Below are 144,179 nucleotides of genomic sequence, written 5' to 3' on the forward strand. Positions count from 1 at the left end.
GGGATCCTGTAAGAAAACTAAAACAATGATTAAAACTCATGAGGACTAGTTGGAACACTTGTAGCCAGTCTCCGAGTAAGGGGTAAAGCTTATCTGAAGTTCTGACTAGAGGTGTAAGAAGATGGACCTTGGAACTGGCCACCTTGGAACTGTCCTGAACAGTTTGTAGTCCAGAGCTGATCTATGAGTGATGTTTCTTGGCTCAAAGGCATCATTATGAACCAGGTAGAATCATTGATGTGGGGCCCCATCTACCTTCTGCAGACTTCAGAGATCATTGTTAGGAAAATTTATTGTTCATTGTGGAAAACTAAAACATTGTTAATATCAAAATAGAAAGTTTGTGGATAGCACTATATCTAAAGAAAAGTTCAAAAGAGTCAAAAGAGTCAAGAATAAGTATGGGGAGAAATAGAATTTTGACAATAGTCCCTAGATTTTTTTTTTTTTTTTCTGTCCTATACCAGGTGGCTCTTCTGATATGAGGCAGAAACTTAAATTTTTTTTTTTTGAGCTGAGGATCGAACCCAGGGCCTTGTGCTTGCTAGGCAAGTGCTCTACCACTGAGCTAAATCCCCAACCCAGAAACTTAAATTTTTAACAACATGCTTAGATTTAGAGAAAGGAGAGAGCCACACTCAAACTCCAATGCCAGCTTTGATTATAATTGAGTCAGGACTAAGACAGCCAGGGCTGCACAGAGAAACCCTGTCTCAAAAAACAAAACAAACAAAACAAAAACAAAATTCTTAATTTAACCACCAAACAATGAGCTATGTTGTACGATTTACACAATAGTAACATGATCAGATTTGACTTTTAAAATGTCTGGTTTTTTTTGTTTTGCCTTCATGTATGTCTGAGTACCTCCTGCATACCCAGTGCCTGCAGAAGCCAGAAACAGCCATTGGACCCCCTAGAACTGGAGTTACAGACAGTTGTGGGTGCTGGGAATGGGACCTGGGTCCTCTGGAAGAGAAACAAGTGCTCTTAACTGCTGAGCCATCTCTCCAGACACTTAAAAAAAAAAAAAAAAAAAAAAAAGAGGTGTAGCCCCGGCTAGTTTTGAACTCATGATCCTCCTGCCTCCACCTCTTCAGCACATCCTACACACCACCACAACTGGCCAGCTTTAGAAACTTGGTCCTATGTCTGTAGAAGAGAATTAAAATCAGGACACTGGCATGAAGTTATGAAGCTCCTGCTGTAATCTAGGACTGGAATGATTGCTCTGAGGGGCTGCTGTTGGACTAAAAAGAAAAAGAAGGATTGAGTCTGAGGGCTATAAAGGAGGCAGATCCTGTAGGCAGATTGCAACCAATGGGATATAGTAAAGAGTGGTCCTAAGACCCTGGATTGGAATTAGTGCTCACACAGGCTGAAACTCTTTGGCCTCCAAGGGCTGCAGACACATGGTGCATGTACATACCTGCAGGTGAGACACTCATATGCATAAAGTAAAAGTAAATCTTTAAAAATTAAAAAAGAATTGCTTACACAGTATTTAAATAATCCTGGTGATTTATTTTCCTTTGCTATATTGCTCACTCATAGTCCCTGACACTAGCAGATGACAAAACACTTTGATCCTTTATAATTTATTATATTTGTGATATTGCCTGTTTTTTGGTTTTTTTTTTTTGGTCTTTCAAGACAGGGTTTCTCTGTAGCTTTGGAGTCTGTCCTGGAACTCACTTTGTAAACCAGGCTGGCCTTGAACTCACAGAGATCCACCTGCCTCTGCCTCCTGACTGCTGGGATTACAGGCGTGTGCCACCACCGCCCGGCAATATTGACTGTTTTAACATGAATCTGGAGTTGCCTGCTATTCAAGCACAAACACAATAGAGCTAAACATAGTCATAGTCTGGACACTCCCATGCAAGAGTGGCCACACCCCTACTTTTGGCTTCCTGGCTTCTGTCTTTCCTCCAGAAACAGTATCAGGACTTCATTCCACACCTCCTTCCCACAGTCCACAGGCTCCCAAGGAAGAGAACTGTTCTCACTTGAATGTGGAGTGTCTGTCACCTACAGGCTCATACATTTGGACACTTGGTCCCCCGCTGATGGTATTGTTTTGGGTAGACATGTAACTCTGGGGTGTGGGGCCTAGCTGATGGAAGTGCATCACCGGGGACTGGCCTTTAGAGATTCTATCTGCCTCTGGTTCCAGCCTAAGCTGATCCCTGGTGCTCCCATGTGAACAGGCAGCCCCCCTCCCCCCAGTGTTCTTCCTCTCCTGCCACCGTGCCTCTTCTGCCCTGGTGGACTGGAATTGTAAACCAAAATAAAATCCCCGTCCTCAGGTTGCTGACACGAGGTGTTTTGCCACAACAAGGAAAGTATTGAGGCAATACCTCGAGCTAAAGGATTTGGGTCTCCAACTAAAGAACACCCATCAGTGTCAATTGATTCTGACCCGGCGTATTTCCTAAATCGGTCTAATTGGAAACAGAGGTGTCTAATCTGTGGCCACAAGAGAGCCGTGAATGGGGCCCAACACAAAACTGTACACGCAGTTGAAATGTGAGGTTTTGCTTGTTCTCCAGCAGGAGCTGTAGGTGACAAGGTGGTGTTGCGGTGACACAAAGCAAAGGTCTGGCAACTTGAAGGCTGGGACTTGCAGGCCAGCAGGAGAAAGCAGAGGCCTTTGCCTGGTGAGTGAGGGCATTGCAGGTGCCTCCGGCAGACGTCTCGGACACGAGGGAAAAGTTCATCCGATGTTCGACCAACCTCGAGGCTGAGGCAGAACTGATGGCAGAATATAACCCTCTCTTTTGAAATCTAGAGCCAGCTGAGATGAAAATGATCTGGTCTGGGGAACCAGGCTGTTCCCATGGCCATTTTGGGTAGGTTTTGTTCCCCTAGAAATGAAGGCTTTCCCTTCTTGAAGAGTTCCCTGGAAGACCACCTTACCCTGGGAAGTCCAGAGGCAGTGAGAATGAGGTGCCAAGAGGTTTGAAGGGGTGGGCCACTGATACAGGCACAGCCCCTTTTAACTTGGAAGCAGGGTGGGCAACACCTATGGGGAAGACCAAATCCAAAAGCTCCAGCTTCCTCCACAGAAAGCCTCCAGATGAGTGTGACTTTGCTCCAACAAGGCTCTCAGAGAGATGCTGGGAGCTTGGAAAGCACCCACGGGGGTGGGGGTGGGGGTGGGGGGGGTGGGGTGGGGGGGGGACGCCTCCTCCAGACTTGCTCCAACGGAAGCTTGAGGACGTTCCTTCCTTCCACTACCTGCTCATTATTGCACAGAGAACACCACTGAATCCACTGAATCCATCTTTCCTCGGGACGGGCATCCCGCTCTGGTTCTGCGCCTCAAAGGCCTTAAAGTTATGTATTTCAAACCACTAGTCACTATCTTCCAGGGCTTTGGAAACCAGTCCTGCAGATCCCTAACCTTCTTTGTGCGCTCTCACAAAAAACTGGAGAATGGACAACATACGTGAAGAACGTACATTTGTTCCTCTTAGTTCTGGAGGTCGGGAAGTCCATGATCAGGGCACTGGCATTTGGCAAGGGCTCTGGCTCACTGCCACATGATGGAAAGCAGAAGGGCAAGGGGCCAGGGTGGAGAGGGGTCAGGGTGGAGAGGGGCCAGGGTGGAGAGGGGGCAGGCTCCCTCTTTATCCCTGAATGATTATCACCCACTGATGCAGGTCTTTGAAAATGATGGGACCTTTCTGAGCCCACATGTACTAGACCCCCGGGACTAAGGTACCAGCTCGTCACCAGTGACCGGAAGTCAGCCTGAGATAGTGGTTGCCAAGTTATTGTCTCATGTTAATCATGAAGACGAGGGCCAGGGAGGAGCAGACAAAGCCGCGGAGCAGATTTTAGCAGGGAAATGTAAAGAAAAACGAGAAATTGAAGGAAAATGAGAGAAACTCCCGAGAGTCAGAGGGTGCCTAAGAAGAGAAAGTCCTTCTGGGCTAAGGGATTTTTATAGGACTCAGGGAAGAAGCCAGAGGAAGATAAGGCAATTTCTATTGAGACTGGTTACTTTCCCCGGCACATCAAGTCCAAGCTGGTGCAGGGGAAGGTGGGGGTGGGGCACACATTCTGCATCTCCCTCTGGCCTAGCCAGGGAGACACAGTCACGTGCTGCTCATGTGTGCCTGCATAATTAGGGGGCGGTCATGTGTTGAAGCCCCCTACAGTTCATCTTTGAGTTCTGCCTTGTTAGCCGCTGACCTTGGCTGCCTGGCTGCTGCTGGCCCTGACCTGCTTTGTTAGTTGCTGCTCTGGAGCTTGGCTGGTGTCTTGCTGGTCGTTAATTAAATTATATTCTCTCTGCTCCCACTTTTAAGTGATCGGCTTGTAATTTTCATTAAGCAAAAGTCCTTTACTGCCTAATTTAGGCCTCGTCATAAAAACCCCTGTTATTGGAGGTGACTGCTGCAATCCGGCATGTTAGCCACTAGGTGGCAGCAATACTCCCACATCATTCAGTTGTTACATCCCCAAATCTCTCTTGGACTGGGGAGAGGATTAACTAGAGAGTGCCTACTGAGCAAGCATGAGGGTGGTGTGTGTGTGTGTGTGTGTGTGTGTGTGTGTGTGTGTGTGTGTGTGTGTGTGTGTGTGTGTGTGTGTGTGTGTGTGTGTGTGTGTGTGTGTGTGTAAAAGAGGAGAGAGGGAGAGAGAGAAGAGAGAGAGGAGAGAGGGAGAGAGAGAGAGTTTCTCTGTGTAGCTCTGGCTGTCCTGGAACTCACTCTAGATCAGGCTAACCTCAAATTCAGAGATCGTCTGCCTCTTCCTCCTGAGATTAAGGCCCATGCCACCACTGCCCAGTCCAACAGGAAGATCTGAGTTCAAATCCACCATCTGCATAAAAAGCCAAGTGTGGCTCCCTATAACCTCAGGAGAATGGTTAGGCCTTTCCTGTTACCAGCCTGGCTCCAGGTTCAATGAGAGACCCTGTCTCAAGGGAATAAGGTGGAGTGATAGAGCAGGGAACCTGCTGTCCTTACACTTGCAACTCCTCACACACATACACTCTCTCCCTCCCCTCTACTAAGTGAAATGAAGAGGTCTTTATTACCTACCACCTTTCGATATTCATTATTACATATTCAAAGTGAAGGATTTTCACTTGAAGACCTCCCCGGGAGGGGATTCTTGCTCTGGGAAGGTGAAAACTAGTGACGACTGACGAGAAAGAAGCTTGAAATTGGCAGCTGACAACTGCTTGACCTAGGCTAAAGGGATCTTCCAGGGAGCACCACCCCCTGCACATTTTGGGGATGCAAGGGTTCTTAGTTGTCACAACTGAGATCTTGCTTCCACCTAGCGGTCAAAAGGCAGAATTGCAGTCCCTTACAGAAAAGAGTGCCCCAGTTTAATGCTCAACTATGTTGGTGAACTCTGTGCTATCTTCTGCAGTTTTAGAGAAAAAGAGTGCATGGAAGACTCGACACTGGTAGTGAAGGGACAATTAAATTTCATCATGAATTTTGGTGGGGACAAACATTCAAATAGCAATAGGCATCCATACACATTGGGTAGCAAAGGGATACGAAGTATCAACACCTCCTAGGAAGGAAGAGTGAGTGCTGTTCTCATGAATATTCTCTTCAGAGGTGTTGCATATCGAATGCCGCTCTTGCTATGAGTTCTAGGTGAATGGCTGCACTAGTCTGGCTGAGATTCTTCCCGGAGGACTGGGGTTCAGGGGTACAGGTGTGGCAGGATGAAGAGAGGGGATGGAGGAAGGGAACGAAGGGGAAAGAATTGAGCTCCAAATTGGAACGACTTTTGTGTTTTTAAAAAACACAACAAAACAAAACCCCAACCCTCCAAAACCCGTATTCTAGCTGCTTCTAGCTTTAGAAAGACAGGATGCATGGGGACTTTGAAGCTGGCTTTGCATGGAATATTTTGTGTGTCTGCAAGCAACGGAAGTCTATTGCCTAGACTATATAGGACATCATCCTTCCAGGTTATCTGCTTTCAACGAAGCTATTTTGTAATTTTGTAAAGTACAGAAAGGCAACAGCAATGCAAGTTATTTATTTTGTATCTATAAACATGCAGAATCTGCGGGTGTTCAGTGGGCTTCCTGTTCCAGTGTGGAGCAAGCTTGCTTGGACTCCAACTGCATGTTCATTTCAACATGGCATTACAGGCTACTTGATAACCCAGTTTAGAAGTTGGTGACCATCTTCTTAGCCAACACCCCCAAAACCAAACTATATACTAAGATATACACAAGACCTGCAGGACCAGAAGAGATCATAGCAGAGTACAGGGTCCAAGGGGACACTGGTAAAGAACTTTAAATCTTCACTTCCACACATGCCAGAATCCCATGAGCACAGGCTACAGAGACCGAGGAGTCCCAACCTCTCCTCCCCAACAGCACCACATGGGACCTGCTAGGAACTTCACCTTTTAACTCAGCACATCTATGCCTCCAATTTACCCCATACATTATTCTTTTTATTTCTTATTTTCTACTACGTATTTCCATACTTGCATATGTCTCATATGGTTTTGATTTTGTTTGTATATTTCTCAGTTAGGTTTTAGGACTGTTGTTCATTATACGTAGTTTATTATAAGGCATTCTCTTTAAAATTATTTATTTATTATTTTGCTTTGTTTTGTTTTTCGAGACAGGGTTTCTCTGTGTAGTTTTGCACCTTTCCTAGAACTCACTCTGTAGACCAGGCTGGCCTGGAACTCACAAAGATCCACCTGCCTCTGCCTCCCGAGTGCTGGGATTAAAGGTGTGCGCCACCACCGCCTGGCCAATTATTTCATTTTAAGTGTATGTGTGCATTAGTGTTTCACCCATGCACCAAGTATGTGCCTTGTACCTGTGGAGTCCAGAAGAGGGTATCAAATCCCCTGTAACTGTAGTTGCAGATGGTGATGAGCTACCATGTGGGTGCTGGGAATTAAAGCCAGCTCCTCTGGAAGAGCAGCCGGTGTTCTGAACTACAACCAACTCTCCAGCCTTACGAATTTCTGTTTAGCATAGTTACCTTCAGTATTCTCTACTATGCTATAGCAGTATTACTCCATGTTCTCTTGGGCCACACCTCATAAACACCCCCTCTCATTCCTGTCTCTTCTTCTTTTACTCATCCTTATCCTCCCCTCTTTTAACTTCATAATTTTAATCTCTTAGAGATTTAATAATCTGTAAAACCTGTGGACCCTGATGGTGTCTCAACTTAAAACCACCTTGGATTTTTTCTTTTCAAAACCAATCAAATATTGTTGTAGAATATTATTTTGAGGTGTGCTACTTTCGCTTACGTTGCATTTAGCTCTGTGAAGCTGTGTTACTGTGTCTGTCCAGAACACCGGATGGTCTAGTAAAGAGCTGAATGGCCAATAGCAAGACAGGAGAAAGGACAGGTGGAGCTGGCAGGCAGAGAGAATATAGAGAAGGAGAAATCTGGGAAAAGAGCTAGGGATGAGGGAGGAAGGAGGAGGACTCCAGGGGCCAGCCACCCAGCTACAAAACCAGCCACGGAGTAAGAGTAAGATTTACAGAAGTAAGAGAATGGGAAAAGCCCAGAGGCAAAAGGTAGATGGGTTAATTTAAGGAAAGCTGGCTAGAAACTAAGCCAAGCAAGGCCGGGCATTCATAAGTGATAATAAACCTCTGTGTGTGAATTTATTTGGGAGCTGGGTGGTAGGCCCCCCAAAAGAACCAAACAACCACCAACAAAGTATTAATCCTTCTATATGCCCCCTGTTAGTCCTACCCCCACTCTATCCTTAATAACTGAAATCAAAGTGTACTCATACAAGCCTTGCTTGTTTATCCTCTGGCAGTTAACAAAGTCAAAGGGGCCACTGTGGTGAATGGACTAGTATGACATTTGCACAGTGGTAATATTGTAGAGATCCACAGACTGTGATGCTGTATTGTGAGTCACACACACCACACACAAAACAACAAACAACCCCAAAGACAATGAAACACCTCTAAAGATTATTAACCTGACAGTAATGGTGTCTAGTGGGAGTGAGTTAATCCTAGACAGAGAACAGGAATTTGGTCTGTGTTGTGCTCGGATGATCCATGAAGTTGGTAAATTCAGGCAGGCATTGGTTCCAGAGGTGCTGTTCACATTTAGCTGGCTGGAATGGACTCTGGAGAAGGGGAAGAGAGGCCCCCAGAGGAGGAAGAGGTGGGGCCACAGGGTTGCGTGCTCCTTTGGGGAAGTGGACAGTGGTGCAGTGTTGTGGTAGCTTGTAGTTCTCTCAGGTTTATATCCTTAATATTTACCCTTGAGTTTTATTTATAATAAACAATAAAAGAAATTGTAAAAGAACTCAAAATAATTATTATAAATATGCTCAAAGACACAAATAGTTGAATAAAGTAGGTGATGAATGATATGAAAGAGGCAATCAACAAAGAGGCAGAAATCCAGAAGAAAATACAATTGGCAACGAAAAAAAAGCATATATATATATATATATATATATATAAAGTCAAATAAAAACCTCCATGGAAAGTCAACAATGGGTCACAGGAAGGACAGAATGTCTGAGCTTGAAGACAAGGTGGAGGAAATGGAAGAATCTGACAAGGGCAAAATAAAATAACAAGAAAGTACTGGTGAGAATTTCAAGATATATGTGACATTCTGAAGAGAGAATCTATGGATAATAGGCATAGAAAAGGGTGAAAAATTTAGCTCTAAAGGTATAGGGATGATTTCCAAAGGAGTCAATAGGAAATGTTCCAGAGTCGGAAAGAGATGCCAATCCAGAGGAGGCATGTAGGACACCAAACAGACAAGACCAGGGAAGAAACTTCCTGTGTCATACGCTAATCAAAAGCCTAAATATACAGAACAAAGAGAACATAGCTGCAAGAGAGAAAGTGTATCACACACACACAGGCAGACGCTCAAAATAACAGCAGATTTTTCAATGGGAACTTTAAAGACAAGGAGGTCCTGAAAGATCCCAACTGCCAACTCAGACGACTGTACCCAGCAAAGCTATGTGTGCTAACTGCATGAAAAGAAAAAATTTCCATGATGAATCTAGACTAAAGGAGTTTAAAAACATTAAACCAGAAAATACTTGAAGGAGTCTTTCAAACTGAAGAGAGTAGTTGGCATTTTCTTTGGGCTGCCAACCAGCTCCCAAATAAAGACTCAGAGACTTATTAATTATAAATGCTTGACCTTAGCTTAGACTTGTCCCACTAATTCTTTTAACTTAATTTAATCTGTTTCTATTCATCTATGCTGTGGATATCGCTCTGTGTAAATAAAGTTCTGATTGGCCAGTGGCCAGGCAGGAAGTATAGGCGGGACAAGAGAGTAGAGAATTCTGGGAAGTAGAAGACTGGGGGGAGACACCGCCAGCCGCCGCCATGAAAAGCAACATGTAAAGACACAAGCCATGTGGCAAAGTATAGACTAACAGAAATGGGTTAATTTAAGATAGAAAAAGTAGATAACAAGAAGCCTGCCACAGCCATACAGTTTGTAAACAATGTAAGTTTCTGTGTGCTTTCTTGGTTGGGTCTGAGCGACTGTGGGACTGGCGGGTAAGAGAGATTTGTCCTGACTGTGGGCCAGGCAGGAAAACTCTAACTACACATCTACATTTTGCTTCGGGGCTTTTTACCTTTCTTTCATTCTGTATGTCCTACTTGCCTGCTTCCTCCGTGTCTGTCTGTCTGGCCCCTGGTGTCTTCCTGTCATCACCTCGTCTTTCTCTCTGGTTCCTAAATTCTTCCTCCTACTTATTCTCCCTGCCTGGGGAAGTTCCACCTATACCTCCTCCCTTGCTATTGGCCACTCAGCTTTTTATCAGACCAAACTAGGCAGGTAAGGTAAAACAGCAACACATTTTTCCATAATTAAACAAATGCAGCACATCTTTGCATAGTTAAAACAAATGCAACACATCTTTGCATAGTTAAAACAAATGCAACACATCTTTGCATAGTTAAAACAAATGCAACACATCTTTGCATAGTTAAAACAAATGCAACACATCTTTGCATAGTTAAACAAATGCAGCACATCTTTGCATAGTTAAACAAATGCAGCACATCTTTGCATAGTTAAACAAATGCAGCACATCTTTGCATAGTTAAACAAATGCAACACATCTTTGCATAGTTAAACAAATGCAGCACATCTTTGCATAGTTAAACAAATATTCTGCAACAGATGAGGAAATCAAATCTATCCATGAGGACACAGGAAAGGATCAACAATACTAGAATAATAGTTAAGCCTGAAAGGGAGAGGGAAAAACCAAAACCAAAACCAAACCCAAACCACAAAATCAACACAATAGCAGGAATCAATGCACACCTTTAATCAATAACCAAATATTAGTGGTCTCAGTACCCCAATCAAAAAGCACAGACTGGTAGATTGAAAACAAAAGCTGGAATTGCCCAGCATGGTGGCTCACACCTTTAATCCTATGGGAGGCAGAGGCAGGCAGATCTCTGTGAGTTTGAGGCCAGCCTGGTCTACTTAGTGAGTTCCAGAGCAGCAGGCCTATGCAATAGAGTGACCCAGTCCAAAAACAAAAAAAAAACAAAAAAAAAAAAACCATCTGCTTGTTGCCTCTAAGGAATGTACTTTACCACAAAAGACAGACACCCCCTTAGGGTAAAAGGATGGAGAAGGTGTGCCAAGCAAATGAACCTAGGACACAGCAGATGTCACCGTTCCCATGGTGACAACAGACTTAAAAAAAAAGTGAGAAAACACAAGGAAAGTTGCTTCATGCTTACCAAGGGAATGGTCCATCAAGAGGACACCACAATGTTAAACATAAGTGCCCTAAACACAAGGGCATTAAATTTCATAAAAACAAGTGCCATTGGATGGAAAGACACAGATATTCATTTCAGGACAATAGTAGTGATTTCAATACCTCACTCTCATCCATTGTGAGGCCATTATGCTAAAAACTGAGAAATATCTGAATTAGTGGCATAGGTCAAACAGACTTAACGGACGTCCATAGACTATTCCATCCAAACACTGCAGAATATACTTTTTTTCTCATCAGCTCATGAAACTTTTCTAACCTAGTTTATACACTAGGCCACGAAGTACATCTTAAAAATACAGGAAAATTGAGACAATCCCTTGTGTCCTACAGGATCACAGTAGAACATACTGACACCAGCAGCAAAAGAAACTCTTTTTCTGGGGTTTGGGGGTGTGCGTGTGTGGGGTAGGACTTCTTTGGCTGATGCTTCCACATCACTATTCATCATTGAAGGAAGTCAGGCCAGGAGCTCAACAGCAAGATTCTGGAGGCAGGAGCTGATAAAGAGTCCATGGAGGGGAGCCATTTACTGGGTTCCTCTTTTGGGTCACTCAGCCTGTTTTCTTCTAGAACCCGGGACCAGCAGCCCAGGGATAGCACCATCCACAATGGGCTGGGCCCTGTCATAGCAATTGCTAATTAAGAAAATGCCCCACTGGCTTGCCTACAGATGACCTTATAGAGGCATTTTCTTCTCTTTAAAATTAAACTTCTTTATTTTACATCCCGACTGCAGTTTTCCTTCCCTCCTCTCTGCCCCCCACCTTCCCTCATGCCCCCATCCACTCCTCCTCTGTTTCTGTTCAGAAAGGGACAGGCCTCCCATGGGTATCAATAAAGCATGGTATATCAAGTTGCAGTCGGATTAAGCACCTTCCCTTGTATTGAGGCTGCGTAAAGTAACCCCGTATGAGGATTGGGTTCCCAAAAGCCAGCCAAAGCTTTAGGGACAGCCCCTGCTCCCACTGTTAGGAGTCCCACAAACAGACCAAGCTACACAGAGAAACTCTTGAACAAATGGAAACCCATTTAAATTAAACAACACACCAATGAACAATGAACAGACATTTCAAGAGATCAAGTAGGAAATAAAAAACATTCCTAGAATCAGATGAAAATGAAAACACAGCATATCACAACCAATGAGATACAGCAAAGTTGTCCTAAGAGGACATTAAGAAGCCAGAGAAATCTCAAATGACTTAATGATACGCCTTAAAGCAGTAGATAAAGAGCGCTAAGCCAAATCCCAAGTCAGCAGACAAAGAGAAATTATTAAGATCAGGCAGATGTCGTGGTGGCGGTGAGGGGGTGGGATGTTGGTTGGTGGCAGTGGTGCACACCTCTCATTCCAGCACTCGGGAGGCAGAGGTAAGTGGATCTCTCTGAGTTTGAGGGCAGCCTGGTCTACCAAGAGAGTTCCAGGACAGCCAGGGCAGTACACAGAGAAACCCTGTCTCAAAACCAAAAACAACAACAGTGACAAACCAGGCAGAAAATGAAATAGAAACAACAACAACAAAACCCAAAATGATATAAAGGATCAATAAAACAGAGCTGTTTCTTTGAAAATTTGAAACAAAATGGATAAACCCTTAGCCAAACTAACTGCTGGTTTGAAAGAAAATGGCCCCCAAAGGGAGTGGCTCTATTGGGAGGTGTGGCCTTGTTGGAGTGGGTGTGGCCTTGTTGGAGTAGGTGTGGCTTTGTTGGAGCAGGTGTGTCACTGTGGAGGTGGGCTTTAAGGGCTCATGCTCAAGCCACGCCCAGTGAGACAGACCACTTCCTGTTACCTGTGAGTCAAGATGTAAGAACACTCAGCTCCTTCTCTAGCATCATGTCTGCCTGTGTGCTGCTTGCTTCCCACTGTGATGATAATGAACTAAACCTCTGAACTGTAAGTGAGCCACCACAATTAAATGTTTTCCTTTATAGAGTTGCCATGGTCATGGTGTCTCTTCACAGCAGGAGAAACCCTAAGACACCAGCCAATAGAAATAAAGAAAGATTGAGTTTAATAAAAGTAGACATGAAAAAGAATCTCTTACCACAGATATCAATGAAATTCAGAAAATCATCAGGTTTTTACCTAAAAAGCATATATTCTGCTAAATTGGAAAATGTAAAAGAAATGGATGAATTTCTAGACGCAGATGACCTAAGAAAATTAAACTTAGATGGGACAATTTATACAAAACTATAACAAACAATGAGATTGAAGAAGTAATAAAAAATTTCCCAACTGAAAAAAGATCTCCAGAATCTCCAAAGAACTCACACCAATGCTTCTCAAACTGTTCTACAAATTATAAAAGGCAGGAACAACATTTAACTTTTTATGAAGCTAGTGTTAGCCCGATACCAAAACCAGACAAAGGCGCAACAAACATTTATCAAACCAGGCCAATCTCCCTGATGAACATAGACACAAAAGTCCTCACAAAATACTTGCCAACTGACTTGAAGAATACATCCAACAGATCACTCAGCATGATCAGGTCGATTTATTCCAGAAATGCAGGGATTATTTGCTACAAGTAAAGCAATGAATGTTGTAACGTACATAAATAGTCATGAGGACAGAATTATGTGGTCATCTCAATCGAAGCAGAAAGAGCTTTTAACAAGATCCAACATCCCTTCATGTTAAAAGTCCCAAGGAACTTACAACAGAAACATATCTCTTAGAACATATCTCAACATGAAGTGGGCTATACATGACAAGCTGTAGCTAACATTATATTAGGTGGGAGAAAACTCAAAGATATCTGTTAAAATCAGGGAGACGAGAAGAATGTCCACTCTCACCACCCTTATGCACTATAGTACTGCACATCTTAGTGGAGCAGTAGGAGAAGAGAAGCAAATGGAAGGGATACAAGCAAGAAAGGAAGCAGCCAAAGGGTCCTCACTTCCAGATGATTCTGTGTGTGAGAGACCCTACTGGCTCCACCTGAAAACTCTTAGAACTGATAAACACATTTAGCAAAGTGGTAAGATACAAACTTTAGTACAAAACCCAGTCATCTTTTTATATGTCAATGACACACTAGGGAAGAAACCAGGGAAGCATTCATATTAGTCTCAAAAATACCTTGAAATAAACCTAACCAAGGATGTGAAAGATCTCTGTGACAAAAATTAAGGCATGTACTAGAATGTAGAAAACCTCCCATATTTATGCATGAATATTGTGGAAATGGCTGTCTAACACAAAGCAATCCCTGCTGTGGGATGCCTTTCTGCATGCTGTGAATATATATTGTTCCCATTGGCTAATAAATAAGCTGCTTTGGCCTATGGCAAGGCAGCTTAGAGGCAGGTGGGAAATCCAAGGAGAGAGACAGGAAAGAGAAAGGCAGAGCCATACAGTGGATAATTAATATTAAGCCTCTGAAGATTATTTATAAGCAGCTGAGGTACCGCAGGGTTGGATGGGACTGGAGGAATGTGTGCTGAGTGAGGCCTGAGAAAACTTACATCTACAAATCCCTATCAAAACGACAGAGACTTTGTTCTTTATAGAACTAGAAAAAAGAATCTTAGAATCCATGGAAGCACAAAAGACACCAGAGAGCTAAAGCAGTCTTGAGTAGAAGGGATACTGATAGAATTATCACTCTACCTAATTTCAAGTTATTCTACCAAGCATAAAACGAGCAAGGAACTGGCAGAAAACAGACACAGAGATCAGTGGGAAGGGCTAGGAGACCCATCACAACCACAGCTGCTGAGTTTTGAAGTGCACATTGGTGAAAGAGAAGTATTCCAGCGTATGAATGTGGGAAAATTGCATGAGTGTGTAGGTCAGAGGACAACTTTCCAGAGTCAGTTCTCTGCTCTGCTACATGAGACCTGGGGCCACACTCAGGTGTCTGGGTTGGTTGTGGCAATTCCTTTTATTTGCAGAGCCATCTCGAGCTCCAGAGATACATTTTAGTCAGGATCGCTGCAGTCTCTGTCGGGATTCTCAAGGCTGTTCTGTAGCCATGCCCAATATTCCTTGGAGATCACCTTCCAACAACCGCCCCCCTCCATCCGTCCCTCTCTCCTTTCCTCCCTCTCTTTCTTCCTTTCTTTTTTGGATACAATGTTTCTCTGTGTAGCTCTGGCTATCCTGGAATTCGCTGTGTAGACCAGGCTGGCCTCAAACCCCTGCCTCTGTCTCCTGAGTGCTGGGATCAAAGGTGTGTGCCACCACCACTCAGCCTTCGATTTGTTTTGGTTTTTGTTTTCCACCTTCCACATTTTCATGCTTTGAACAGAACAAGTGGAAAAGAAGGGGAGATGATGTGGGAAATCACGGAGGGATAGTTTTTCCGTTTTTCACAGAAGCCAAGGCAGGTCCACGGTGGTGGCTGTGTGCCTCCCCCGGCACGTCTTCATCTCAGCCGGGCATGCCACAACATATTAAACTGGGTTCTCATGGGAGCCCTCAGGAAAGCAGTGCCTAGAGCCTCTGCAGACCCAAGCACCCCACCTCCCTCTCACCAAAAGCAAGGACTGAGTATGGTGTGCTCAACTTCCTGGGGCCCTTTATTCTTATTCTGAAGACTCTTTCCCCAAGAGTTCCTCGGGATCTTTACTACCCCAGGTCCACTAGATTCCACAAAAGAAGGGAGAACTCCTGGTCTGGTGGAGGGGGGGGCTTTAGTGGACTTTAAGATTATAAAGTAGGCTAAGGCTGGTGATATGCCACAGTGGTAGAGTGCTTGCCCAGTGTAGACAGGGCCCTGGAGTTGATTCCTAGCAATGGAAGAAAAAAAGAGAAAAACAAGGAAAACATCATGTAACAACAACAATAACAACATCAACCACAAAACTACCTCACATTGTTGGCTGGGAATGGTGGCACACACCTATAGTCACAACACTTAGGAAGTGGAGGCAGGAGAACTACAAGCTTGAGACAGACCTAAGCTATACAGTGAAAACCTATGTTGTGGAATATTTGTTTACTCCGTGTGGTAGTTTGAATGTAATTGGCCTCCATAATCTCATAGGGAATGGCACTATTAAGAGGTGTGGTTTTGTTGGAATGGACATGGCCTTGTTGGAGGAAGTGTGTCGCTGTGGAGGTGGGCTTTGAGGTCTTGTGTAGTTGGAAGGTTTCCCTAGTGCTACCTGGCCCTCGCTTCCTCAGCTGCTTATTGCATGGCCTATGGCAAGTTTCTTGCTAGGTAGCTCTTACAACTTAACACATTTCTATATTTACATCGTACAGAAAGACATCCCCCAGCAGTCTCTTTTGCTCAAGTTTCCTTCAGTGTGACTGTCAGTTAACTTCCTGTTGCCTGCAAGATGTAGCACTATCAGCTCCCACACCACGTCTGCCTGCATGCTGCCATGATGATAATGGATTGGACCTCTGAAACTATAATTGAGCCACACCAATTAATGTTTTCTTTATAAGAGTTGCTGTGGTCACAGTGTCTCTTCACAGCAATAAAATCCCTAACTAAGACACATTGTGAAGATGTGTCTTTGTCAAGGTACCTTCTGATTGGTTTAACATAGAGCTGAGTGACTACTAGATAGGCAGGAAGAGGTTAGGTGGGACTTCCAGGGACAGAGAGAACTCTGGGAAGAAGAAAGGCGGAGACGCAAGGACACATAGAACAAGCAAGATGTGCAGGAGGAGAGGAAACAGCCATGAGTCATGTGGCAGAACATAGATTAATATAAATGGGTTAATGTAAGTTAAACGAGCTAGTTAGAAACAAGCCTAAGCTAAGGCCGAGCTTTCATAATTAATAATAAGTGTCCATGTTGTTATTTGTGAGCTAGAGGCCCAAAGGAAAATCTAACTACAAACTTATTTCTCAAAAAAGGATCTTAGTTTGTTAGAACCTGGAAGTGGTTCAGAATCCTGAAACTATGACTTTCAGTAAGCCATTTGGGAGGCGCTGTCTTCTGTTATCTCTCTGGTGTTGCCGCATGAAGCCCCAGTGATCTCTTCTTGCCACACTTAATTGTGTAGACGACTGAGCTGGCATGGGAGACGGTAGAGCAGAGTCATGGCAGATGCAGTAAGGAGTGCCAGTGATTCCCTAGCTCAGTGAGAGCTAAGGGTCCTGATGCTGGAGGCCTGCACAGAGCTGAGCACAAGAGGGCATCACCTGATGTGACCGCCACTTGCAGCTGTCAGATGGCAAAGGACAGAAAGTTACCAAAGGCCAGACTCCCAGGGTTTCTTTTTCCACCCACGATTTCTAAATGGGTACAGAGAGAGGACTGTAGCTGGGCGACTGGTGACTGTGATCGTTGATTTTCCTTGTCAGCTTGATGTGTCTGATGACCCAGTATATCCATGAGGATGTTTCTAGAGTTTAAATGAAGACTCACCCTGAATGTGAGTGGCACCGTCCATGTTCCAGATAAGTTTAACTGAAGACCCTCTCTGAATGTATTGGTATCCTAGGATGAATACAAAGGGGAAAAAGAGGATACCAGCTGAGCTCTGGTATTTCCCTTTCTCTGCTTTGCAGTCTGTACTTTGGCCCCAACAGCTGCTGCCATGGCTTCCCCGCCATGATGGACCTTATGCTCTCTGCTTGTGAGCTAAGAGAAATCCTTTCTTCCTTAGGCTGTTTCTGTCACAATAGCAAGTAATGCAACCACTATAGAAAATCAGTCATATGATGTTGTTATTGCTTTGACTACTTGACTATGTGATTGATTCCCGGACTTCTGGACCTAGTTTGCAGAGTTTGGAACTAGTTTTGGAGCTAGTGGAAGAGTTTGGAGCTATGAACAAGAGAAGGCCTAGAATGCAGAAAGCAGAGCTTAATGGGTCATTCTGGTAGGAAACTGGAAGACCAGAACCCTGAGAGGAATTTGGATCGTCAAGGCCTGGCTCAGGAGATGTTCATGGGAATCTTAAGAATTCTATTGGGAATTGGTTAGAGGCCATTCACATTGCAGAGATGGCTGGGGTCAGAGGATCATCAAACTGGGACGTATAGCACCCAGCAGAAACAGGCTGGGAAAGTGTTGAAGCCGTCAGCTGAGATTCCAATTCATAGTTTTCCCTCCATGGATGACCTTCTGGGTTCTGGTTCCCATTGCAGGCATTTTTATATCAAGAGGTAAGCAAAAGTAAACTCTGTTGGACATGGTTCACTTTCTAGCTGTTCCCGAGGGCACAAGGATTTTTATATCCTTAGCAGTATGCTCTTCTCCATTCTCCCTGTCACAGAATTGACCAAGGTCAGGGAGCCTTGGAGAACACTTGAGATAAACGTGCTTCTCAGATCTATGGTGACAGCAAGGAGATAAAAGAGAGCCTCCTTGTTCTCTAAGTCCATTTTAACAAGCTTAGAGCACATGGTAACTTACCAGTATAATGTACTGTAAAGGCTGCTGAATGAAGCTATGACGGTAAGACTAAGTTGCTGGAGACACCCCAGTATGTTGCAAAGACTTGGATGCTCACCCAAGAAAGCTGCAGGCATGGAGTGGAGCTGGTCCAAGAGAGAAGCTATGTGTGCTTTAGGTGGCAGAACTACCCAAGGATGTTGGAGTCAGGAGGATGCCAATGAGAGCTCCAGAGGCTGACCATGGAGCCACAGGATTTGGTGTTTGCCTTGCTGGGTTTTCATCTTGGTTTGGTTTAATTTTTCCTTGCTGTGTCCTCACTCCTCCCCTTTGGGATGGGAATGCTTACTTTGTGCCATTGTATATTGGAGGTCTGTAACTCATTTTTTTCCACTACCAGGGATTGAACCTAGGACCCCATGCATGCTGGTCAAGTTCTCTATCACCTGCAGTGGTTGCAACTTAAAAAAAAATTGTCTAACAGGGGCTCACAGAGAGTGCCTCAGTATCAGAAGAAACTTTGGGCTTTAGAAAAAACGATAGCACTGTTAAGATTTGGGGGATTAGAACAAAACGGACTAAGAGAAGGGTACAGGTGATCGGAAGGATGCTCCAAGGGGCAGTCTACAAAAGTGGGAGTCGAATTCAGTGTTGTTGAGATACAAATAACAGTGAGGAGTCTTTTTTAAAGATTTATTTTTATGTATGTGAATGCATAAATATATATTTGTGTACCATATGGAAGGCCAGGTGAGGATGTCAGATCCCCTGAACCTGGAGCTATATGTATTGAAGCTGCCTGATGTGGGTGCTGGGAAATGAACCCAGCCCTCTACAAGAGCAGTAAGCACTTATCTCTCTAGGTTGTCTTTCAGTTTTTGAACCAGAGTCTCACTATGTAGCCCCAGCTGACCTGGAACTCTGTTATCTAGGCCTGCCTGACCTGGAACTCCTAGAGATACACATACCTCTGCTTCCCAAGTGCTGGGATTGAAGATGGGCACCACCATTCCCTACCAACAGCGAAGTCTTGAATTGCATGTATGAGTTATATATATATATATAATGTGCTCAAAACCTCAGCTAACAGCACAGGAAGGGACAGGAATGCTGTACGACTGAAGGTGGAGTGCAGAGTCGAGGCACAGGATGGCTGCTATTTCATCTTGCTTCAGATACATGTTGAGGATCCTTTGTATGTTAGCAGCAGCCTGGTAGCCTCTCCAAAGGATGCATGATAATCACGGAGTAAAGAAATGATCGCAAAATGTCCTTCTGAGCGAGTGATGTCATCTTAGCTACTGAGAACATAAGGCATGTGGGTTGAAAGTTCAAGGGCTGCCTGGGCTACATAATGAGGCCAAGGCTGGACTGGTCAACTTAGTGAAACACTGTTGTCAATGGCAGTGGGGCATGTGCCAGAGACACATCTCCATAGTGTTCAGCAGTCAGAGTTCTTTTCAGAGACTTCTACTCTGCTGAAGCCAGGATTCAAACCATAGTTCAGTTTATTACAAAGAGATTTTTTTGTCATATATTTAAACATACATTTAACATGAAGAGAGAGACTCTCTGTATTGCATAGTTTTATGTTAACTTGACACAAGCTAGTCATTTGAGTGGAGGGAACAATTGAGAAAATGCCTCTGTAAGACTGGCATGTAGCAAGGCTGTAGGGTATTTTCTTAGTGACTGAATGAGAGGGCATTGTAGGTGGGGCAACACCTAGCCTGGTGGTCCTGGGTGCTGTAAGAAAGCAGGTTGAGAAAGCCACAAAGAGTCATCCAGTAAACATCACCCCTCCCACCATGGCCTCTGCATCAGCTCCTGCCTCCAGGTTCCTGCCATGGCTTCCCTCAGTGGACTGTGATTCAGGATATGTAATCCAAATAATGTTTTCACTTCAAGTTGCTTTTGGTCATGGTGCAGCTAACTAAGATAACTAAGATCCCAAAGGTGGATGTGAGCTTCTCAGAAGAAGAGTCACATTTAAGGGTCTGAATAGTACTTGTACACCTGATTTTGTTGGCTCCTGGAGTTAAATTTCTAATGGTGACTGAAGAACTTCCCTCCTTTTTTGGTAAAAGAGGCTATCAAGTGGCCCCTGGGCGCATTGGGTGGGATTACAGTCTGATAAGATAAAACTCCGGCTATAAAAGTTGCAAAAAGGTGTTGCAACTTGTCTTTTATTTTTCCTAGGGGTTCCTGGAAAATTCTAGCTCTTGGGGGTGTGGTGGCACATGCCTTTAATTCCAGCACAGGGTAGGTAAAGGCAGGCTGATCTCTGAATTCAAGGCCAGCCTGGTTTACATAGTTCCAGGACAGCCAGGGCTACACAGAGAGACCTTGTCTCAAAAAACCCTAAGGAAACACCAACAAAAAGAACTTCCAGCTCTCTTTGATGGCATATTCATGTAATCCAAGCTCAGGAGAATGCTACATAGTGAGCCTGGGCTACATAGTGAGTTCAGGCTAGTGAGCCTGCTGCATGAGACCAAGAACTTGCAAGTGTTCAGTAAGGCTTAGCCAGCACTTGTTTCCTGTTTGTAAAAGGTGGTGATAAGAATTCCTCATCCCGAGCGGTGGTGGCACACGCCTGTAATCCCAGCACTTGGGAGGCAGAGCCTGGTGGATCTCTATGAGTTCAAGGCCAGCCTGGTCTACAAAGCGAGTTCCAGGAAAGGCACAAAGCTACACAGAGAAACCCTGTCTCAAAAAAACCAAAAAAAAAAAAAAAAAAAAAAAAAAAAAATTCCTCTTCCCTTACATAGCAGCAAACTAAAGGCAGAGAAGGAGGCCCAAAGCGTTTAGTTTTAAAATTGCTGGTCACCAAGAATTGCAGGTTCTCTATACGGCATACTGGGTTCTGCGCAGGCACCCAGGCTCCATCGAGACACCATGCCATCCAATACCAACAGGAGGACAATGTCCAAGGCAGGAGCTGTTGACTGAACTTGTGATATTGGGTTTGTGGTGGTCTAGCATAGACTTCAGAAGGCTTGGGAGTCTCAGATATACATCACTAAGGAGTGAGTCTAGAGCAGGCACCTTAAAGGTGGCTCAGCCAGTAAGTACTGACATAGGTGTTCAATCCCCACTACCCAGGTTGTCAGATAATGGACTCCTGCAAGTTGTCCTCTGACCTACACAAGCATGCACTCATGCACACAAACACAGTTTTAATAAAATGCAATTAAAAGATTTAAAAAAAAAAAGGAGGTCGTTATAACCACTCGACTGAGGACTCGCCCACAACACAGCATTTGCTGGGGGGAAAACAAGGTCAGGTTTTAAACAGATCTCTCTCTCTCTTTTTGCACTGTTTTTCTGAGTGCATGTAAAGACAGAAAAGTTCTTGGAGTTCACCAAAGGTGTAAACACTTGACCCCAGCTTCCTAGACAGTGGCTTTCCCGACCTTCCGGACAGAAAAAGGCTAGAGTCAAGGCGGGCGAGTTGCACACTAAGTCGCGGGCATTGTGGGGCTTGTAGTCCAGATTGCGGCAGGGCTAGAGGCCGCCGACGCCTCAGGACTACATTTCCCAGCAATGTACGCGCTCAGGAAAAAGGGGGGGACCAGGTTGCGCCAGCCAGCCGATTTCCGGAGGAGCTGGGGGCGGGGCGGCCGCAGAGGCTGGAGCGAGGTGGCGGGATGCAGCGCCCCGGGCCCTTCAGCACCCTCTACGGGCGGGTCCTGGCCCCACTGCCCGGGCGGGCCGGGGGCGCGGCCTCGGGCGGGGGCGGGAACAGCTGGGGCCTCTCGGGTTCCCACGTGCAACTGCCAGGGCGTGCACAGTCGGAGACCCGCGGCGACAAGGGAGGCTCGAGCGCGGGCGGCCCAGCCCCCTCCACGATGTCCAAGGCCGAGGAGGCTAAGAAACTGGCGAGCCACACGGCGGTGGAGAACCACGTGAAGGTGGGCAGCTTGTGGCGGCGTGATGGCTTCGTGCTGCGCGGCCAGGGTGCGCCTGACGCCTGAAAGGGCGAGGGCTGCGAGAGAGGGGAGAGGGTGAGCCTTGTGCCCGAGTTCACGCTGCTCGTCCGAACCCCCGAAAGACCTTTTAGACGTCGAATCGGTGGGTGTCAGCTCTCCCCCAAATAGAGCCTTTTCCCCAAAGACTCCCTGTCCGGCCGGAACTGAGTGCACAGTGGAGCCTGGCATTACCCTGATGAGAGTTTGACAGGCTGTTACTGCCTGCCTCCTAATCAGCCCATTGAAAATGGTGAGCCCTGAGGCTGCTTCGAGTTCTTCACTTCCCACTTACCGGGAAGCCCCTGGAGAACTGGTTTGCAAGGAGTTTTGACAGTTCACTCCAAACAAGCTTTCAGCTCCTCCTGTTTGGGAGCTTGAGTGCAGTCTTTACCAAGAAGAAGTCTTGCTGTTTACAGGGCCGGGTGGACACGACATCGGGAGGTGCTGCTTCTTAGGTGGGGTCCAGGTGTGGTTGTGTCCCCACTTGCTTGTTAAACGGCAGGTGTGGTGCTATGAGTGGACGCTTAGCATAGGTGGGTTTGCCGTCCCGTAGCAGGTTATCTTAGTTGTATCATTTCTGCTGCCTTGTGGTGGAGTTTCCTGGTCCTGTTTTCTACTTCTTAGGTAGGGTTATCAGAACACATTTCTCCATAATAGGAAGTTCTTTCTTTCTTTCTTTTTTCCTTCCTTCCTTCCTTCCTTCCTTCCTTCCTTCCTTTCTTCCTTTCTTCTCGTTTGTTAGTGCTGCATAAAGTTCCTTAGAAAAGACGATGTTCTTAGAGCTTTTTCTGTCTTCTTGCCAAGAGCGAGGGCGGTATGAGAGGGTGGGACCGGGTCTGATAACCTCTGGCTCCTCCTGTTCTATAGAAGGACAACCATACCACTCTTGTTTCAGGCAAGCCTCCTATGCTCTTCTGATCTGGTGTAGCTTTTTGCTCCTCTAGTTAGCATAGGATTTTATACTCAAAATAAGAGGGTGTAGGGTTTGAGTATGAATGTAAAATATGTAATTTGGCTCTGTGTTTGAAATTCAGTGCCACAGCGGTACCTGGGACAGTAAAGTGAAATTTCAAAATACCCCCATGAAGTGACTTAATAGGTTGGTAAATGAAATCTATACCTTAGGAGAGCCCATTATCTAAGTTATTTTGTTAATGTTTAGTGGTACATATCTCCTCGACCTTTGCTTTATGGTTATATATTTGATTAAAATAAAATCTGCAAGCCTTCATCTCATGGTAGAGCCCCCAAACACTGGATTCTAGCTGTTTTCAAAGAAGTAAGCAGGAAATCCTTGGGAGATCTCTATTGGGTTTTGGGACTTTCTGTTAGAATAGGGTTGTTTGTCCTGTAGGGTTTGATTCGAAGGACTTCACTACTTCCAGTTTTTCCTTGGCTTGTGCTACCAGCACCTTCAGGCTGGTTTTGAAATCCTCCCCTCCTTCTGGCCAGGAACTTGATATGTGGGCCACGCCGGCCTTGAGTGCTGGGATTCGAGGTGTGTACTATCACACAGCTAGATCCTCCTGATTCCCTCCCAGGTGCTGGCATTGTAGGTATGTGGCACCGCACTCTGCTTCCTCTGCTTGACTCCCAGACACTTTAGGTGACCTATGTTCTAGTCCTCTGCGCGTTTCTCTTGCCTAACTCCCTAGGAGCTCTGGGAGGAGTGTTATCGTTATCTACACATTCAGCGAGACCTGCTTAGGCAGTGTTCAGTGGGTTGTGTGGAGTGTGGGCGCTGATATGGTGGTTGTGGATTACGGTGGCCCTTTTCCTAGGCTCTCCCTTAGTTTTGGTTTCCAGTCCCCCCAATCTCCAGAACTGTTTCTACTTCAGCGTAAATGGAGAACTCCGCTGTTGAGTCTCTGTCAGCAGGTCCAGACTGCCCTGATTCTAAAAGTGTAGTTACCTCAGATGGGTCGCTGCTCATGTGTGTGCTGTCCTCGTGGTCTGTTGCTTCTCTGTGAGGCTCAGGCTTTATTTTGAGGTTGGCTTAGCCTGAGGAAACTAGTGGGTAGATGGTAGTATTAATATTATTATTAGTAGTAATATTAGTTTTTTGTTTGTTTTTGAGACGGTCTTACTAGGTAGGTAGCCCTGGTTGCCCTGGAATTCACTATGTAAACCAGGCTGGCCTCAAACTCACAGAGATGTGCCTGCCTCTGCCTCTCAAGTGCTGAGGTTAAAGGTGTGTGCCACCACACCCAGCGATTTCTGTGTTTTTAGTCTGGTAGAAACCTGTTTTGCTAACACACTGTTCCAGACTCATCAAATACACCAGAGCCAGTCTCCTGGATTCTTGAGATCACCCCACTGGACATGATGACATGCTGTTTAGCATTGCCCATGAGAAGGGCTGTCAGCTGTTGGGCCAGTTTGCAGGCAGCCTTTGGCCACTTCTAGTTGGTTTTGGCTAGGACACTGACTCCTGGGTCTGTCATTTTATTTCAAGGTGGCAGGCTCTGCAGTTTATCTTCTAGAATAGAGCCTGTCTGATGTACGAGGTCCGTCTGTGTGCTGCTGCTTGACTGCTGGGAACGACATGAGCTAAGCTAATGAGGAATCTGATAATCACATTCTCAGCATCAGGCCAAACGTGAAGGTCAGGTTAAGTTTATCTAGGCTCTAAGAAATAGAGATGGTCACCATCGTTTGAATACTTTACATCTCGAGATATTTGGCTGTTGTAAATGTTTTGTGTCTTAGGTTCCTTGAGTCTCTTGTGTTTTCGGTTTTGTGAGAGCAGCTGATCACGTCATTAGGTGCATTGCTCTTGTGAAGGCATCCTGGCAGGTGGAATCTGCAAGATTGGCTCTGGTGGGCTAAGCCTTTTGGTGTATTTGAGTTTGGAACTATATGTTAATCTGGGCTTCTACTCGATTAGAAACAGAAATTGCTGGGCGTTGGTGGCGCACGCCTTTAATCCCAGCACTTGAGAGGCAGAGGCAGGCGGATCTCTGTGAGTTCGAGAGCAGCCCAAGCTACCCAGTGAGACTGCCTCAATAAACTAGCACACACCCCACAAAAGTCTAGTCCCCCTCACCTCTAGTGTTCACCCCTCCTCCTCAGCTGCCTGTCGCAGGCTGTTTCCACCCAGGAAGAGGAATCCTGCAGTGTGTCCTATAGCTAGATCCTCCACTCTTCTCCCTATGCTGGTGCAAGGAAGGATGACGGCCTGCTGCCTGTTAGTGTTGAGGAGCCTCCCTCCAGAGGAATCCAACCTCAGGAAGATCCTGACTGCACAGCCCCAGGGGTCATGATAAAGTAGTGAAGGCCAGCTGTTGAGAGGTTTCCCCACAATGGCACTGTCACAAGCATGTGCATGTGAGACAACTCAGCTACAGGGTGAGTGGGCGAGGACACAAACCAGTTCCTGACAGAGACCGGATTGGCCAAGGATGACTGTTGCAACTTCCTGGGTTTAAGCGCCTGTGTCTTCCTAAAGCTTCAGTGAGGATTTCCTTGCAACAGTAGAATTTCCCTGCCCCTTATTAAAAACCCCACAGCTTGTACAGTGTTACCACTGGAAGTGCTTTTACCTTTGACTTGTAATCTGACAACACCCCCCCTCTCCCTGTGCACCCCAAAAGAAAAAACCCACAGAAGGTGATGGATAGTCTTATGTAGGTAGGTGAGGCCCAGCTAGAAACATTTTTAAATGTGTTAAGTGTGTGATTGCCATTAGGATTTGATTTGTCTTTTTCTAAATTCTTTGTATTTGTTGGTCATTTTGTGTCTTTCAGTTTTAGATATAGTCTAATTTTGAGAAGGCCCAAATGAGGCGTGGGACTCTGAGGTTGTGGGGATCTGGGGATTGGGGCTGTGGGGCTCTGGGCTGTGGGGTGGGCCTACCCCTGCACATTACTGTGGCTTTTGTACTGTGGCGATGAAATGGACGTTTTAGCTGCAGCCCTTAGTTCCTCCTACGAGGAAGTTTCACAGTGGCCTTTCCCTTGCCAAGTAAGTTGCTAATAGTTGTCCGACTCTGAGAAACTTGAGGTGTGGTGTTCTTTCAGCAGTTGAACTGCTTGAATTGTTTAAAGTGTGTGTGGTTGATGGGGTTAAAAGATGATTTTCTTTGTTAGGTAACATGATAAGGATGTTAACTATTCTTACGTCAGTATTTTATTCAACTCATTAAATTAGTGGGACATGAATAAAATGAACTGAATTTTTAAAGACCAGAATTTATTGTATAATAAATGTAGGATAATAACCAGTTGCATCTTATGGAACACAGTGAGTTGAATTTTATGGATAAGGTTTCTGACAGTTTTCTACAGATTGAAGTCAGCATCTATGGAGCTGTCAAGTTGCACACACTTTTGTAGGGTCAAATAGTACAGGCAGGTGCCAGAATTTTATTGAAGGAATCTAGTAGTAACCTTTGACTCACTTCGGAGTCTTCAGCTTTTTCTTGTAATGTTGCATGGATCTGTGGAGTGGGTTAGTGGGTTTCTAGGTCACAGTGGTCATTGTGAAACTGGGCTTTATGTTAAGATATACAAGTCCTCTTGGTAATGCTTTTTTTTTTTTTTTTAAAGTGAAACAGGGTTTCTCTGTATAACAGCCCTGGCTGTCCTGAAACTTGCTTTGTAGACCAGGCTGCCCCCAAACTCACAGAGATCCGCCTGCCTTTGCCTCTTGAGTGCTGGGATTAAAGGTGTGCTCCACCACTGCCTGGCAGTATTGCTTCTTGGTGGAAGGCAAATGTAGGCCTTCTAGGCCAGTGGGTCTTAACCTTCCTAATGCTACAACCCTTTAATACAGTTCCTCATGTTGTGGTGACCCCAACCATAAAATTATTTTCATTGCTACTTTCATAACTAATTTTGTTACTGTTTTGGATTGTAATGTGAATATCTGATATGCAGGCTATCTGATATGTGACCCCTGTGAAAGGGTCTTTTTACCCCCTTTAGCCCCCAAAAGGGTCTCGATCCATGGGTTGAGAACCACTGTTGTAGGCCGTGTTCAGTGTTAACTGCTGCTCTGGTTGGTGGTTTTGCTATAGCCTGAAGGAAGGTGTTCCCAGGAAGTTGCTTAGGAACCAAGCTCCTTATTTGTTTTGATAGTGTCCCTGTTTATTTTTTCTTTGTGGGCCTACCAATCTGATCATAGGTATCTTCTCTTTCTTAGGATGGCAGGCTTAGTATTGTGGCACATGTTTCCTGTCTTTGATATTTGGGAGGCAGAGCAGGTACTAAAGAGACTACTTCTTGCCAGGGGCCCACAAGGTGACTAAACGCAGGATAAAAGCCTGTCATCTTCTGCCTCCATCTGTATCTGTACCCTTTACTTGGAGTTAAACACTTGCTTAATTATGCACACAGGCATGTTAATCATTCAAGGAGTGTTGGTCTAAAAACCAGTGCTATGCCTCATCCTGCTTCAGGGTTGAAGGTAAAGGAGCAACTTGGTGCCATCAGCTCTTAAACTGTGTGCTCTTCCAGACCCTCAAAAGCACCGGGAAGTCTCCAGTCATTTTTCTAGACCTGTGTTTCAGGAGTGATAGAAGCTCGGCAGGCACTGATGAAGTCACCCCCAAGCAGGAGCCACCATTTCATGGTTGTTTCCTTCAGCAGTGAGGATGTCTTTGAAGCACCTTGTGGAATCTTAACCGAGACAGTGATCAAACAGAGCAGAGTTTGAGCAGCATTGCTTAATAATGTGTCCCTCTTGTCCTCTCCCTCCCCTGCTTTAAATCAAAGCTCAAGTCAGTGCCCTGAAGATGGCTGAAATGTTTGGTTTCTCTCCTCAGTGGAGTTACATTGAGTAAAATCCTGTCCTGCTTTTTCACCATTACATCTGCATCTTTGGGGCGAGGCTGGACCCAACCTGTTAGTCCTCACATGTCAAGCCTCCTGCCCAGGTTCTGGCTGTAGAAATGCTCTGCCTATGAAGACTTCCTAAGCTTTCATTCTCTTCCTGTGCAAAGGAGGGCCCTTTGGTGTTGGCTGGACAGAAGGAAGATTGACTTCTGAAGTCGCTTCCTACGCTCTCTTCTTTGACTGACTTTGGCAGAGCTCTGGATGGTAGGCATGATGTGTCTGCCTCCTAAGTCTTTAGCTTGTGTGAAAAGCCAGCCAGAAAGCCCAGCTTTCCACACCTACCCAGGCTGTTTTCCTCCCCTCCCTCCCTTCTTTTCTTTCTCATTTCCTCCCTTAGATTGGCCGAGGTCTTTAATCACTGTTATTTGCAGGCCATTTCTGTGAGGCCAGCTTCAGTTAGTGGAGAGTTGCTGTATGGTGTGAATAATTGAGCCAGTTAATTCATATGGGGTGTGTGTAGTGAGGATGGTGAAATGGGGATGGTATTAGTGTCAGAAAGGAAAGAGAGGGCCCTGCCACTGGATAGCAGGATAAAGTACAGCTTCGAGGTTCAGTGGTTACACATCTGTAAAGTAGGCATGGTGCCTGTCTTGCACCTGTGCTAGTGAACCGGTGTTCACGATTTCATTGCTCCCCAAGTCTAGGCCAGGGGAGTAAAACTACTGTTTGTAGTTTTGAATTTTGTTTGTCCTTCCCTTTTTTTGGCAGAATAACCAAGTGCTGGGAATTGGAAGTGGTTCTACAATTGTCCATGCTGTGCAGCGAATAGGTATGTTCTCAGACTGTTACTGGATGTTTCTTGTGTGTTTGTCGGGGTAGGAGGTGGGGGAAGGGAAGGAATGGGCAAAAGTTTGGCACTTGTCATAGCCGCCAGCCCCACTCCCACCTCTGCTCCCAGCCTTCCAGAGCTGGGAGGAGCAGGCTGTTCACTTGAGTTAGTTGAGTGTTTCTGTTGTTCTCAGGAAAGAGGGATTCCTGGCCCTCTGCAGCTGACTTTGGAGGAGCCCTGCCTATGTTTACTGTGTTTAGCTAAAGAGGAGGAATTGACTTAGGTGAGACCATGCAGAATTTGATGGTGCACACCCATCAGGGTTCCTGTATGTGTTCTCAGGTTTCCTCTGAAGCCTGTGTATTCTTCAGGCAAATTGAGGTCACAGTGTCCTGTCTATGACCTTAGCAAGGATGAGGCTCCTCTAGTTGGTGGCTGGTTTTGTAGGGGTTGACTCTACTCTGATTGGGTTCTGTTGGTGCGTAGGAAAGGTTCAGGCATTATCAGCTCCTATGGCTGCTCAACAGGTTCTGCTGCCCTGCTCTTTGTTGGTAAAAACAAAGCCTGGGAGAGGCTTGTCCAAATGCCCATCTTTGACAGGTGCTAAGTGTCAGGGCCCAGGAGGCAAAGCCTGGTTCCTGTTGTGATGGGGAGTGGCTGTGTTATGGAGGGATGGCTGAGATTTAGTGACAGCACATAACTACCATGACCCTGTGTGTGGGGAACTTCATGGCACAGGAATTGGTGTGGATTCACAGAAGTGACATCTAAACCTCCCAAGAGACAGAGTTGATTAGAAAGACCCGACATTTTAAGAAAACAGCTTTTTTTTTTTTTTTTTTTTTTTTTTTTTTGGTTTTTCGGGACAGGGTTTCTCTGTAGCTTTGGAGCCTGTCCTGGACTAGCTCTGTAGACCAGGCTGGCCTCGAACTCACAGAGATCCACCTGCCTCTGCCTCCCGAGTGCTGGGATTAAAGGCGTGCACCACCACTGCCCAGCAGAAAACAGCTTTTTAAGACTCATTAAAATTAAGATTTCCTGAAAGTTTAAGATAAATTTAAAATTAATAGGTACCTCTCTCAACCTTAATCATCCTCTGAGGCCTATAGAACCTTATATCTTATTAAATGCAGAGTGAAGTTCTGATGTTTTCCTGGAAAAGGCAATGTAGGATTCTAGCTTAGATTGAAAAGCAAGCTACCAACCACACCTTTAATCCCAGCATTGGGGAAGTAGGGGCAGAAGGAGGCAAACGGATCTGAGTTCAAGGCCAGCCTGGTCTACAGAGTTCCAAGACAGCTAGGGTCACACAGAAACCCTGTCTTGAACCCCCCTCCCCATACAGTCCCACCCCCTCAAAAAAAAAGGAAAGGCAAAGGAAAGAGAGACCACCAAGGTCCATGTTCCAGCCGCTGGTTACTGTGTGACTACAAGGTGGTTTACCTCTCAGTGACTCAGCTTCCTCGTGTGTGTAGAGTAGGGGTGATAGTTATAACTTATCTCTTGGGCTGTCAGGACTTAAAGGCTGGTGTATACGCAGTCATTAGCAAATGCAGACACATGGCAGCAGGATCACTGAAATGGCTTTTTCTGAGGTCACTGCTTCCCTCTCAGGCCCTCTGGTGTCCCTGCCTTCTGAGGTGTCAAGTGAGGTCACTAGCTTTTTCATCAAAGATGGGAACACAGAGGCAGCTGCCAGTGGGAGAGAGGCCTTTCCCCTTTGGTTGGCTTTGAGAAACACACATGTGACAAGAAAAATCAAGTCCTAGCCTGGCAGTGGTGGCGCCCGCCTTTAATCCCAGCACTCAGGAGGCAGAGGCAGGTGGATCTCTGGGTTCGAGGCCAGCCTGGTCTACAGAGCGAGTTCTAGGACAGCCAGGACTATTTCACAGAGAAACCATGTCTTGAAAAACCAAACGCCCCTCCCCCTGCCAAAAAAAATGGAGAAAAAAAAAAAAAAAAGAAAAAGAAAAATCAAGCGTGGGTAATGAAACACTGACCAGTGTGATTCTTGTCTCCACAGCTGAAAGAGTGAAGCAGGAGAATCTGGACCTCGTCTGCATCCCCACGTCCTTCCAGGTATGTTATATCTCTGTCTCCGTCTGTGTCTTCACCACTGCTGCCAGGTCTTCTGGGTCCCTGAGAGGGTGGACTCGAGGCTTTGTATTGGCATCAGGGTTGTTTTCCTTGAGAGAGCCAGGCACAGGGGAGGGGCTGACCACAAGCATTGCTCTCGGGTGGTGTAATTTATCTTGAGACAGGGTCTCGGTATAACCTTGATTGCCCTGGAACTCACTGTAGAGCAGGTTGGCCTAGAACTCATAGAGATCTTCCTGACTCTGCCTCTTGAGTATTGGAATTAAAGGCATATGCCACATGTCCAGCTGGTGGTTTAATTTTATATGTGTTCATTTTCTTCAAGAATATTTCCTCATGAGGTAGGCACTGTGGAGTATGCAGAGACAACTATGTGGTCTTCAGCCTTGAGGACTATTACTCTGTTAGTGGATGAAGCCAAAGGAATTTGTGAAATTACAGTAACGCAAGTATAGTGTGCTCTTTGATTATGCAATAGCCAGAGTTGGATGGGGAAACAGTGGAGCTGGGGAAAACTGGAGATTGAAAACCAAGATGATAGGGCTATCTGTTTTCATCTGACTTTACAGAATTTTGTGAAGAATTTGCCATTGTCCACCAATGACTGTTTCAATTGGGGCCCCCCAGAGAATGGCTTTACAAGTGGATTTATAAGAAAAGAAGTTGAGCTGGGTGGTGGTGGTACACGCCTTTAATCCCAGCACTCGGGAGGCAGAGGCAGGTGGATCTCTGTGAGTTCGAGGCCAGCCTGGGCTACCAAGTGAGTTCCAGGAAAGGCGCAAAGCTACACAGAGAAACCCTGTCTCGAAAAACAAAAAACCAAACCAAAACAACTCCCCCGCCCCCCCAAAAAAAAGAAAACAAAAGAAGATGAGTATTCCCACAATGGCCATGGCCATGTGCAGATGGGAGATCTGGGAACATTGGTAGCTGCTCAGTTGAAGACACTGGAAACCCTTAGTTTTCTCTGTTCTTCCCTCACCCCCTCTCCCTTCCCCTTCTCCATTTGATCCTCCTGTTCTGGTCCCCCTCCCCCAATCCATCCATACCTATTTCCCCTTCCTAGGGTGATTCAGTTTAAGTCTCTTACTCTATACCTAAACTCTGTGGCTATATGGATTATACTCTGCTTATCAAAGACTTAATAACTAACATCCACAGATAAGCGAATATAAACTGTATTTGTCTTTTTGGGTCTGGATTACCTTGTTCAGCATGATTTTTTTTTTTTTCTAGCTCCATTCATTTACCTGTGAATTTCATTAAAAAAAGTAATATTCCATTGTGTAAATGTACTACATTTTCTTTATCTCTTCATCTGTTGATCCCTTCATCCACTTTCTGGATGAATAGAGCAGTAATGAACATTGTTGAACAAGTGTCTCTATGGTGGGATGAAGCATCCTTTGGGTATGTTCCCATGAATGATATAGCCGGATCTTGGGGTAGATCCATTCTAGTCTTTCTGATGAATAGCCACACCGATTTCCATAGTGGTTTGTAGTCAGACTTTCTTTGGGCTGCCAGCTCCTGAATAATAAAGACTTTTTATTATGAAATCTTGGTCCTAGCTTAGGCTTGTTCCCAACCAACTCTTAAAACTTATGAACACATTTATATTAATCTACGTTCTGCCATGAGGCTGTCACCTCTCCTCAATACAGTACATCCAACTTCCTCCATATCTAGCTGGAAAATCTCCCAGGCTTCAGATTCTTCCCAGAGTTCCTATCTCTGCCTGGAAGTCCTGCCCATTCTCTCCTGCCTAGCTGTTGGCCATTTAGTTCTTTATTAAACCAATCAGAAGGTGCCTTAGGCAGGTGAGTTAAAACAGAGACATCTTCGCACAGTGTGATCAACTATCTATATCTCACAACAGTGCCTGTCGGGTTTACACTTGACAGTCTATTTGCCATTTGTATATGGGGAGGGATTGAAGGAGACCCCCACACAGCAGGGAGCTCCCTCTTGACCAGATTGGGCTCAAACCACACTCCAAACACCTGTTTTCACAGAGAGATCCTTTATTAAGTGGGAAAAGTTAAAGTGACTGCTTTCTGACTCAGGCAGGAGAAATATCAGCAAATGACCTTGCAGGTGTAATTTTTTTAATAAGAGAAAAAAGAGGGAGGTCTGTGTTAGAATGGCTAGCAATCTTTTGATTGCTGGACTTTAATGCTTTGATAGTTGAACCTTAGTCCTCAGCCTCAGGAGGAGGAGGTGGCCAAATAAGGGGCTAGCTTAAGGAATGTAATCTAACGTTTTTAGCAAGGCAGAGGGAATGGGAGAGAAGGGCAAGCCTGCCAGAGCTACATGTTCAAGTGGGCTAGTGTACCTTCGGGGCTACTAATTTATATATTTTGATTTTGTGCCCTACTATTTTGCTGAAAGTGTTTATCAGCTGTAGGAGTTTCCTGGTAGAAGTTTTCAGGTCACTTATATAAACTACCACCCTCTGCAATTGAAGATACTTTGACTTTTTGCACCCCTTGATCTCCTTCAGTTGTCCTGTTGCTCTAGCTAGGATGTCAAGTACTGTATTAAGTAGGTATGGAGAGAATGGGCAGCCTTGTCTTGTTCCTGATTTTAGTGGAAACTGCCTTTATTGTGTTGAGGTATGTCCCTTGTATACCTAGTCTCTCCAGGACTTTTATCATGAAGAGGGGTTGGATTTTGTCAAAGGCTTTTTCTACATCTAATGATGATCATGTTTGTTTGTCATTCATTCTGTTTATGTGGTAGATTACATTTATTGATTTGTGGGATGAAGCCTAATTGATCAAGGTGGATGATCTTTATGATATGTTCTTGGATTTGGTTTGCAAATATTTTATTGAGAATTTTTGCATCTGTGTTCACAAGGGGAATTGGTTTGAATTATCTTTTTTTTATTGGGTCTTTATGTGGTTTGGGCATCATGATAACTGTGGCCTTGTAGAATGAATTGGGCAATGTTCCCTCTGTTTCTCTTTTGTGGAAGACTGGTAGAATTCTGTTCTAAAATAATCTAGCCTTGGGCTTTTTTTGCTTGGGAGACTTTTAATCACTGCTTCTATTTCACTAGGGGATATAGGTCTGTTTAAATTGCTCTTGGATTCTGTTGGTGAGGCTTACCTGTGAGGTTCCTCTTCAAGTTTCTAAACTTTTATTTCCAGTCTCCTTTCAGTTTGGGTTTTCTTTATTGATTCAGTTTTACTTTCATGTCTTGAACTTTTATTCCACAGTTTGTGTTTTCACAGAGATTATTAAAGGATTTATTCACATCCTCTTTAAGGTCCCTGATCATATTTATTTTTAGAAGCATTTGAAGTCCTTGTCTTGTTCTTCATCCATATTGCGTTTCTCAGGGCCTGCTGTAGTAGGGTTGCAGGGCTCTGGGGGAGATGTACTGTCGTGGCTGCTATTGATGGTGTTTTCACTCTGGTGCTGAGGCATCTGGGTTTGGGATGATTGTACTTCTAGGTGTTGATATCTAGTCTTGTCTTTGTTGGGTAAGTTTTCTGTTCTTTGGTTCTTGTTTCCCTCCAGATCTTAGAAGTGTGTGGTGGCTGTGGGTTGCTGGGTAGGGAGAGCTTGTTTTTAGATGTTGGGAGCTGACGTGCAGGAATGGGGATAGGGCAGTGTAGAGGGCACACAGATAAGCACTGGAGAAGCCAGGAAAGGTTAAACGTGCCACTTACCTCTTCAGAGGAAGAAGATGCTTACCTATTCTTCCGGAAGCTGGGGAAGAATGGAGCTCATGACTTGGTGATCCTTTGCTGTCTGCAGAGCCGGCTTTACTTGTATCCCCCAGAATTTATGTTTTACTTATCCAGGATGCTTCCACCTCAATCTTAAGCATTGCTTCTAGGCCATAAAACCCATCCTTATGAGTGATGTCACTTGTATTTTATGACAGCCTAAATGACTTTTGTGTTATCTTAGGGTTAGGCCAGTCCTGACACCATTCTCCCTAGACCCCAAATCCTAGGCACTATCTCTGAGTCAATAGTATCCATCTTTATGAAAGAAGCCAGATGGACTTTGTAAAGAATTTCAGTGTAAACATGTCTGACATTCTTTTATCCTCAACGGGACTGAGTTAATTGTTATCAGAAAACTTCCCCCCCCAAAAAAAATTGTGCTGTGTTTAAATATGGCTAAAATAAATGACCTGATGTCAGACTCTGGAAGTCTGAACCAGTCATGCTGAACTGAGTTTCATTCTTACCTCACCCTGATCATATCCCTGCTGGCCATAAAGTGGCAGCCCCCCCCCCCCACTGCAGAAGGGTGGGGTGGGGTCTGAGAAGGTCCACAGGAGGGAGGAAAGTTGTGTCTGCCCCGAGGATCTGACTCCCTGGCAGTGTGGTTTCCAGGCAGAGTGGCTTGGGTGTTAGCGGGTGAGACAGAGGTCTGTGAGGAGGAAGGAAGCTGTAGGGGAGAATCTGCTTAGTTCCCTGGGAGTCTGCTTTTCCGTTCTTGAAGTCCTCCTGCCTCAGCCTCCTGGATCATGTATTTTGTGGATTTGGGTCTTATTTTTGCTCCCTACCCCTGCCCATGCTAGGGATCTAATCTGGGGCCTTTGGCATGCCAGGAAAATGCTGCACCACTGAGCTCCATTCCCCGTCTTTGGTCTTTTGAGACAGGGCATCATTATTTTAGCTCAGGCTGGGTTTGAATTGGCTGTGTATCTCAGCCTCCCAAATGTACTGTTAGAAGTTTTAGGGGCATCCTGCCATTGTTTCCCAAATCAGGGAGGGAAGCTCTTAGCTCACCTGGAACTGTCTCCCCTGTGTGCTGCATGGCTCCAGTTCCTGGAAGAAGTAGCGGTCAGCATTGCTCTCTGTGGGGCTAGATCTCCCACCTGTTGGTAGCCAAGTTTGGGATATGAGAGAGGACATAGGCCAGTCTTTAAGATTTGAAACATCAAAAGAACTCTGCAGACCCTTGCCGTATTTTCAGAGTAAATGATTGTGGTGGTTTTTCCTTCCCTCCTCAGGCTAGGCAGCTTATCTTGCAGTATGGCTTAACCCTCAGTGACCTGGATCAACACCCAGAGGTAAGAGAGAGGGGGGAGGGAGGGGAGGGAGGGCAGGGAGGGGAGGGTATGTCAGAAGATTGTCTTTTCCCCCTTTTTTGTGGCCCCTAGTTGTTCATGGGCTCCAGATATCTTGGCAGGTCCAGAAAGCATTTGTCAATTATATTCACTTTTGTTCTGGGAACTTGAGTGTTAATTCTGACAAATCAAGCAGGGAGGTGGTTAATTTCCAATGTAGGCATAGTATAGGTTAGCTTCCCTGAGATTTAACCTCTAGGAATCATTACATAGTAAAGGAGATGTGGACAGCTCCAGGATTGGTCCATGGTTTCCTGAGAGTTCCTTCTCATAAGTGAGCCAGCCTGCATAGTTCACGCCTAAGCAGAGGAAAGAAGTCATATCCGAGGCAGCCTAGACCACTTGAAAACTAATTAAAGTTGGTATTTTTGGGAAAGGCTGTTAAATTTAAGGATAGTCACCTAGGAGAAACAGAAGGTGTGTGTGGAGAGTGAACGGCATCCCCTGTCACCCAGGCCCACCTGAGCTGTCATTAGGTATAGAGCTAAGTTTAATTAGACAGTGGATACTGTAACTATTCCAGTGGGTGGATGTGGAAAGGTATGCCATTTGCTTAAGTGGCAGAAGCAGAATTATAACTTGCACACTTCAGGCTCTAGAGCAGTGTTGTAGCAAGAGGCTAGGTTTGTGCTCAGCTGCAGAAGCTCCATGTCAGGGCCAAGAGAGGATCTTTGGAGGAGAAGATAATAGACATGGATCTGTGGCACATGTGGGTGTTGCCCAGACTTTCTGGGGTGATTTGGACACAGTGGGGCAGGCATGGAGTACATGGTAAAACACTGGGATTTCCGTGGGCAGAAATAGTTTCCAGTTCAAGCCTGTATTGAGTGCTTGTCATCTTCAGAGATGCCTTTTAATCTTCTCCATTTGAAGTTGCCAGTGTCTGTCCACGTTAGTGCCACCTTTGCAGTCAGTTTTACTCTGTCCTTTCCAGTACTGATCTCTCCTCCCCCTTGGAACTTACTGCTCTGGTCCTGCTGCATATCTGCATATGGTCCTTCGGAGGGCTCCAAACTACAGTACCTTAAATGTTTAACCCTCACCCGTCAACCCCAGAGTCAATATTTAACTCCTTTGGGGATGTATGCCATAATTCTCCTTTGTTCCTGGAGAGCAAAGGAAGCAGATGTGGTGGCTGAGAGCTGGACAGTGTGTGTCTCAGCCCTTCAGCCCTTTCCCATGTGACCCTGGCAAAGTCCATTTAGTCTCTTGGGTGGTTGAGTGGAAGCCCTGGGCCTGGCTCGTGGCGCTGCCGAGAGCCTGATGAACGCTGCTGCTTGATCAGGTCGGCACAGCATCTCAGCTCGAGGCTCCTTCCTCCCTCACAGATTGACCTTGCCATCGATGGTGCTGATGAAGTGGATGCTGAGCTCAATCTCATCAAGGGCGGTGGGTGAGTGTTGTGGGGCTTGGTTGCTAAAGAGACTCTGTCAGCTAATCCTTAGCAAAGCAAAATGGAGTACAGAGTAAACAGTTGTCCTGGATACATGCGAGTTTGTCTTCAACATTGATACCATATGCCTTTGAGTCAGCCTGGCATTTCTGATCATTAATTAGTGTCTGTCTGCTGGCAGGCAACCCGGGTCTTTCAGTGAGATGGTTTATCTTGCTGGGTTCTGTGAACACACAGCGCATTCTTGGGTTAGACTGTTAGGTCTGTGACTTTAGTGTTAAAACTGTGAAGTCTGTGATCAGTTGCGGGTACTCTTCCTTCATTTGGAAACATGTATTAGAATGACAGAGATCATGGTTTTCTATGTATTATGTAATCCTGGTTGCCTGTGTGAAGTACTTTAGCTGGGTGCAGTGGAGACAGGCCAGACAGTTCAGTGTCTGGGCCTTGTGCTGTCACAGTCTGCAGGGCTGTGATCCAAACTGGCCTTCTCAGGACAAGTCCAGAGATGTCTCCCTAACACAGAGGGGATGTGCTTGGCCTGAATGGAACCATTGTCTACTTCCTAGGTTTCTACCAGACACAGGCTAGTGTTTCTGTAGTCCCCTTACTAGAAAGTAGCATGATAGGATTGAGTGTGGCTCTTTAAAAACAGAAGCCAAATTTTTCTTCAAGTGTCAGGATTGAGCACGTTTGGGATTCCTGTGTCTGACCTCAGTCCCCAGATTAGCATTATCTCACTCTAACGTCACTTTCTCCCCCCCCCCCCCCAGAGGCTGCCTGACCCAGGAGAAGATTGTGGCTGGTTATGCTAGGCGCTTCATTGTGATCGCTGATTTCAGGTACTGTTCCAGGGTTCTGTGCTCCAGCTGAGGAAGTCTGTGCGTTGCGAGTCTCCTCCCATGTGCAGAGAGGGAAGCTTGTAGGATACAGGAGGGACCACCTGCTCTCTAGGATTCCAGGCAGTGACTCCTGCTGCTATCATAGCACTCCTGCATGCAGCTGAGACATCGGCATGTGTCACTCATTAGGTTTTCAGAGGGACCCTCAGGAAGCAGGACAAGTCCTGGCCACAGGCGGTGACTCAGCATGTCCTGTTTCCTCTGGGGTCAGGATTTGCCGCACGTGACTACTGTGTCCAGTCCTTGTCCGGCTGATTTTTCTTCGGGAGCCACTGTGCTGAGCATGTGAAGAGATACTTGCATGTGTATTTACTCAAGAAAAACCAGAGCTGCAAGGAAAACCTAGGTTAGTTAGCAAGCAGCAGAGCAGTTTTTAACCCTTTTGCCCCATTATTCAAGTGTCTCTGTAGTGTAAAGCAGCCCACACTTCTGAAGCCCCTGTACTGTTCCTGATCACTTCCCCTCTAGCTGTCTAGCTAGCCCCTTGCCTGAATTTGGTTTTGTACATTGGACTTACTTGATTTGATTGATGTTCTCTCCAGGAAAGATTCAAAGAACCTTGGAGATCGGTGGCACAAGGGGATCCCTATTGAGGTCATCCCGATGGCCTATGTCCCAGTGAGCCGAGCGGTGACCCAGAAGTTTGGGGGCGAGGTGGAACTTCGAATGGCTGTCAACAAGGCGGTAAGTGGCTGGGGAGGTTCCGAGCATCCTGGCGTGTGTGCTGCTGTCATCCTTTCTGTGGCAGTTAGGCCCCAGAAGCCTAACTGAAGTGTGTCCATCTCCCACCCCCTCCACCCCATATAGAAGGGGTTCTCCCTGACATTCCCATAGGAGACTTGTGGTCTAGACTGCCCAGTGAGCAGTCTCTAAACACTTTTTTTTTTTTTTTTTTGAGACAGGGTTTCCCTATGTAGCTTTGCGCCTTTCCTGGAACTCACTTGGTAGCCCAGGCTGGCCTCAAACTCATAGAGATCCACCTGGCTCCTGAGTGCTGGGATTAAAGGCGTGTGCCACCACCGCCAGGCTATCTCTAAACGCCCTTTTGGAAGCTCTGTGGGGCAGAAGGTTTTTCAGGTTCCCTGGTGTGATATTGTCCTCTTTTCTCATCCTTTTTGAGGCTATCTGTGAAAGAGTACAACTCTCATCTCAAAGAGCATAAGAAGTAGTTTACTTTAGAGCCAAATATGAGTAACCATGGTCTGGGAATACAGGGTTAGGTTATTCCAAATCCTGCATTCCAGGGAGGTAACAGTTTTCAATTTGTACAGAGACAAAACAAAGAAGTTTACAAATGACACCTTTAAAATACATTGGAAACATCAGGTAGGCAGGTCACAGAAAAATGGGAAAATCTTAGCTCTAGGCCTCACCCTATCTGAGCATTCTTTGTTTTTCGAGACGGGGTTTCTCTGTGTAGCCTTTGCTGCCCTGGAACTCTCTCTGTAAACCAGACTGGCCTTGAACTCAGAGTTCCAGCTGCCTCTGCTTCCCAAGTGCTGGTATTAAAGGCATGCACCACCACTGCCTGGCTGCTCCGTCCTTTTAAAGAGACACTGACGGGGAAGGTGTGATGTGTGAAGTCAGTACAGCCTTATTTTATGGTTTTGGCGGTGTTTATGCTAAGTTTTGAGATGTAGTGATGTTGGCAGTCATTTTGTTGGAGGCTTGAAACACTTGACTCTGTTGAGCCCTTCCTGTGTGCATCTCTGTCCCCCTTGTTGACACTTGAGAAACAATAAGGTTTAGAGAAGCCAATGGCTCCTCTTAATTCCATACATATGTGGCGTTAAGACTTAGTCCAAGTTGCCAGGACTCCAAAGCGCATGCTCACTACTGCTGTACCACCACCTTGTAGGAAGCGGAGAGCAGGAGCGGAGCCTGTCAGTCAGGAGCCTGTCTGGTTGTCATCTTTCCTCTGCTTACCTGTGTTGTCATCCTTGGTCACTGGAAATTCTCTTCTAGGGGCCTGTGGTGACAGACAATGGGAATTTTATCCTGGACTGGAAGTTTGACCGCGTCCACAAATGGAGTGAAGTGAACACAGCCATCAAAATGACTCCAGGTAACCTGAGTGGTCTTCACTGCCATAGTCCTTCCATAACTCCCCGCTCCTCTGGCCACAGAAGACACGACGGACATGTGCTGTGTAGGGCTTCGTTTCCAAGAGCTCACTCTGTGCCATGTCTGGGGTTTTTCACTTGAATCACCTCCCTCCCTTGGCTTATGTAACAGTGTTGACGTGATTGTATTTGATAGTCTGTTTGAATTGGGATAGGCCTGGAGCTGATGGGAAGCCAGAGGGTCCTTGCTTTGAAATAAGGTCACGATCTCTGGGAGAGATCCTGCCCTCCTTTTCCGGGAGTTTGGCTGCAGCTTTTTTAACCTTTTTAGGGGAAAAGTGGCTCAGTTCACCCACATTCACTGGTTATATGTCATAGGCAAGATGCTGTGACTGTGTATACATGGAATTGGTCTTAGATTAGAACTGATGTAAACCCGGGGAGGAAGGCTGTGGGAAGCCAGCCTGCAAATACTGAAAGTGCTGAGTCTGCTGGAGAAATAGCAGACGTTTAGTTCACAGAGATTCCTTTTTTTTTGAAAGGTGTGTTGGGGCAGTTTCATAGAAGTGACAGTGATCTGGGTATTAGCATCACATTATCTGGACACTGCTTAGCATTCTAAAAGGTTTCATTGGATTCCCACTTGGATGAGGTAGTTACAGGGCACAACACAGGCCTAGAGCTAAACTTATAACTACAGCATCAAGGTGGGAGGCCTAAGTTGTGTGCCTCTTGACCTTGACCTTTTAGGACTTGTGTTATTTTTAATTATGTGTCTTTTTGTGAGTATGTGCATTCTAGTGCAGGTGCCCACAGAAATCAGAAGAAGGCATTTGTTCTGGAGCTGTGGTAGTTGTGAGCCTTCCGACATGACAGGGTGCTGGGAACTGAACTTGGGTCCTCTATAGGAGCAGTATGCTCTCTTTTTTTTTCTTTTATTTATTTTTTCTTTATTATTATGTGTTTTAAATTTTATAAATCAGCCATGGGTTCCCCTGTCCTCCCCCCTCCCGCCCCCACTCCCACCTTCCCCCCAGCCCCTCCCCTCCATTCCCTTGTCCTCCAGGATCAAAGCACCCCTGGGGATTCATTTAAACCTGGTGGATTCAGTACAGGCAGGTCCTGTCACCTCCTTCCAGACTGAGCAAAGTGTCCCTGTGTAAGCCCAAGGTTTCAAACAGCCAGCTCATGCTCTAAGGACAGGTCCTGGTCCCACAGACTGGGTGCCTCCCAAGCAGATCAAGCTATTCAATTGTCTCACTTATCCAGAGGGCCTGATCCAGCTGGGGGCTCCACAGCCTTTGGTTCATAATTCATGTGCTTCCATTTGTTTGGCTATTTGTCCCTGTGCTTTTTGCAATCTTGGATTCAACAATTCACATTCTTGCAGACCCTCCTCTTTCTCGACACTTGGACACCTGGAGCTCCACCTGGGGCCTGGCTGAGGATCTCTGCATCCACTTCCATCAGTTATTGGATGAGAGTTCCAAGACGACTGTTAGGGTGTTTAGTCATCTGATCACCAGACTAGGTCAGATCAGGCTTTCTCTCGACCATTGCCAGTAGACTACAGAGGATATATCATTGTGGATTTCTGGGGACCTCTTGAGCACTCCGCCTATTCCTGTTCTCATGTGGTCTTCATTTATCATGGTCTGTTATTCCTCATTCTCCCTTTCTGTTCTTGATTCAGCTGGGATCTACTGCTCCCCTAAGCTTTCTTTCCCTCAAATCTTGCCCTTCATTACTCCCACTGTCGTCCAGGTTGTTCATGTAGATCTCATCCGTTTCTCTGTCATTGGGTCATCCTTGGGTCTTTCTTAGGGTCCTGTTTTCTAGATAGCCTCCCTGGAGTTGTGTAGCAGTCTAGTCATCTTTGTTTAACATCTAGTATCCTCCTATGAGTGAGTACATACCATGTTTGTGTTTCTGAGTCTGGGTTACCTCACTCAGGATGATTTTTTCCAGATCCATCAATTTGCCTGCAAACCTCATGATGTCATTGTTTTTCTCTGCTGATTAGTACTCCATTGTGTATATGTACCATATTTTCTTTATCCATTCTTCAGTTGAAGGACATATAGGTTGTTTCCAGGTTCTCGCTATTACAAACAAAGCTGATACGAACATAGCTGAGCAAATGCCCTTGTGGTGTAATTTAGCATTCCTTGGGTATATGCCCAAGAGTGCTATAGCTGGGTCTTGGGGGAGATGGATTCCCAATTTTCTAAGGAAGCGCCATATTGATTTCCAAAGTGGCTGTACAAGCTTGCATTCCCACCAGCAGTGGAGGAGAGTTCCCCTTGCTCTACATCCTCTCCAGCATAAGGTGTCTTCTGTGCTTTTGATCTTAGCCATTCTGACACGTGTAAGGTGGTATCTCAGAGTCCTTTTGATTTTCATTTCCTGGATAATTAGGGATGTTGAGGAATTCCTTAAATGTCTTTCAGCCATTTGAACTTCCTCTGTGGAGAATTCTCTGTTTAGTTCTATAGCCCATTTCTTAATTGGACTGTTGGGCATTTTGATGTCTAATTTCTTGAGTTCTTTATATATTCTGGATATCAGCCCTCTGTCAGATGTGGGGTTGGTGAAGACCTTTTCCCATTCTGTACGCTGTCGCTTTGTCTCGTTGACCGTGTCCTTTGCTCTACAAAAGCTTCTCAGTTTCAACAGGTCCCATTGATTGATTGTTTCTCTCAGTGTCTGTGCTACTGGTGTTATATTTAGAAAGTGATCTCCGGTGCCAGTGCATTCAAGAGTACTTCCTACTTTCTCTTCTATCAGGTTCAGAGTAGCTGGATTTATGTTGAGGTCTTTGATCCACTTGGATTTAAGTTTTGTGCATGGTGACAGATATGGATCTATTTGCAGCCTTCTACACATTGACATCCAGTTATGCCAGCACCATTTGTTGAAGATGTTTTCTTTTTTCCATTGTACATTTTTGGCTTCTTTGTCAAAAATTTTATGTTCATAGGTGTGCAGGTTAATGTCAGGGTATTCAATTCGATTCCATTGGTCCACATATCGGTTTTTATGCCAGTACCAAGCTGTTTTTATTACAGTAGCTCTATAGTAGAGATTGAGGTCGGGGATTGTGATGCCTTCAGAGGTTGTTTTATTGTACAGGGTTCTTTTGGCTATCCTGGGTTTTTTGTTTTTCCATATGAAGTTGAGGAGTATTCTTTCCAGATCTGTGAAGAATTGTGTTGGTAATTTGATGGGAATTGCGTTGAATCTGTAGATTGCTTTTGGTAAGATCGCCATTTTTACTATGTTAATCCTGCCTATCCATGAGCATGGGAGATCTTTCCATTTTCTGACATCTTCTTCAATTTCTTTTTTCAGGGACTTAAAGTTCTTGTCATATAGGTCCTTCATATGCTTAGTTAGCATAGCCCCAGGTATTTTATATCATTTGTGGCTATTGTAAAGGGTGATGTATCTCTGATTTCCTTCTCATCCTGTTTGTCTACTGTATATAGAAGGGCTACTGATTTTTTTTTTGAGTTGATCTTGTATCCTGCAATGTTGCTAAAGGTTTTTATTAGCTGTATCAGTTCCTTGGTTGAATTTTGGGGGTCACTCATGTATACTAACATGTCATCTGCAAATAGGGAGAACTTGACTTCTTCCTTTCCAATTTGTATCCCCTTAATCTCTTTATGTTGTCTTATAGCTCTGGGTAGAACTTCAAGTACTATATTGAATAAGTAGGGGGAGAGGGGACAGCCTTGCCTTGTTCCTGATTTTAGTGGTATTGCTTTGAGTTTCTCTTCATTTAATTTGATGTTGGCTGTTGGCTTGCTGTAGATTGCCTTTATTATGTTTAGGTATGTTCCCTGTATTCCTGATCGCTCCAAGACCTTTATCATGAAGGGGTTTTGGATTTTGTCAAATGCCTTTTCTGTATCTAGTGAGATGATCATGTGGTTTTTTTCTTTGAGTTTGTTTATATGGTGTATTACATTGATGGACTTTCATATGTTGAACCACCCTTGCATCCCTGGGATGAAGCCTACTTGATCATGGTGGATAATTGTTTTGATGTGTTCTTGGAGTCTGTTTGCCAGAATTTTATTGAGTATTTTTGCAACAATGTTCATGAGGGAGATCGGTCTGTAGTTCTCTTTTTTTGTTGCATCTTTGTTTGGTTTAGGAATCAGGGTAATTGTAGCCTCAAAGAAGGAGTTTGGTAATATACCTTCTGCTTCTATTGTGTGGAACAATTTAAAGAGTATTGGTATTAAGTCTTCTTTGAAGATCTGGTAGAATTCTGCAGTGAAACCATCTGGTCCAGGGCTTTTTTTGGTTGGAAGACTTTTAACGACTGATTCTATTTCCTTAGGGGTTATTGGACTATTTAAATGGTTTATCTGGTCTTGATTTAACTTAGGTATGTGGTACCTATCCATAAAATTATCCATTTCTTTTAGATTTTCCAGTTTTGTGGAGTAGAGGTTTTTGAAGTATGACCTGATGATTCTCTGGATTCCTCATTGTCTGTTGTTATGTCCCCCTTTTCATTTCTGATTTTGTGAATTTGGATGCTCTCTCTCTGTCTTTTGGTTAGTTTGGATAAGGGCTTGTCTATCTTGTTGATCTTCTCAAAGAACCAACTCTTTGTTTCATTAATCCTTTGTATTGTTCTCTTTATTTCTATTTTATTGATTTCAGCTCTTAATTTGATAATTTCCTGGCATCTGTTCCTTCTGGGAGACTTTGCTTCTTCCTGTTCAAGGGCTTTCAGGTGTGCTGTCAAGTCACTAGGGTGAGATTTCTCCAGCTTCTTTATGTGGGCATTCAGTGCTGTGAATTTCCCTCTTAGCACTGCTTTCATAGTATCCCATAAGTTTGGGTATGTGGTGTATTCATTTTCATTGATCTCTAGGAAGTCTTAAATTTCTTTCTTTATTTCTTCCTTAACCCTTTGGTGATTCAGTTGAGCATTACTCAGTTTCCATGAGATTGTAGGATTTCTGTAGTTTTTTTCTGTTGTTGAAATCTAACTTTAAACCATGGTGGTCTGATAGAACACAGGAGGTTATTCCAATTGTTTTGTATCTGTTGAGATTTGCTTTGTGGCCAAGTATGTGGTCGATTTTAGAGAAGGTTCCACAGGGTGCTGAGAAGAAGGTATATTCTTTTTTGTTCGGGTAGAATGTTCTGTAGAAATCGATTAAGTCCATTTGAGCCATAACATCAGTTAAGTACATTATGTCTCTGTTAAGTTTCAATTTGGCCATTCTGTCCAGAGGTGAAAGTGGGGTGTTGAAGTCTCCCACTGTTAATGTGTGGGGTTTTATATGTGATTTAAGCTTTAGTAATGTTTCTTTTACATATGTGGGTGCCCTTGTGTTTGGGGCAAAATGTTCAGAATGGAAACTTCATCTTGGTGGATCTCTCCTTTGAGTATGTAATGTCCTTCATCATCTCTTTTGATTGATTTTAGTTTGAAGTCTATTTTGCTGGATATTAGGATGGCTACACCAGCTTGCTTCTTAAGACCATTTGATTGGAAAGTCTTTTTCCAGACTTTTATTCTTAGGAAGTGTCTGTCTTTGAATTTGAGGTGTGTTTCTTGTATGCAGCAGAAAGATGGGTCCTGTTTTCATATCCATTCTGTTAGTCTGTGTCTTTTTATAGGTGAATTAAGTCCATTGATATTAAGGGATATTAATGACCAGTGATTGTTCGTTCCTGTTGTTATTTTTATTTTTTGGTGGTAGTGTGTGTGTACTTCTCTTCTTTGGGGTTTACTGCTGTGGTGTTATCTATTGTCTGTGTTTTCATCGGTGTATCTGCCTTCCTTAGGTTGGAATTTTCCTTCTAGTGCTTTCTGTAGGGCTGGGTTTGTGGATAAGTATTGTTTAAATCTGGTTTTGTCTTGGAAGGTCTTGTTCACTCCATCTATGATGATTGAAAGTTTTGCTGGATATATTAGTCTAGCCTGGCATCCATGGTCTCTTAGTGTCTGCATTATATCTGTCCAGGTCCTTCTGGCTTTCAAAGTCTCCATCGAGAAATCGGGTGTTATTCTGATGGGTTTGCCTTTATAAGTCACTTGGCCTTTTTCTTTTGCTGCCCTTAATATTCTTTCTTTATTCTGTGCATTTAGTTGTTTAATTATTATGTGGCAAGGGGACTTTTTTGGGGGGGGTCTAGTCTGTTTGGTGTTCTATAGGCTTCTTGTATCTTCATAGGCATTTCCTTCTTTAAGTTGGGAAAGTTTTCTTCTATGATCTTGTTAAATATATTTTCTGTGCCTTTGAGTTGGTATTCTTCTCCTTCCTCTATCCCTATTATTCATAGGTTTGGTCTTTTCATGGTGTCCCAAATTTCTTGGACATTTTGGGTCATGACTTTGTTGGTTTTAGTGTTTTCTTTGACTGATGAATCTATTTCTTCTAACGTATCTTCAACACCAGAGATCCTCTCTTCCCTCTCTTGCATTCTGTTGGTTATACTTGCCTCTGAAGTTCCTGTTTGTTTACTCTGATTTTCTATTTCCAGCATTCCTTCTGCTAGTGTCTTCTTCATTTTTTCTATTTCCCTCTTCAGCTCTTGGATTGTCTCCCTTGGTTTTTCATGATTTTCATTCAAGGATTTATTGTTTTCTTCTGCTTTAATTGTCCTTTCCTCTAGTTTTTTATAGCGTTCTTCCTATTTTTTGTTTGTCTATTCCTCTACTTTATTTTTGATTTCTTCTATATAAGGCTCTAGCCTCTTCATGATGTTACTTATAAGGTTGTTTTCTTCTTCTTCCATTCCGTGATGTTCAGGTCTAGCTGTTGGAGAAGGGCTAGGTTCTGGTGGTGCTCTATTGCTCTTTATTTTGTTGTATGTACTTCTGCCTTGATGTCTGCCCATCTACTCTTGTGTTCGTTCTTGGTCTTATCAGTGTACTTGGTCCATACAGAGCTGACAGATTTAGGGAGCCTCTCTCTGGTCCAGATGGAAGCTCTGGGCCAGATGGGAGCGATGGTCCAGATGAGAGTGCTGGCTGGATAGGAGCTGGGGGGCTGGACTCTGAGTCTCAGGAAGTCCCTGGGGTCTCCTTATCTTGTCCAGATGGGAGCTCCTCTTGTCCAGATGGTAGTTCCTCTGGTCTCTGGTCCAGGTGGGAGTTCCAGGGCAGAATGGAAGCTTGGGGCTGGTCTCTGATTCTCAGGAAGGGGTTGGGGTCTCCAGCAGATGGGTGTGGGGGCAGGGTGTGGAGACTGCAGGGTCTGCCTGCAGTCTTGGAAAAGGGGAGCCTTCCTGCAGGGCCCTCCGATTGGCAGGAAACTGGGGCCAAGTTGGTCAGGTCCTCCCGGAGTGGCCTGTGTCCAGCAGTGGGACCCAGGCACAGTCGCAGTATGCTCTCTTAAGCACTGGGCCATCTCTCCAACCCTTAGACCCTGAACTTGAATGCTTACTCACTCAAGTGCCATGTTGAAATGAGGCCGTATGATGTAAGCCTAGACTTTATGCCAAGGGCTAATTAAGTAGGAGTTGGGGGAAGATTGGATGAGCTGGATAGAGATTAAGTGGAGTCCAGGCTTAAGAAATCTGAGTGTCAGAGCTTGTAGGAGGGGATTTAAAGGAGGAGGTGATTTGAAAGGCATCATGCTTGCAGTGCTGAGGAACTGTCTAGATCATATATGGGTAGTGAGGTAGATAAAATCTGTTTATCAGAGAATAGTGGCTGAGTGGCTGCTGGGAGAAGACTGCTTGGATAAAGATTCTCACCCATCTATGCTTTAGTTGTGTGAACTTGGAGCCCCTAGCTAACAGCAGTGTGCCTCAATTTCTCCTCTGTAGAAGCTCCAATACTAGTACCTACTTTTGTAAACAGCGGTGGAGCTTTCTGTCCTGTTCACTGGATTCCAAATACCCAGCAGCTGCTTCCCAAATTACCACACAGAGGCTTATATTATAAATGCTTGGTCGATGGCTCAGGCTTATTACTAACTAGCTCTTACATTTAAATGAACCCATTTCTATTAATCTATTTATTGCCACATGGTCTGTGGCTTACCAGTCCTCTGGCATCTTGTTCCTTGGGTGGCTGTCTCATGTGAGTCTGTCAACCCACCCTCCTTCCTCTGAGTCCTCAGTTTGATTGTCCTTATCCTCCCTTGCCATAGGCCCAAACAGCTTTATTATCAACACACTTTCACAGCGTACAGAAGGACCATCCCACAACATACTTTATAGGGCTGTTGTGAGGATTAAATGAGTTAGATCACCACAATTTGGTGAACAATTTGGGATGAATAAAGTCTCTAGGGAGGAAGGATACACTATTGTCGTCATTAATCTACTACATTAATGCCCATGTAGTGACACACACCTGTAATCCTGGTGCTTGGGAGGTAGAGGCAGGATGATTAGGAGGTCAAGGACTTCCTTGACTACATTATGGATTTTAGGCCTGCCTGGAGTACATGAGACCTTGTCTCAGTGCCCACTGACATCCCCTCCTTTTTTTTTTTTTTTTTTAATCTTTTTGAGACAGGGTTTTTCTGCAGTCCTGACTGTGCTGGGACTCACTCTGTAGATCAGGGTGGTATCAAACTCAGAGATCCACCGGCCTCTGCTGGGATTAAAGGCATGTGCCACCCCCACCCCCCAGTTTTGTTTTGTCTTTCCCCTAGATTCTAAGTTATTTGTGCTAGTTGGGAATGAAACCAGTGTGACTTATGCTGCTTAATAAGGCAGCTATTTCCAAATCCAGCCTCTGGCAGTCTTTAGTCTTGTGACAATATTTTCTCCATTAATTATGTAAAGCAGATGAATTACTCTGTTGCTTAGTGTGACCTTTCTAAAAGGCCAAGAAGGCAGGAGGAAGATGATGTGCAGGTCATGCTTGGTGGCAGAGTGCACTTGCCTTTGCTAATACAGACTGACTCAGGGTGGAATGGGAAGTCGGGTTCCTCCCGTGCCCACTAGGGGGCTCTCTTGCTCTTCCCCAGGCCTTTCTTGTACCTGAGGAAGTTTTGTCCATGATGCCTTTTACTGAGCATGAAGAATCTGTATCCTTGAGACACAGAGTTACAGTTGAGAGTGAGGGGGTTGGCGATTTAGCTCAGTGGTAGAGTGCTTGAAGGCCCTGGGTTTGGTCCTCAGCTCTGGGGAAAAAAAAAAGAGAGTGCGGAAGCTGGAAGCTGGTATTTTACCACGGGTCCATCCATGTTTGTCGTTGGCTCTCCTTTTCTCGTCCTTTCTGCCCATTAGACTTGCTGTTGGAAAACATCCAGGGAAGAGGAATGGGCAAGCTTTGTTTATTCCCAGGTGCATTTACACAACGAGACACTCAGAAAATAGCCCCTCTGTGTGTTTCATGGCTCTGTCCTCTGCCCACATTCAGCATGCTCTGCCCTTTCCTGATTTTGTTAGGGGTGGGGGGATCAGTCAGTCCTAGCCCCTTATAGATCGAGGTCCTAGAATGCTGCAGCTGCCCTGATACTTCTTGTAGCCTTTGAAGTGGTTGAATGTCTCTGGGGCCAGATGGAAGCTTCTCGGGTGTGCTCCGAAGGTGTTCATCAGAATGAGTGTGAGTGCTGCTTTGTCCGTTCTCGGGAAGCTCTGGTTGTGCAGGCGGGGTGTGCCGGACCTTCCCTCTTCAGCCACTCCATGCCGGTTTGCTGTGGTGAGAGCTGTCCACGGATGTTTTAGTTTACTTAGCCTTTGGAGATTACCTTGTTCAAAATTAGGAGGAAGCAGTGGCAAGTGCCCCACCCCTTCTTTTTCAGGCAGCTAGTTACCCTGTCTGAAGATGGCCAGTGTTACTAAAAGAGCTGTGTGGTCTGTTCTGAGGTGATCTTCCACAGAAACAAAGGTCGAAACTCCTCTGCCGTCCCCACTTTAACCCAAGTAATGGCACAGTGTGCTTGAGCTGTGTTCTGCCTTCTCTCATCTCAGCTTATTACATGCTGACTCACAAGAGACTAGATCCCTGCTAGTGGTCATACGCACACCAGCCTTGTGCTAGCATGGGAGGACTAGACGAAAAGATTCCTCTCATTTTACAAAGTGACATTAAAGTGCTGCCCACATTCAGAGCACCGTTTACCAGTATGGGGAACCAAGTACGGCCCCTGTTCCCTGCACCAGGTTCATCACCCTTTGATAGTTGGCCAGTGTATCTCACTGTAGGATATGTGTGTTACAGACATTTTATGAAGGCCATATATAGTTAGCTAAATCTCATTGCTGAGTAGTCCACTGTCAGTATGCATGTATAAACAAGCATGTAACAATTCATGCTACTCTGTTTGCATGTGTGTATGTGCAGAAGCCAGAGGACAAGGTTGTGTGTCCTGTCTTCCTTTGAGTCAGGTCTCTCACTGAACCTGGAGCTGGACGATGGCTAGCAAGCCTCAGCAACTGTCGTTGCTTACTCTGGTGATCAAGTAGTCTTTTTAAACACTGGCTTTTTGGGATTGCTCTTTTTTTTATTTTTTTGGTTTTTTGAGACAGGGTTTCCCTGTGTAGCTTTGCACCTTTCCTGGAACTCACTTGGTAGCCCAGGTTGGCCTCGAACTCACAGAGATCCGCCTGCCTCTGCCTCCCAAGTGCTGGGACTAAAGGCGTGCGCCACCACCGCCCTGCGGGATTGCTCTTTTAAAGAAGTACTTGTTCAAGTCTTTTACTCACTTTTCTTTTGGGTGTCTTTTACTTAGTGACTTGAGAAATTGTGTTCTGATGTGACTCCTTTGTCAGGTGCATGCTTTGTGAATATCTCCTACTCTGGAGGACTTTCTGGGCTGCTGGTGTCACTAAAATACCTGGGAGGAGTGGGGTCTGTGTAGCACAGTCTTGGGGGTCCCTGTAGAAGACACGGGAGGATGAAGAGGAGCATCCAACTTTGACTCTTACTGATGGCCAGTCAGGCGAGGGGAACAGCGTGAGCAGAGGCACCAGGGTGGGATGAAGCTGGCACACTGGGTACACAGAGTAAGCCATGATGTAGTGGAAGAAGTGGTGCCAGAAGGAACAAAGATAGCCCTGGTTTCTTTCCGGTGCTGTGTGAGAGAGCAGGGCTTTAGTTCTGTGTTTTGTCTGGTGCTATTTGTGATGTTTGCTCCCAGGGACCCTGGATGTTTGCTTTGTCTTGGGAAGCTGGATCTCAATGTTCCTATTCTTCATTCCGCAGGTGTGGTGGATACAGGCCTGTTCATCAACATGGCTGAGAAAGTCTACTTTGGGATGCAGGATGGCTCAGTGAATGTGAGGGAGAAGCCCTTCTGACCCTGTGAGGAGCAGGGTGCTCATCTTGAGTCTCCAGCCCAGGCACAGTGGACATGCCTCTCCAGGAGCCTTTGCCTTAATGTACCTTAATGTAGCTGTTCACAGTGCCAGAGGGACAGCTGGCCATGGGTGGGTGAGGGGGTGGTCAAATCCAGTCTTGTGAAGTATTGCTATGTGTCTTTTTAAAAAGAAATTTAAATATATATTTTTACTATTAAGATATTCAGTTTTTTTTTATAAAATAGAACTTGATTTTATGTTTTATATGAAACATTTACTAAAACAAAAAAAAATGTATAAATGAAAACAGGTGGTCAGGACTGTCTCTGAAAGCTTTGACTTGACCTGCTGGTTAAGCTTCTGAGGTTTTGGATTTGCTGAGAAATAACAACCCAACATTTCCTTAAGCCAGCCAGCAGTGTCTCCTGATGCCTTATGGAAACCCTGCTTACTTTCTTGCCATACTCTGTTCTGTCTTGAGGTTGTTTTCATTGTGTCACTCCCAAAGTTACGTTTTCAGATGAGGTTTACACAAGTCTGAGTGGAGCATCCGGGTTTGTGGTGACTTGGGGATACACTCCCAGGCGAGAATGCACCTTCTCTGGGACCCTGGCTTTGCTTGGGTCCTGCTGTTGGGACCTCATGGTGGGAAGCTTTCTCCTGCTGGCAGTGCATAGCATGGTATGAGATGTGCAGCACTTACTTTTTGTTGTTTGAACGATTTTCTTTCTGTTTATATTGTTTTGTTCCTCCAATAACACTTGTGTGATTTGGCATCAGAAGCTGTCGCTTCTCTGTGCTGTTTGAAGGTTGAAATAAACATTTTTGTGCCATTTTGACCCTTGTGTTTACTGTGGATATTGCACTGATGAGGGGATCAGTTTTGATCACCTGGTTTATATCAGATAAGAGTGAGAGCCACTCAGGAATCTGAGACAGGCCAGGCAAATGCTTCTGTTCTGGCAGATTATCATCTCCTTTTTGAAACAAGGACCTGTGAGTTCCGGAGACCTTTGCTGCAGTGTGGATTTTCTCCGTCCTCGTGAGGGCAGCAGAGCCGAGCACATGTTTGCTCATTCTCAGCTGCTGTATTCGACCTTTAGTCATGGAAGTTGATCAGCAGGAAAAGAGACTGGAATTTTCTCGTTTCCCTTAGTCTAGTGTTCAGATAAACTGCCTAGTAAGCAGCAGACCATCTAGAAAAAGCTTCATAGAGGAAGGTGACCAGCTCAGTGGTAGTTCTAGAAGGCCTCACGGGTCCATTCTGGTAAACAGCCCTGTGCAGTGAGCCCTGGTTCCCCTCATGCTAACGCTGCATGGTACTCATTGCCTCTGCTTTGACGTTTGAACTCTGTTACGCGGGTTGACATCCAAATTTCTGCTGAATCAAGTCTCACAATAAAAGTTATCCAAGACTGAGCCCTAAGTGGGCATTTTCCAGCCCAGTGTGGTGGCACACATCTTTAATCCCAGCAGAAGCAGGTGGCTCTCTTAGTTCTAGGCTAGCCTGGTCTACAGAGTGAGTTCCAGGATAGCCAGGGCTAAACAGGGGAGCCATGTTTTCAACAAAGGCATTTCCCCCCTTGCTGAATTCTGTTTTTTTACTCAGAAAGTGCTCTCCATGGCTAGCTGCCTCCGGTGCTGTTACGAAGGCTGGGCTAGGAGTGCATTATTTTTAATTGGTTCATCAACAACTTTAGTGCAGAAAGAGCCGAGAAATTTGATAGAGTTAAGTTTTCAAAACAAGCCAGTTCGTGTGGTGTGGATTTAACTCATGGATAAAGATAAACAAGATTAGTTGGGTTTCAGAAACACCTGTTTGCTCCACATCACATGTAAATTTCCTGTTGGCTTCACGGGCTTTGGCACGTGATCAAACTAGGGCTTTTGAATGTTAATGTGCGGTTTTTCTTCTCTTCGAGAAAAACAAAACACCTGGTAGGTGAGATAGGGCAATTTAGAGGTAAATTTTGATTCAATTAAAATGAAACAATTGCCACTAAATTATTAAATGTGACCTTGCAAGTGATTCACTGAAGAAGCCAAGCCAGTTTAGTTTCTGTTAGTATCTTGTGCTCTATCTTAGGCAGGTAGGACAAGTTGGAGTTTGGATTAAAAAATACATATCTTAATATGTATGTTTAAGCTATATTTATGCAACCAGATGTGGTGACACACCTTTAATCTCAGCTCTTGGGAGGCAGAGACAGGCAGATCTCTGTGAGTTTGAGCTCAGCCTGGTCTATATAGTGAGTTCCAGGACAGCCAGAGCTACATAGACCCTGTCAAAAAAGAAAACAAAAATTATATCTGTTTGTGTGAGTGTTTGTGTGTGTGAGTATGTACACACGAATGTAGGTTCCCACAGAGGTGAGAAGAGGCTTTTGGAAACTGGCCTGGAGTTACAGGTAGTTGTGAGCTGGGGTCTTCTGCAATGGCAGAACAGTATGTACTCTAACCCCTGAGTCATCTCTAGGCCTTGAGTGGCTTCTGGGAAAGGTTTGTAATCAAGGCATGCTGCCACCATTCTGGGAGGCATGCAAGAACAATCACAGGGACTTGGGTAGAGTTGACTCAACTAGGCTTCAACTAGGACTCAAAGTGGCGATTTTCCTCTTTGAACTTGTCGTGTGTGCCAGGCCACTATTCTGGAACTTTGACCTGTCATCCCGCAAATCCTTTGAGTGTGCCTGAATTTTCAGAGTGAGAAAGTGAGGTTCAGTTTAGGTACCTGGTTCAGGTTACACCCTGGAAAGCTGAGCAGATTTCTCTGGTTCCTGGCTTCGCTTGTGCTTCTGGGTAGTTGTAGGGTTTTGCCTAACTTAGGTCCCTTGATTCTATCTTGTCAGTTGTAAAAAGTCACATTTGTTAAAGGCCTGAAGGTAGTGAATGGTTGTGTGTGCTTGTGTAAGCTCATGGCTAATCCTGTTTGTTTCTGTATTGTTGAGCTGTCTTTGGAAGAAGGGGAATAGAACATTGTGTGTAACTTAGTTGGAGACTGTTGCTTGTGGTCTGTCACAGAAGCAACACTGAACAACTATTGTTTCTCCCCATCTCCTCTGTGTTCCTCTCTTCGGAGTTTTCTCTATGAAATGGGCCATGGGCCACTGTAGGCTCATGAGAGAGGGGATTATGAGTTCCTTTTAGCCACAGGCAAGTGATGGATCCACTGCATGGAGGGCAGCTTGCTGTGGGTAGCTTTTGGGATGTCTTGGTGTTAAGTCTGAGAAGATCTGTGTTTGTGCTTGGTCACAGTTAGTAAAGATGGAGGATTTGCCCAGGGCCAAGTGCTGGTAGAAAGAAAGCAGGAGTGATTCTTTGGGCAGGCATCTGAACATTCTTCCTTACATGGGAAGAAGAATGGAGAGAGGCTAGAGCTGTGGGCCTTGTAGGAAAGCAGCCATGATTAGCCAGGATAGGGCTGTCTGGTCCTTTTTATGACTTTGGTGGTGTTCCTGTTTTTACCTGTGTTCAGATATAATGTGGAGAGTGGCCTTGCCTAATAGCCCCTGGGATTGTTTATGCCCACCAGAAGGGTTCCAGGGCTTAGGTGTGGGTGTCAGGCTGACTGGTAGCCACCCCAAGTCCTGACTGAGAGCCAGACCAGTTGTGCAAGCCCAGACACTATTTCTTTTCCTTGAGATCCAGAGGGCCTCAGCCTTGGCTTAGCCATTCTTCACACCTGTGATTAACTGGCATTGTGCACTTGCCATGAACTGGGCACTGGCGTGGATGACTTGGTGTCTCAGAAACCCCATGTTACGGCTTCAGCCTCCAGACTTCATTGGGGCTGCAACAACTTCTTGTGCCCCGAGATGCCTGACTGCTTACTTCCTGTCACACGTAGCAGCTGATGCAGCCAGATTTAGGATTGCATCAGCCTTCACTCCACTAACCCAGTAATCAGATGATGTTTTGACAGGTTCAGTGTCATTGGTTTTTTTCCAGTAACTGAGTTGAATCACAGAATTGCAAAACACTCCAGTATAGCTTAGCAATGAACTGGACACAAGTAGGTCTCGGCAGGTAAACATGCAGCCATGCTTTGAGAGACAAAACAGTGATTGGCTGGGGTTGGGTGGAGGCACAGTCCAGGGAAGGAAGGAGAGGTCTCCTTTGCAGAGGTGACTCCATTGTTTACTGGACAGTTGTTAGGCAGGTTGATGAATACAATAAATTGAGGTTGAAACCCCCTTCTGTTATGGTGGGTCATTGAGAGCTTTGGCTTGGCCACAAGGTGGGAAAGGAAGTAGCTGTCTCAGGGAGCTGAATTCCTGGCTGGTGGCATCACCGTGTCCCCTGAGGGGATGGTTTGGCACCCCAACTTGAGTTCCAAAGAGGCAAGTGTGTTAATTCTCATGTTATTTCAGAAGCTGGTCTTCATGGAGACTCAGGCTGGTCTGCCGTCACTGATGAGTCCCGATGGCCCCAAGATCTGATCTCTGGGTGGGTTGTACTTGAACCCTGTCCCTCTGCACTGAGGACGCACCCTCCCTCCTCTGCAGTCCTGCCAGTGGCATTCACAGAGCTAGCTCTCGTCCGGACTGGGTGCCAGGGCTGCACCGAGAGTCTTGGCAGCATTGCCCAGTAGAAATGTCGGTCACGTGATTTAAAACATTCCAGTCACCACACTAAAAGAGGGGTGAAGCCGGTTTCAAAATAGTTAATCCTAAATGTCTAAACTGCTGTTTTAACAAACAGTATTTTACATTCTTTTCATATTGCATCTTCAAATACATACATTTTACTTTAGGTTTTGTCCTGGACTGGCCACACCTTTCAGATCTAGTTGAAATTACAGTTAAAGCAGTTTCCATTGCAAAAGGGAAAAATTGTAGCAACAACAACAACAACAACAACAACAACACACACACACACACACACACACACAAAGTATTTGAAAAGTCTCAAAGGGTTATGGGGACAGATCACCTGTGGTGTGGAACCAAAGTACATCGTAAAGGTCATTGACATGGTCCGGGAGAGACAGCCATCTCTATATAATTGTTCTTATATAATTGTTATGAAAACAGAACAGTCAAGTTCTTTAACATGTACAGAAAACTGTCACAGGCTGGTTTACACTTTTACAACAGCTTTGGAATTAACTGGGGCACTAACTAACACAAAGATGTCATCACCCAGGGCTAAGGTATGCTCACAGAATTAGGCCCAAGGATCTGCCAAACCCAATGGAAGACGTTGCATTGCCACAGTGTCTAAGTCAGGAGAGACTCTCTTCGCTTCTGTGTTTAAGAATGGCAGAGATACAGAGAAGTCTGCCTGTTTGTAATGGGACGGAAAAGTCCACCAGACTAGATACCACATGCAGAACGCTTCCTTGAACTCATCCAGAAATAACAAAGCAGCTTGTTAGGAAAAGTGTGCTTAGCTATTCTCCCTGCTTCAACACTGGCATGGAAGGGGGGAGATAAGAATGGTATGGACCCCTCAGAGCTGCTAGAGAAGACACCAGGTTCTAGGTGAGTGGATTAAAAACATGGACTCCCCCTCTTCTCTCTTCCACATTTGACTAGAATCGTGCCTTTAAAAAACTAATACTAAATGTGACATTTCAGAGCTATTACCATAAAAAATCGATCACATCTCCCTCTGCTGATTTCAGAGGACATAGCTTGGTGGTACAAAAACCAACAGGAAACCATGCCTGGGTCTCTGTAGCTGGCTGCTAGTCCCCAGATGCGGGCTTTTGTGGGCATGCCACGATGTTGGTCCAAGGAGGAAGGGTTTCTGCAGTGGCTGTGCACATACCACTCGGAGCATGAGAATCCAGCTTCTGTGGAAATGTGCAGTGCGCTTACAAAATGAAAACGGTCTTAACAAGCGCAGGACATCACTGTCTGAGATGGTTTGCCTGTGATCTAGTGAAACTTGTCCTGTCTGCTTGTAGAAGCCTCATTCTCTGTGATTCTTCTAAACAGCAAAATTCCCAGTCCTCTGGGGGCCTCTGGAGCAGTCTTAACGTTGCCCAGGTTTTGGCATGTATCACCAGCACTTATTTTTATTGTTAAATAGTATTCTCTCGTATGTATATCTTTTTTGCTAGCTGTTGAACAGTTAGTTTTTTTTTTTTTCTACTTCTCTATATTGTGACTACAGAAGCCCTAGGCACTTGCATGTATGGCTTTCCATATTTTTGCTGTCTTTGATATATTTGTGTGTAAGCACAATATGGAATGTCTATTATGTATAAATTTATACCACTGAAATTCTCCTTTCTTCCTGATTACTTTTTAAACCCATGCTTCCTCCAGGCAGGCAGGCAGTGGTTCAGGGAGGGTGTCCTAGCTTTTTGTAACTTTCTGTTTTCAAGGCACAAAATGCTGGACTGTGAGATATGTCCTCCTGCTAGGGACTCTTCTTATGTATGGGTCTTTTCTCCAGAGATGTCACACAGGCCCAGGCTTGGCCGATTAGCTGCTCCTGCTTAGGGCTTGAATCCTAAGGAAGTATCTCAGCTCTGTCCTGATGCCTTAGAGCACCTCAAATGCTGTAGCCTAGAAAGCTGCCAACTTCTGTTTGCTCACAGTCCTGCAAATGGAACAGTGACTAGTGCGTGAGGCTTCAACTCTGGAGTGCTTGAACCAATACTGGACTCTGGGCGTTGCCTGGGCCCCCTGCTCTCTGTGGACCTTCTTGGGCCTCCTCACCACCATGGAGTAGATGGACTCTAAGGAGTTATGTTAGCTTTATATTACTGTGACTAATCACCTCAGATAATCAGCATAGAAGCAAAGGTTTGGGGACTGGCAAAACAGTACATCCTGTCAGGAACACAAGACTAAAGAAGCTGTGTACTTCATAGTGGCCAGGAAGTGGAGGGAGGAGAGGCCTCATGTCCCAGTGTTCCCTTCAAGGGCATGCCCCACTAGGCTTCAGTTCCCATAGGTTCTTTCACCTCACAACAGTACCACAGGCTAGTGTCCAAATCTTTAACACGTTGGCCTTCGGGGGGACACTTATCCAATCATAGCACGAAAGGTCTTATGGAAGCCACAGGCCTTCCTCAGAAAGTATACAGCATACACCTATTATTGTACCTCCCAGTAAGGAGCTGGAGAAACAGACTCGATTCGCCCATGAGAGAAGGCAGTGCAGTCTCCTCATTGTCAGGGAACGACAAAGACAGGGATGGTTTACCAGGCATTTGGCTGGTGGAAAGGTCAGGGATGCCCTGGGAAGGTCACCCCATCCAGGACAGCACAGTCAGCTGTGCCATCTTCTATAGGCTGTTTTAGGGCGGGAGCCCGGCTGTTGTCATTTGCCAGGCTCTATTGAGTCTTCCTAATTTTTGAACTCAGTTTTCTGGCACTTAGAATCCCATGCTATCCTTTTAACAATTCCCTTTTACTTAATGCCGCCACAGCCAGCATCTGTGTGCCTAAGAACTTGATACCCTAACCTCTAAGAGCTAGTGAGAACGCAATAGCAAGAGACAGGATAGTTTACCAAAGAGGAAACACCTGAAAAATGTTCCGCCTCGCTAACAACGAACACAAAACACCTCAATTAAACAGCAGCGGCAGCGACATGCCCTTACTGTCTCAACGTCAATAATCTAATCCGAGCTGTGGAGGGATGTGCAGAGGAGCTTGCCCAGCTCGCTGGGGTTGCAAGCTCTTTCTAGCCTTTCTTGCTGGAGATTTTTGCCACTAAGTGCCAAGAAGCAGAAAATGTCCCACTCGTTTTCAGTTACTTGTAGGAAACAGCCTGTGCAACTACATTGAAGGGGTGTGAAGAACTTCATCCCGATGTTACATTTGAGCAAGTATGGAAACCTAAATGATGTGAATCAAGATGTGATGTTATATTATTCAGTCTTGAAGATGGAATTCTTCCCTGGGGATGCAGCTCAGTTGGTAGAGTGTCTGCCTAGAGTGCTCCTAGGTTTGACCCCCACTACCACAGGCCTGTATTCCCAGAACTCAGGAGGTAGAGGCAGGAGGATCAGAAGTTTAAGGTCATCCTTGGCCAATCTGGGCTACATAAGACCCTGTCTCAAACAAAACAACAACAAAAGGAATCCGTAAAGAACTATATTTAGTGACCCATATAGCATAATTTTGAGTGGTTATTATACAGATTGGTCTTGATGTGAGCAGGTAAGTAAACCACTCAGGGCATTTCAAACAATGTCATTGTGGGACCTCCTTCATAGGGACAAAGAGCAGGGAACCCATCATTAAGCTGAAGGGATCCAGAGCCAAGCAACATCAGGGTTGCGAGAGGTTGTCTCACAGCCTCGAGGCTATGCACTTGGTGGGAGCAAGAGTCCCGGCTACTGGAAAATTCCACCCCCAGGCAGAAGGGGTGAGCGAATGTCCTGGCTTGACCCTTGACTCTTTAAACTTGCCAATGCCTCCCATGGCCCAATCTAGTGAGGATGGGGACCAGGGCAGAGGCATGAGACTGGAAGTAGATGGAAGATGACCACTGCAGAGTATGATCTCAATTATTGTAAAAAGATACATACCAAACGATGTTAAGAGGAGTCTGCACACCTCATGATGTCATTGTTTTTCTCTGCAGAGTAGTACTCCATTGTGTATATGGAGGAGGGGCTTGGACCTGCCTCAACTGAATGTACCAGGCTCTGCTGACTTCCCATGGGAGACCTTGCCTTGGAGGAGGTAGGAACGGGGGGAGGGTGGTGGGTTGGGGGAAGAAGGCTGGGGGCTGGGGGGGGTGGGAGGAGGGAGGACAGGGGAATCAGAGGTTATCGATATGTAAAATGAATAGAAAATCTCTTAATAAAAAAAAGGAATAGTTGTCTTTGCTGATGGGTTGATAGCTGCCTCTTATTTCTCTGATTCTTTGAAGAACCTAAACAATATTATTAACATTAAAAATGGAAGTGTGAGAAATGTGTGAATGAGAATTGCCAAATAAAAATTTAAATAGGTTAATGCCAATGTAATGATGGCTGTGACAGAGTTAAATGGTGACATTTTAGATAGTCTCTTTCAAGGGATTTAGTGGCCTTGGAGCTTTGTGTACCTCAAGGCAGTAGCCAGCAGGGGGCGCTCCAGCCCAGCACGTCAAAGGCCTCCTGAGCAAGCTGGGCGGGATTTCTGTGCCACAGCAGAGTGGGATCTTGGGGAGATGTGTGTGGCCTCATCAGTCCCTGTCCCTAAAAGCTTATTATCTTTGTCTTCATTTCAGAGCAATCCGTCCTCTTGGGGAAAGTTATTGCCATGGTTCTTCAAAAAGCTAAGCTGAACACCGCCGGAACTCATGGGTTCTTCCTGGTTCCTTTGGGGGGTGTTCGGCGCATGCTCATGTGCTCATCGACCAGAGAGCCTCACTGTGCTGGTTATGCATGGCCTTGTGCTGAGGTGCTTAGGGCTCCTAGCGCTGGATAATACATGTCCCATAAAACCCACTGTGGTGTTCCCCTAGTAAATCCCTTAGGTCTCTCAGTATGTTTGCATTTCGAGTGTTTCTCTACCATCTGACTCCGGGACAATAGCCGGGGCTGTTAACCAGCAAAGCTGCAAGTGTTGTTAGAGTTATGAAGTGATCAGAGGACATTTTCTCTCAGTGAAGATGTGTTATTTTGAGTGTTTGCTACATCAGCTCACTGCCAAGCCCTTAGCTTTGTTCTCCTAAGTGCATAAAGCCACCCATAGCTGAATATGCTGGCTGGGTTGGGGTACAATTCTGCCTGCCTGAAGGCCCCTCACCCGACAAAGCCCTTCAGGCATATGGTTTTCCCATGGACATCTACTGACTGGTCAGGGGTCAGAAGAAGTTGTTTTAGGGAACATGAAAGTTTTCCTGGGGGAAAATGGATCAAACTTCAAACACTGGACATTCTAAAGCTACAGCAGGGCTCACTCAGATCTGAGCACAGCTGAAGTCCATCACGGGCTGCCACCAGGGTCCTCACGGTCATTGCTGCCAACCTGCTGCCGGTGCAGAAACTGAGCAAGAGCTGCGTCCTGGACTCCCACCCAGGCTATGCACCCCTCAAAGGTCGCTCTCTTGGTGTGTGTGGGTGGTAATGGAGGAATTATTGGAAAATCCAAGGGAGGTTAAAGAGACTGAAGGATAATCTTCTGTAACTCTTCATAGCTTGGCTTTTCCAAGCACACCTCCCCTGCACATTTTCCCTAATGGAGAAAGTCTGCCTTAATTTCTGTGGCTCCCTACCAACTTTCTTCCTGAACTTTGTTGTAGTGTTAAGCTTGTGCTTTGGAAAATGAATTAAAATCATGTACAGGAAAGGATTGCTTTGCTGAAACACAAAAATTTTGTGTCAGCAAAATAGAATTTTAAATAACATTCAGTTGGTACCATGGAGAGACGTTTCCTAAGGATACAGCAGAGTGGTGGAGTGTGTCTTCCCTTTATGCCCAAGGCCCCGAGTTTGATCCATAGCAAAAACAAACAGATGAACAAACAAAGCAACAACAGCAACAACAACAGCAGCAAAAACCTCAATAAAAAAACAAAAACTCCCAACCCAAAACAAAACTAAACAAAATAAGGTATACTTGTAATTCAAATTGTTAGAGAACCAAGCCTGGATTCATTAGGTGTGAAAATTGTCGATGAACAAGTGTTATCCTGGCTGCCACTGTTGGCAGAGGCAGACACTGGCAATTCTTGGGATTTTGCAGAGCTGGGGTTTGCATTTCTGGGCTAGTGCCCAAACATCGGTTCCCAAGAATAAATTCTTGTTTTATTTTAAAATTTATTTTATTGAGATATAGTTTACATGCAATAAAACTCACAGGTCACATACTTATTCCTAAAATAAACTGCTGTATAATGTGTCTGCATGTAAAGTTCTAGATGTTTAAAAGTTTCAAGAAGAGAGGAGCCTTTTCTCTGAGTTCTTTTGATTGTGTTTCTAATTGCATGTATGCAACATTCAATGGTTATAAACTCCATTCATGGGCACCCTTTTGTAGGCACCTCACAAGATCACTTCTCATCCCCAGTTTGTATGTAAGTGTAAATAACGGATCCAGAATAGTTACTTAAACACAGGGTTGTTTTCTAGAACACATTTTTTTTTCTGAATAATTTTCCGTACTTAAAATGATCATCTCTTTTATAGTGGTAATTTTATAAGTAAGGATAATTCTAAAGGAATCCTAAAAGTCATTTTTTTGTTGTGTTTTTGAGACAGGGTCTCACTCTGTAGACCAGGTTGAAGGTGTGAGTCACCTGGTCCTGCAGCTCTGATGCTGATAATTAGATAGACTTTCTGCTGTTCGAGGACAGCTCACACAGCCCTCCTTTTTAAAAATCCTGTTCCTTCTCTGACTCACTGGCTTTTGATGTTGACTTGAATTTAAGGAGCTCTCTGTTAGAGATAAGATGCTTTATTAAAAGTGTCTTAGCTTGGGGGACAGGGTAGTAGAGAGGATTATTTTCCATGGCCACTTCTTTGTACTGTTGGAATATTTTGCTAATGGAGTATTCTCCAAAAATTAAATGAAGAAATTTCCAGCAGGCAAATCAGTAAGAACATGTATTCATCTTTAGTTTCTTTTCTTTAACATGTTTTGGAAGTATTCAAGGGTACAAGTAGACACACATCTGTGGGGGTTAGAGAGAAATGGTTTGATTAAAGCATGCACCTTTCCCCAGACATACCCTCATTAATTTATTGTACCTAGACAGTTGTGTAAGCAGAGAACAGGCTCAGAATGGCTTGACCTATGTTTATAGCTTATCTATCGCTTGACAACAAAGAGTAATTGGTGATTCTATTTGCTGTAGGCAGTGAGATCTTACCTTTCTGATTGCTAATTCCATCTGTTAGGAAGCTGCTAGCTGGCATTTTTGGTTAAGTAGCAGCTTTCTACTCCAGGGACAGGCGCAGGCTCCCCATGCTGTGAGATGAGCCACAGAGGGCCCAGCACCAGAGGCCTTGGCTCCATCTCTGAAAACAAGACAGAGAGGTTGAAGCTGTGCTTTCACTGTGAACAGTGGCAAGTTTTTCTGCTCCTTCTAGTTCTGGGTGTTCCTTACTATAAAACACTGTTCAACATCAAGAAGTTGTTAGTATATATAAAGTGTATGTAATGTGCTTGGATCAAGTCACCCACTTCTTGTTCTTGACTTTAACCTCCCTCCGTCCCATTTCTTTTTCCAAATGATCCTCCTTATATGCGCACACCTTAAAAAATACTGGGATTCCTCATGTGAGAGAAAACACGTGCTATTTGTCCTAATATGGCTTATTTTGCTTAACATAATGATTTCCAGTTCCACATATTTCCCTGAAAGTACCGTAATTTAGCTCTTTATGGCTGAGTAAAATTCCGCTGGAGGGGCTGGTGAGGTGGCTCAGCCTGTTAAGGTACTTGTCACCAAGCCTGATGACCTGTGTTGGATCCTGGGAGCTACATGATAGGAGAGAATTAATCCCTCCAAGTTATCCTCTGACCTCCAGAGATCACACACACACACACACACACACACACACACACACACACACACATACACACACACACACACTCACACTCACATATACAATGTAATGAAAAAAATCCTCATTGGGTACGCATGGTATATTTTCTTTGTCCATTCATCCATTGATGGGCACCTCAGTTGATTCATAGCTTGGCCGCTGTGAACACTGCTGTAATAAACAAGCATTGTGAAGGAAGAGACTTTACCACTTGCCTTTAATACAACATATGCTCAACATTTTGTCTGAGTTCTGTTTCTAATCCTCATTTCTAAATACATGCATTTTTTAAAATATAGGGCTTACTGTAATAGAATTCAATGCCACACATATCTCATTAACACGTAGCTGTCCATATTGTCACACAGGCTTTAGAGGCTTCCTTTCACATGATAGGAAGTTCATTGAAATAATTTTCCATATTTCCTTGGCCATTCCTCCTCTTGTTGGTCACTTAGCATTCTACTTATGTTTGCTTTTCTATTTTATGATTGATAGTTCTATGATGTTAGGGATTGGACCTGAAGTCTGGAGCATGCCAGACAAGAGTTGGAACATGAAGCTATATCCCCTGCTTTTTAATGTTCAGTGTTTAGATTTCTTGAACCTACTGAGTTAAAGAGGATGAAATTTTGGTAACTTTTGATATGTGCTAACCTAATTCTCTTTCAAAACATTAGGATGATTTGTAGCACCAATTAAATATTTCATAAGAGTTATTTTCCAACCATGTGAAGATTATTTTGCAGTTTATTTTTACACAGCTGTATCTCTTTTCAAAAAAAAAAAAAAAGAAGGTGAAGTAGGATACAGATGAATTTGCATGTGTGTTGTTGTTTACTGTGAACGCTGAGTTCAGGTACTGAATTCTACAGATGTTTTCTTACTGAGAATTGCAAAAATGACCAATTTAGCTCCAGGCTTCACATATGGACTGAGTTCCTACTTGAAATCATGATTCTGTAAGGTTTTTTTTTTTCCATTTGTAAAGTAGAAACTCTGACTTTCTGTTTCTGTGGTTGCAGGTGCCTGTACAGAAAGAGGGAGCTGAGGCAAGCTGGACCTGCTGTTCTAATTACACAGGGATAAGTAAATTCAACATGGAGTTTGTAAGGAGAGCAGGCCATGGCTTATCGCACATGGAAAGGCCCACCATCTTGCTTCGCATGAAATTAACCCTCACCATCCCTATGAGCATTTTCCAGAAGGTTGCATCATATAATTATAATAGATTGCAAAGAGCTGTTTTTGTGACCATTACTCAATGTTGTACAAAATGTAGGTAGGTGCTTTTAGATGAAGAACATGACCCAGCGCCATTTTGGGGAGGAACGAGAATCAGGAACACGTGTCAAATCTAGTCTTTGTTTTAAAAACATTTATTTCTACCACTGAGCTATTTTAAAACATCTAAGTGTCCATGTCAGCATCCACAGCACAGACAAAGAAAAAGTAGATCAATTGTTTTGGCAATTTTATCCAATTGTTGACACTCCAACCAGAATATTCAGGCATTTCTAGACTTATTGTGTGTTTCCTAACAATTGCTTTATTTAAATAATCAGGGCCATCTCCTACTCTTGTTCTAGAGATGTCTGGGAATCTAGGTATGATTTGGTTTGGATATTCCTCACGGTTTGTGGAGGCCGGGAGCACTGAGGGGTCATGGGTCAAGCTGCATCACAGACTCTGGCCATTGGTCATTTTAGTTCCTCTTTGTCAGTTATCTTTCTTAGAGATATATTTCTCTAAGTGCCTTTTCATTTGGTAAAACATAAAAAATCAGATCCGGAGGGAATACTGCATGGCCTCTTTTCATATTAAAAATCAGCTTCCACAGCAATGAAAGAGAGAGATATCTTGATAGAGGAAGACATCATGGGAATAGGGAGAAACCTGGTTCTAGGAAAATTCCCAGGAATCCAAAAGGATGATGCCAGCTGAGACTACCAGCAATAGTGGAGAGGGTCTGAGCTGGCTTACCCTGGCAATTAGATTGGTGAATACCCTGTCATCATAGAGCCTTCATTCAATAATGGATGGAAGCAGATGCAGAGATCCACAGTCAAGCACCAGAGCAAGCTCCAGGAGTCCTGTTGAAGGGAGAGAAGAGAGAGAGGGATTCTATGAGCAAGGGGCATCAAGATCATGACGGGGAAATCTACAGAGACAACCAAACCAAGCTAGTGCGAATTCATGAACTTTAGACCAACAACCGTGGAGCCTGCATGAGATTGGACTAGGCCTTCTGCATAAAGGAGACAGTTGTGTAGCTTGGTCTGTTTAAGGGGCTCCCTGGCAATTGGATCAGAATCCATCCCTGGTGCATGAGTTGGCTTTTTGGAGTCCATTACCTATGGTGGGATGCCTTGCACAGCCTTGGTGCAGGGGGAAGGGGCTTGGGCTTGCTTCAGCTGAATGTACTAGGCTTTGTTGACTCCCCATGGGAGGCCTTACATTTTTGGAGGAGAGGATGGGGAGTGAGTTGTGGGGAAAACCTGGGGGGGGGCAGCGGGAGGAGGGATGAGAGGGGAATCTGTGGTTGGTATGTAAAATGAATAAAAAAAATTCTTAATAAGGAAGAAAACAACAACAACCCAGCTTCAAAGAGAATGCTGCATAGCCCCCTTTCATGTTAAGGTGATTATTTCCACATTATGCTCAAAGAAAGAATCATGAAAATTCTTCACATTGCCATGCACAGACAATAGCTTATTAGCCATGAAGAGACAAGTCATCCAACCAACCAATTGCCTCCTGTTACAGACAGGCAAACCGGGGCCTAGTGAGTTTTGTTCAGGATTGTGGATAAAGTAGAGTCAGCCATGGGCTCCAGTCTGGTCTCTAGGACTGCACTGTGGCCATTTGATGCTTGTTATGATGCCCTAGTCCATGAGTGAAAACAGACTCAGCAAGTGTTAGTCGTGACTGGGAGCTCCTTAAATTATGGAGCCCTTTGTAGTTAATAAACTCTTTTTTAAAATGTGTTTGTTTTAAATTGATTTTTTGGAAATTTGACATCATACACCTCCAATCCCACCCATTCCCCAGTCCCTCCATATCCACTCTTCACCCTTGTGGCATAACCCCCCTCCCCCAAGGAAAACTAAAAAAGAAATAATAAAAATAAGAAATAATAAGAATATTAATTAATTAAAAAACAAGAAAGAAAGAAAGAAAGAGAACAAAACCAAAAAGTAACAAACCAACAACCAAAAAAGCAAACAAACAAATAACATTTAAATCCTCCATCTTTCCCGCCTCTCCATTGCCTCCTCACTTGTCTTAGTGGCATTGGGAGATGCTGTGTAGAAGTTAATAAACTCCTATACATGCAGAGGCATGGGTATGTAGAAGAAGGTTTATTTAACATTTCATGAAATAGTCTTAATCTACTAGCTTTTTTAAAATAGTGCTTTCTTGTGATTTATGAATTATTAAGGGAAAAAGTCAATGAAAGGAAACTATAGATACTGTTTTTACTTTAGTCATGATCATTAAAAAAATATTAACTTTAACTATAAGCTCTCATTCCTTAAGTAAGGCAACAAATGTGGAAATTTCTGAGGTTCTTTTGGACACTCCGGACATTTCCTTATCTCTGTATTGAGGTTTTTTGTGATGCGTATGTACCTGTGTGTATGCAGGTGCAAGTGAGGTATGTCCATGTATGTATGTACGTATGTACGTGTGGACACCAGAGGACAACCTCAGGTGCCATTCACCTTCATGTTTTTGAGACAAGTACTTTCATGGGCTTGGAGATAGCCAAGAAGGCCAGTCTGGCTAGCCAGTGAGCCCCAGGAATCTAGCCTTTCCAGTCCTGGGATTACAAGTGTGTGTCCTCACTATTCCTGGCAGTTTTTATATGGGATCTGGGAATCAACTTATAAGGCAAGCACTCTACTTACTGAGCTGCATTCCAAGCTCTGAATTGAGATGAAAAACAATTATGTGTCTATGTGTGCATCTCTGTATATGTTGATACCACATGTGTATGGATTCTTATAGAGGGCACAAGAGCATATCAGCTCCTGTAGAGTTACAAGTGATTGTGAGCCACCAGCTGTGGGTGCTGGGTTATTAACCTGAGTCCTCTGCAAGAGCAGCGAGTACCCTTAGGCACCGAGGTACCTCTTCAGCCCCTGGATTGAGATGTTTGATTTCATCATTTTTATGTGAGCGCTGGGGGTTTGAACTTGTCTTTACGTTTGCACAGCAAGTGTTTTTACACACCGAGTCATCTCCCTAGCCCTTCAATTGATTGGTTTTTTTGCTAAAGGAATTGAGTTTGCGGATTAAAAAAAAAATTGTACACAGTAAGTCTTCATCATCAGGTTTTGGTAGAGTAAGATGGTCTAAGACATGATTTAAGCTTAACTTTGAAAAAATCTTTCCGGTTTGAATGGCATATTCTCAGAGGGAAGAAGACAGTGCAGCCTGTGTCACTGGTGAGACACTACAGATGGGACTATTGCTTGTGTTCGGGCGTGAAGACACAGAATAGTGAAGCCTCTCCTCTGAGCGTTGGAGCTCATTTAGAGGTGTTCACACACATTTCTAACAATAAGAAGAGAGGCCTGCAAAATGGCTTAGTGAGTGGAGGCATTTGCCGCCAAGCCTGACAACCTGAGTTCCAGCCCCAGAATTTATGTGGTAGAGTGAGAGAACTGACTCCCCCAAGCTGTCCTTTGACCTTCACATGTATGCTGTGGCATGCTCAGGTGTGTGTGTATGTGTGTGAGTGTGTGTGAGTGTATGTGTATGTGTGCATGCACGCATGTGTGTATGTGTATGTATGTATGTGTGTGAGTGTGTGTGAGTGTGTGTGAGTGTGTGTGAGTGTGCATGTGTGTGTATGTATGTGTGTGTGAGTGTGCATGTGTGTGCGTGTGTGTGTGTGTGTGTGTGTACGTGTACAAATAAATACTATAGAAAATGGCAGAAACATTTACCTTCCCCTCGATCCTGCCCCAGGTGCTTTTCTACTGTCACTATAGTTATAATCACTTGCAGAGGTGTGCTTTGTTAGTATCTTAAAACATTACAAGTTGGGAAACTGAGGTACAGGTAATGTTAGCAATTGGGTCAAGACCAATCAACTAGGTTGAGGGAGAGCTAAGGTCATAATCAGTTTGCTGGCTTCCTGGTTTGCCATTTTTCCACTGCAGTTTTGTTATTACACTGAAGACATCATGGTGAAGATGCTTTCCTGCCTTTTCCTGTCCCATGGCTGCTGAGCAGGGAGCACAGAGCCCTAGGCCCCTTGCTTCTGACCAATGGCAATGCTCTACCTCTCTCATTCTTTCTGCTCAATCAGCAGACATTGGGACTACACACGAGCCAGGATATTAACAGTTCTTCCCTCTGACTTTGCCTTGTTTTCCCCTTTGGTGTTGGGGGACAAGCTAGAGGAGAGAAAAACTGGAAATCTTAAGGCCAAAGATTCCCCATCTGGATGGCCTGCATGGCAGCAAAACTTGGCTCCTTCATCGTCACTCAGCTAGCCTGTCTCCTGCACCTTCATGCTAGCCTGGCAGTGAGAAAAGATTGTTTTCATTTCTTCTTTTGTGAAGGCCATCTGCCCTGCGCAGGTGCAGGGCCAGGCTCTTAAAATAGAAGCTTTCTTGTGTGATGTGGCATGGTGGAAAACCCCTGGCTTCCTGACCTCATGTTCAGATTAATGAAATGATGATCTGTCCCTTCCTTGTGGCATTGTCCTGGCTTCTGTGAGGTCTTTCATTTCTCAGTTAACGTCTCTAGTTTCTCTGTTTGTCGACCAGCACCTGCTCTTGGTGGTGTTAAGTCCCACCCTACCTTTGATTTCCTGTGCTTGCGTTTCTGATTAGGACTCTGACTTGGGAATTCTCTTTGTCTTGTTTGATTCTCCCAGCCATGCTGTTCTGGTAAAGATAGCTGGGGATAACAATGGTTTTTGAGACTTACAATCCCTTGTCTCATCATTTTGACATCACATTCGCCCTGTTGTAATTGGGGTAAACTAAATGTCACAGTCAGTGTATCTAAAATGGTTATAACACTCAAAAGCTTGATTAAATGCTCATGTGTATATTTAGAATCACAGAAAATGAGAGCTGGTTCATTTTAAAATTTGGGTTAGGTGTTTCCATGACAGCTGTTCTTACTTTTTAGCTTAAACATTTAAGATTCTTCTCAGAAGCTCAACATCCTGAGATACTGTACTGTGAAAGGTTGATATTTATTAAAGTTTACTAATTTCTACAACAACCCTAAGAAAAGGGGATTATTACACTTTACAAAGAAGACATTGAGGGTCAGGATCTACTAACAACACTGGGTGGGAATTTAATGAGAGGAAAGACACAGTACTGTTTATCAAGTGTCTGTCTAAGGGTCAAGAAAATGGTTACTCTGGGTCAAATGGTTAGCTCCATTCCCTCTGCTATGAGTACTAGCTAGTGACTAACTTGGAGGTTAGAAAATGTTAAAGATGAGCCCTCTGATTTCCATTTTATTTATTTGTTTGTTTATTGTTGTGGTGGTGGCGATCAAGTTCAGGGCCATGGATATACCAGCCATCTCTCTACTATTGGGCTACATTTTGATCTCATTATCAAACAAGCTAGCAATGTTTTCATGAGACCAAATGAATTCAGATGAAACATTTACAACATAGATGGTTAGGAAATAAGCAATGGATGGGTTGGATAAAACATACCCCAGGCAGAGCAGGTGAATTCTCACAGTGATGGAGACTGTGGAGCCAGCATAGCTGGTCATTCCAGGGAAAGCTGAGACTGCAGCTATGAGCTGTAACAACAGAGAGGGGCCAAGTCAGCTGTGGACTGTCAGAATGAGAAAAATGCAGTGTTCAAAGTGGCCGGTGTGGGGGAAAGTCCTGAGCTCTAGTTCTTAAACTTGTCTTAATGTTAGCTGCTAACAAGGCCAGGTAAGCCAGGCCATGCTGTAAGGCGTGTACCATTACACCTGAGCTCTATCCTGGGCTCTTTCTTGAGTATAAAAAACAGTTGTAACTCAAGTGAAAAGTAGTCACAATTGTAACTCAAGTGAAGAGTAGTCACTTTTAAATAAATCTGGAATGTTACAGATCATGTTTTAAAAAAGATTTATTTTTATAATTAAATGATGTTGTTTAAGGGATTTTTTTCTGGAGATGCACACACACACACACACACACACACACACACACACACACACACACCTGTTCATCAACTTAATGAACTCTTACATGGGACCAAATCACTCAACCCCATTGTAGTATTGCCCTCTTGACTCTAACAGCAAATGACCACGTGCACTCAGAGATGGTGAGTGTGGCCATGGTACTGGGTGGAGGGTTGGTTGTGGAATAGGACTGGATTATCCAGAGTCAGAAGTGAAAAATAATTTCAGCTGCCTGGTTCCAGAAGGTGCAGTCTGCTGTCCCTGGAGCATTAAGTTACAATGCACAGATATGACACACAGAGTGGATTGCTTGTGCAGCAGAACTCTTCAGAAGCTGGTGACATTGATCCAGGCAATTGATTGTGTGTATAGGACTTCACAAGGCAGGTGAGAGAGGTGACTTCCACTCGAGCGAGTCTCTAGATGGTTCTGCTCCTTCACCTGTAAACAGAGGGTAATAATGTCACACTCTGTCAGTCAATGTACCCAGAAAACAAGTAAATACACCCATGCGTACAGAAAAACAACTCTATAAACCCTGACAAACATCAGCAGCCCACAGCCATCAACAACTCGCTTGCTCACCTGTCCGTTGACTCCGCAGGTGTTTGTCTGACCGGGTGCTTTGTCCCAAGCTCCGTGACAGCTGTAAAATGATGGAAGCTTCAAGGTGTGGGAAGTCCTAGGCAGGTTTCCAGTGAGTGGTAGATAAGTTATAAGCAGAAGTGTGGAAATCAAGAATGATTTCCTAGGAGTCCTTTATGATTGCAGTTACAATTACATTACATGCTTTGGTGCACAGTTTTCAAGAGAACAGTGTCAGTTTCTACTTAATGGACTATAGATTCTGTCCCTTGGGAGTTTATGAAATATATTTATAAAAGTTTGCTATATAAAATTTATTATTCTGTACATTGTTGGTTTGTGGTACTTGGGGTTAAATCTAGGGCCTTATACATGCTAGGCAAGTACTTTGTCATGGAACTATATCTGCAGCCTTTAATATATATATTGTTTTAATTTTGAGACAGGGTTTCACTCACTTGACCAGGCTAGCCTCACACTTGCACTGAAGCCCTGGCAAGTCTTAAATGTGAGATCCTCCTGCCTCAGCTTCCCAAGTAGCTGGGATTTCAAGTCTGTGCTACTGGGCCTGGCAGGTTTGCATTTTAACAGGAAGTACTTGGAACTTGCACAAGTCAAACACATATGTGATAGGTGGTATTTCATAAATACTTTGACACAGAAAAATCAAGGAGAGGGTGAGTGTGGGGTGGAGAGTAATAAGAGATTTTCATTACAGATGCTCTAGGTAAAATGAAATTTCGTCAGGTCAGATGGAAGCAGAACCAAGCTTTCATTGTTCAGACATGCCTGAAGAGAAAAACTCATAGGAGTTTTGAAGTTAACAGATTTGATGGTATTATAGTGAAGCCATTGATACCTCATTATTTGGGGGCATTGCATGAATCTGGGAAGCAAACTCAAGTCCTCTGGATGAGCTGTGCACACCTTAAAAGCTGAGTCATTTCTCTATAGTCCTATTACATGTATCTGGTATCTGACAACATGGTGACAATGTTATTTGCCACTGTTAAACAGTAGGTCAGTAACAAACGTTAGGAATTTGTTTAATGTCACTTAACATCTCGCAACAGGATATAGGACTAGAAAGAAGAAATGCTTTCCATTTTCTTATGTGATAACTAAGGCTCACTGTATTTCCCAACAACAGCATGTTAGAAAACCACAGTGAGGTTGAGAGTGAGAGAGCCAGAGTAGAGCAGCAGGCAGTCTGGACAAAAGCATGTATTTACACTTGTACATACGTACTTACCCTGGGTGGCAGAAGGGGGCTTGGGCTCCACCATTTTTCACACATGCTGATTTTGCTTCTACAGTTCTAGGACTTGGATACATTTTAACTAGTTACCCTTAGAAGATTCTGTCTGTGTGTTCAACATTTCCAACCCTAAAGGGATTCGTGAGATGGAGGGCAGACAGATGTAATTCAAAGACAAGTCATTTCAGGTCTGTGAAGCATGAGCTTTTCCAGCCTTTTGGCTACAGTGGGCCATACCCTTCTTTCAATAATCCAAGGGAATCTTTCCATATCAGTTTGAGCTGCTTTGGTTAACATCACCATGGGAGTCTCTAAAAGCATGTTATTTAACAGTGGATCCTGGTATATGGGGCGGCAGACCAGTTGATAAGCATTGCAACACACAGCCTCATTCCCAGACACACATAGCCAAGCTCTTCAGTCATTGTAACTGGTCTCCTTTTTTCTTCATTATTTCAACCTCTAGTATCTTTATCCCTGTTCTTTTTAATCTTTTCCATATAATCATTTAAATTTTTTCTATAATTGTGCATATTATAGAACTAAAGCATAAATATCAATTTGTTACATAAAATACTTCATGAATACTCTTACCCACACCCATGGAGTATTCTCAATTACTTGATAAAAAATGATAAAAAAAAGAATGATTGGAGATGGTGGCACACACATCTGTAATCCTAGCACTCAGGAGGTTGAGGCAGGAGGATTGTGAAATTGGTACATCGAGAAATCCTGTCTCAATAAAGTCAAATAAACAAAATAAACCAGAACACACACACACACACACACACACACACACACACACACACACACACACACACACTGGTGGGTAGGCAGGGGAGGGACAGGGAGAGGAAGAGGAAGAGACTTGACAACTGTAGAGAGTGTCAAATTTAGTGTTTGGGTGCTGAACCTCCATCCAGAGTTTCCTCATGTCTAGATTACTGTGTTTGGTGGTTGACAAAGAAAATATATACTGGGAACCCATATGTGGACCCTTAAGCCTGTGAGAGAACATTGTGAACTGAGTAGGAGTAGGTTGGAGGCCTTCTCCTCCTCCTCTTCCTCCTTCCCAGGCAACACATCTGAGCTTTTGTCTGGAGACAGGCTCCCAGTGGAAGGAGGGTGAGTGCTGAGTGTGGGAGAGCTCCAGAATGGCAGGGCTTACCACTTCCTCCTGGGCCTTGAGTGTCTTCCCCACTCTTCCTTTATTCTAATGTGCAAGTCACATCTATAGACAAAACAATTCAGGAATGCCTGCAGGGGGAAAACGTTAGAATCTCTCATAACTTCTGCATCAAATATGTCTTCATTCCCCAAGGTGGTTCCTCTTTCTTTCTTTCTTTCTTTCTTTCTTTCTTTCTTTCTTTCTTTCTTTCTTTCTTTCTTTCTTTCTTTCTTTTTCTTTCTTTCTTTCTTTCTTTCTTTCTTTCTTTCTTTCTTTCTTTCTTTCTTTCTTTCTTTCTTTCCTTCTTCCTTCCTTCCTTCCTTCCTTCCTTCCTTCCTTCCTTCTTTCTTTCTTTCTTCCTCTTCTTTCTCTCTCTTCTCCCTTTTTTCAATCTTCTCTATCTACAATGTAGTTTGTTCTCTTAAAAAATTGCTGCTTAATGAAAGCCCCCAACCCCCAATTCTTAGGCACAAAAGAGTGTCAGTAAACACACCATCACTCCCTGACTGTGAACTGAGTGGGTAGGAAGGCAGGTCTTGGTTGGTTGTAGGCCAACAAGTGTTTGTGATATTTTAGTGACTAGGCTCTCTGTTCCCACAAGGGTAAAGATCACACCCTCAACTCATGGTCCTGGTGAAGAAAACAGCTGGATGGTTGGATTTCTTGAAACTCTATGCTCATGATTAGAAAGCATGTTTCTTTTTTCTTCAGTATTAGTCTTTTGGGAAATGCATGTTGTACCTTAAGCCTGTAACATTTCCTAAGCTCCTTTATGGCACTGGATGGTGTGGATGGGGGAAATATGGGGAGCTGTCCAAAATTACTAAGCCTGGGGGTCAGATACAGGATTTGCAATCTCTTCATCTCGTGCCTCATTTTCTCTGTCTTCCCAATTGTGAGATTTTTTTAAATCACCTTTTCCTGTTGAATTGGTAAGTGTCTTATTGCACATTGAAAGAAACAAATGTTTCAGTCTGAGTTGGAGGATTCCTTGTGGGATTGCTGCAGGGAGAATATCTACTGAGCTGAGCTATGGACCCAAAGAACTTGTTAATAATTAAGAATATAAGCTGGGTGATGGTGGCACACGCCTTTAATCCCAGCACTTGGGAGGCAGAGCCAGGTGGATCTCTGTGAGTTCAAGGCCAACCTGGTCTACAAAGTGAGTTCCAGGATATCCAGGGCTACACACACAGAAACCTCATCTCAACCCCCCCCCCAAAGGAAAAAGTAACTAAGAATATGAACCATATACAGTGCCACATGCCTCCAATATAAACACTGGGAGGTGGAGGGGGATCACTGCAAATTTGAGGCTACCTTGTTCTTCATAGTGAGTTTCAGGTCAGCCGGGGCTGTACAGAAGGAGGCTTTGTCTCGAAAACCAAATAAGCACAGCAACAGCAACAAAATCAAATCATCAAACAAAGGGATCAATAAAAAGGAGACTATAAAAGGTTTGAGCACATGTGCTATACCATGTCCTATACTAAGCAGATTATATATAGTACTTCGTTGATTGCTCACAGTGACATCGAGGTAGAGACTTTATAGATACTGCTTTAATATAGCTGGAGAACTAAAGACAAAGGAAGAGCAAATACGTTTGTGATTGATGGACTCCCACATGACCCATTTTTAATCAGAGGGCCAAAGCATTGGAATGATCTGTGAGGATGCCCTTGGTGCCAGGTAGTTCCCAGCTTGGCTAGCATTTGGCAGGTGGGTGAGGGAATACACCTTCTCTGACCTTCAACATGTGTTACCTGCCCTTCTTGTAGCTTGCTTCTGCAGAGCCATCTAGATAATTCACCCATGTTGCAACTTCTGGTTGATGATTGCTTCCGCCATAGGCTAGGAGCTCCTTGACGCTGGGTTTCTTTTTGTTGACTATATTGTTTGCAGAACAGAACCCAGAGGCAGGTGCATGGAGACACCAATGATTGGAATGAAATCCAGCATGGTTGTATATATCTGTAACCATATTAGGTGGGAGAATTATGGGTTTCAGGCCAACCTAGGCTTCATAGTGAGACTCTGCCTTGAAAATCATCCACAAGCCACATGGTTGTGGTGCAGGCCTTTAATTCCAGAATGTGGGAGGCAGAGGCAGATGGATTTCTGTGAATTGGAGGCCAGCCTGATCTACAGGGATAGTTCCAGGACAGATAGGGCTACACAGAGAAACAAAAACCAGGGTTGGGGATTTAGCTCAGAGGTAGAGCACTTGCCTAGCAAGCACAGGGCCCTGGGTTCAGTCCTTAGCTCTGGCTGGGGTGGGGGAAGCAAAAACCAAAACAAAACAGAAAACAAAATCCACAAAATGAATAAAAGTAACTACTTACATATCCAAACATACAATTTTCTTTCCTGGATGGTAGGCTTTCTTGGTGAAGGACAGATGACCTAGCTTGAGTTGAGTAGGAACTAACATCTGGGTGAATGGATATGAGGATGGCCAGATGCATGGATGGAAAGGGATACAGCAAGAAGAGAATACTTCTGTTGTGGGTTGTGGGGCATTTGCTGACATTTATCCTGAAATGCTGATAGAGTCCATTCCTATCTTTCCAAGTCTCTCAGCCTTGAGATGGCCAAACTATTTAGCACAACTATTTCTTCTTGCTCTCAGGTATTTCCAGAACCTGTTGGGCCTCATGAAACATCTTTTTCACATGTCTCATATTGTATATGGGCCCGGTGATGTATCAGAACTGTTCAAGGGTGCTGGTTCTTCCAAGCTGAGCTTTGACAGTGGGAGAACATTAGGACTGGAAACAAGTATGGGGCTTGAGATAGAGTAATATCAAACAAGATGGAGGTTGGTATCATTTCCATCCCAGTGCTGGATACAGCCTTGGCCAGGTGCTGGGGTAGGGGCAGGTGTGTGAGGCTTTGGAAACTTGCAAGGGTGTAGAGTACACCACCCAGTCTATTGGTGGAGGATGGGAATGAAAGCAGCAGATGTGCCTAAGGTTCTGTTTTCAGTTCCTCAAAAGGTCTTCTTGATCAAAGCAGTGTGACGGTTGCTATGACAGCTGCTATCTTGGTCCATGGGACACTCCCTCATAAAGTAGCATTACTTTTTTTAATCTTCTCAGACCAGTCACCATGAAACTCAATAACCAGTCTGGGGTGGGGGGATGGGTGGGGAGATATCTGAGGGTCCTCAGTACTGTATCAAAGTGGAAGATGTTGGCTGATAGTACTTTCCTAAAGGAATCTAACACTCTTAGTTGTAGAGATCAATAGAATGTTCTCATTATATGTCTACACTTATATCCTTATTGCAATTTAAAAACATAGCACATAGAAAACACTGACTTCAAATCTCAATTTTGCCTCTTACTGACCAGACCTTATCATTCAATCTCCCATTAATTAAGTAGTTAGTAATTATTTTTGGGACAGTTTCTATATGTAGCCTAAGCTGGTTTGAGCTTGAGGACTTCTTGCCTCAGTCTTCCTGGCATTGGAATTACAGGAGTGTACAACTATCCCAAGTCTATCATTCCATTTCCATCTTTTCATTTCCTCATTTGTTAAATGAGTCATTTGATTTCTAAGTTTTTTCCACTGGGACATTCACTGATCCTTTGTTTCTGGAATCAGCAATTGTATCCAAGAACTAGTGGAGGAACAGCTTAGCCTTCCTATCTTTAATAAAGGGAATGATGCAAGTTGCTTCAGGGGCTTCTTGAAGATTCAGTGACATGAGTTGAGACACTGTATCCATTCCTGTTAACAGAGCAAAGATGTTACAAGTTGGCGTCTGTGGAGCCACCACAGGGTAGAAGGTTTCTCTGCTGGTTTTCCATTTGGTCATCAATGTTTTACAGCTCTGTCTTAGGTTGGGGGCTATTTCTCATTTGTCCTTGAACCCATTTATGTACATGGCTGATAGAGAGTGAAAACCTTTATTCATTATCCATGTGAACTTACAAACTAATGTTCTTAAAAAAAATCCATATGGATCTTACCATGTGGAAAACTTGGAGAAGGCATGGGCATTGGGCTTTATAGCCCTGCCTTAAGCTTTACTCTCTATTAGCTCGGTAATACTCAAATATGAGAATTCTAGCACTGACGTCTTCATCTGTGAGCCTCAGCTAATAACGCCTGAGTGTGGGGGTATCAGACGTTAAGGTGCCATGCAGGGGACAATGCCAGTCAGCCTTCCCTACTGCATTATCCCTCTTCTGTCATTTCCTTTCGGAGTCTATGCAGAGAGTCTCAGAGCTCCAGGAATACAAAAAGGGCCCATCCAGATTTGGGAGGTGGAACCTTCCATGAGATACTCAGTCACACCGGAGACATGATAAGGACGACCCCATCTTGAGACTGGAGTGTAGGCAGATGCAAGGACAGAGCAAGGAGAGGGGAGGAGGCAGACGCTGGGAGAGAAGAGTGAGGGCACGTGGTCAAGGAACAAGAGGAATGGGAAAGGGGCAGGAATGTGGCACCTGCGGGGAGAAATGAATGAGGTTTCTTAGGATGCAAAGACAACGCGTTGGGGGTGTCTGTAAGGCATCTTTCAGGGAAGAAGACATCAGGAAGAGCCAAGGCAAGGCACATGACAGGTAGCAAGGACATTCTCTAGCAAGAGCTCTCTTCTTCCCTGTACTCTCTTCTCTTAGCTACATCCTGTCTACAGCCTTGAGTCGCTTACACCAAGCGGCAGGGTCTTCTCCAAAGTCTGCAGCTAAAACATCTGAGCAATATGTGTTTACTGATGTCACGGGCAGCTATGTCTGGCACACTCCCTTCTCCCTTGCTGTGATGGTGAGCAGTCTGTGCCCATTCACGGGTGACACTTCCACCTGTGCTTACCTACTGTCTCACCTAGCCAGGGACATCATTCCAGAAGTTGCTCCTTTTATGCTGCACTGCAGTTTTCCACCTCTACTGGATTCTTCTTGACAGCATTAACAATGCTGATATTTCTCTGAATTTCACATATATTTTCTTTCTTCTTTTTTCGGTTTTTAGAGACAGGGTTTCTCTGTGTAGCTTTGGCACCTTTCCTCGAACTCACTCTGTAGCCCAGGCTGGCCTCGAACTCACAGAGATCCTCCTGCCTCTGCCTCTTGCGTGCTGGGATTGAAGGCATGCACCACCACCGCGCAGCCACATGTATTTTCTGTAGATACCTTTCTCTTCTATTCTTTCCCTAGTTATGGCCTCATTCTCTCCCTCCATTTTTTACTTCTTTCCTGGAAATAGTTTCCCATGAGTTCTGTATCCAATCTTTTCCCTTTCATTTTCTCTTGAATCCCTTTTGATCAAATCCTTGCCCTTGTCTTCTACAGAACGCCTTCTTTTAGTTCACCAGTGACCCTCACATCGCTGAACCTGCCAGCCTATCTCTATCCTAATCTTCGTGACCTGCCATCTTCCATCAACACACCTGAAATATTGATCCTCTTTGTAACATGTTTTCCTGGATTATCCTGGATTCTAGTGTATCGCCGTCTTCCGAGTGTCCCTCAGCCTCTGGGGAGTCCTTTCTCCCTTCTTTTTCTGCCCTTTCCTCATTTTGCCAGCTTGCTAATGCTGGAGTGCCTCCCAGATCAGGGCTTGGATTTCTCTAGCCATTCTCTCCAGCTGATCATGGCATCTGTTTCCAGGATTTGCCTCTTTGTCCTGACTCTGGACATAGTGTCCAGCTATCCACCTGACATCTCTGCTTGGTTATCCAACAGTTGTCTCAGAATCAGCATGTTTGAGAAAGATCTCCTAAGGCCTCAGCAATCAAGATGCTGTATCCTGGCATCAGGATGGTCAATTATTTCAATGGAGTGAATAGGAAACTTAGATATAAGGTCAACTTATATGATCAGTAGAGTTTTATAAAATAACCCAAATCAATCCAATGAAGGAGGGAAGTCTTTCTAAGCAAATAGTGCATATTCATATGGAAAAGAAGGAATCTTGAGTCTTACTTCACAGTATGCACAAAATAAATTCTAGAGTCTTGGCTTTTTTGCCCAAACCTTTTATTGGCATCAGATTTCTAGTTAAGACAACTGGGTCTTTCTAATTACAAGTTGAAGAATCCCAATTCACCCTTGAATCTCAACAGATACCCTGATAGTGTGTCCTGTCAGTCTGAGTTCCTAAGTAGCACCATGTCTTGTTTGGACTCCTGCCTCACATCCATTCTTGAGAATTTATCAGCAGAGTGCCCAGAGGAAGCCAGATAATATATGTCGTGTGAAATTTATCCTCCCCCTCCAGCACTCTCTATCACCAAGCTTTATTCCCAGGCCCCCCCCCCCCATTTTTAAATTCGAAGCTACCAACCCTCACTCATTTGAAGTCAAATTAATTCTTTCTGTGATTCTGGAGGGTCTGCTTGACCCGCTTTTCATCCCTGTAATGATGAGCTGTGCACACATCAGCCACAGGTATACCTTAGGACTTTCCATTGTTATTCGTCAACATCTGAGATAGAATCTGGTGTATTTTGGGTATTTAATGGATGTTTGTTGAATGAAAGCATAACCTGGAAATCAGGTGCTTAAGTTTACAATTCCCCCAAATTTGACAGGATTTGTTCAATTTCCCTATGTATGGCTTGGCTGTTTGATGCATTGTAAGAACATTAATGGCAGGAACTATGGATCATTTCTCACATGACTTTGTATTCTCCACTATTGGCAGCATCAGGAAGGGCATATGGGAGTGACTTACCTTCTCTGAGTCTCCTGTATCATGCATCATATCATGTCAACATATCGGTGTTTATAAGGGCCACTTATATTTGAGTCTTAGTGAATTTATGTTCTGGGACAGTGATATAATCATGACTTATATTGTCATAACTACTCTGATCACAATTGCAAGCAAAAGCATTGAGGATATTTTCTGCAGAGTAATTGACTAGCATGAGATAAAATGGGGAAAAAGGAATGAATTTCTGGAAGCCACAAACTACTTTCAGAAGTTAGAGAATCTGAGGCAAATCTTTGCCAGTCATCTATTGCCCCCAACCCTGATCAGCACTGGAGATTGAACCTGGAGCCTATGCATGCTTGGCAAACATTATCACTGAACTGTGCCTTTAGCTTGGGACTGGATCTTTCTGTTAATGTTGATTTAATATCTGGCAAGGTATAGAGTGTTCAGGCAAACTCCACTTTAGTTCTTCATGCTTAATATCAAGTCTAGAGACCTTTTGTTAAAACTCAGGATCACTAGCCAGGCATAGTGGCACAAACCTTTAATCCCAGCACTCAGGAGGCAGAGGCAGGTGGATCTCTGTGAGTTCAAGTCCATCCTAGTCTACATAGTGAGTTCCATGACAGCCAGAACTTCAGACCCTGTCTCCAAAAATAAAACAACCAACCAACTAACCAACCAACCAAACAAAAAAACAACAAAATCCAAAACCAAAAAACAAAACAACAAAAAACCCAACAAACAAACAAACATCTTGGGATCACTTTTGAGGGCACATTTTGTAGTTTAGTATTATCTAGAGAGCACTATCTGATAGAAATAGAATATGAGACATATATAAAATTAAATAATTTCTAATATCCCCATTATAAAAATAAGCCTGTGAAATTAAACTTTTTAATATATTGATTTAACTTAATACATCCATAAAGTTATCATTTTGACATGTAATCAAAATGTAAATTGTATCATAGCACTTATTAATTATACACATATTGTACAAACTCTTCAAACTTTGGTGTTAAAAATATTGTAGCACATCTCAGTATGGACTTCCCTCTCTTCACAAGGGTACCCAGTAAAAATAGCACTTCTATGAGAAGATAAAAGGGCCTGGCATAGACACCAGCTTCCTGGGGGCCTGATTTTAAGAAAGAACAAGATGTTGCTGGGTTGACACAAGAGAAGAGTTAAGTCTTAGATGCATTAATAACTTTGCCATGACTAAGTGCAAATCACAAACACGCATCCATCTTGGCTTCCCCTTCTTCCTGTTTCCTTTCTTACCCAGCATCAATCAGCTTTGTTTCCTCTTCCTCCTCCTCCAGCTCCCTCCACCCCTTTCTTAATTTCCTTATCTCCCTCTCCCACTAGTCCCCTCTCTCCCTTTACCTTTTCTCCAAAATGATTTACTTGACTTGTTAACTTCCCCAGAAGCAAATTTTAGGAAGCATAGTCGACTCTGGAAATTTTCTCTTTTAAAAAGAAAAGTTTTAATCAATTCTTTGAGAATTTCCTGCATTTAATTGTATTCACCCCTACCTAACTCCTTCTAAATTTACCCCTGTCTTTCTAACCCCCAACTTCATGCCCCTTTTTATTTTTAAAATGACCCACTGACTCCAGTTTCTGCTGTCTGTGTACTCCTGGGTGTGAGGCCATCCACTGGAATATGCTGGATCCAGCAGAAGCCAGACTCTTAAAGAAAACTGACTCTCCATCCCCTAGAAGCCATCAATTGTCCATAGCTCCTTATTAGTACTGGGGGCTCATGCACCCTTTCCCGCCCCCAAATTCTTTCATTTATAGACAGAAAAGTTACAAATGGAAAGCTACTAGTGATTCAAAGTCACAGAGGATCCCACTCTGAGATGTAGACATTAAAGCTGGAAAGGAACTTCAAGATCAGGTGTGGAGGGGGGCAGTCACACACCTACGGGAGCCAGAATTGGGCTGGAGGAGGTGGTGGCTTAGCTCTCATCCCAATCTGTCACACTAAACTCCATTACCTACTATCAAGAAGTTCTAATTTTTCCTACTGTCTTCTTTGTCTCAGTATAATCTATACACTGCTCTTAAGATGTCTAGGCTTATTTACTTTCCAGTAATTGACACCCCCCTCTGCACCATGAGTGTGGGCCTGCCTCTTCTCTTTCATTAACAAGCAAGCCCCACAGTGTGCTAAGAATCTATCTGACCTGGAGATGGGACACCCTCCTTGCTATGGGTGGGGAATGCCATGGCAGGGCCTTCCTAGTTCTCCTTAACAGATCTCCTCCTCTTCCTTCCTTCTTCTCCCTCCTCTCACTCATTAGGTAGCTCTGACTGGCCTGGAATTCACTCTGCAGATCAAAGTGGCCTGGAATTCACAGAGACCCTCCTGCCTCTGCCTCCTGAGCTCAGGGATTATTGTTTTGTTTTCTCCCATCTTTTTCTTGTCTTCCATCTTTAATTCGCCTTCCATTCTTTTCTTTCTCTGTTACATGTTTTCCCTCCTATGTCTACCACAAGACTCATGGGACTTGGTGCCAAAGACATAGTCCATCCTGTACATCACTGAAAGCAAATGTGCTCATTCACCGGCCAGCTTCACTGGGCTTTGAATATGAGGCCTGCAGTGTGTCCAACTCTATACTGCTCCTTTTAACCTTCACAACTTCTTGCCTGTTCAGTGATTGTCATTATTATATGCATCATACACAAAAGAAAGAGTCCCATGCAAGGTAACGAACTTATACAGCCAGTACATGACACCGTTGAAGGCTGATTCCACACTATTTTAGAGTAGAAGGTATATATGCTCCTTACCAAGAGAAGTGGTTCTTGTGTATTTGATCTTTAATTCATGTTGACTTGAACTTTCCAAATTTGAGAGGCTATGGAGGCCTGTGAGTGGACACAGCCATGTTTGGGCAGATGAACACCCATGGGCCAACTCATAAATTTAGAAGGAAGGTCCTTGGAAGCTAAGCTAGACTTTTGGCTGTCTGCACTGTACTGGTTTCCTAGCTGTACCCTAACAAGGTGCCAAACACTGGGGCTTAAAACAATAGGAAGTTACCCTCTCACAGTTCTGAAGGCTAGATGTCTTATGCAAAAAGGTATTGGTTGGGTTGTTTTTCTCTGGATACTTTGAGGGAGAAGCCATTTCCTACCTCTTTCCCAGCCTTTGGTTGCTCCAGGCAGTCTTTAATCTTCCTTGACATGCGGCTGTGTTACTCCAGTCTGTCTCCACGGTGATATGATGCACTCTCTGCATGTCTCCACATCATTAATCTCCTTCTCTCTATAAAGAAGCCAAACATTGGATTTAGGACTCATTTGGATCCAGTATTGTAGAAAGCATAGGCCTATGGGCTGTAAGGCTCTCCTCAGTTAGGATGTCCACACAAGATATGTCTTTTTAATAGGCTTTATTCACACAAACACTCCTTCTAATATCATGCTAATATAAAAGTTAAGCAGACATCTCACCAGGCAGGAAACACTTGTTTGGGTAGAAATGCTGCTGCAGGGTTCCACTGGGGAATCTTCTTTGGTGAGGATGCTTTGGAAGCTTTCAGGCTCAATCCACATCTGCAGTGATGGTCTTCAGCTGTGGCAGCCTGGGAGATTGGCATTGATGGAGATTCAGGAGGTCCTTGAGAATGTAGGCCAACAGCTAGTGCTGACAGATGGGCCTGTGTGGGCCCAGCGACTGTGGGAAGTTCAACAGCAATCAAAGCCAGGGCCACACAGAGTCTCAATTCCCCTTGCTCATGGATAGCAACGCAAAAGCTAGAGAAGCCATGTCTCAGGAGCATTGCAGAGTGACCCTAGAGGTCATTCCCAAAGTTCCAATTTTTGTATCATTTCATTGGCAGTAGCTTTGTGCTATCAAGGCTCACAGCTTGAGGCTGATTCACTAGCCTATCAACACCACCACCTTAGGGTTAGTTCATTAGTGTATGAAGGTCTGTCCTGGGCTTAGGTCCTATCTGAGTTGCTTGGTGACCTGCCAGGGGCTTGCTTCTGAGGCTTAGGTCTTATTAGATCTACTTAGTGACAAGCTTAGGCGTCATATTATTTTAAGTCACACAAAATGGTTTTTAAGTTATGTTCCTAACAAGTACGGTCTCATCTTTGATGTGACCTCCACCTTCTTTGTCCAAATAGTTATTGCACAATTATAATATAATGCCAAAACTAAGCACTTGACATTGGTGCAATGTGTGTATATAACTCTAAACCATTTTATCACATATCTAGATGTATATAACCACTACTGAAATCAAGACAGTGATTCCATGACCATGATAGTCACATCTGCTTTCTTGTCCTTACTATTCCTAACTCCTAGGAATCTGTGACCTGTTCTCCTCTTTAATAGTGTGATTTCAAGAATGTTAAATAAAAAGAATATGGCATGGGACATTAGACTAGTTTTTTTTCCACTAAGCACAAAGATGCTCAGAATTATCTCAGAGCTTTTATATATATATATATATCCTTCCTTCCTTTATATTGAGGGCACTGTTGTAGTTAAGACTTGAGCATATATATTTCTGAGGAGCATGATTCAATATACATTTATTTTGTCTTGTTTGGGTCCTGATGGGTCTGGCTTCAGAATTTTGCCTCAGAAGAGGCTTGCTTTTCATTCATAGCCAGATTAGAGGTGTTGTTGATTGCTAAATTTGGTTCACAGAAATGGGTGAACAAGTTCATGTTATTTGAAAGACATAGTAAGTAGAAAAACAAAAAACTCAAAACCTCTAAAGTTTCAAGAAGTTGATAGTAATGAATATTCTCAAGCAGTAGAAAGGCAAAGTGTTTCCCTATCTGATTGGGTGACTGTCCTTTCTCTTCACTTTAGAGCTGATTAGAAAGAGGAGGAGTAGGAAAACTAGACTTGTATTAACTGAGGGAAGGGATACTATCTTAATTATTTCTCTATCTCCTTCAGAGTGTAGGCTGAATAGGTGCTTAGTAAATGTGTGTTGAGTGGATGAACTCATGAGGGACTAAACCCAGGCGTCTCCAGGAAGAGGGGGAGGGTGAAAGTGTTATGTATCCTCTTCCTTCCCAAACATAATCTTTGATACATGGCATCTTCATACCTGGACAAAATTATTTATATACCTTGACCCATTGCTGAAGGTCTCCTCCATCCCATTTTTATATATTTTTTCTTTTGTTTTTTTTTTTGAGACAGGGTTTTTCTGTGTAGCTTTGCGCCTTTCCTGGATCTCGCTGTGTAGACCAGGCTGGCCTCAAACTCACCGAGATCCGCCTGCCTCTGCCTCTTAAGTGCTGGGATTAAAGGCGTGTGCCACCACAGCCTGGCTGCCATCCTACTTTTATACATGGATGTCCCTAGTTTGATGAGTGGAGGAGGACACCCCAAGGAAGTATCACGTGTTTGACTCACTGCAGTCTGAGTTCTGGAAGGTAGAATAACAGAGGGCACAAGAGAGCAGATTTAGGAATGTGGACATTGGATCCTGGATCCCCCATTAGTGTCTTTCTGGCCTTGACCTGTGGTCCGTTCCTTCTATCCTCTCTTATCCGTGCACTGGGTATTAGCTATTTCTTTATGTGAAGTTATTAAGAAAGAACATAGATTTCAACACCACAATATTAATTTTCACAAAGTGACGCAGCCCACACCAAGACACAGAACATGCTCCAATCTCCAGAATTCCCTTCTTATGTCATAACTTATCCCACCTCCACCAGTATGTCTTCCAAATCTCAATTTTTTGTCTCTTTGTTTTTTTTTTTTTGCTTAATATTGTGTTTACAAGATTAAACTATGTTATTGGTTTAGTTGTACCTCACTAATTCTTTATTGAGTAGCAGCTCATTTGTGAACATACCAAAATTTAACAGTTAGTGGACATTTTGGTTGTTTCCAGTTTTAGGCTTTCAAAAATGAGTCTCTGAACATGGATTGCTGCTTAAGGTTTCCTTCTGGTGTATAGGGACAGGCATGTAAGAGTAGTATGGCCAAAAATAATGATGATCACTTCTCAGCTTTATGGAACCTTTCCATAATTTTGATGAACATGTTTAATCTTACAGTACAGTGAGTCTTGAAGTAGGCTGTGGACAGTGCCCAGCATTGCCAATAGGAGTCTAACCATGCTGAAGAACACAATGAAGGCATAAGAGCTCATGATGCTCAGGTGCGGTGATGGCCACAAACCTTTCCCTATTACTTGTTCCTTTAGGTTCTCTCCACTCCCTGGGGCAAATGCTCTCCATTGCTTTGTCAAGTTTTCAGGGTAGGCTGAATCAGATCACAGAATATGTGCTTGTAAGAACTGTCCCCTTCTGGACTTGGAGGACTTAAGAGAGGAAAACTAAGAACCTCTTCCAACCCACCATGGCTCAGAGGGGTGAGATGTGAATAGTACTTGTGAACCTTGGATAGGGCTGTTATGTAGAGGATAGCCACAGAGGGCAGATGGGGGATTTTGTTTATGTTTTAAGTGTCATGGATTTCAGGGTAACTAAATATTTAACTTCGTTAGAAGAGAAACCAGGTAACCAGAAAAAACAACTGTTAACAACGTTTTAGTAAGAAAGGAGACAAAGATCTCAAGTGCAAAGATTCACTTTATTCAATATCTTCCCCAAATATTAGCATGATAAAAGCCAAGGAAAGGGAGGGGGATGAAGCAGGGAGGGGGTTTGAGGACTGCAATAGTGGTAGGCCATTTGTGGAGAAAGCTCCAAGACCTTAGGAGGGAAGACTGAGGATGGTCCCGGAGAGCAGGGTCCCAGGAGCAGGTGGTGGTGACTCAGGACCTGCGGCTCTAACACTCATCCCTCTTGAAGCTCTTGACGATGGCTGAAGGTGACGTCTTATGGGTGACCTCACAGGCATACATGGAATGCCTCTCATACTCTGCTTTGGTCAACATGAGGGTGCTGCTCATACTGTAGGTGTTGTCTTTGCTGTCCTGATCGGTCACACTGTTCACAACTCCATTTCGTTGTTCACTGCCATCTACTAACCACTTGACATTGGCGTCTTTGGGGTAGAAGTTGTTCAAGAAGCACACGACTGAGGCACCTCCATCCTGTAACTGCTCTTGGGATGGTGGGAAGATGGAGACAGTTGGCTTAGCATCAGCCCCTGAGGAAGGAAACAGAGGATATATGAAGTAACAGGGAAGGTCTCTGTTTGGGTGCATTGTGTGTGGACAGTCACATGCATTGTAGACAGACACACAGAAAAGCTTACTTCTCCTTCAGACTAGGAGCAGTGAATCCAGGAAGTACACATATATAATCTTGTTAGTTTTGAGTTATTCCGTAGTTCCTGGCTACTTCTTTGGAAAGTAAGTTGTGTCTGACCCTTTAAAGCTATTTCCAGACTCCTTTCTATACCTATCTTCCCTGAAACTGTGTTCCCCATCAGCTGCAATGGCTGCATGCTTCAGGGAGAGAAAAAACAGGCCAGTTTACCTGACATCCCTGGTGTTTGGGTGTCTGAACACACAAATACCTAAGGCAGGAGCAGAAGGTTGGTTTTCATTTTCTCCTGCTCCTTCCAAGAATACTCTGATTTCAACTTCCTGATGGCTTCCTTTAGAGTGCCAAGCTAGAGACCCACCCTATGGATGGGGCCTTGAGCCAGGGTCTGTGTTTAGGTACATGTTCAGCAACTTTCTCAGCTCTCACCGAGGCCTCCAGGTGAGACCTGGGCCCTGGTCTGATGGCCTGTAACCACACGGGGCAATTTTTACACCCCAGAAGAGGTCAACTGTAATCTTGGCCACCTGCCTGGGAGGAAGTGTCTGGCTTCACTGCTGACCTCCAGCAGTCGCCAGATGGCTTCTCGGAAATCCCCCTCTGTGGGCATGCCAACCCTTATGTGACAGAGTGACAGCAAAAATGAAAACCGAGAGCCCTTTGCCAAGAAAAACAGCAGAATTATGAGCAGCTTTTCTCCCCCTCTAAATAAATTAGCAGTTTTAAAAGAAGTTGACATCGTTTTCAAGTAATTAAAAGTGGTTAAATAACTTAAGTTGACTCTAAAATAGTTTCAAGAGTTTTAAAGGGCCCTTAAATAGTTGTGGTTGGCTGGGAAAGGGTCAATCACAAAAACAAATCGGCAAACAATTCTGGAGATTATGGGATTAAAATAGCAGTTTATACATTTTTCTATCACTGAATTAAAGTGCTAGAAAATAGGTTTATGCTAAATTTTTATTAGTCATATTTTTGTACAAAGAAAAATAGCTTACCTAACAGCTAAAATCATATCACCAATTTATCTTACTTTAACCAGTTAATATGCCATACAATTTAATGGAATTTAATGAGAATTCAGTCAAAGCAAATTTACCATGACTTGAATGGCATATGAGTGGTGTTAATTCAATTTCCCTGGAATTGATTTTACCTCCAAAGAATTACAGGCATTAAGACCTTTATATAAAACTGGGTAAAACAGTTTTCTGCCTTTTATAATCCCCTAATGGGAAAATAAGGGAATATAATGTTAAAGACATTTTATCTCTGAAATCTCCAATAAGTCACCTTTCCCCCATGTTAGTGTACTGTCTGTCACATCTCTAGTCTCTTTCCATTAGTGGCACTGTTCTTTAGCACCATGCCTCAGGAAAGTGTTCCACACAGAGTGAAGGGCGCTACCGCAGGCTTCATGTGGCCCTTAGTGGCCACTCTGAATGGTTGGCATGGCCGCGAAGTCATTCAGTCATAAAGAAGAGGCTGCGGACCATTTCAGCCTCTTTTTGGCGGTATAAAAATACAAGCATGTAATAACTGGGAAAAACAAAGGTCCATATATCTAACAAAATCTTGGCCATTAAAAAAAATAAAATTTACTGTTTGAGCATTTGGACCCAACTGTATTTCTACTATAATTTACATTCATGTAGAAATGCGACAAAACATCAGTTGTCTATCAAGAAATTATTCCTATAGAGTCATTTTGACATTTTGTGACATATTCTGGACTCCAAGAATCACATCTCTTCTGATTATTCAGTAAGCCACCTTTTCTACATGCCAAGCAGTCATGCTTTTAAACATTTTACTGACTTTTATTTCAGGGCATGATGCTGATTTTTATAGTTATAAAAATTATGAGACAAAAGAGGGCAAGCCGCTTAGCGCCCAGCTCACTCAATTGTGCTATACCACATTTAGTGTAAAACAACCCTGTACTGAGGAAACTCAATATAAATGAATTCATTTCTGCTCTCAGAGCTCTGAGCCCCTCTTTTCATCCTTTGGGTCATTCAATTTATCTCAATGAGAAACTTGGCTTCCACACCCATTTTTACAGCTGAACTTGACTTTAGCTCTTGTCCATCCTGAAATGCCCTCTTTTCTCCTCTGCCCTAATCTCCCACTTAAACATCTAGAAGTCAGCACTACCAGCAGTTAGACCTAGATCTCAGAAGGATATGGACAATAACTACTTATATTTAATCTCCAGTCTAATCTCTGGATGCTGACCACTTTCTCCTCAACTAAAGTCCCCTTTTCGCCCCTAATCTCAATAGCTCGATAAACGGAAAATCTGACACTGTATGCCATGTTAACTGATTAGCCCCTTCCACTTTCTCAAGATGAACAGATTTTCTGCCACTCAGCTACTTTTTGGAATGGACTTTAACTCCTAACACGACAATCTTACATGTAAAAGAAAGATGAGGGAAAAATGCACTTACGTTTGATCTCCAGCTTGGTGCCGCCACCGAACGTGAGCCACAGTGACGACTCTGACATGTCCCCCCTCAACAAAAACCTGCCTCTGAAGCCAATCCAACTAGATTGGCCAAATTCAGAGGAAAAGCCCAGCTCTTTCTTATCCACTCCCCTCACAAACCTATTCCCACAAGTCTAACATGAATTTCTTTGCTCAACTTTCCACTGGCTATTTTTCTGGGACTCTTCTATTGATGTATATGGGTCACCAGGAATGACTCATTTAGCCAAAACATCACAAACTAACATAGATGATACAACAGAACCAAAATGTCACAAATAATTGAGCAAAAATCTACTTACGTTTCATTTCCAATTTGGTCCCGGCGCCGAACGTGAATCACAGTGATTCACGTCAATGCCCCCCTCTGTCAAAATCTGCCTCTGAAGCCAGTCCAATTAGACTTGCCAAATTCAGAGAAAAACTGTTTCTTTCTCCTTCCTCTCACAAATCCTACGTTTTCTCACAGAGCTAACATGAGGTCAGTCTGTCTGCCCAGCTTCTATACTGGCTATTTTCTGGTGCTCCTATTTAACTTTTGGATGACCTGGAACAGTTCATTTAACCAAAAACACCATAGACTCACACAAAAGACACAATGGAACCCAAACTTCACAAACAGTTGAGCAAAAATGTACTTACGTTTCATTTCCAATTTGGTCCCTCCACCGAACGTGATTCACAGTGATTCACTTTAACTTCTCACTCTACAAAAACCTCCCTTGATAGGCAAGTATCCCTCTTTCCCCAATTTAGTTACATTGGTTTAGAAAGCCTAAAAATTAGTCACTAGCCAGCCTCCGCAGAACAGTTTTCCCTCCCTAGCACCTAATCTGCTGAGACTGGAGTTTGTTACATCCCTGAAATCCCATTAAGGAACGCACACAAAAAAGTACAAAGTAACCCGATTAGACACAGTGAAGAATTGGTTGAAAAGAATACTTACGTTTGATTTCCAGCTTGGTCCCGGCTCCAAACGTGTATACACACTGGTTTCCCTTCACTTCCCCCCAATACAAAAACTAAGTATCGCCTTCTGACCACTGAGCAAGGCCTTGTCTAGAACTATCTTCTTAATTATTACACTGACATTTGCTCTTCAGAGAACACATACAATCTCTTCCCACCTTTGCCTACAGTTATTATTTATCTTTGCCCTGGAGAATGCCAGAATCTGGTTTCCAAGTCAGATTTTGTACATTACTTTTAGACACAGAGACCATGAGACATAGACAACACAGGAAAGAGAGTCTGGATTCTACTTACGTTTGATTTCCAGCTTGGTGCCTGCTCCGAACGTCCACCACAGTGGTAGTCCTCCATTGTCTGGCTGTACAAAAACCCTCCTCACCGAAGAGGAACAGATCCCTTGGTCAGCTGCTAAAGCTTAACCCCTTCTCCAAGCATGCGTGGAAGCTTTTTGGTTTCTCTGACAGAGAAATGCTTATTTTCATAGGCAAGACTTGAATTTGTAGAAGATATTTTATTTTATTATATATAATATTATACATTATGTCTCTTTATTTGTCAGCCTACCACATAGGATTACTTATTATTTATTCATTTAAAAATAAAGAAAAACAGGGGCTGGAGAGGTGGCTCAGCAGTTAACAGCTCTTGCTTTCTTCCATAGGCCCTTAGTTCCCAGCACCTACATTAAACAGCTCCCGACTGCCTAACTCCAGCTCCAAGGAACCTGATAATAGCTTTTGGTCTCAGTACTCACAAACTCATGGCACTCAGTCACACATAAGTAAAATAATTAAAAAAGAAAATCAAATGAATGAAAGAATAGCCATTTCTTTATAACATTTCCTGGGACGAGTGGGTATGGGGACTTCTGCAAATTACAAACTTTGATATTAAGTTAGAACCCAGTAGCATCTCTCAGTTAATAATAACTAAGTCTGACCTGATATTTGAACTTCTTTGCTTTAATGCTGTTTCATAAAAGGTAATGTACATATATGTGTACATATGTATACACATACACACATAATCAAGGCTCATATCTTTGACATGCACTTTGGAATTGAGTTATGGGTGACATATGAGACAATGGCAAGCATCAGTAAAGGAGAAAAATAAGCTTTTACTCTTGGATTGGTCTGCTGTTACAGGGCAGGTAGTGCTCAGGTGTCACAGAGATCAACCAAATTTATTCTGCCTTTGGAGTTAGTGTCTCCATAACAACCAATTAAAGACACCGAAGAACTTGCTTTGAGTGCCAGTTTCATCGATCTGTTTCCCTTGTGACCATTCGTTCCCATCCTCTTCCTACCACCCTAAACTCCTTAGAGTTCTACCATGGCCCCCAGCATTTGCAAAGCATCTTTCTTGCTTCTGTCCTCCCTTAGGATAGCTCAGAAATAGCTGTCATTCAAGATTCAGCTCAAGAGATTCTTTCTACTTGTGAGTTGGCTTTACAGACAGGTCATTAGGCCTATAGAACCTCTTTACTCTTAACTGATGTTAGAGCCTCTCTTCCCTATTAGATGGTAAGCAGTTTGTTGTTTTATTAGCCAGATATTTGGGAATGTTGGTCTATTATATTTAACCGACAAGCACTCATCAGATATTTGCATAACAAATGAAAAAAAAACAATTGAAAAGTCAATAATATAATCAGTGACAGTAATCTACAATATAGATGAAAGGTTAGTACAGATCACGACAACAACCAACTTTCCTAGAGAAATTACAAGTGTAACCAGATTAGAGAGACCAATTTGTTTTTGTTACTGGGCGTTTTGCTAATCTGGAATGGCAGATTCTACAGTGTGTTTCACCAGAAGATAGAGAAAGAAAATAATTGAGTTGGAAGTAGAGAGAAAACAGAAATTTTCAATAGAAAATAAGTGTGTAAAATAGCTGATGAACTCAACCAATATGTGTTCTAAAGAGGATGGAGAGTGATTTTTCTCCTTAGTTATAGAAGCAGTATCAGCTATAAAGTTTGACATTTGTTGAGAACTTATAAAATGCTAGGCATCACATACGGCTCACTGTATGTAGATATCTGTAAGACTATATGAACTAGAAATTAATATTGACTGTCTTATGGCATTGAAGGGTAGAGCTTGGATCTGAATCTGCTGCTCATGTGCTTAGCACTCTTACTGCAGGGTGGACACCAGCAACATAATCACCTGACAGAAGCAGCAAGCATGTGAGAGAACACCAAAGTGGGAGGAAGGAAAACTCCTTAGGCCATCCTGGGGTGGGAAATGAATGGCTAAGTGTACCCAGATGTCTGTACAGATTGCGCTGTTATTTAAAAGGTGAAAAAAAATACAAGTACCAAATATCCATTAATAGGAATTTGGTTAAGCTAATTTTTACCCAGCACAATGAACACAAATCAGTCAGTAAGAGGAAAAATAGGTTTCTGGATATTTTCATGAAAAGGTGGGCCAGTGAATACTATGTATGGTCTGACACCATGAACCTTTTAAAATGGACCCTGAAGACCGGGCTTCTAGAAGGTTACACAAGCTGTGCTCAATAGTTTCTCCTGGGACTGCTTAGAAGAACTGATGGACTTTCTAGTCTCTTGTGTATTGTATATATGCCTTTATATTGCATATTATTTTACTGTTACATTCACTCATTTTATAATACTTGATTTTTTTACATTTATTTTATAGTTGTCAGAAACAGCAAGACTATGCCACTGGGGAGGGGATGTACATTCTGAAATTACCTTTTCTCTATTAATTTTTAAAAATATCTTTAAACAGAGTTAAAAAAAAACAACCCAGCCTCTCTGGTTCTGTATAGGAGATAATTTTTTCCAAATACAGAATTGGGGACTGTAACATGGGAGTAGATTAGATGCACTGGCAGTACAAGAGACACATTTCTGAGTAAACAAGATGTAGTTTGAACAGTACGTGTCTACAGCAACAGATGATCATTATGAAGCCGTGTTTGGCCACACAGTGGTAGCTGATGGGTACGGGGCTGGGATCTCTATTCTAGTAAAAACAGATCACTGAGAAGTGGCTGAAATGTTTAATATGGGACTCATTATTTGCAGGCAAAGGATGTCTCAGGAGCATTTGTGAGGCTCTGCCCGGATCTATGATTCTATAGAGTGTCCATGTTGGGCATTAGTTGATCTAGGTGGTTCCTGGACAATGCATGAGATCGACGGGACTAGAATTCTGGGGGAAGCATTCCAATAGACTCATCCTTAATGATGCTTCCCATTTCACCCTCAGGAAAGTAAACTAAATTCTCAGAATAAATTCAAAGCTGTTTGTGAAGAGAAAGGGGGATGGAGAGAAACAGGGAGAGGGGGAGGGAGCCAGTAAGCACAAAAACGTCTATAAATTATCCTAAACACAACTCACAAGCCATGGCAATGACATTCCTTACATATAACAATTCCAGAAACATGTTTTTTTGCCAATATAAATAATTTTGCCACCATTAAACAGTCTTTTAAGGGAGATTCTTCTCATATTAGTAACACAGAAGATTACTCAACATGTCTACAACAATTTTGTTCTCTGCAGGTCTGAGGGGTGTTGGCTTCCCTACCTGGCACGGGATTATCCACCTTGAAGTCTCTGGTTCATTATTTCCTTTTAAGTTTATCAGTCGTGATAGAGTCCTAGATAGGCAATTCTTCATGCTCCAGCTGGACTTGACTTTGGATAGTAAATTCACAGTGTAAGAGGTGGGCTGCTCCCCTTGGCCAGGAAGGAGGAAGACAAAGGAGGTCACTTGAGAATGAGGTGTCTGTCTCTGCTTGTCCCTGAAGAAAGGCGAGTGGGCACAAGGCAAGTCCTTTCCCGCCATGTGCATGTGTGCAGGCTGTCCACATGACCCCAAACTCTGGTCCCAGTCTGGAAAAATGCAGATGTGTCTCTGGTTTCCAGAAGGACATTAGGCTACAGCCATTTTACTTCCCATGGAAGAGAAAACAGCAACTGGGTCAGGGTTTACCAACCTCAGAGGGGCTAAGCCACCGAAATTTACATATTGGCTACTGTGGGTTCCAGCTCATCTTACAGGTGTGATAAGCTGAACTCGGAACTCTCCGCCTTCCCCCATGTGTCTGCCACTGGCACATCATCAGTGGTTGTTTTTGTCATGCTAGCTCTGCTCCCAAGGTGACGTTACTTGGCACATATGTGTGTTATATTTGGGTGGCCTCCTTTGTATAGATCATTGAGGAGGAAGGTGGTGAGCTAGCTGTTTTGGAGATGCTGTGTCCTGTCTATGGACTTGTAAGGTTATTTGTGTTAAGCAGAAAGAGTTTATACACTTCCTAGTGTAAGAGACAAGACATGTACATAAACTTATTAAGCTAAGTAATATTTTCAGGGTAAAGCAGGCAGGAATGACTAGGAATGGGAACCTAGCTGCACTAGGCTGCTCCAGTGAGGGCGGTGGAAACCGCCAGGGAAGCACTTCTGTTCATACACGTGCTCGGTAGAAACAGTCAGCTGGGTGGCCAAGGGTTGGATGCGTGATTGGCAGTGAAACATGGGAACTGAAGAAATTGAAGGAGAGTGTAGAGATCAGCTGAGGTCTATGGGAACCATCAGGCAATGACTACAGCCCTCCCTTCTAGCCAAGTACATACATGCATACTCTCTAAAACACTCAAGGCTGCTACTGAAGCCAAAGGCTTCACTTACCCTTCTGTCTCATGGCACCAAGACAAGCTGGAGAGAGTTCCAAGGAGGGAAGGGAGAATTATACTACCCAGCTTGGTGTGGTTGTGCCAGAAACTCATTCCAGAAGGTAACTGGTCGAACTAAGTCCACTGGGGTAATACATACTGCAAATGGGTTCTACAGGTTTGAACTGGAATTGCAAATTACATCCCCCTTATCAATACGGCTTGATACATGAACTATTACAAGGAAGGAAAGAATTCAGATTCCATGGAAGAAATACAGACTGATGGGATCTTTAAAAATTGAATGCATTTTTAAATTACACTTAGCATTTTTGTTATTGTTAATTTGGGGGTCACTTTCTGTAGTTTTTACTTTTCATTTTCTAATAATCACTCTTCCATTTGTACCCCACAGTGGCCTGGCTGTGCTCTGTGTGTTTATTGCTCAGTTAAGTTTTAGGATGGCTCTGTACGCTCTGCCACTCAGTCTGTCACTGCCACTCTCTATTCTTCCTCTGCCACGACTCAGATGTTCCTTCTCATTCCTTCCTTCTTCTCTCCTTCCATTTTCCTTTCCTCCTCTCTATGTATGTGTTAGACATAACCTCCCATAGCTTAACAACCTCCAGAAGCTGTGGACCTTACCAGTACCCCAACTTTCCCCTCCTAGCTACTTTCCCACATTGAATTTATTTTTTTCAAAGTTGATCTGGTATTAATGCCTGTCTTCATCCCTGCTCCTTCCTTCTTACTGCTGATCTTAACAGCTAAAACATCCCTTTTCCTTTTTCCTTACCATCCCTTTTCATTCATTATCCAGTATTTGTCGAAGTTAAAGGGGGCACTATTAAGTGGTTGTTGTGATATTTGCATGCTGCTGGGTACATCCAGAAGCTGCGGTTGCTTCTGCAGTTACTATCCTACTCTGGAAATATTACAGAGGTCACAGAAGACATCCTGAACTCTTCACTTGAGGATATAACATTTGAAAACTATGCACCTCAACAATAGTTGGATAAACAAAGAGCAGGAAAACACTATAAAGTCAGCAAAATGATAGAAATTAATGTATGTTTCTCAATAGTTACTATGAATACTAATGTGTCAACTTCCCAAACAAAAGATACAAACTAGCAGGTTGAGTTAAAAGCACAGGATCCATCTATTTCATACCTCAAAGAAACACACATTATCAGTAAGGATAGGCACAGCTTTCAGTGAAAGGATGGAATACAGTATTCCAAGTCACTGGAACTAGAGGGTAAGCAGGTTATTACCATTCTCATACCTGACAAAATTTTAATCATATAAATACCAATTATGTATGGGCATATGATGATAAAAAGAGGATTCTTCCTAGAAAGTTACTAAAGAATAGTTTTACCTTACTGAAAATGCACCCAGTGCCAGTTCAGTACAGATCAACCCTTCCATTTTTCATACTCTGATACATTGAGAGTACGCTTACATAGACACTGGCTAAAGATATTGTTATCGGAGGTGGGGAAATTTATACCATTGTTTAGAGATGGGGGTATGTGTAGCCCTTTGATGTATAGGAGCTTTTTAAATTTCACACAATCACACTTGTAAATTCTTGGCTTTATTTCCTGAGCTATTTGGAGTCTTTTTCAGAAAGTCCTTGCCTGTCTTGAAGTGTTTCCCCCTAACAGTTTTAGAGACTCAGGTCTTACATTGATTTACTTTGAATAGATTTTTTTTCTTGTACAAGGCACAAAAGGATCTAGCTTCATTACTTTACATTTGGATATCCTCCTCTGTCTGTGCCATACTTCTCTCCCTCAGCCCCCTGCCCTCCATCTCTGCTTGTACCCATCCACTTTTCACATTCCATTTTCCACTTTTATATTGCACATCACCTTCCTCACCCCTCACATCTTCTTCTATAGCACTTTTATTTACTTCTTATGAGTCATAGCTTCTCGGTTCCTGACCTCTACCTAAACTCTCACATAATACAGAAACATTAGAAGCTGGGATCGCACATGAAGGAGAATGTTTTTTTTTTCCCCAGTCCTATTTGTTTTCCTAACTATTTCATATGAGTAAAAATCCATTGTGTTTATTTATAATATTTTCATAATTCATTTATCAGTTGGTGGACATCAGGTTGACATTAGTTATTGGTTTTTGTGTATAGAACATTGATAAACGTGAATGTGTAAGTAGGATATAGAGTCCTTTGAGTATACGCCCAGGAGTGATATAAATGGGTCTTATGGTAGTTTAGGTTTAAGTTTCTGTGAAAACTTACATTTATTTCCATGGTGGCCACACCAACTTACATTCCCCACCGGTGAATAAGGACACTTTCTCTACATACTTGTCAGTCTTTGTTGTCTCTTGTTCTCTTAATGATAGCCATACCAACTAGAGTGACATACACTATTACTTTAGTTTTGATTTGCATTCCCTGACAACAGATTAAAATATTTTTTGACCATTTTATTTCTTTATTCAGCTCACTCTCTCCTTTATCGATTGGAAGTTTTGCACTTTTGGTGTTTGTATTTTGCAGTTCTTTATGTATTCTAGGTGTCAACCCCTTATTAAGGTATAATTGGCAATGATTTTCTTTTATTCTGTAGCTGGATTACCATTATGCTGAAGGTTTCTTTTACTGTGCAGAAGCTTTTTGGTTTTATGTAATGTTACTTGTCAATTCTTTTTTTTTTTTTTTTTTTTTTTTTTTTTTTGGTTTTTTGAGACAGGGTTTCTCTGTGTAGCTTTTGTGCCTTTCCTGGAACTCGCTTTGGAGACCAGGCTGGCCTAGAACTCATAGAGATCCGCTTGTCTCTGCCTCCCGAGTGCTGGGATTAAAGGCGTGTGCCACCACCGCCCGGCACCTGTCAATTCTTGAGGATGTTTCCTGTGTTATGGAAGTTTTATTCAGAAAGTTCTGTCTATACTTAGAGTTTAAAGTTCTTTCCTATGTAGTTGCAACTTTCAGGTTTTAAATCAAAGCGTTTGATCTAACTTTGAATTAACTTTTGTGCAGGATGACAGATACAGATGTATCTAATGTAGTTCTTGTGGATGCCCAATTTGCAACTTTTTTTTCTAATGCACATCTATGCTTTTGACACTTTTGTTAAAAAAATATGTGTCATAGAAGTGCAGGTGTATGCACTTTCTGGGACCTCTTACAGTTCATTGTTCTACATGTCTGTTTTTGTGGAAGCACCTTGCTGTCTTTGTTATTATGGCTCTGTGGTATAGTTTGAAGTCAGGTGATATGATGGCTCTGGCAGGGTTCTTCCTGCTTAGGACTGCTTTGTCTGTCTGTGGCCTTTTGTTTAGTATTTTTCCAGATCTGTGAAGAATGTCATAGGAATATTGATAAGGATAGCATTAAATCTGTAGATTACTTTTGTTAGTATAATATTTCACCACATTATTTCTGCCAATCCAGGAACAGAGATCCTTCTTATGAAATCTATCCTTTCCTGTGCTTTTGTGAAGGAGAGCGTCATCCTTCCTTCTCTGTATAGTATTTTTAAAACTATCTTGGGTAGTGTTGACTTGATGGTCATGAACTCAGACTTTGCTTGTCTCATACTTTATTTTGTTATTAATTTTAAAAGAGTAGCATTGGTGGGTATATCAATCTTGGTTGGCTGCCATTTGCTTTCAGGGCTTGAAGCATATCATTTCCTGATTTCCTGGCTTTTAGAGTTGCTTATAAGAGATTTGACATGTTCTGACATTTGTGTCATGTAGATGAGTTGGTGTTTCCCCCTACAGTTCCTAATATTTGTTCTTTGCTTAATATTTTAATTTATTGATTATTATTACTATTTTGTTTTTTGAGACAGGGTTTCTTTGTGTAGCCTTGGCTGTCCTAGAACTAGCTCGGTAGACCAGGCTGGCCTTGAACTCAAAGAAATCTGCCTGCCTCTGCCTCCCAAGTGCTGGGATTAAAGGTGTGTGTTACTATGCCCAGAGGTTTTTCTCTTGTGAGATCTGTTAGAGATCTGAATTCCTTTTGTATTTCGATGTCTGTTTCTTTTTCTAGACTTGGAATAAAGGAAAGACAGAAAGAAAAAAAAAGATTTGCCAACAATGAAAAAGGTTAAAACCGGGGTTGGGGATTTAGCTCAGTGGTAGAGTGCTTGCCTAGCAAGCACAAAGCCCTGGGTTCGATCCTCAGCTCCAAAAAAAAAAAAAAAAAAAAAAAAAAGTTTAAAACCATAAAACTAGAAGACAGAAAAAAAGTTAAGAAAATTACAGAACAATTGACAGTATCAATATATTACTAAATGTGTGTGTGTGTGTGTGTGTGTGTGTGTGTGTGTAAGAAACACAGGGGTAAACAGAAAGAAGAAGAAAAAAAAAGAAACTAAGAAAAATAACTGCCCTGAACTGTAAAAATGCATGAACAAACTTAGATGATTGTATCAAGAGGGATAACAAATAAAAATAGAAAAACAAATACCATACACTAAAAATTCTGCTGAGTGATGTAACACGAATCTTAAAAGTTTTTTTTTTTTTTAATTTTATTAATCAAAAACCCAGAGCCAGATATTGGGGTGAAAGCTGAAAGATCAGAGAAACACAAGCCAGCCACGTTCTTACCTCTACGTAATCCTCAGCCTCGAGAGAGCGAGTTCTGTTTCCTCATGCCTTATATACCTTTCTGTGTCCTGCCACATTGCTTAGAGGAGTCTTCACAGATAGTTTTCCTTGTTGCTGACTAGGGGCCTCTGCTGGCCACACTGAGCTTTGCAGTCTGTGTCTCACCCTCCCCAGAGGGTGCCAAGTAGGGTTTCTATTCATGGCTGATGCCGATGCCAGAGGAATCTCACTAAAAGCTGCAAATGAATTTCAGGATGTGAGCGCTGTGCGCTTGTCATGAGGTTGAGACTGCTCTGCTATGGTTAGCTCTCCGTTAGAGAGATTGCGGAGAGGTGGAAATGAGGCTGACCCAGAGCCAAGTCATCTTGGGTTCTCTTTAGCCCCCTCAAGTGGCCATTTACTGACACTTGAGGCTATTTACTGCCCTCTGCAAGGGACCTAACGTCTTTGTGATTGTTCGATAAATCCTTTGGAATTTATGAACAGATCCCAACTCATCCACCAACTTGAGTTGCTGGATGAACCGCATCCACCAAGTCAAAAGCTAAGAATGTCGTTAGATAGCATCTGACGCCGGTTGCAGGAGTTCCCCCCCCCCCATTTTGCTCTAACCTGCCCTCTTGTGGCCACCAATATATATATGAAAAGAACCTTGCAGCCCCCTTTGTTCTGGTACTATAAAACCTTTGAAATTTTTACCTTGTTGGAATTTGGGGTAACCAAAAGCAAGGAAGCTGGAAAGGGGTGAGGGAGGTAGAAAGGAAAGCGTGTTTAGGTAGTGCAATAGTAGGACACATTTGACAGAAAGTGGGAATTTAGTACAACGTGACGGGAAAGAGGAGAGCATGGGGGAGTTGGCTAATCAAAACAGTGTATATGAAAAAAGCCATAAGGAAACCTACTACTTTATAAGCTAATTAGCACACAATTAATAAAAAGAAGTTGGTGTGAGGTACCCTGTTGGGTAAAGCTGCTTCCAGAAGCCATATTAAATGAAAACCTCAGTAACAGGGGGTGAGATAAACATCCTGTATGTTGTTAGTCATTGAGGTCCGTAGTATAGCAATATTATAAATAAACAATATAGGTAATTACCATAGCTAATTACTGGATGATAAGGCCCTATTGCTGAATACAGTACACACTTTAGTTATGGGACATAGAGAAATCAAGCTGGAACTGATCTGGAGGCTTCTTCCAGCTGGGTAGATTATATAGGGCTTGAGGATGCTATTCAGGCTTCTAGGTGAGGAAAATCATCAGCAATTGTATTCAGCTGCAGACCCTGTGCCCTATACTATCTATCTCCTTTGCAGGTAAGACATGGCCACTGGAGGAATATTGGTGTGACTACTATGGGGGTAACCAACCATCTTCTGATTGGATTTGAGGTCCACTCCACAGGGTTCATTCCTGCTACTGTAAACCTGGTTAAAAGCCCATGGTGGTGGGGGGTGTCAATGGTTCTGGTGGGAAACTTACTGCTGTTGCTTTGCTAAGTGGACATGATATGCCTGTTGAAATAATTAAGTTCAAGCCTATAGGTTAGTGCTGCTCAGAACTTCCTTCCTTCCTTCCTTCCTTCCTTCCTTCCTTCCTTCCTTCCTTTCTTTCTTTCTTTCTTTCTTTCTTCCTTTCTTTCTTTTTGTGGTTTTTACTGCAGAGACTCATAACTGGCCAAAGTGCTGAAAATAAGGGACAACTGAGTTCTCAGCCCTGAATGGGACATCTTAATTACTACCCTCCAAGGCTCAGGGAATGTCGCAGAAGAGGGGCCAGGAAGAAGGAAAGAGCTGGGAGGAAGGAAAGGGACTTGGTGTACCATCTTTGGGAACTAGACATGGCTGTTGCCCTTATGAACGCAGAACAGCTTGATTACGTGCCCCAAACTGGAATAAAATCTGGATTGTCAACATTCTATCATGGGCAGAGAAGGGGCTCATGTGGCCATTCTCTTCTCCTAGGATTTATAGTCAGTTTAAGACTTCTAGCTAGGTTGTTTGGGCTCATAAAGCATCCCCCACCCTTTCCTAAAGAGTTTTTGTCTGTTAATAGTTGCTGGGGATGGATGAAATTTTCTTCAGTGATATAGCCACAGCTAAGCGGTTTATGCTCTGTTAACCCCTCACCATGTTTGCGTAAGTTGCCTTAACTAAACTTAATGGATTATAAGAAAGTGTGTATGTGGCTTGTGGAAAGTGGTCAAAAGCACTTACTGCTCTTGCAGCGGACCTGCGTTTTATTTCCAGCACCCAAAGCAGGCAGCTCGTAGCTGCCTGTTACTCCAGGTCCAGGAGATCTGGCAGCTTCTTATGGTCCACACAGAAACATACACTCATACACACAAATAAACAAAAGCCTTAAAAACAGTCATGAAAGTCGTGGATGGTGTAGTTGGGAAGGGGAATGCAATCCGAAGGGGTGGGGTGGGGAGACGAGAGAAGGTTATGGGTGTTGAAAATGCTAAAAATATGTGGGTTTCAGGGAGCAGTTGCATGGCGGAGATAGGTAAAACAGACAGATTAGGAGATCCCTCACTCATGGGGACACCAAGGCAGGAGTTACTCCTTAGAGCACTGTTAAATCAGTGTGAATGGTATCTGTACTGCAAACACCCCCTTCACTATTTATTTAAATGGCTTTGGAGAATTGGAAACCAAATCAACAACTGCTTCATCCCATGGAGCTATGGCCGTGAGGGAAGGAATATCAATCAGTCAAGAAGGGCAGTCAGAAGGTGTGTGTGTGTGTGTGTGTGTGTGTGTGTGTGTGTGTGTGTGTGTGTGACTTCATTTGTCTGAGGGACTGATGTGATTGGTGCAGGTGCCCCCCTTCATTTGCCAGATCACTTGTGTCATGCTTGGTGAGAACACTGTTCTTCATTGGCATGAAGTGCAGACGTAGTGCAGATTTGCCGGCTACACCCCGCCTCTGGCTATCTAAGCGCTTTGCTTGGCTCCCTCTCCAAGTCGGCTGGGAGATGATGCTTTCCTGTATCGCCCTCCGGTGTCAAAGCATTAGGTCCAATAAAAGACAGGATCTTGCCTATTTTTTAAAAATTTTTATTTATTTATTTATTTATTTATTTATTTATTTATTTATTTATTTATATCATTACTAGAGCGAGTTAAGCTGGTAACATGAAGAAAGCAGCGAAGGCAGTGTCGCCGGTGAAGGCAGTGTCGCCGGTCAAGGCAGTGTCGCCGGTGACATTAGCAGTAACATAAAGAGTTCCAGAGCGTGGCGGAGGCAGACACAATGAGGAGCAGGCACAACAAGGACAAAGAAGGCTGTGAAGAGCTGCAAATAAGAAACTTCCGGCCCTGGTCACTAGGAGAGTTCCACGGATCTGCGGAAGGGCCAAGGGTCTCGGGCACTCCAGGCGGAAGAGCCGCAACACTGTCACTGTAGGGGCCCAGCAGAACCTTCTGTAAACATTCGTTGCTGAGGATCAAGAGAGTTGTCCAGTGCCAGGGCTGCTGCTGTTCAAAGTCCAGAGCAATAGTCCTTCCACTTGAATACTTTGAGCCATGTCTTTAGCTTGTTAGAAAGGACTTATTTCAATTATGTGTAGGTGTATGTGCTTGTGTGTGGGTGTATGCATGTGAGCACAGTGCCCGAGGAGGACAGAAGAGAGGTTCAGATCCCTTGGAGGTGAAGTTACGGATGTAGGTGCTGGGAACTGAACTCAGGACCTCTGCAAGAGCAGTACGTGCCCTTAACCACTGAGCCATCTCTCCAGGCATATGCTGTCGGGTGTTAAGCCTGGAAAACGAGATCTCTAGCTCTCAGGGCTTAGAGTTCTTCAGCCCAGCCTCTAGGTTTCTGCAACTCCAGGGCCTGGGGCTACAGTTCAGGGAGAGCTTTACTCCTCTATCTTGGTAGGACAGAGGAACCACCACAAGCCATTTGATAGCTGTAAAAGGAGGGGAAATGGTAATTTATAAAATCGAAGTTGATTGTATAATTTGTTTATGACTATACATGGCAGAAATGTTTAGATATAAAAAATGAAAGCAAATGAAAGGCAATGATCTCACCATGCTTGCAAACAACTCATCACCTACTCTAGTCAGGGTGCAGAAGCTCTGCCAGCAGAGGGCAGTGTTGTATAAGCAATGAGCCTACAGAGGTCCAGTCGTGGGTCACTGAGCTGGCCTAGGAACAAAAGCAGTGCTCAGTTCCCCACCCCCGTAATGGGTTTAGACTGTTGTTTTTAGAAAATATGCTTCGCTCTCTCTCTCTCTCTCTCTCTCTCTCTCTCTCTCTCTCTCTCTCTCTCTCTCTCTCTCTCTCTCTCTCTCCTCTCTCTCTCTCTCTCTCTCCTCTCTCTGTCTCTGTCTCTCTCTGTCTCTGTCTCTCTCTGTGTCTCTGTCTCTGTCTTTCTCTCTCTCATTCATTTCTTCCTTTCCTCCCTTTCTTCCTCTCTCCCTCCTCACTCCCTCCCCACTTCCTCCCCACTCCCCCCTCCAAACACACTCACACACACACACTCTCACACACAGAGTATCTATGTAGGTATGTATATAGGCACATATATAAACACACATATGCTTCGTATCTGAAATTTTTTCTTCAGAAGCTCTGCCAGCAGAGGGCAGTGTTGTATAAGCAATGAACCTACAGAGGCCCAGTCGTGGGTCACTGAGCTGGCCTAGGAACAAAAGCAGTGATCTGAATCAAGTCTCCACCCCCATAATGGGTTCAGATTCTGTTGTTGTTAGAAAATATCCCCCCACTCTTTCTCTCTCTGTGTGTCTGTCACTCTCTCACACACATGAATGAATATCACATGTGGTAGGTACATATATGTGCTTCCCATATATTAGAATATTTTTTTTTGTTTGTTTTTTGACATAGAGAGCAGTGATAAAATCCATAGTAAACAGGGCCAATTATCAGGCTTTTAATTATAGTATCAAACTTGATAAATAAATAATCCTCCTTTAACAAATCAATAGGCAATGTTTCATAGAAGATAAATTATCTCACTAATACTGCTGTTTTGAACATAGGGTATCTGAAATAGCTCTGTAAAGTTCTAATAGCTATGGAATTAGATACATGAAAAATGATACAGAGACAGACCTTGTAATCTGCCCAGTGTATGGTAGAGACACAGACAGACAGACAGACAGACAGACACACACACACACACAGAGAGAGAGAGAGAGAGAGAGAGAGAGAGAGAGACCTTGGAACACACAGCTCTAAATGGGACGTCTCCATCAAATCCCTCCCCTCTGAGCTCAAGGAACCCCGAGGAAGAGGAGACAGAAGGAATGTTGTAGCAAGAGGGGATGGAGGACACCAGGAAAACAAGGCTCATATGAAATCACAGAGACTACAGTAGCATGCACCAGGTCCTCTGTATACATATTATAGCTTTCACTTTAATACTTTTATGGGAATCCTGAATGTGTGAATGAGTAGATCTCTGATGCTTGTGCCTTTTCTTGGGGTTCCTTTCCTTCTGTTGGTTTGCCTTGTCCAACTTCGATGTGATGTCTTTTGTTTTATTTTATTATATTAAAAATAAAGTTATTAAAATTGAAAAACTGTAAGAATACAGGAAAAATTTGTAGTGAAATTAAAGGAGGAGAAGAACAGGAGAATGTAGTGGATAGCCATCCCAGCATTGGCCTGGAAGTTCCAACCCCCACTGAGGCTTCGGTAATGGTCATGCCCACAAGGCGGGGCGGAGGAGGAAGCAGAAGACCCAAGAGAGAGAGGAGGGGTGTGTGCTCTCTTGGTTCGGGGATGCTGGACACAGGAGGTAGACTGAGCAGAGTTCTCCAGAGAACACCGCCAGATTGCGCCATACCTTTGCTAGACCCTACAACCTATCCCTTCATTTGTAAGTTACCCCACAAAATAAACCTCCCTTTTAACTACAAGGAGTGGCCTTAATAATTTCACCAATAGGAGAAGGAAGAGGAGAAGGAGGAGGAAGAGGAAGAAGAAGAAATAAGAAGAAGAAGAAGAAGAAGGAGGAGGAGGAGGAGGAGGAGGAGGAGGAGGAAGAGGAAGAAGAAGAAGAAGAAGAAGAAGAAGAAGAAGAAGAAGAAGAAGAAGAAAGAATAGTTTCTTACTATAATTAGTCATTGCTAGATACCTCCAACCCCTCGATGGGAAGCCTTTCTGTAGCCTTCATTGTAGCTGAAACCCTAACTTGGATCTGAAAGACTGAGCTGACTATTAACACCAAGCTGGAATTCCCTTTTGAAGTCCCTGTCTAGTGCTACAGGGGTGACACATGCAGATCATGGGACAGGAGGACGTGTGACATGTTTTGCCAAGTAGTATCCCCCATTTGAAATGGAACAAATGTGACATAACACAGGAAGTTTAAAGGTAATTTTGGAATTACAGAAAGATGTAAAAAAGAAGTAATGACAGAGTTCTATCATAATCCTGTTACTCAGACACATTGGTAACTGTCCAGGACTGGCAGAAATTACGATCCTAAACAATAAGATGTCTGAGGGAGGACTGAGGATGGGAGATAAAGAAGAAAAAGCAATAGCTGGGTCAGGAGGCTTTGCATAAGCTGATGACTTCTGCCAAGAAATTTTGTTAACAAGCATAGCGTCATATATACAATTTTCAGGGAGAAAAATGGTTTGCAGTGAGCTAAGTCAGACAATGTTGGCAGAGAGATGTATGAGGCTTGTGATGATTAATGAAACCACAATTCAGGCACTGGATTAGAACCCCGACTGAATTGTGTACGACATTAGGCCAACTCCTTAACTTCCCCAAGCCTCAATTTCCTATCAAGGAATTTGCCTTGGTTGAAAAGTTTAAAGGGGTACCTCCAAATTCATAATTCAGATGAATAATATCTAATGTAATATTAAAAGATCAATGCAAAACAGCAGTGTTTTACTTTGTGAATAAGGAAATGTTGGTAAGGACTTATGTTGTGCAATATAGTGTTTGAAAGGTTAAGTTGATTTTGTGTATGCTCATGCTGTGTTCCTGCCACTAGGTGTAGTCAGTGTATAGGCTGAGCAAAAGCATCAGCGGCTCATAATGGAAAGAGTCTGTGACCATTGCATGCTGTGATGAGCAAGCAGAGTGGCCTGTGTCTGCTGGTGGACTGCTGATATGGCTGAGTGGGAGTGGTGGTCAAATGATGAGGAGAGCACTTGGAATCAAGTTTGATAACCTAAGCAAACAACCTTACATTTCCTCCTCCCTGGGAGAGCCTGTTTCTCATGTGTAGACGAGATGAGTCTGACTCCATAGCTTTGATACTCTGAAATACTGAGAGCAATCCTGTATCACCTAAGCTGGGTCACTGCAGGAAAGGCAACGGGTTTCAAGACAGTTTAAAGGATGATAAGCTACCACCCTTTTAGATTTGTGTAAAACAGACCCCCCAACTAGTGCTTTATTATTATTATTATTATTATTATTATTATTATTATCATCATCATCATCATCATCATCATCATCATTATTATAATGATCTTCCAAATCTTTTAAAAATATTTATTTATTTATTATGTATACAGTGTTCTGTCTGCACATATCCCCGCAGGCCAGAAGAGGGCACCAGATCTCATTACAGATGGTTGTGAGCCACCCTGTGGTTGCTGGGAATTGAACTCAGGACCTCTGGAAGAACAGCTAGTGCTCTTAACCACTGAGCCATCTCTCCAGCCCAATCTTCCAAATCTTGTACTTGTAGTCCCTCAATGGAATGTGTTAGAATATTTGGTGTCTGACCATTTAGTAACAACAAGTCTTACATTTTTCTCTTCATTATCATTTTAATTTTACATTAAAACTGAAAAGACAATCTTGGACAACATTATTGGTTCAAGCTTTCTTGGTTGCTGTGCCTTTCTCCATGGTAACTCCTCCTCATGTGTTAACTTCTCTGTCTTGGATTATCTTGTAGGACTTAGTCTGTTTTCATCTATTTATATTCCTTGTCTGGTTGATCTCACCCTGTATCCTAAACTCGCACCTCTGGCTCAGCCTGCTTCCCTAGACTATATGACACTGCTGGCTGGCATTCTGTCAGCATCTCAAAATTCTAATGTGTTCTGCACAAAGTCCTGGTTCCCCCTGCTTTCCCTCAGTATTATCCAGCTCAGAAGACACTGTTTCAAATTCTGCGGTTGCTGAGGTTCAAACACATGCAGCAGTTACCTTTGATTTTGTCTGTCTCCTACTTCACATTTGCTGTACCAGCAAAACTTGTTTGTCTAGACTTTAAAACATGAAGATTATCTGGCCATCTTTTCCCTCCACTGCCAACAGGTCAGGAGTCCTGAGCAGGGAGACACATTCTTACCTTAATACATGTATCAAAGGCTATGGAATGGAAGGGGAACATATTTGTATTGACTGTACAAGTGGTCTCCAAGTTCCCGAATAACACAGCAACAACCAGTGGTCCTGTAAGGAGACCCTGTGTTTTCTTTATTCCTACCCTGAATTTTGGGGTTAGTGGAGTAGGACTGGAGGACAGGGGTTTTCAGACTGAGGAAACACTTCACATATAGCGGTTCATCAGATGTCAGAAGGGCCCAGAGGAGGTGAAGAGTGCACAGTTTAATACCTCTTGGTTGCATGCAAAAGGTCTAGAAACAAATGTCTCTATGGAGCAAAAACCTTGTAGGTCTTGGTCAGTAATAATGGAAAGTAGAGGATTCAATTGGATCATGCATCTCTTGGCCAACTGCCATTAATTGATGTGAAAAAATTTTCAAGAATGCTCCTACTCCATTTGATTGGCAGCTGTACGAGTGGTTTCTGGAGCATGAACATCACTAAACCAGATTGACTTCAGTATGGATGATGTAATAGTCAGGAATCTTTTAAAAAGCAGCCAACATCAGCTTTAACAGATACAAATAAAAATGAAATTTATGTGATATATATTAGAAAAAGAATACTAGTCCATGTTTTGGTCTGTACTTGCCAGGTTTTTGTTACTGTAACAAAGTACCCCAGACAATCAACTTATAATGAGAAAACATTTGTTTTAATTCAAAGCTGTGTAGGTTCCACTGGCTCTGTTGTTTAGGGGTTTCTGGTGTCATGGAGGGTGCACCATATAGACTCACCTACATATAGAATGCAAAAAAGAGAAGATTTTACAATCTCTTTCAGAGGTAAGAACCTCAATGACCTAAAGAGCTCTCACTAGGCCTGGCTTCTTAAAGGCTCTATTGCTTCTCAGTAGTGCCAAAGGCTGGAAATCAAACCTTGAACACTTGGAGATTTGGGGAGAATTCCAAACTCAAGTTATAGCATTCACAAATTCACTGAGGAAGCTGGACAACCAGGCTCAGAGTTGTTTAGGAGGGAATTGTTTCTTCTGTTATGCTATTGAACTAGACCATGTGTAAGTGTTATAGCTCTGAAGGAAAAGGTATCCTGACTCTCAGGAGCCAGTCTATACCTATACCTGTGACGGGAAGTTATCCTGACTGTCAGAAGTCAGGCTATACCTACAGCTCTGAAGAGGAAGGAATCCTGGCTGTTGGAAGCCAGACTATAATATAGTGTGAAAGAAAGGTATCCTGGATACCTACAGCTCTGCAGAGGAAGCTATCCTGGCTGTCAGAAGCCAGGCTATACCTATAGCTGTGAAAGAAAGGTATCTTGACTGTTGGGAGCCAAGCTATACCTATAGCTGTCTCCTAGTGGGGGATAGTTTCCCTGGAGGAATGTCACAATTCTGCTCCTCTCCAAGAGAGCTGGTACAGCTCAGCCCTGCTCCACTCTACTAAGAGAGTTTCCGAGCAGAGATGTCTATTGCTTCTCTGTTCTGCTCCATTGTGGGAGTTTTCCAGCAGAGATGTCTGTCTCTTTTCTGCTCCACTCCACTCTGGTGAAAGAATGTCCTCACCAAAAACTCATTCAAGAGATTTATTGAAAGGGAGGAATCCAGGTGAGTGGCTGCTTCTGCCAGGGTGGAAAAAGGCAGCTCCCAACTGAACAGGCAGAGGACTTCCATAGGGCTTCTTAGGGTTGGCGTTTTCCCAAAATATTCAGGGTGGGAATTGGTCAGATTTCAATCCCTGAGCTTGGACAGGCTCAGAGACTGGCTGGATTTTGTGCTCAGGGACTGGTTGGTTTTCTGCTCAGGGATTGATTGGTTTTCCTGCTCAGGATTGGTTTTCCTGCTCAGGGATTGGTTGGTTTTTGTGCTGAGGTGGTCAGAGGCAGGGTGTATTTCTTTAGTTTTGGTTTCAGGGACAAAGTGTGTTTCTTTGACTGGTCCTTTTTAACCATTTGGCTCTGGATTCAGGGCCAGGGTGGGTTTCTTGTACTGGCTCTGGTTTCATGGTCAAAGTGTGTTTCTTTCACTGGCTCTGGTTTCATGGTCGGTGTGTGTTTCTTTGGCTGGACCTCTTACTCTACACCATGGATATGCTAGATGTGGTCATGGTCTGGAACCAGTGACGTTACTGCTGCTGGATTCAGGGTACTGTCTAGACTTTGATCTTGCTGCTTGCTATAGCTGCTTTTGGGATTTTTTCCTTGCTTTTCTGAAATTAGCATGACTGAAATCTATAATTCATATATCACAAGAGAGGTATTGTAAAGGCAGGCAAATCCACTGAACAGTTCATTGGTGAGCTCATTTCAATGTTTAGTAAGAAAAGTATTATGCAAAAATTGACACGCACATGCGTAGACCAGAAAGTTCAATGTGTTATTTGCTATGAGAAATGATGGGATTTAAAAGATAAGCTTTCATCTATGCAAACAGCAGACTCCCTGCTAGAGTCTATGTGAACAGATAAGAAGCCCCACCTTAAAGAACCTAAAATGAGTTTAGAATGTTTTTAAAAGCAGAGTCACATAAGGTGTTTATCAACCCATGATTCCAGACTTGGAACTTGAGGAGTGTTCAGAGGTGGCAAAGGACACAAAAGTAGAAGTTGAGGATCTGATTTTAGCCTCAGTTCTGCCATGGACTACATAACTGATCTGGTGGAGCTATTTGTACCCTGGCATCTATTTCCCCATACCAAGGGTGAGTGGATGATTCCTAAGGTGCATTTAGACCATTAGCCTCTAAATCATTCAGGGGAGGAAGTGGTCTTTGGACTGTTGAAATAAGAGTGAACATCACCCTTTCCAAGACTGCAGGCAGATCCTGCAATCTCCACACCCTGCCCCCACACCCATCTGTCCGAGACCCCAGCCACTTCCTGAGACTCATAGACAAGCCCCTAGCTCCCATCTGCCCCAGAACTCCCATCTGGACCAGAGATTCCATCCTGGCCAGGAACTCCCATCTGGACAAGATAATGAGACCCCAGAAACTTCCTGAGACTCAGTGTCCAGCCCCCAGCTCCCATCCAGCCAGCACTCTAATCTGGACCAGAGCTCCCATTTGGCCCAGAGCTTCTATCTGGACCAGAGAGAGGTTCCCTAAATCTGTCAGCTCTGTCTGGACCAAGTGCACTGATAAGACCAAGAACGAATCCACAAGGAGATGGGCAGACATCCAAGCAGAAGTACATACAACAAAATAAAGAGCAATATAGCACAGCATCACCAGAACCTAGCCCTTCTCCAACAGCTTGACCTGAACATCACAGAATGAAAGAAGCAGAAGAAAACAACCTTATAAGTAACATTATGAAGAGGCTAGAGCCTTATATAGAAGAAATCAAAAATAAAGCGGAGGAACAGACAAACAAAAAAATGGGAGAACCACATAAAAAAATTAGAGGAAAGGACAAATAAAGCAGAAGAAAACAATAAGTCCCTGAAAAAAAAATCATGAAAAAGCAACGAAACAGATGAGGGAAACAGTCCAAGACCTGAACAGGGAAATAGAAAAAATGAAGAAGACACTAGCAGAAGGAATGCTGGAAATAGAAAATCTGAGTAAACAAACAGGAACTTCAGATGCAAGTATAACAAACAGAATGCAAGAGATGGAAGAGAGGATCTCTGGTGTTGAAGATACGTTAGAAGAAATAGATTCATCAGTCAAACAAAACACTAAAGCCAACAAAGTCATGACCCAAAATGTCCAAGAAATTTGGGACACCATGAAAAGAACAAACCTGCAAATAATAGGGATAGAAGAAGGAGAAGAATACCAACTCAAAGACACAGAAAATATATTTAACAAGATCATAGAAGAAAACTTTCCCAACTTAAAGAAAGAAATGTTTATGAAGATACAAGAAGCCTATAGAACACCAAACAGACTAGAACCCCAAAAATGTCCCCTCACCACATAATAATTAAACAACTAAATAAAGTACAGAATAAAGAAAGAATATTAAGGGCAGCAAAGGAAAAAGGCCAAGTGACTTATAAAGGCAAACCCATCAGAATAACACCCGATTTCTCGATGGAGACTTTGAAAGCCAGAAGGACCTGGACAGATATAATGCAGACACTAAGAGACCATGGATGCCAGCCTAGACTAATATACCCAGCAAAACTTTCAATCATCATAGATGGAGTGAACAAGACCTTCCAAGACAAAACCAGATTTAAACAATACTTATCCACAAACCCAGCCCTACAGAAAGCACTAGAAGGAAAGTTCCAACCTAAGGAAGGCAGATTCACCCATGAAAACACAGGCAATAGATAACACCACAGCTGTAAACCCCAAAGAAGAGAAGTACACACACACTACCACCAAAAAATAAAAATAATAACAGGAACGAACAACCACTGGTCATTAATATCCCTTAATATCAATGGACTTAATTCACCTATAAATAGACACAGACTAACAGAATGGATATGAAAACAGGACCCATTTTTCTGCTGCATACAAGAAACACACCTCAAATTCAAAGACAGACACCTCCTAAGAATAAAAGGCTGGGAAAAGACTTTCCAATCAAATGGTCTTAAGAAGCAAGCTGGTGTAGCCATCATAATATCCAACAAAATAGACTTCAAACTAAAATCAATCAAAAGAGAGGATGAAGGACATTACATACTCATCACAGGAAAGATCCACCAAGATGAAGTTTCAATTCTGAACATTTATGCCCCAAACACAAGGGCACCCACATATGTAAAAGAAACATTACTAAAGCTTAAATCACATATAAAACCCAACACATTAATAGTGGGAGACTTCAACACCCTACTTTCACCTCTGGACAGATCGACCAAATTGAAACTTAACAGAGACATAATGGTCTTAACTGATGTTATGACTCAAATGGACCTAATCAATATCTACAGAACATTCCACCCGAACAAAAAAGAATATACCTTCTTCTCAGTACCCCATGGAACCTTCTCTAAAATCGACCACATACTTGGCCACAAAGCAAATCTCAACAGATACAAATCAATTGGAATAACCTTCTGTGTTCTATCAGACCATCATGGTTTAAAGTTAGAGTTTAACAACAACAACAAAAAAAACTACAGATAACCTACAATCTCATGGAAACTGAATAATGCTCAACTGAATCACCAATGGGTTAAGGGAGAAATAAAGAAAGAAATTAAAGACTTCCTAGAGATCAATGAAAATGAATACACCACATACCCAAACTTATGGGACATATGAAAGCAGTGCTATGAGGGAAATTCATAGCACTAAATGTCCACATAAAGAAGTTGGAAATATCTCACACTAGTGACTTGACAGCACACCTGAAAGCCCTTGAACAGGAAGAAGCAAAATCTCCCAGGAGGAATAGATGCCAGGAAATTATCAAATTGAGAGGTAAAATCAATAAAATAGAAATAAAGAGAACAATACAAAGGATTAATGAAACAAAGAATTGGTTCTTTGAGAAGATCAACAAGATAGACAAGCCCTTATCCAAACTAACCAAAAGACAGAGAGAGAGCATCCAAATTAACAAAATCAGAAATGAAAAGGGGGACATAACAACAGACAATGAGGAAATCCAGAGAATCATCATGTCATACTTCAAAAAACTTCTACTCCACAAAACTGGAAAATCTAAAAGAAATGGATAATTTTATGGATAGGTACTATATACCTAAGTTAAATCAAGACCAGATAAACCATTTAAATATTCCAATAACCCCTAAGAAAATAGAATCAGTCATTAAAAGTCTTCCAACCAAAAAAGCCCAGGGCCAGATGGTTTCAGTGCAGAATTCTACCAGATCTTCAAAGAAGACTTAATACTAATACTCTTTAAATTGTTCCACACAATAGAAGCAGAGGGAATATTACCAAACTCCTTCTATGAGGCTACAATTACCCTGATTCCTAAACCAAACAAAGATGCAACAAAGAAGAGAACTACAGACCAATCTCCCTCATGAACATTGATGCAAAAATACTCAATAAAATTCTGGCAAACAGACTCCAAGAACACATCAAAACAATTATCCACCATGATCAAGTAGGCTTCATCCCAGGGATGCAAGGGTGGGTTCAACATATGAAAGTCCATCAATGTAATACACCATATAAACAAACTCAAAGAAAAAAAACCACATGATCATCTCTCTAGACGTAGAAAAGGCATTTGACAAAATCCAACACCTCTTCATGATAAAAGTCTTGGAGCGATCAGGAATACAGGGAACATACCTAAACATAATAAAGGCAATCTACAGCAAGCCAACAGTCAACATCCAGTTAAATGGAGAGAATCTCAAAGCAATACCACTAAAATCAGGAACAAGACAAGGCTGTCCCCTCTCCCCATACTTATTCAATATAGTACTTGAAGTATTAGCCAGAGCAATAAGACAACATAAGGAGATTAAAGGGATACAAATTGGAAAGGAAGAAGTCAAGCTTTCCCTATTTGCAGATGGCATGATTGTATACATGAGTGACCCCAAAAATTCAACCAAGGAACTGATACAGCTTATAAACACCTTCAGCAACATAGCAGGATACAAGATCAACTAAAAACAAATCAGTAGCCCTCCATATACAAGTACAATAGCCACAAACGATATAAAATACCTTGGGGTTACTCTAACTAAGCATGTGAAGGTCCTGTATGACAAGAACTTTAAGTCCCTGAAAAAAGAAATTGAAGAAGATGTCAGAAAATGGAAAGATCTCCCATACTCATGCATAGGCAGGATTAACATAGTAAAAATGGCGATCTTACCAAAAGCAATCTACAGATTCAACGCAATCCCCATCAAATTGCCACCACAATTCTTCACAGATCTGGAAAGAATAATACTCAACTTCATATGGACAAACAAAAATCCCAGGATAACCAAAAGAATCTTGTACAATAAAACAACCTCTGGAGGCATCACGATCCCTGACCTCAAGCTCTACTATAGAGCTACCATAATAAAAACAGCTTGGTACTGTCATAAAAACCGACATGTGGACCAAAGGAATCGAATTGAAGATCCTGACATTAATCCGCACACCTTTGAACATATAATTTTTGACAAAGAAGCCAAAAATGTACAATGGAAAAAAGAAAGCATCTTCAACAAATGATGCTGGCATAACTGGATATCACTGTGTAGAAGGCTGCAAATAGATCCATATCTGTCACCGTGCACAAAACTTTAGTCCAAGTGGATCAAAGACCTCAACATAAATCCAGCTACTATGAACCTGATAGAAGAGAAAGTAGGAAGTACTCTTGAACGCATTGGCACCAGAGATCACTTTCTAAATATAATACCAGTAGCACAGACACTGAGAGAAACAATCAATCAACAGGACTGTTGAAACCGAGAAGCTTTTGTAGAGCAAAGGACATAGTCAACAAGATACAGCGACAGCCTACAGAATGGGAAAAGGTCTTCACCAACCCCACATCTGACAGAGGGCTGATATCCAGAATATATAAAGAACTCAAGAAATTAGACATCAAAATGCCCAACAGTCCAATTAAGAAATGGGCTATAGAACTAAACAGAGGATTCTCCACAGAGGAAGTTGAAATGGCTGAAAGACATTTAAAGAATTGCTCAACATCCCTAATTATCTGGGAAATGAAAATCAAAACGACTCTGAGATACCACCTTACACCTGTCAGAATGGCTAATATCAAAAACACAGAAGACAGCTTATGCTGGAGAGGATGTGGAGCAAGGGGAACTCTCCTCCACTGCTGGTGGGAATGCAAGCTTGTACAGCCACTTTGGAAATCAATATGGCGCTTCCTTAGAAAATTGGGAATCCATCTCCCCCAAGACCCAGCTATAACACTCTTGGGCATATACCCAAGGAATGCTCAATCATACCACAAGGGCATTTGCTCAGCTATGTTCATATCAGCATTGTTTGTAATAGCCAGAACCTGGAAACAACCTAGATGCCCTTCAACTGAAGAATGGATAAAGAAAATATGGTACATATACACAATGGAGTACTACTCAGTAGAGAAAAACAGTGACATCATGAGGTTTGCAGGCAAATGGATGGATCTAGAAAAAATCATCCTGAGTGAGGTAACCCAGACTCAGAAGGACAAACATGCTATGTACTCACACATAGCAGGATACTAGATGTAAAACAAAGATAACTAGACTGCTACACAATTCCAGAGAGGCTACCTAGAAAATGGGACCCTAGGAAAGACACAGGGATCACCCAATGACAGAGAAATGGATGAGATCTACATGAACAACCTAGACAACAGTGGGAGTAATGAAAGGAAAGGTTTGAGGGAAAGAAAATTTAGGGGAGCAGGAGATCCCAGCTGGATCAAGAACAGAAAGGGAGAACAAGGAATAACAGACCATGATAAATGATGACCACTTGAGAACAGGAATAGGCAGAGTGTTGAAGAGGTCCCCAGAAATCCACAATGATACATCCTCTGTATACTGCTGGCAATGGTCGAGAGAAAGCCTGATCTGACCTAGTCTGGTGATCAGATGTCCAAACACCCTAATGGTCATGCTGGAACTCTTATCCAATAACTGATGGAAATGGATGCAGGAATCCTCAGCCAGGCCCCAGGTGGAGCTCCAGGAGTCCAACTGTCGAGAAAGAGGAGGGAGTGTAAGTCTGTGAATTGTTGAGACCAAGACTGGAAAAAGCACAGGGACAAATAGCCAAACTAATGGAAACACATGAATTGTGAACCAAAGGCTGTGGAGCCCCCAGCTGGAGCAGGCCCTCTGGATAAGTGAGACAATTGAATAGCTTGAACTGTTTGGGAGGCACCCAGGCAGTGGGACCTGGACCTGTCCTTAGTGAATGAGCTGCCTGTTTGGAACCTGGGGCTTATGTGGTGACCCTTTGCTCAGCCTGGAAGGAAGGGACTGGACCTGCCTGTCCTGAATTCACCAGGTTGAATTGAATCCCCAGTGGACATTTTGCCCTGCAGGATATGGGAATGGAGGGGAGGGCCTGGGGGGAAGGTGGAGGCAGGTGCCGGAGTGGAGAGGACAGGGGAACCCATGGCTGATGTGTAAAATTAAAACACAAATATAATAAATTAAAAAAAGAAAAAAAAGAGTGAACATCAATGCATAGGCTCCTATGAACACAGCAATCTTGTACTCTCATTTTCCCACTGACATAAATAAATATAAATAAAATTTCCCACTAACATTTTATGCACATGTTGCACTAAGCATTGTATGCCTGAGGGAGGTGTGAGCTTCTAGATACATCGGAAAAAGTATTTAGAAGGATAAGATCTTATTTTTTTTTTAAAGCACTACTACATTTTGACTGACAAAATAGCAATTTTATAATAAAAGATCAACACATAAGTATCTCTTATTATTCCCATTCAAGTTTTCTTTTGAGGAATTATGTTGATCAGGACAGAGTAGATTATATCATATCCCAAATCTCAGTGCACAACACCTTATGTCACATTCTGTACCCCACCTTTCTCCACAGGGCTCATGAGGATGCTTTGTTCCACAATCCATTCAAAGGCCCCTGACAGAAGTTCCACCATCCATAGCACATGGCCTCTTCAGTTGCTGCTGCAGGGGAATGAGGGATGAAAGGATGTATATTACTTGAGTGTTAATTTTTCACAATAAAATGATTTTGTTTTTCAGAAATCACAGCATGGTATTAACATAAAATGAATGAAGATTGATTCAGTAACATAGAGGACACAGAGAAGTCTACAGAGGTACAGTCACCTGGTTTTTGAGAAAGATGGAAAAACATACATTGCAGAAAAGCTAGCCTGTTCCAAAATGTTGATGGGAAATTAGATGTCCATATATAGTGGAATGAAATGAGATTTTTTTTTTTGAGACAGGGTTTCTCTGTAGCTTTGTGCCTTTTCTGGTACTCACTTTGGAGACCAGGCTGACCTCAAACTCACAGAGATTTGCCTGCCTCTGCCTCCCAAGTGCTGGGATTAAAGGCATGCACCCTCACCCAGAAGTGAGATCATCTGAAAGAGGAATGGGATTGCTGTAGGGATAGAGGGGAAGAAAAGTAGGATAGGGATTAACTATTTCCAAAATAAATGATATATCTGAATTTATTTATGATATTCATGAAGATCTTTACTATGTGCATTGAGTTAAAAGAAGTTGAATCTTAGTGATTAGTAAGTAGGTGGTTAGAAATTGTGTTAGAAAGGATTAATGTGGGTGTGAGGAGGGAGTTTATTCCCATGAGAGTGAGTTCTTATGTAAGAATGAACTGCAGAGTAGGTAAGAGTCCTGTGGGCAGACTGATCCACCACTGCTGCCACCCATTGGCCCTGTAACCTACAAGATCCACTCTGCCACCCAAACCCACCAAAGCCATCATCTTTTCCCAGCCAACCATTCCCCACAAAATAGGAGCCCCTAGAGGCACAAGCACCAACTGCACCAACTGGAAGAAGAGGTGAGTGATCGGTCTCCTAGTTAAATTGACCCAATCCCTAGGCCCTAAGCCCCAGGGCATACCCTGTAACCCTCCTTCTCCCATCTCAGCCCCGGCAGCCAGTCAGCAGGTAAGAGACCACCAGCAGGTGGGCCACTCTACCACCATTGCCACCTGTTGGACTCTGTAACCTACGAGACCCTCTCTGCTGCCCAAGCCCACTGAACCCAACATCCTCCCCCTGGCTAAACATCCCCTGAAACATCAGCAGTCCCTAGAGGCATGAGCACCACCTATGCAAGTTGGAAGAACAGCAGCTACTATCAGCACAAATCAAAACGACTTTGTGATCCCATCTTACACCTGTCAGAGTGGCTAAGATCAAAAATACTGAAGACAGCTTATGCTGGGGAGGATGTGAAGTAAGGGGAACTCTCCTCCATTGCTGATGGGAGTGCAAACTTGTACAGCCACTTTGGAAATCAGTATGGCAGTTTCTCAGAAAATTGGGAACCAATCTACCTCAATACCCAACAATACCACTCTTGGGAATACACTCAAAGGATGCTCAAGGACTCTTGTTTAACTATGTTAATAGCAGAATTATTTGTAATAACCAGAACCTGGAAACAACCTAGATGCCCCTTACCAAAGAATGGATAAAGAAAATGTGGTACATTTATACAATGGGGTATTACTCAGTGGTAAAAAACAATGACATTATAAAATTTGCAGGCAATTGAATGGAACTAGAAAAAAATTGGCCCATGTGATGTAATCCAGACCTAGAAAGACAAACACAGTGTTTACTCACTCATAAGTGGATAGTAGATGTAAGGCAAATGAGAATCAGGCTACAATCCACAGCCCTAGAGAAACTAGGCAACAAGAAGGACCCTAAGAGGGATGCATGATTGCTCTGGGAAGGGGAAATAGATAAGATCTCCTGAGTAAACTGGAGGCAGGGGTAGAATGGAGAGGATGGGGGATGGGAACATGAGGTGTTGGGATGGTCGTTTTGGGGAGGGACAGAGAGGGAGAACAATGAAAGAGATGTCTTGATAGAGGGGGACATTATGTGGTTAGGGAGAAACCTGGTGCTAGGGAAACCCCATTTGAGATTCCTAGCAATAGTAAAGAGGGTGCCTGAATTGGCCTTCTCCTGTAATCAGATCAGTGACTACCATAATTGTCATCATAGAACCTTCATCCAGTAACCAGTGGAAGCAGATGCAGAGATCCACAGCTAAGCACTGGGCAGAGCTCTGGGAGTCCAGCTGAAGAGAGGGAGGAGGGATTATATAAGGAAGGGGGCTGTCATGATGGGGAAACCCACATAGACAGCTGACTTGAGCTCATGGGAGTTCACAGACTCTAGACCAAGAGATAGGGAGCCTACATGGGACTGACCTAGGCCCTCTGCATGTGGGTGACAGTTTTGCAGCTTGGTCTGTTTGTGGGGCCCCTAGCAGTGGGACCAGGATCTGTTCCTGGCACATGAGCTGTTTTTTTTGGAACCTATTCCCCATGCAGGGATGCCTCACCTAGCCTTGATGCAGGGGGAGGAGCTTCGTCCTGCCTCAACTTGATATGCCATGCTTTGTTGACTCCCAGGGGAGGCCTTACCCTTTCTGAAGAGTAGATGGAGGGGTAGAAAGGAGTTGGAGAGAGGGAATGGGGGAAGAAGAAGGAAGGGAAACTGTAGCTGGTATTTAAAATAAATAAAAATGTAATTAAAAAAAGAATGAACTGTATCCCCCTCTCCACTTCTGGGTTTCTGTCTTGCCACAGAATGCCCTCTGTGGTGGTTTGAATGAACATGGCACCCACAGGTTCATGTGTTTGAATACTTGGTCCCCAGTTGGTGAAAATGTCTGGGAAGGGTTAGGAGGTGTAACCTTGTTGGAGGAGATATGTCACTGGAAGCAGATTCGAGGTTTCAAATGACTGGTGCCATTCCCAGGGTTTTCTCCCTTTCTCCTGCTTTCAGATCAAGATGTGAGCTCTCAGCTGTTCTTGGTGCCATGCCTTCGTTATGTCATCATAGACTTCAGTCGTCTGAAACTGCAAACCCAACTAAACACTTTCTTTTGTGCATGGCCAAGTCCATGATGTTTTATCACAGCAATAGAAAGGCAAGTGAGGAAAGCTCCCAACCCTTTTGATGCTATTTACCATTACACTCTCACCAGAATCTAGTGCTGTGCACTTGAATCTCAGGAACTGTGAAATAAACAAACCCATTTTTCTTCATAAATAAATGAAAATAGAGACAGACATGAATATGTCACCATGTATGGTTAAAGGATAGATAAGGAAGGTTTTTGAACATAGCAAGCAAGAACCTGAGGGGAGTGGTTGGAGAATTCCATGGCTCAAGTAAGTCATGATAAATTCATGGTTGGAAACGTAATCCCCCAATATACACATTGCTCTCTGATGGGGGAGTCTTTGGAGGCAATTATGATTACATGAGGTCATGAGGCTCAGGTCCATGATGGAAGTAGTAACTTTATAATTAAAGGAAGAAAGAACAGAGTTGGCACACTGGCTATATCTCATCATATGATGTTTGCCAAGGAAGCTCTTCATAGTGGGATTCTGGCAGCATGCTCTTGGAATTTCCAGCTTCCAAAACCATAATAATTAGATTTATTTTCTTTATGTTACCCAGTTTAAGATATCTAGGCACAGCAAAAAGAAAATGGACTATAGCAGAGAAGATATGACAGATATGCTCCTGTGAGGACCAGCCTTGAGCTGCTCAGGAATTGAGGGGAAGCCACTGAGTTGGCAGACTAATCACTCAATTGACTTTTCTATCTGAGAGAGTAAGACTTAATTCCCCAGGGCTGGTGAGCAGGGCAAACATAACTCTCTGGAGCCAGCAAAAAGGGAAACACACACACACACACACACACACACACACACACACACACACACCACACACACACATAGATGCACACCCTCTCCCTTTAGGGTCTCTCTATCATCTCTTTATTTCTTTTCTTACCTCTATCCAGATGTTTCCCTGCTGTGTGTTTATTTTTAAATTTTTTAAAAAAAATTATTATTTTTTTATTTTCCGGAGCTGAGGACAGCACCCAGGGCCTTGTGCTTGCTAGGCAAGAGCTCTACCACTAAGCTAAATCCCCAACCCTCTGTGTGTTTATTTTTTCCTTTACAGTTTATATACTCCAGCAGAATCTTTCAAGCAATATAAAAATTACAATGTGGTTATGCTCTATTTTTTACATGAATGATTACAATGAATACAAGTAAGAACAACATTTTTCCCATTTTCTTTACATGATTAAACGTTTTATATAATTGTAGTGGATAGCCATCCCAGCATTGGCCTGGAAGGTACTGGTAAGCCACAAGCTACGTGGCAAAGTATAGACTAACAGAAATGGGTTAATTTAAGAGTAAGATCTAGACAATGGTAGGCCTGAGCTAATGGCCAAGCAGTTTAAATAATGTCAGTGTCAGTTGTGGGACCGCGGGGGCTTGGTGGATCCTGGAGAGAAGCTCTCCAACTACATATAATACAGGTGAAAAACAAATTATTCAAGAACATACATTCATGTCCAAGCAACTTGCTATACATTAACAGAGTGTAAGCAAGCAAGGTGTTTTTCTTGGTCAGTTCTTTTACTGGCAGGCTGCATTCTTGTGATTACAAAGAAAGAATCAATCACTTCATTATTTATCTCAAAAGATAATCTTATAAAAAATCTTAAAAGAATCACAAATCTGAAGTGTTATGTATGAAAGACCATCACTGAGCTCTTCTTTAAATTCTCAGGGTGCACACCCTCTCATCAACAGTTTTTTATACCAGGAATCTGAGGGCAGAAATGGGTGCAAGGAATTAATCATCACTTTTGATCATCAACCTATCCTAGCAAGAGAAGTACATCAGGCCGCAACAGCCATTGTTTTTGTTCCCTGACTTCAATGAGTCCTTCACTCAACAATTAAAAGTTTGGCTTTCTAAACTTTAAACTGTTCTACAATATTTTCTACCTCAAAGCCATTAACGAAAAACATCTGAACCTAACTTTAAGTCATTTTTTAAAGCTTTGTTTTAGCTGTGATGCACACTGAAACCCGTGAACACATCAATCAACCTTAAGATGAAAAGAACTTGAGCTAGCCTGGTTTATGGGACTCAGTTGTTTTCCTTAATCGTTACCCTAAGCCACAGTCTATACGGCTACTCAATAGAAACTCCTAAGTCATACCGTGTGACACTTCCTGTCCTATTTTCTACCCTTTGCAGCCTTTGCTTTATTAGGGGTGGGGGCAACACTCTATCCTATCTTTACGTATATTAATTTTCCCACTAAACTAATCAGTATCATAAACTCTTACTATACTTGTTAAAAACCCTTAATCATCAAAATTCTTTTTAAACTAATACTATTAATGTATAAAATCATTACTTCAGTTAAACAGTACAGCTTGAGAGAAAATTATCTTCATAATAATCCACAGATAAAAACGTCCATTAGAAGAAGATATTTCCATGAGATAGTCACACTACATTAAAGGTAGTGGGGATCCTCCTACACCCATTCACACCATGCCAGATACCAGAGAAAAATGGCAGCAGTAAACACATAATGGCACAGTAGTAGCAAGAGACATTCTGCAGCCGAATCCCTCGGGGCCTTATCTATCCAAGATTCACCCATCAGTGCCTTGCTTTCTGGTGGGTCAATATCTGAAGTTCAGTTGCCACCTGATAGCTCCCCTGACACGGCACAGGTACACATCAGTGAGAACAGAGATGTGAAGACTCATGGAGCAGATGTAGAAGGCTGGGTCCCACTCAGCTCCCAGTGCACTTGCTGGCTTTCCTCATTGCCAAAGGCACATAAAAATGTTTTTTTTCTTTCTTTTTCTTTTTTCTGCAGTAACATAAAGGAATTCGAGTGAAGGAGCCATAAGATTCCAGAATGCTACCCACAGGTGACTTTATTTTCAGGAGGTACAGAAAAAGCCCAATATCAGCTTCTTATTTTCTGCTCCAAGTGACTCCTAAGACCCAGAGGTCATAATACTGCCTCTGGAGCAACTGCTGCTGCTCTGTGAGCGATTTGTGACTGTCTTCTGCTCTCTAAAATACAGAAAGAAAGTCAGATTTTTTTTGTATGACTTTAAATTTACTTTTAACCATGAGATTGCACTATGAATGAATACCTTTTATATAACTTAATAGTGATTGCTTTTTTTAAAACCTACACTTCTAAGGTTACAAGGTGGTTTGTATATGAATCTTTTTTCTTTCTTTCTTTTTTTTTTTAAAAGATTTATTTATTTATTATTATTATGTATACAGCATGTATCCCTGCAGGCCAGAAGAGGGCACCAGATCTCATTACAGATAGTTGTGAGCCACCATATGGTTGCTGGGAATTGAACTCAGGCCTCTGAAAGAGCAGCAGTCAGTGCTCTTAACCTCTGAGCCATCTCTCCAGCCCTGAATCTTTTTTTTTTTAATTTTGGTTATAATATGCAATAAATCTTCATTTGCCCTTAACCAGCTGCAGCAAAGTCTCCTGTGTCACATTCTTCTTGTCCTTTTTTCGGAGGAAGTAAGATTTTGTAGATGTAAAAAATATACAAATTCCAAGAATTCGGAGTTCATTTAAAGGGAGATTGACCTGGGTATACCTGACATAATCAGGTCAAAGCCATTAAAGAGAAACCATTTCCTCTCTGTTGTGCACCCCCTTGCTGGTGTGGTAACTGAGATCCAACAGTGCTGGTAGGACCTTAGGGAAGCTGCTAGCCCACTGTTAATAAGGGTGTAGCAACTCAGCCACACAGTTCCTGTGTAAACATGCTGACTGAGCTGGGGAGGAGAGTCTCTGAGTGCCCAGGTGAGAACGCAGCCCTGACAACACCTTGACTGTAGCCATGAGAGCCTGAGGAGAGGACCCAGACTTACCCTGCTCAGATGTTGAGCTCCTAAGTCACTGAGTTTGTGTTAACTGTTGTGCATTTAGGAAACTAACACAATACAGTTTCAGTACTGTGATCTAGGACTGAAAACTTGAAAAATTCAGAAGATGTGCATCTGAGAAAATTTGCTAAAGATCATTCTCTTGTGCTTTCTTGTTCCACATGGGAGGATGCAGATGCTCAAGGAAGGCTCATGTAGAAGTAGAAGGTGTCTGGGAAGTTAACCGTCCATGACAGTGGCTGTGCACTCTTGGTCCTCTGGAGTTCCTGCATCTGCAATGGGAGAACAACAAGACAATGGAATGGAGCTGCATGTGTTTCCATGATCCAGCTGTTAGGGGATGGGGCAGCCAGGTTGTAAGTTCACTGTCAGTGAGTGTTAGAATGTGAATCCCAGGTGAGCACAGGATATAGAGTGAGACCTTATTTATCCCCACCCCCTAAAAGGGAGTGAAAATGGAATTATAAATGAAGGAGAGCAAAAAGAGAGCATGTCCACATATGTGGAAGACAGTTTAAAAAAGACTTGACTCTTGGACATGAAAGAGAGAACAGCTGATAAATCCAAGAGTGTGAACACAAGTCCATGATGGATGCAGAGATTCAGGTCAGAATCAAAGCAGTAAAAACAGCTCCAGAAACCTCACATCTGTGATCTACCGGAAAGGGATTTTTGTAACCCCAAGCACATAGAAGTGAAAACACGTTGTGTGAGAATGTCAGCAAGACAACTTACAACCTTCAATGTTCAAAGCTCTTATTATTTTGAATGATCCAGAGAAAGATTTTTGTAAGTTCAAAATTGCTTTCTAGTCAATCTATTGAGTATAGAAATGCTTTGAAATAGTACCAGAGAGGTCTTTATTAGCAAATGTTATAATATAATGAGTTGTTAGATTATAGAGCACACAGAGTGGGACGAAGACACACAATAGTTTAAAAAGTTTCTGTCTCACAGCATCCCCCACTTGGGAAACAAACTTCTAGGGTTCTATGGCTGAGATGTACTGGGAACAGTGACAGCTGAGAGACTGAGCCCCAGTGAGCAGCAACCCCAGGAGGTTTTTGTTTAGCCCTGGAGCACTGTGGGAGGAAGCTCCTTACTCTGCTGACAGTAATAGGTTGCAGCATCATCAGCCTCCACAGGATGGATGGTGAGGGTGAAGTCTGTGCCAGACCCACTGCCACTGAACCTGTCAGGGACTCCAGATGCTAGATTGGATGCTCTATAGATGAGAAGTTTGGGGTGCTGTCCTGGTTTTTGTTGGTACCAGTTCATATATTTGATAAGGAAGTCACTGACACTCTGGCTGGCCTTGCAGGAAATGGTGACCCTTTGCCCCAGTGACACAGCCAAGGAAGCTGGAGATTGGGTCAGTAGGATGTCCCCAGTGGTGCCTAGAATGATAAACACACATATTACTGTCACAGATGTACTGAAACCATCCTGGTGTATCACCGTTAAATGTGGAGTCGTTAACAGCAATCTTGAGCTTTACCTTGGATAAAAATAAGAAGAATGAGCTAGGTAATTTGGGGTGGAGAGATGGCTCAGTGGCTAAAAGCCCTGGCCAGGGAACCTAGGTCTGGTCCCCAACACCCACTTGATGTCTCACAATGTCTGTAGCTGCAATTACAGAGGATTAAGGCCTGTTCTTGCCTCCACAGGTACCAGGCATACTTGGGATACACAGACATGCACACAAACAAAACAACCACACACATAAAGTAATTAAAAAATAAGAAAATGAAGGTAGCTAGGAACCACATAATTAAATGCCATAATTTCAATGATCAGGACAGCAAAGCATGGGAAACAGTCATGGCCACAGTGGTTGCTCTCAACACTGCACCCTCTCACCTGGAACCCAGAGCAGCAGTAGCCTCAGCAGGAGAGCAGGTGACCCCATCTCTGAGACCTGGACTAGAGTCTATTCTTGGACCCTGGAAAGCTGCCTTTAAGATGCTTTGAGCAATCCGCACTGGGGCTAAAGCCTCAACATGCAAATCAGCTCAGAAAAGCTTGACTTGGTGCTTAAAGGACACCTGCTCTTGTATCATTCTGTCACCCTATGACAGTTAGGATTAGGAAGAATTCCCTAGAGTATTCTAAGTGTATCCCAAGTGATTTTGGGGCTGCCCTGTGGAATCATGGTCTGTTATTTTGAGGTTCCATGTGGGGAGTGCACTCTCACTGCTCTGCTGTAGAGGATACTATATGCGGGAGCACTTTTATCCCATGGAATTATTTTTTCAAAACTTTTCTATTGATTCTTTGTGGATTCACATCATGCATCCCAATCCTATCCATCTCCTCCTTCCCCTGCTTCCTCCTTCTGTCCTTACAACTTCCCTGCAAAACAAAATTTACAAGTAACACCCAAGGCCCAAAAACCAAAACAAACAAAAAAGAAAAAAGAAGAGAAAAAGAAAATTGGGCAGGAATTCTGTAGTATAGCCCATTGAGTCACACAGTGTATCCTTTAGTCCACCTATCTTTACTTGTAAGTATTTATTGTGAAGAGTCATTGGTCTGCTTGGAGGCCTCTGGCTTCTGCTACACTCTCAATACCAGAATTTCACTAGGACTCAATTGGATATCCCACTTTTACCATGTGACCTGGAGATTCTGTGACTTTGGATCTGTATGTCTGGCCCCTTCACATGCTTTAGCACTTCATAGATAAGGTGGGTTTCTGGGTGGGCTAACTGTAGTCTTGCTTCTGGGCTTGGGTGGTAGCTGGGTTGGTCAACTTGCCAGCTTTCTCTTATCATCACCACCCAGACAAGCTCTCCAGCCTGCCCCAGCTAGCTCAGGCAATGCAGCAGACAGCAAGGACCAGGACCAGTTTTCCTGCCCTCACACCCCCGGGGCTAGCTCACTGAAACTCACACCACCAGGGCCAGCTCTACTGTTTTGTCCAGGTGAGGTGCAGGGCACACTCTAGGGTTTCTGCACTTGGTGAGGAGGGGCAGGACCAACTCTTCTGTTCTCATGCCCCTGAGGTCTTGAGGTCTGTTCTTCTGCCTGTCACAGCTGTCAAGGTGTGAGGAGAAGGCGTATTTCCTTAACTCTTGCCATCCCATGGCATACCAGGGAGGGGCTGGTGTAGTTTTCCTGCTCTCATGCCAACAGAACTGGCTCACCTGAGCGCCACCAAAGGATCAGCTCTAGTGTGCTGCCTTGGTGAGATGCCATGCCACTGTCCCATGTGCTGTAGCTGATGAGGGGCAGGGTCAATTCTTCCACTCTGTGGTCCTGGGGCCAGCTCTCTCACCTTGCAGAAGGTGGCAAGGGGTGAGGGGAGGGAGTGCATGTTTTGCTCACCCATGCTACACAAGGTAGATGAGGGGTGTGGGATCAGCCCTCCTGCTCTCATGCCCCCCAGCCTGCATAACCCCTCACCAACAAGGTCAGCTCTATTTTGCTGCCCAGGGTTGATGCAGGGCCTGCTCTCCCTAGTGCTGCTGCCAGTGGGGGTCTGTGTCAATTCTCCCACTCTCCTGACCTCAGGATCAGCTCTCTCATGTGCCACAGGTAGTGAGGAGCAGGGGATGGGGGATGTCATCTCTCCCTCACCCCCTCCACCATATGGCAGATAAAGGGTGGGGCTAGATCTCCCACAAACACTGGGGTCAGCTTGACTATGCTGCCTGGGCTAGGTGCAAGGTCCACTCTCCTGAGTGCTGCAGCTGGTGAGGGTCAGGATCAACTCTCCCACTCTTGAATCCTGGACCAGCCTTTCCAGCTTGCAGCAGGTGGCAAGAGGTGAGGGGCAGAATCTCTCACTTGCCCATGCCACTGCCACTGAGTGACAGACTGTGTGGCTAGCTCTCCCAGTCTCGCATATTCAGGGCCTGCTCACCTGCACCTTTGCCAGCAGGGACAGCTCTATTGTGCCACCCTGGGCATGCCCACGGTCCTTCTCTCTGGAGTGGTGCAGTTGGTGAGTGGCAGGGCCATCTGTGTGCAGCCCCATTCTCCCTGTTCTCAGTTGTCACAGCAGCCAAGGACATCGAAACAGACCATGGCTGTGGTATGGCCATAATCTCAGACACGGTCCCTGGGAACAGCCCAGTCTCAGATGGTACCAGGGCCCTAGGTGGCAGTGAAGGTCTATTAGATTGGCATGTACCCAACAGCAGCATGGGCCTTGAGTCCCCACATAGCCCCAAGTGTGGGCCCACATTCTGGACATCTGCACTGCTTTTGATGATGTCAGGAGATTCAGACATCAGTGAAGGTCATGTGTTTGGCAGAGCTAGAAACCCAGGCATGGCCCTGGCTGCATCTCAGGCATGGACAATATCCTGTCCCTGGGTGGCTGCATGAGTTATTCATGTCTGTGTGAGTCCAGCAGCAGCAGAAGCAGCACAGCCCTCAGGCACCAAGAAGGCCACAGGTAAAGAGACAGATCCTTGGCACCTGTGTGGACTTTGGTGGCAACACAGGCCACAGACATCATCACAGACTCAGGCAACATCCCAGGCCCAGATGTCATCATGGCCCTAGTTGGCATTGCAGATCACCCAGATGGGCATGGCACAAGTTCTGGCATGTCTTCCAAATGGCAACATGTCCCCATGTGGTAGCCACGACTCCTGGACATCCACTCAGCCTTTAGTGGTAAGAGGAGCTACTAATATTGACACAGACCCTGGCCATGGGAGGGCATCAACCCAGACATTCCATACTTCCTCAGTTCAGGAATGGATGACACTATGGCCCTTGTTTGTAATATGGGCTATCCATGTGTACATGGCCTTGGTGACAACTTGACCCTCTAAGACCAACATGGTCTCAGGTATTGGCCCACACTTCAGGTCTCTGCACAGCCTCATTTGGAAACAGGAGCCATGGACATCAACTCAGAGCCCAGTCACAGCCGGGCCATGGACCCAGACATCTCCTCTGGTAGTAATTTGGGCTGGACATCACCATGGTCCTGGATTTTGGCACATGAATTCTGGATTGACATGGCCCCTGTGGAAGCACATCCCTTAGACATCATCTTAGTCAAAGGTAATGGCATAGACTCTGGGTGTACACAGGGCCCTTGGTGGTAAACAGGAGCCATAGACATCAACATAGATCCCTACAACTGCATCAGGGTCATGGGCCAAGTCATAGCCCTTGGAAGCAGCCCAGACCTGGACACCTGTCCCTGGATGGCTGTAGGGCACCTACACCAGCCTATTCCTCACTACCTTTGCCTCTTCAAATCTGCCTCTCTCCTCATGAATTGTTCTGTATATCTTTCTCACCCATTTTGCCTGCTGGACTCACTCATTGTAAGGGTGCCTGACTGCCTGGTGTGCGGTTTTGTGGGAGAAATTTTTTCTGCACCAAGTCTAGAGACCTGAGGTGTAGCTGTGCTTTTCCTCTGTTGTCCGCCAAGCCCAGATCAGAATTAAACTTTTAAAAAATTTCTTTATTTTTATTTTATGTATGTGAGTATTTTGTCTGCATGTCTGTACACCACATTTGTACCTGCAGTTCTTCGATACCAGAAGAGGGCATGGGATTCTCTCTCAAACTAGAATTATAGATGGTTGTGAGCTGCCATGTGGATGCTGGAAACTGAACCCATGTCCTCTGAAAGAGGTGGATGCGTTCTGAACCAGTGGCCTATCTCTCCAGGTTACAAATTATTTTCCGTATCTTGCAACAATAATGAATTTCACATTTTGATTCCTCTCAACAATAGAAAGCAATCAGGATTCACAGGAAAGAGAAAAAAATATTGTAGTTTGGTTCAGATTAGAAGGGGATGTAAGGTCATAAGTTGGCCTTGATTCCAAACACTATTAGGTACAGGAAGCATTGAGCAGTGAAAACCTAACATTGTAGATAAATGGCTTCAGCATGGATAAGGCATGCCCCATTATCCACTCAACCTAAGGCCAATTCTGGACCCACATGACTCCTTCACAGTCTGAGGAGTTACTCCCCTGAGACATATTCAAAGTGGGGAGCTCCCAGTCCTCTACATTCCACTAGTTCAATCCTTATTGCAAATGGATGTTTGAAGTGAGGAACCCTACTTGAACTATCAAAATCATGGTATCCTATAGATAATAGTAATGGTTATGTATTTAATGCAGTTAATGTTAAAGTGTACAGTCCTCTTAATGTGTTCTTGGATCGGGCTTTCATTTTATTTTGGAGGCTATGTGAATCAGGGACATTGGTCTCTTTGTCGTTTATCCCATATGTCTTTGTGTTGCCCTCTGGACAATGCTGGCTTCATAGCAGTGGTGTTTTTTCATTTTCTTGTGGTGGTTCTTCCGCCTGTATGGCATGGACCAGTTCCAGGGGCATTAGTGTCAGCTCTTCGTTAAAGGTCTGCCAGAATTAGGCAGAGGATCCCTCCAGTTGTAAGCTTCACCCTTGAGAGTCATTTTATTACCATGTCAATAGAGTGGCTTGTGTGGTTCTGTTGAAGTTGTTGACATGGTTTTGATTTAATGTGGTTATGTCATATGTGTCTAGACATGTATCCATTTCTTCAAGATTTTTCAGTTTGGGGGAGTATAAGATTTTAAAAAGTACTAACCAATGGTTGTCCGGATTTCATCTGAATGTGTTGCAAGTCCCTCCCTTCTATCTCTGATTTTATTAATGTAGGTGTGCTTCCCTTGTGTAGACTGTGGATTTATTTAAAGAACAAAGTCATTGAATAATTTCGTGCACTGTTATTTTAATATCCATTTTATTAATTTCTGCCCCGATATTTATCACTTCTTGCCATTGACTGCCTTTGGGTTTGGCTTGAACTTTTCCTTAGACCTTAAGGCTCATTATCAGGTACTTAACTGAGATTTCACAGAATTTGGTCATTATTTGTGGTCTTCCTGATTTTTTAAGTAGGCACTTACAGCCATAATCTGACCTCACCGTGACTTAGCTGCATCTAGAAGACCATGGAAAGCTATGCTGTCATTATCATTTGATTCTAGGAATTGTTTTCTCACTGATTTCCTCAATAAATCAATGGTTATTCAAGAGGATGCTGTGTAGTCTCCAAATACTTATATGGCTTCTTCCTAAGAGATGTTATCAATGGAGACACAAGGAAGATGTCATCTGCATATTGGAGGACACAGAATTGTTATTAAAAGAATTCAGAAAAGTCTCGTGACAGTGTCTGTTCAAATAAGTGAGGAAGGTCTTGGAACTCTTGGAGCAATATAGTTTAAGAGAGTTGGGTGGTTTGGTTTAAAGGGTCCACAAAGGCAAAAAGATATTGGTAATCGGGATGTAAAGATAAGCAGAAAAATTCATCATTTAAACCTAAGACTGAACCATTTGGTCCTGTCAGGGATTTTTGTTAATGAAGAATAGAGGTTGGAGACTCATAGGTGTATAGGAACTTTGATCTGGCTAATGAGGAGGAGGTGCTTTACTGATTTCCATTACTCATTAGTCTTTTGAACACTCAACATTGGGGTTTTACAGGGACTGTTGCTTGATTTTGAGACCTTGTGACTTTAAGTAATCTATTGTGATTTCTAATCCCTTCTAAGATTATAATTTTAGAGGTTATTGTCTTTAGTGAGGGATAGAAATGTGGTTCTTTAGATGAATTTGGACTGGTATCATAGCAGAGGCATTGGGAATTGGGAGAAAAACCAAGCTTATAAGCAATGGAAGCTGCCATGACTCCATTCAACTTGAGAAGGGGAACATTGGAGGCTAGACTATCTTTGGAGGCAGAATTCACTGCATCCAGACACATCCCCATAAGTGATCCAATAGGATGATTAAGTTCCCAGGCTTTCATATTCAGCTCTCCATGCTCAGACACCATGACCATCCAGGATGTTGGGGTGGGACAACTCATAACACTGGTTCTGGGCATGGGTACTCCAAGAGTTGTTCAGCATGCCAGCTCTCCCCTGTTTTCACCACCAGGGTGAGCTCTCCAGCCATTGCTCCACCTAGTTCACCCCTTACATTGATAAGCAAGGGGCTGGGCTAGTTCTCTTGCTTTCTTGTCACCAGGGTTGGCTCTCCCAGAACCTACATCTTCAGGACCAGCTCTACTGTGTTTTCTATGCAAGGTATAGGGACCACTCTCCTGAGTGCTGCAGCTAATGAGTGGCAGGTTAAATGCTCTTGCTCTTATGACCTCAGGCCCAGCTAGCTTTGTCATCTGCCACAGGCTGCCAGGGGCACCCCTGCCCACACTACCATATGGCAGATGAGGGGAAGGGCCAGATCTCGCATGCTCATATTCTCAGGGTGGTTTATCTGCATCCCTGCTTCCCGTCAACAGAGTCAGCTGCACTGTGCTGCCCAGGCAAGGTATATGCCCAAATTTCCTGAGTGCTGCAGGTGGTAAGGGGAAGAGTTAATTCCCTTGCCTGTATAACATGGCAGGAAAAGGAGGGGATGGCATCTTTTCCTTGCCCTGTGCTTTTAAAGGACTTTCACACAAGTCCTTGATGCATCATAAACAATTTGGAGTAGATTGAGATTTGATTCTGGCTTTTTAAATCTATTTAATATACAACTTAGAAAATGTTTATCTTACTGTTCCATGGAAAGACTGTCATGGCCCCTTTAATGGTTTTCTTGGGAAATGGCCTCCTTGAGGGGAGTCTGTTTCCTCTTCAGAAAAGAACTGGTGAGATGCACCATAGGCTACAAGGTCATCAGCATAAGAATTGGCAGCCTAGGCACAACTTGTTTTCCTATACTTACATTTGTCTGACCTAGAACTAACCCTACCTATTCCCAGGTTATATCTAGTAACAGGGTAGATTTTGGAAAGTTTCAGTATATTGATCAGGGTTAACTGAAAATTTGTTCAAGTCAGATTTAATCTGACTTAAGTTTTGCAAGGAAAGAGGATTTGTATTCTGGAGAGCAAAAGTTCTCTTGGCATTTCCGTTAAAGGGAGAGTAAAGGAATCAGTGACTATTTGATTGTGGTCAATTAGTAGAGAATCCCACGTATTGTTTTGTCAGAGAGGCATTGACCAACCTCAGACACAGTACTAGTGGAGGCTAGAAGGGCAGATTCCACATAACAGTATCCATAGAGATTTAAATCTTTCCATAGGAAAAAAAATAGTTGTATATAGGGAACCTCAGATCATTTTCCAGCCTCATGGTTGGATAGGTCTAGTTGGATAGTATTAGTATAGGTAGCACTTCTCTTAGGAGGACATTTTCTGTTTTCCAGATTCTAGCCATAGCAAGGCACAGTACAGGAAAACACTAAGCACTTCTCCCTTAGTTCTCATGTCTCAGTGCTCTAGAGAAGTCCAAGCTGATGAGGGCTCATTGCCCACCTGAGAAGAGAAGAAGGTTTCCATTAAGCCTTCTCTGCCATCCCGTGTCTTGAAATTTCCCTGATGACACCCTGCCTCAAAGAAGGTGGAATTTGGGGCTGGACTTCTGATGTTGTCCTCTGTCCCCATGTGCACTCTGTGTCACACTCACATTCAGTCACATATTTTATATACCATACGCAAAGGATGAAGAGAGAAAGAAAGGATGAAAGCAAAGGAAAGGGCGAGAAGACTTTGATCACAAAGATAGCAGTTGTTAAAATGATGAATATTGTATAGAGACAAAAGATCAATCAATAAATCTTATATTAAAGACTCAATGTTGGGGTGGATACAAAGATAGAGACATTGGAACCAAAGCAGAAAAATAACCGCAGCAAAGCCTTAATTTCTAAGAAACTGTAAGCTGGGCGGACGTGGTACACGCCTTTAATCCCAGCACTAGGGAGGCAGAGCTAGGCAGATCTCTGTGAGTTCGAGCCTGGTCTTCAAAGTGAGTTCCAGGAAAGGCACAAAGCTACACAGAGAAAAAAAAATAAAATAGAGTGTTTATAAGTAACTGTAGTAGGCTGCTTGTGAGTTCAAACAACAAAAACTATTGGAGAATGAAAACCCTGGGGTGAGACTATAAGGCTGCATCTGAAAGATTAACTGACAACCTCAACTACTCTAAGCTCTTTTCAGCTTAAATGACAAACATCAAAGCTTCCATTAAGTTTACCATTGTCCTAAGGCAAAAGAGTTAGAAATTCTGAAAAAGACCTTAACCAATGGTAGATCAGAGGTGAACAAGCAGATGAGCAGTTAAAATCACTTCTTGCTCCTGCAGCTTGATTTCCAGCACCCACATCAACTACCTCAAAACCTCTTGAAAGTCCTGTTCCTTGGGATCTGATGCCCTCTTCTGACAGATATGTATACACTCACCATTCCCCACCCTAATTTAAAGTAAACCAAATCATGAAAAAAAGAAATAGTAGATTAGACGGACAAGATTGCTTAGTTTGTAACAGGAAAGGTGCTTACAGCAAGGAGTGATGAACCTGAGTTTGATTCCCAGACCCCACATGGTGGAAAGAAAAGAAAGAATTAACTTCTGCAGGTATCTCACCTTCTCTCTCTCTGTCTCTCTCTCCCTGTCTCTCTGTCTCTCTGTCTCTCTCTCTTACACACACACACACACACACACACACACACACACACACACACACACACACACCCACACAACACACACACACACACACACACAGACACACACACCCACACAACACACACACACACACACACACACACACACCCACACAACACACACACACACACACACACACACACACACACACACACACACATACACACACACTCACACACACACTAAATGTCTTTGGTTAACATTTTACCCAGTGAAGCAATCTGTATTTATTATCTCTTAAAAACACATTAAAAAAAAAGCAACTGTAAATCTTAAGTGACAGGTAATTCAAAGAGAAATACTGAAGGTGTAAGGGAATAGGCAGAGATGTGGTCAGGGAGTCATGGGAAAAATCATCTACATGAATATGTGTTAATAAAAGTTAAAATGAATAAGTAATAAGAAACAATGATAAAGGTCTGTATTTTTTGTTGTGAATTCATTAAATTATAAAGTATATGGGATGATACAACCATGCATATCTGTGTATAAAGGCTTGTTTCATTGTTTAAGGTCTTTCCCCAAATAAGCCCAAAGCTCTGTATTGAGATGTCAGATAGTAAGAGAGCTGAGAGACTGAGCTTCAGTAAGCAGCAACCCCAGGAGGTTTTTGTTTAGCCCTGGAGCACTGTGGGAGGAAGCTCCTTACTCTGCAGACAGTGATAGATTGCAGCATCATCAGCCTCCACAGGATTGATGGTGAAGATGAAGTCTGTCCCTGACCAACTGCCACTGAACCTAATAGGGACCCCAGATTGTGTATTTGATGCTCCATAGATAAGAAGTTTGGGGGGCTGTCCTGGCTTCTGTTGGTACCATTGCATAAAATTTCTGCCATCATTATTGACACTTTCACTGGACTTGCAAGAGATGGTGGCCTTTTGTCCCAGAGAGATTTCCAATGAAGTTGGAGACTGGGTCAGCACAATGTCCACAGTGGAACCTGGAATCATAAACACACAAACCATGGTTAAATATGTTTAGAAACCTTCCCAGCAGAGGAAGTTTTCATTGAAAGAATAATTGTGGACATCACTTTGAGAAACTAGAAAATCAAAGGCATTAATTCTAATGATCTAGATACTAGAGACATGGAAAACCATGATGGCCACAGTGGATGCTCCCAACACTTCTTTGCACCCTCTCACCTGAAACACTGAACAGCAGCATACATAGGAGGAGGGTATTTGACTCCATCTCTGGGAGCTTGAAGAGAGGATGCTTTTTAGGCTCTTGGCAGCTGTCCTCAAAGGAGCCTGGGCTGTTATATAATGACTCAATATGCAAATCATCCCAGAAAAGTGTGTGCTGGTGCTCAAAGGGGCACCTGCTCCTGATTCACCCACTGGGAGTTGCTGTCAACATAACATTTATTAGAGCATGGCAACTGTATCTTAAGGAAACTTGCAGCCTATTCTATTGAATCCTTATCCTCTCATATTTCTGGGAGTGCACTATGGATGTACTATGTAAAGAATGTAAGTTTATTTCAGTAACAACTTGATCCTTCATAATTGTTCACACCCAATGAAAATGTTATCTAACAGGGAGTAGAAAATAACGGCTGGAAGAAAAATAATGTAATTAATTCTTGGCATATTTTCTTATTTTTTTAAAAAAAATCCTTGTTCCAGTGTGTGTGTTGTTTTCTGTGTATGTTTGTATGTTTGTGTCTGCTCTTGTTTCAAAGCCACCTCCTTGTCATGGCACATGGGTAGAGATAAGAGGCCAATCTTGGGTGTGTGTGGTGGTATTGTGTTTCCCAAAATATTGTGCACCCTAATAAACTTATCTGGGTTCAGAGCACAGAACAGCCACTAGATACAGAGGTTAGAAAATGGTGGCCCTCACACCTTTAATCCTAGCAATCCAGAGGCAGAGATCTCTCTGGATCTCTGTGAGTTCAAGCCCACATTGGGAAATAGCCAGGCATGGTGACAAATGCCTTTAATACCAAGAAGTGAGCCTTTAATCCCAGGGAGTGTTGGCAGAAAACAGAAAGATATATAAGGCACAAAGACCAGAAACTAGGCACATTTGGCTGGTTAAGCTTTTAGGCTTTGGAGCAGCAGTTCAGCTGAGACCCATTTGGATAAGGACACAGAGGCTTCCAGTCTGAGGAAACAGGAGCTGCTGAGAAGTTTGCCAGGTGAGGCAGCTGTGGCTTGTTCTGCTTCTCTGATCTTACAGCAGTCACCCCAATACCTGGCACAGGTTTGATTTTCTTAATAAGGACTGTTTAGATTCCGGCTACAGGTGTGGCTGTTGCTTCTGCCTTATCTGAGACAGGGTCTCTTGTTTTCACTGCCCGTGAAAGGGTGCCTCCCCAGGGTCTTCTATAGATTCTCCAGTCTCCATTTCTTATCTTGCCACAGCACCACTCTGTGTATAGTCATGTGATGCAGTGGCATCTGGCTCTATGTGGTTCCTCTGATGTGAACCAGGTCCTCACATTTATGTGCAAGCACATTACCCACAGAACCACCCAAACCCATTTTGTTTAAAGTAAAAACACTGAAAGGAAATTCTTCAGGCTGAACATAAATACAACTTCAGGAAACATAGGACTTCATAAATGAAGAAAAGAACTATGTGAATGAGATGCCCCCAGATACATGTAAAAGATTCTTTTGTACAGTTCTTTCAAACATCCCATATTGTTAAAAGAGAGGTATCTTGTATCTTGTCATGGTGATAAAAAGCTAAATTACCCATACTGTGGATTCTTCCTCAGAATCCTTGTAAGATAGACAGCTGGAAGAAGGTAGATAGATAGGTAGAAGTGAGTATTTCTTCACATTCTCAGCTCCCTCCCTTTTCCTGGTTCAACTGGCCAGAAGGATGGATTTTCTAACAATATTTTAGGGGGAAATGTATAGTAGTATTTTAATTAAATAAGAAAATGAAAAGAGTTACGAGTTAATTAGAAAAGGAAAAAAGGATAAAGAAGAAGCACTGAAATAAGGAGAGTAGAGAGAAAGGAGAGAGAGGAAGTGAGGAAGGAGGGGAAGAAGGAGTCAAGGGAGTGATGTGGGGGAGAGTGAGGGGGAGGGAGAGGAAGGGTGTAGTCAGAAGTTTTTCTGTGTCTTGCCTGGCCTGAAGTGAGGAAAATTCCCTCTCACCCACCATGCCTGAAGCTGCTCGGACACAAGCAAACACACAGCGGCTTGTATTAATCATGAACTGTGTGGCATTAGCTCAGAATTATTATTGACTAGCTCTTACACTTTAAATTAACCTGTAATTCTTATCTATGTTTAGCCACATGGCTTGGTACATTTTTTAAGTTCTGCCTTGTCATCTTGATTTCTCTGTTTCTTGCATGTGACTCCTGACTCAGCCTTCCTCTTCCCAGAATTCTTCTCATCATCCCACCTATACTTCCTGCCTGGCTACTTGCCAGTCAGCATTTTATTAAACCAGTGTACAAGGGCATTATCCCACAGCAGAAGGGGGTGAGGGGGGAAGGAGGGGAAGAATGAGGGAAAGAGAGAGGGACCAAGGAAGGGAGGAATACGAAGGAAGAAAGAAAGAGAAGGGAAAAAGGGAAAGAAATGAGAAAAGATAGAGAAGAATGGACAATTCCCTACTCCTCAGCTCACACTTTTTCTTTTTCCAGGTCTCCACCCTATATAGTTGGTTCATTTTATCATTTATTTATTTATTTTAAAACAGCTTATTTTATTTTATTTTTTTGAGCTGAGGATCGAACACAGGGCCTTGCATTTGCTAAGCAAGCGCTCTACCACTGAGCTAAATCCCCAACTCTGGTTCATTTTATTTTATTGTGCACATTCACTGTACTGTTGCTCAGTGTGAACCAACTAGAGTTCAAAGATGAGGAAAACATGGCAAAACAAGTATACATCTCATGAAATAAACAAGTTTTTCTTCACATTTTGTCTTTTTGAGGTGTGCTCATTTACAGTTGAATTTTGTATTCAAAACTCGATTGTTACCTGTTATAATATGGAAAATTGGGTGATATTTCTCATTTATGCTCATAATGAAAACATTCCTATATTATACAACATACAACATCCATGTAGATGGCCATTTAAGTTTAAACACCCCCCCCCCCCAATCACATAGTTCTTCCTTTAAGGATGATTCAGTGGTAGTGGGAAACTATAATGAATATTTGTGATGTCATTCTATTACTTCCATGTGATTCTCCTGTTACCATTGGTGCTCTTGACTTCCCTTGCATTATGTGTCAAGAATCACTCTTCTGTCAGGCATGGTGAATACAAACAGGTAAAAAGCTGAGGCAGGAGGATCTTTAGTTTTCTGCTAATCCAGGATACATAGCTTGGGTTACACAGATGACTGAATCTTCTGCCTCACCCCAAGACCCATATCTTCATCTATTTTGCATACAGTTTTGTTAATATTTATTTTTATTTATACTGACTTCATTTTTCATTTTTACTAAGGAATTTTTATTCATTTGACATACCAGCCATGGATCCCTCTCTTCTCTCCACCTCTCCCCATTGGTGGCCTTTTGTTCCCAGAGAGATTTCCAATGAAGTGGAGACTGGGTCAGCACAATGTCCACAGTGGAACCTGCAATCATAACACACAAACCATGGTTAATATGTTAGAAACCTTCTCCAGCAGAGGAAAGTTTTCATTGAAAGAATAATTGTGGACATCACTTTGAAGAAACTAGAAAATCAAAGGCATTAATTCTAATGATCTAGATACTAGAGACATGGAAAACCATATGATGGCCACAGTGGATGCTCCCAACACTTCTTTGCACCCTCTCACCTGAAACACTGAACAGCAGCATACATAGGAGGAGGGTATTTGACTCCATCTCTGGAGCTTGAAGAGAGGATGCTTTTTAGGCTCTTGGCAGCTGTCCTCAAGGAGCCTGGCTGTTATATAATGACTCAATATGCAAATCATCCCAGAAAAGTGTGTGCTGGTGCTCAAAGGGGCACCGCTCCTGATTCACACCACTGGAGTTGCGTCAACATAAACATTTATTAGAGCATGGCAACTGTATCTTAAGGAAACTTGCCAGCCTATTCTATTGAATCTTATCCTCTCATATTCTGGGAGTGCACTATGGATGTACTATGTAAAGAATGTAAGTTTATTTCAGTAACAAACTTGATCCTTCATAATTGTTCACAACCAATGAAAATTTATCTAACAGGGAGGAAAATAACGGCTGGAAGAAAAATAATGTAATTAATTCTTGGCATATTTTTCTTATTTTTTAAAAAAAATCCTTGTTCCAGTGTGTGTGTTGTTTCTGTGTATGTTTGTATGTTTGTGTCTGCTCTTGTTTCAAAGCCACCTCCTTGTCATGGCACATGGGTAGAGATAGAGGCCAATCTTGGGTGTGTGTGGTGGTATTGTGGTTTCCCAAAATATTGTGCACCCTAATAAACTTATCTGGGTTCAGAGCACAGAACAGCCACTAGATACAGAGGTTAGAAAATGGTGGCCCTCCAACCTTTAATCTAGCAATCCAGAGGCAGAGATCTCTGCTGGATCTCTGTGAGTCAAGCCCACATTGGGAATAGCCAGGCATGGTGACAAATGCCTTTAATACCAAGAAGTGGCCTTTAATCCCAGCGAAGTGCTTGCTAGTAACAGGGTAGATTTTGGAAAGTTTCAGTATATTGATCAGGGTTAACTGAAAATTTGTTCAAGTCAGATTTAATCTGACTTAAGTTTTGCAAGGAAAGAGGATTTTTATTCTGGAGAGCAAAAGTTCTCTTGGCATTTCCGTTAAAGGGAGAGTAAAGGAATCAGGGACTATTTGATGTGGTCAATTAGTAGAGAATCCCACATATTTTTTTTTTGTCAGAGAGGCATTGATCAACCTCAGACACAGTACTAGTGGAGGCTAGAAGGGCAGATTCCACATAACAGTATCCATAGAGATTTAAATCTTTCCTTAGGAAAAAAAAATATTTGTATATGGGGAACCTCAGATCATTTTCCAGCCTCATGGTTGGATAGGTCTAGTTGGATACTATTAGTATAGTTAGTACTTCTCTCAGGAGGACATTTTCTGTTTTCCAGCTTCTAGCCAGAGCAAGGGACAGTACAGGAAAATATTAAGCACTTCTCCCTTAGTTCTTCATGTCTCAGTGCTCTAGAGAAGTCCAAGCTGATTAGGGCTCATTGCCCACCTGAGAAGAAGGTTTCCACTAAGCCTTCTCTGCCATCCCGTGTCTTGAAAGTTCCCTGATGACACCCTGCCTCAAAGAAGGGGGAATTTGGGGCTGGACTTCTGATGTTGTCCTCTGTCCCTGTCCCCATGTGCACTCTGTGTCACACTCACATTCAGTCACATATTTTATATACCATATGCAAAGGATGAAGAAAGAAAGAAAGGATGAAAGCAAAGGAAAGAGGGAGAAGACTTTGATCACAAATATAGCAGTTGTTAAAATGATGAATATTTTATAGAGACAAAAGTTCAATCAATAAATCTTATATTAAAGACTCAATATTGCGGTGGATTCAAAGATAGAGACATTGGAACCAAAGCAGAAAAGTAACCACAGCAAAGCCTTATGTTTCTAAGAAACTGTAAGGTGGGCAGTGGTGGTGCATGCCTTTAATCCCAGCACTAGGGAGGCAGAGCTAGGCAGATCTCTGTGAGTTCGAGGCCAGCCTGGTCTTCAAAGTGAGTTCCAGGAAAGGTACAAAGCTACACAGAGAAAAAAAAAGAGTCTTTATAAGTAACTGTAATAGGCTGCTTGTGAGTTCAAACAACAAAATCTATTGGAGAATGAAAACCCTGGGGTGAGACTATGAGGCTGCATCTGAAAGATTAACTGACAACCTCAACTACTCTAAGCTCTTTTCAGCTTAAATGACAAACAGCAAAGCTTCCATTAAGTTTACCATTGTCCTAAGGCAAAAGAGTTAGAAATTCTGAAAAAGACCTTAATGGTAGATCAGAGGTGAATAAGCAGATGAGCAGTTAAAATCACTTCTTGCTCTTGCAGCTTGGTTTCTACCACCCACATCAACTACCTCAAAACCTCCTGAAAGTCCTGTTCCCTGGGATCTGATGCCCTCTTCTGACAGATATGTATACACTCACCATTCCCCACCCTAATTTAAAGTAAACCAAATCATTAAAATAAGAAATTCTAGATTAGATTGATAAGATTGCTTAGTTTGTAACAGGAAAGGTACTTACAGCAAGGAGTGATAAACCTGAGTTTGATTCCCAGACCCCACATGGTGGAAAGAAAAGAAAGAATTAACTTCTGCAGGTATCTCACCTTCTCTCTCTCTCTCTCTCTCTCTCTCTCTCTCTCTCTCTCTCTCTCCCTTACACACACACACACACACCACACACACACACCACACACACACACACTACACACACACCACACAGACACACACACACACACACACACACACACACACACACACACACACACTCACACACACACTAAATGTCTTTGGTTAACATTTTCCCCAGTGAAGCAATCTGTATTTATTATCTCTTAAAAACACATTAAGAAAAAAGCAACTGTAAATCTTAAGCGACAGGAAATTCAAAGAGGAATACTGAAGGTGTAAGGGAATAGGCAGAGATGTGGTCAGGGAGACAGGGGAAAAGAAGGAAAAAATCATCTACATGAATATGTGTTAATAAAAGTTAAAACGAATAAGTAATAAGAAACAATGATAAAGGTCTATATTTTTGTTGTGAATTCATTAAATTATAAAGTATATGGGATGACACAACCATGCATATCAGTTTATAAACACTTGTTTCATTGTTTAAGGTCTTTCCCCAAACAAGCCCAAAGCTCTGTATTGAGATGTCAGACAGTAAGAGAGCTGAGAGGCTCAGCTTCAGTGAGCAGCAACCCCAGGAGGTTTTTGTTTAGCCCTGGAGCACTGTGGGAGGAAACTCCTTACTCTGCTGACAGTGATAGATTGCAGCATCATCAGCCTCCACAGGATTGATGGTGAAGGTGAAGTCTGTCCCAGACCCACTGCCACTGAACCTGGCAGGGACTCCAGATTCTGTATTGGATGCTCCATAGATGAGAAGTTTGGGGGGCTGTCCTGGTTTCTGTTGGTACCATTGCATAAAATTTCTGCCATAATTATTGACACTTTCACTGGACTTGCAAGAGATGGTGGTCTTTTCTCCCAGAGAGATAGCCAATGAAGTTGGAGACTGGGTCAGCACAATGTCCGCAGTGGAACCTGGAATCATAAACACACAAACCATGGTTAAATATG

At 43.3% G+C, this 144,179-nt stretch overlaps 1 protein-coding gene and 1 gene segment (V, D, J or C); one reads left to right on the forward strand and one right to left on the reverse strand.

The window, feature by feature from the left end:
* Nucleotides 1–21,724: 21,724 nt before the first annotated feature.
* On the forward strand, nt 21,725–52,309 carry Rpia (ribose 5-phosphate isomerase A). The gene is made up of 9 exons (XM_036180274.1): nt 21,725–22,019; nt 28,619–28,679; nt 30,703–30,758; nt 35,758–35,817; nt 37,203–37,267; nt 38,041–38,109; nt 38,712–38,853; nt 40,135–40,234; nt 51,376–52,309. The coding sequence occupies exons 1-9, from the start codon at nt 21,756–21,758 to the stop codon at nt 51,468–51,470; spliced, it is 912 nt and encodes a 303-aa protein (XP_036036167.1). The 5' UTR covers nt 21,725–21,755; the 3' UTR covers nt 51,471–52,309.
* Nucleotides 52,310–87,362: 35,053 nt separating this feature from the next.
* Nucleotides 87,363–144,179, reverse strand: part of LOC118579502 — a 57,035-nt gene continuing 218 nt past the window's right edge. The window contains 3 exon segments of the V gene segment in view: nt 87,363–87,903; nt 91,777–91,836; nt 143,850–144,143. Of these exon segments, the coding sequence occupies nt 87,581–87,903; nt 91,777–91,836; nt 143,850–144,143 (677 nt within the window).

The sequence above is a fragment of the Onychomys torridus genome, chromosome 3 (assembly GCF_903995425.1).
Source record: "Onychomys torridus chromosome 3, mOncTor1.1, whole genome shotgun sequence".
Lineage (NCBI taxonomy): Eukaryota > Metazoa > Chordata > Mammalia > Rodentia > Cricetidae > Onychomys > Onychomys torridus.

Excerpts from the sequence above, each read along its gene's own strand:
- Rpia (XM_036180274.1), top strand. The coding sequence starts at position 21,756 with ATGCAGCGCCCCGGGCCCTTCAGCACCCTCTACGGGCGGGTCCTGGCC. Across the intron at positions 28,680-30,702 it reads CCATGCTGTGCAGCGAATAG|CTGAAAGAGTGAAGCAGGAG; the intron begins GTATGTTCTCAG and ends TTGTCTCCACAG. Across the intron at positions 37,268-38,040 it reads AATCTCATCAAGGGCGGTGG|AGGCTGCCTGACCCAGGAGA; the intron begins GTGAGTGTTGTG and ends CCCCCCCCCCAG.